A 144,179-nucleotide genomic window follows, 5' to 3' on the forward strand; every position below is an offset into this window, starting at 1 on the left:
TACCGACAGTACACTCGGTTTCATGCGCATTTTTGGTCAAACGAAGGCTTTTAGCACGCCCTCAATTCCGCACGCTTTTCGCACGTGCAACGATAACTTCCCGATTATATTGCCTGTGATGAATACTTGAATACGTTTCGCCATAGGATCTGTCTTGCAATCGCACCGTGAAATTGTGTTATGATCAAAGGTTTTCCTTTGTTTATTGTGCAATGTGTTGCGTTTCCTGTGCTTATTTCGGAAGAATTATTTGATTATGCTGCGCTTTTTTTTACTTTCCGTAGAACCTTTTTTTGTTTGTGTTCTTTCAATTCGTTTTGTTGCGTTGGCTCTTACGTAAACTTGCACTGTAACTCGGTTTCTTACGAGTTTGCTTGTGATTTTAATGTAAGACAGAAACACCCCTTCAACAACGCTTTTTATTCCTCTAAGCTATTTTCAATAAATAAATAAATAAATAAATAAATAAATAAATAAATAAATAAATAAATAAATAAATATTTCGCTGATAGAACTTTTAGATGAAAAAGAGAGACGTACTCATGAGTGGAGAGTACGCAGCCAAAGAATAGGGCTTAAGCTATAAATGCGGGAATACAGCTTAGCTCGCGTGGATGTAAAAGTAGCGTTTAAAGCAGCGTGAGGGGCATCCCCGTAACGACGTGCATTTTATAGTTCACGTACTGTGCGCGCCAATCGTCATGGCTTGCACAATAATGTGTAAAGTTCTCAAAGGCATTACCGACTAGAATAGCTATACAAGTATCCCGTAAAAAAAATTGCAGAAAAAATCGCAAAGCTTGATCTTACACGTTTTATGTACAAAGCTGTGCTAGCATAATGTTGCAATGTATCTTCTATACATGCCTCAATAACAGCCCACACTAAGATAGCAGTCTATGCGGGCGCAGACGACATAATATTGTAATACGTGCCTTGCTTTCAGGTACAAAAAAAAAGATATTAATCAGTGTTATTATAGCTCGGTAATCCTGTTGATGTGTGTGGGCCGCAGGGACCATTACCATCACCATCGCGTTTCGTTAAAGATTTTTTTTTTTCAATTAAAGGCCGAGCAACACTTGTGAACAGTGGAACGCGTAAGCGAGCCTCCCAGGCCGAGAGGCGACGCCCTTCACGTCAACTTGTTGTGCGTCCGCATATTTCAGCGCGATGTCTGCTAACCGTGTCACTAGATGCATTTTTTTTCAGCACAACCAGAACGAGTTCACGCTTCCGATTACGCATGCCAGATGCCGGAGAGAGCCCGCCAAGACCTTGAAGGACGCTGTTTATTTCTCTCTCTCCACTGACTGATTCTTCCTGCTTGTCTCTCTCTCTCTGTCGCTCTCGCTCTGTGTAGAACGGAGCAGACAAGGACAGTATATATATCACAGAACACTCAGGCAAAAAGGCTAAGCTTTCCGGGAAGAGCACACCGGAATAGAATTGAAATGAATCCCCGCCGACACGCGGGAGTTTGCCTAGAGCCAAAGTAAAAGGGCGGGAAAAAGGAAAATAAGCACACGTCCGAGAGGAATGAACGAAGCAATCCATAACGCGCGGCACCACTCAACACGTGACGTTTTTCTTGGCAAGATCGCCTCAACAACGGAGCGCCGGAGCCGCCTTCCCCCCCTCCGCTCTTTCCTTTCCCTCTCCTCGCCCAACCTGTACCCGTATTCCATAAAGCATAATAACGATATCTGGGGTTTTACGTGCTAAAAGCACGATGTATAATTATGAGGCAAGCCGTAGTGGAGGGCTCCGGAAATTTTTACCGTCAGATGTCCTTTAACGCGCATGGACGTCGCATAGTTCGCCTCCATATAATTGCGACTGCCATGGCCGGGATCGAACCCGCGACATTTGAGTGAGCGGCCGAGCACCGCAACCATTGTACCACCGAGGTGGACTTTAATAGCGCATCGTTGTCCCACATGTTTTAAAGCATCCACAAAATTCATAACATATGCTGCGTGCGTGCATATTTATATCAACCACCGCGTTTTAATGGAGCACCTTTTCTTGCTCAATCATTATGAATGATTGCGTAACTCCCTATGGTTTATTAAGGTCAGGGAATACTCTCAGTAAAACGCGTGTATCGAATTTACGCTGTCGGCTATAGCGTGCCAATGTAATTTCCTTGGTGAGGTACATACCTTATGCAATGAAAAGCGGTTGAAGCTGCAGCGGCCGGAATATTGCGTGCCACCGACCCGTTAAGACGTCCGCGAAACCAACAACGACCTTGCAAAAACTAAAGCCCGAGGCGCGCCATTCCGTTCGTGGCTGTTATGACTTACTATGACAGCCGCTTTCTTAGCCTTAGGACGTAGAGGAGAAGAAGGAAAAAAAAAGGACGGTAGGTGTTTTGTTCGTATAGAGGACGTCTCAGGCAACATTAGCCAAGGTGTTGACTTATATTTGAGTTTAGTAGTCGAAAACTTTGTATGTCTCATGCGAACGTGACTTTCGCCTGAGAACGTTAACGTGAAAAATACAGCAGCAGTTTTCAAAGCTCTAGCGGGACTCATGACAAAAAAAAAGGAGAGTACGAGATGCTTGCAACACATCACAAAATAACATTCGAGAAATTTGTATATTTTATAGTACGAAATATTATATTTGTATATGCCAGTGACTCAATTGCACGTAATAGTCTACCAACTGAGTTCATATGTCAGAGTAAAAAAACAAAACAAAACAAAACAAAACAAAAACTACACATACACAAAGGCTCGAAATTATATGCCAGTGTTATTGTCAGTATCGTGATTCCTATCATTATTATTGTGCTTGTATCCACTTCAGGATGAAGAGCTCTCCAGCGATCTGCAACTAAACTCCTGTCCTGCGTGATTTGATCTAATTTAATGCCTATGAATTTCTTAACAATAGTGCAATGGCTGCTTCGGTCCAATTTTCGGCGGCGCAGTTCTTCTTTTGGTACCCATTCCCTAACTCCGAAAAACTACCGGCTCCCTCGACGCATCACATGTCTGTCAGAGCACATATATGGTAAAGCTTTACAACAGCGTACAATATAGCAAGAACTACTGTTAATGTGTAAAAAATTATTCAGTTTGATATTCCTACCCTCCTGCATTCTATAAAATTATTTACTGCCCCACGGTGCCACACCCCCACTTACCATTTCTTCTTGTTGATTTTAGGTCTGGCAAAGAAAATAAAGAGTTTTCAGCGCAAATTATTGTTTTGCCTGGACCACGTTTACATTCGCTAAATATCATCTCTGTGCCGCTGCTATGGTCGCGGCACATCTAACTTTAGATTTCTCTGAGAGCCGATTGTTGTATTTGGCTGGCTCTTTCTTCCTCTGAATTTTCATCCCACTGACTATCAGATGCGGTAGAAAGCTTTCATTCGAGTATAGGATGGATGGATGGACGAAACGTTTAATAATTAGAAGAAAAAATAAATAAAAATAAAAGAAGGGGAAAATTTGAAGGGTGGGTTCCCCATTCCAGGACACCAGTGGCCGCCGCTGCTCGCGCAGCTTGATCCAGGAGACCCCTTTGGGTCTTCAGGTCAGTTCGGGCGAGGACGGCCTCCCAAGGCTCCCCCAGCATCGTGAGTATCAGAGGCGACTGTGAATCCATAGGTTTGCTCTGACATTCCCATGTGACGTGCTGCAGCCTCTGTCGCGACTCACCCCAAGGACATTGGTTCGGATATACATTTGGGTTTATATGATGAAGCCTTTCCAAATGTGCGCTAGTCCTGTCTGATTCGCAGGAGGCTTGTAGGATGTTTTTACGCGGAGGACTACCGAGTGTCGCCTCGAGAATACTCGGCGACAAGCTGACACAGGACCATGCCATAATCTGGTGCCCAGGCCACGAGGGTATCTCGGGTAATGAGCTGGCGCACACTTTAGCTCGTGACATCACCAACCGAGCGAATAAGGACGGCGATAACTAATACGACTCTCACACTGCTCGCGATATGCTGGAGCATCAACGTAAGACCAGACAGCGGTATGCCCCACCGCACAAATCACTTAAAGTAGACGGAGCTCGCAGCCTTAGACAAATTCAGGTTAACATTCGAGTACAAACGCTTATCCTATGAAACTTCGATGAAACGTGATAACTGAAGCAGTTAGCCTTAACACATGAAGGAAATCTCGATTCTGTCAGATCGAGCACATCTGTAAGTGCAGTCAACAATCAAGTTCGGCCAGGCTTGTACAACGTACAGTGCGTTGGAAATTCCTGTTTTATCTCAAATAGCTAGAGCGGAGCAAAGTACCGTTTACGCACCTGCAAGCAGGAGACAATAGCCCATCCGAGACATGGCTGCAGTGAACGGGTGTGGAGCTGGGTCCGTTCGGGGGTGCTAAGAAATCACCTGTGAAGCTGTGGAGTACTTAAAGATCCTCATCGGGCCTCGTCCTTTTTATAGGCCTTTACTGTCCAATGGCGAGGGCTACTTGTCACGGGTGTCTCTGAAGGGCGGAGAGAAGCGCAGAAGGTGTTTACGAGAGGAAGGAGGAAGTACGGCGAGAGAGAGAGAGAGAGCGTCGAAGGTGAAAGCCATTGCCACTGAAACCTGCCCCCTCGGGAACGGTAAATGCCCTTGCCTGGAAGCATCGCAACATCTTACGCGGCGTTGGCGCACATATTCGCTCTCAAGGTCTCCTCGGGTCGGCTACGAAGTACGCCAAACTGTAACCGCTACAATGACTGCCAGTTGGGCTTGTTGGTATACGTTAATGATGGTGAAGCGCTATAAAGAACAGAGACTATAGAAAGAACAACTTCATAGGGCGAGGAAAGATGCTATGGGGTCTAGTTGGTAGGACTTCATGACCTATTCGCGCTGCCAGCGACTAGACGAAAGAACAAAAGAAAACCACACACACACACAGGGTGTTAGTACGCGCATCACCCCGTGTGTGTTTTTTTCTCTTCGCCTTTCGTCTTGTACCTGGCTGTGCGAATAGGCCATGAACTCGTAGGGCGGGTCGGCTAGATGTCGTCGGATTGTGTCGTGCTTCGGAGTCGTTAGGTGATGTGAGCGTGCTTGCGGACGCGACTTCTTCCCACGCTCGGCTAATGTCACGTGGCTTTTTAGGTATTCTGTCATAGTCATTGTTGCGGCTTAGCGGCTACGGCGTCGCACGGGCGAACCCAAAGACGTGGGTCTGATTCGTGGACAGGACGGCAATGCTTCGACGGAGACGAAATGCGAAAACAGCTGTCTATTTATATTTAGCTCCGCGCTAAAGAATCGCAGAGGGTGGAAATTAATCTTGGGCCCCCCGTCTACATTGTGGCTCGTAATCGTATGTTGGTTTCGGCACATACAACGCCCGAAATTCTAGCAGTTTGATTTTCTTGGCCGTTCGGTACATGATGACAATTTGAAGAGTTCCAGCACGTTACGACGCACAAAAGGAGAAACGCACAAGACACAGGCGCACAAGACCAGCCTTTGTTCTTCATATAGTGGTATTTCTTTTTCCGTCTGCAATTTTTGAATATTTGTGGCGGGCGGTAAATCGGCCCAACCTTTAATTCCGTACAGGATGCGACGTTTGTCTTATGAATAAACATTTTCTATTGTTTTTTACTGGTAATGAGTTAGTACAGAGAGTTAGCACCAAAACTCACCAGCCGCATCCACGCCGTTCTTTTGTGCCTCATTTGGTTGTTCGGTCTTCATGCATCATGTATCAAGGCAGGCGGCATATAGTTAAGCCCAACTGAAGGATAAAGCCTTAGCAAATGTGTATTTGTTTGTTTGTTTGTTGTTTTTCTTTATTGGTACTTCAACCACCATTACTGGGGTTTTAGCAGTGCGTGATACAATTCACGGAAAGTGCAATATAGCGACAAACACAATATATGTATATAAACACGCAGAGATTAGCGAAAATCAGAAGGTCTGTATAGCGAACTATTGATATCATTTATCGCGTCAATGTGAGCGGACTTGTTTTTGTCGCTCCAGGAGGAAAAGGAATTTTCCCTGACGACAGAGAAAATGGAGAAGACTGTAACGATGAAAAATGATTGAGGTGAGAAAGAGTGGAGGTCACCGGTTGTTCGCATTGTTTCCTGTTGGATGTGAGCCAGGAGTTCAGTCAACGACCACAACATTTAAGCAGTAACCTACTGGATGCTCAAGGTACACAAAAAAAGGAAGAAACAAAGAAGTACACAAATAAAGAAGTTCGCCCGAGTAAATTAAGGGCGGAGGTGGATCAATAGATCGACTGAGAAGGAAAAGATGACTTTCGTCTTCAGTTTGTCTTAAGCGATTGCATAAGGGACCGTGTTAGTTTTTTTTTCTTCAGTCTTCCTTTTCTTTCGATGGAAGAGAGAGAAGAGGAAGCTTAGAAATAAAAGAGAAAGCGGAGTGATTTTGTGGGCCATAAATAAGTGGCTTCTGTACGAAACAAAGCTATTGACCTCACTGAACGCAAGACTGGCTATATATTTTCTTTCTTTATTTTTAATTTTAAGTAATTAAGTAAAGAGAAGGCAGCCATCGCCAAGAATTGCTGACAGAGACTGCTTCATTTATTTTTATTTCAATAAGAAAAAAGGAAGGCAGGGAGGTACAACCAGATAATCGCGTCCTGTTCCCTAGCCTGACCTGGGGTGGTGAAATAGGGTTTGTAAAGAGGGTGCAGGCAGACAGGGAGGAAGGGGTAGGACGCCACAGACACAGGACTAAAAAATATATAGAAGAAAAAAATTGGCCGCGTATCTGCGTGCTTCGCTGCAAATGTCGTCTAAAGACGATAGAAGAGGTGCTGCGTGAGATATGGACGCCATCTGGCAATACGTCGGGAAACACGAGTGCTGTGTTGCGGGCTGGTACTCCCGGCGCAGCGGCAGGCGAAGACCGGCGGTGACCAACGCGACCGGTGGGGACGCCGGCCAGCCCGAACACGCTGTTTGGCGCGATGCGCCGAAGGAGAAGAAACGTCCGCACTCAACGAGTACTCTCCACACACTCTTTTATTTACACGTCGCCTGGGTAAAACAGCAATGCCAGAGCGGCGCCCCCTGTCATTCGTACAATGCAATACTGAACCGAAACCGAAACACAACATGAGCTTGTGCAGAGGGCACGGAGGAAGACAAGTTTCAGCGCAGTCGCATTTTCAGCGCACCTTAAGAAACTAGGGTTGTAACATAGTAGGGCGAGTAGGGCCAGAAGGACCTTCACGACGAAAACCTGCCTCCTCAGTCGTATTCGCCTGGAACGTTGGTGTGGCTTCGCGTTCCCTCCTCCACTCCTGGCCTTTCCACAAAGCTACTGCCTAAGTACGAAGGCCCCTACCGCGTCCTACGTCAAGCATCCCCAGTTAACTATATGATTGAGCCTGTTCAATCATGTACGGGCCGCCGTCGTCGCGGCCGCGAGACTGTTCACGTCGATCGACTGAAGCCGCATTATGACCCACCAGCTGTACCTGTTCCTTAGGTGGCCAGGATGGCTCCTTTTCCGCGGGGGAGTGATTTGTAACATGGTACGGCGCAGACAAGAACGCCTGCGAAAGAAGAAGACGAAGACGGTGGCTGTTGGCGCTCGCGCTTGCTCGGCTTTGAGCGCTGATCGCTTCAGCTGTGGCAATCTTTTAATAAACGCGTTACTGTCTCAACGTTAAACGCATACCATCAAGGTCTTTAAAATTGCGTATCTATGTATTTTCTGTTAAAGGAACACACCGCCTAATGCTTACCTAGTGATGTTGCGCCTCAGATATGCGTAATGTTTGCTTTTTGATCAACAATGTACACAAGTATGAACCTAGTCAGCCGTTCATGATGGCTGGCCCTTGGGCAAGTGGTTCAACTTTGGCCGAGTGGTTGAATGGAGGGACGTGCCGACAAACAGAAAGACAGACAGAAAGACAGACCAAAATTTCTGCGTTTAAGTTCCCCAAGAAAGACTATCGTCTTTAAAAGGAACACATTAGTGGTATTCTCACTGCAGTCGTTCTTAAACTCGGGTGGATTGCAAGACGCTCAGTCGCGCTTGTACAGTCTCATCTGACGTTAAGTGCTATTGAATGAGTAGAATTCTTTTTTGCGACCGAGGTAGGTCGTCGAACCTGTCGAGCGCGTTGCCACTAGATTGTCTAAATTCTCTGTACTGCGCGCGGGGGGGGGGGTGGCGCAGAAACTATGTCCTTTCGTTTCTTCGTTGCCGCTGTGGTAATATTCTGCGTTGTCGGCCATCTCTGTGCGGACCACATGTGCATTCGTAAGGGCAACGGGCAACAACAGCGTATGCAGAAAGGCATTAGAACTGAAAACTGAGGGAGCTGGCAGGTACTCGCCTGTTAGTTCGTGCAGCGTTCAAGTGCATCTAAGCGTAGTATCCCCTCGGAGGAGTCTTGATGTGATTCCAATGTTCAAGATTGGGTCAAAGTAGTGCAATTGGATTACCTTAAAATGCAGCATATTTAACTGCGACGTGGTGATCAAGCTGCCCATTCATCTCATACAGAATACCAACAACTATCCATGCATATTTCCGGGACCGCCGCTGCACGGAAGCTCGGCGCTTGGTCTGCGTGAAGAAGTTGGTTCAAGGAGTAATTAGTATCTTCATCTTAACACAGCGCACACACACGAACACAGAAGAATAAGGAAACAACGACACGAGCGCTGACTATCAACTGAAATTTTTATTCACCACACACATATAAATATACACATTGAAGGGTCACATGGTGAAACATATGCGTATCAGTTTACACTTTTATGACATTAGGCGCGAGTTAGGCAGAAGATATCACACTTCTTAAGTGGCATCTAAAAAGCTGCCCAAATATCCACTTTACTCAAGTAATTAGTACAAGAGAGAAAAGACCTGGAGATTTCCAGATTATTCTGCAAAACCAGCCTATTCAAATGGTAAAAACTCATAGATTCTTGGGAGTGATTTTAGACCGGAGACTAACATGGTCGCCTCATGTCCAGTCCCTTGAACAAAAAGTGAATCAGGCCATTCGAATCCTCCGGCATCTCTGCGGGGCAAAATGGGGCGGTACTACAGAGTTGTTATTAGCCCTACATGTTGCGAGGATACGCCCCATCGTAAGTTACTCACTGCCGCTGCTACACGGACTTCCAGCCTCCACCGAAAGGAGACTCCACTTGTTATTGGCAAGGAGCTTGAGGGTATGTCTGGGGTTGCCACGGTCAACTTCCAGTGCTTTAGTGTATGCAGAGGCTCGACAACCACCTTTGGCAGTACTCCGAGCTAAAGAAACATGTCGAAATCTATTTAGAATTTTCACGCAACATGAAAGTCATCCTTTATCTGGTGCACTAACACAAAGGACGGCAACGAGATTACAGGATAGTGTATCATCATTTCAAGCAGTAGTACCAGGATTTAAACGATGGAAACCTTCAAAACCACCTTGGACGCTGCCGCTTCTCAACGTTATCTATGAAATAGATGGCATACGGAAGAAAGCAGACATGGCGCCTCTAGTAGCCGCACAGATGGTACTTCATCATTTTCATATAACGCATAATGACAAAACGAAGATAGATACAGATGGATCATGCACTGAAGAAGCGTCAGCCTGTGCGGTTCTTATACCCGAAATACAGGAAAAGAGAATGTACAAATTATCGCACAAATCTTCATCGACGACAGCAGAATTGGTGGCTATCTTTGCAGCAGTTAAGCTTATCTGCGAGAATTCTGAGCCACGAAAGTGGGTGATATGCACGGATAGCAAACCTGCCCTTCAGCTAATCAGAAATGCGAGATCACTTTACAAAAATGGTGAAATAGCACAATGTATTGCAGAAACGGTGGAATATGCCTCAGCACAGGGTCACAACATCGTATTCCAATGGATACCCAGTCACATTGGAATAAAGGGAAATGAAGAGGCTGACCGCCTCGCGAAGAAAGCATTGAACGAAGGACGGGATTGCGCAATTCCTGTGTCTGGGGCGGATATTCGACATTTTATAACGCAAGGAGCTAACCATTGTTCGATGGAGAAGTGGTTTGATAGCCCTAAATCAAAGGAATCAGTACTTTATGAAGTTGATCCACACAGAAAAGTTTTCATAGCGACAGATCTTCCACGACACTTAGAGACTTTAATCCACAGACTTCGATTGGAAGTAGCCTACACAAACAGCTTCCTGCACAAGATACATCGATCCAACTCCCCGGAATGCCATTGTGGTCAAGCAGAAGAAAATGTTCGCCATATTCTTTTGGAGTGCGTTAAATACGCGAATGAAAGAGAAAAATTAAAGAAAAAAATTAGCAAGTTTGGACAGACGGCCCCTCACATTAAAGAAATTACTTGGACTATGGCCTGAGTTGCATCTTCAGAAAAAGGCGAACATCTTCCTGACAGATTTTTTAGTGGAGACCGGACTGGATAAGCGCCTGTGATAGACAGCCAGGGATTGATTTATATGAAAGGTGCTAGTGCATATACTGATAGTAGAAAAGGAAGGTGTGCGGGTGAACAGTTTATGACAGTGTGAACTGCTGCAAGCAAACTGTGTATTGGTATGATATTTGAAGTGGTTTCAGTGTGCTATTATTTTTTTTTTCGGATTGTTCATGTTTAGGTACCGTTCAGTATTATTCTTTTTTTTTTTCGCTGCATAACTTCGTGATATGGAGTAGCCGAGGCAATATGGACCTCAACCTCTCCACAGCAAAACAGTTAAAACAGAACAGAACAGAACAGAACAGAGGTTAAATGCGAATTTAGAAATGCCCCTTAATATCGCGCAGCGACTGCGTCAACATGTCTCAGAACTTATCTCTCCATCACTGGCATTAGCATTTTAGTGCACCCAACTTCGAGTCTCACTTAGCTGCGGCTTAATTCAGATAACTTCCCTCTCGTCAGTTCCTTTTCCTATTGGCTCGCCCGCTTGTTTAATGATGTGTGCCACATCAGGATTGGTTTAAATGTTCTCTTACGAACGTTCCTTGAGTAAGCTACTTTTATTCATTCAGGCCGTTCTGCCTGATGCCACGAATGATAAGAACGCGGCGCAGCCAAATCACCAGAATCTACCACGGCCAAAGTACGGTCGCCCAAACACAAGGGATAATATAATGGAGGCCGTAGTATCACGCATCTGAATATCCTGAATAGCCAGTCGTCGTAAACAGGTGCCAAACTTATTACAACCCTCGGAGCTATTCGCTTTGCCTCGCATCTCGAGTCGCGCAAATTGTCAACACCGACTGACCCAAGAGCAGCAAATGCAGGTCAGTGATTCTTGCTCGAGAAGATGCCAGTATTACGTGTTACCCTTCTTCGTCGTTCAGGTGTATGATCATGAGCAAAGAAAATCTTTCTCAATTACACCGTAACTGCACGATTCTAACGCTCTCTTTTATGTATTCCTAGAATTTGTGTGCGCGTCACAATCGGGCTCAAAAGCGAAAACGGCGTCGAGACAGTTTTTTTAAAGTTCTAATAGAGCAAGATTACCCACGCGTTACAGTCGGGGGGCCCGCTGTAATCTTGCAAATACGGTCCTTTCCAATAGGCAACTGGATACCATGTATTGGCCTGCAACCAGCTTGTGAGACGGAAGCAGAGAGAACTGTTTCTAAAGCCCTATCGACGTTGCAATCTCTCTGTTGACTTCGCCTAAGCGACCTTGCACAGGAACTTGCTGAGCTCAGCCCGACGATCGGCGCGTGCAGTTGCGGTATATAGACTTCGGCATCATTCCTTGCCTCCCGACTAAGAGTCAACCGAAGCGATGCCAGCACGCTCCACCGGACTTCCCTGGTTGTTGGCTTCACTCGACGCGGCGCGCACCTAATCCACCATGCAGACTGGCCTAATTGTGAATGTTGCCAGATGTCTGAGACGCTGCGACATCTGTTTTGTGAATGCCCCCTTTACGTGTGACACACTGGCTTTTGTTTTAGCAGCTGACACTCAATGGCGACCAGTGAGTGAATGTTTTGTTTTCATCTCATTGAGTGAGCGCATATAGTAGCGAACGACAGCAGTTAGAAGTGCTGTTCGACTATTTGAAGAGTAGCGCGCACTATTAGAGACTTTAGGGAGACCATTGTGTTAGTTATTGTACAATACCTGTCGACAAAGGCTTATAGGACATACAGAAAGCTGCGCATAGCTTTTAATTATGGTTTTATCCCGCAGTATTCTTGTGGTCAGTTATCCATAAATTAGAAGCATCATTTATTAGCAGAGCTGCACCGTAGTTCTGTGAGTGTAGTGTGAAAGCGTCAATGTTAACGCAGTGCAGATGCATCATGCAATAACGAGAAAAAAAGCTTTGATTTGAAGCTCCTTTCCCTGCACCCCAATATTTCTACGGAGAAATAGAAGTTCGTTCGTTCGATTGATTGATTGACTGACTGATTGATTGATTGATTGATTGATTGATTGATTGATTGATTGATTGATTGATTGATTTGGCACCTGTTCTTGTTACCATTATTCATCCCTCCTTTCTGGCGCCTTTCCTTTTTTTTTACCCTGCTCAATGACGAATGTCAGAGTGTGCAAGCTCAGGCCGACCTCTCTACATTTACTCTAACAAGTACCCTCTGTCTGTCGGAATCGGATCAAAATGAGACATTAAAGGCTGTTTACAGCTTTATTTGAACCGCCTATTTTCACTGTTCGCATATAGTTCAAAGCATTCTACAACCTGAATAAAAGTGCTCTCCAGGGGCGAGTCATATATATGTCAAACATTGATTACATTATGTGTATTACAAGCAGTGATTAGATCGCTGTTGTAGTGACAAACAACGTCTCTTTCTAGTTTGATACTCTAATAACTACTGTAATGGACGATCACGAAGTTTTGGGTTTATATGCCGACAACTCTGATGGCATTGCGGCTAAATCATACTATAGGAACCTACGCCAGAAGCGAACCTGATAATAAATGCCGTTCATGAGTTCATTCAGACGCTATCACACTGTTTACGGTAAGTGCCGTGACTGATACTTTCAATTCACGCAAGACTCCGGCCATGAAAGAACGATGACGTCACTCATTTACCGGCGGTACGGCACGTGGGGCATTTTTAATGAACTCTTTTTTCTCTCGCGACACCGGAAGCGACACCTCGACAACATCCATTACGAAGCTTACGACAACCGACTCGCAGTGTTTACTACAGCATTTAATTACCGCGCGTGAATCACCATTTCGAGTACATCTCTCCTCGCCGGACGTCTACAACGGAATCGCGATATCTGAGGAGCCTTCTAGACGCACGTACGCGACACACTGTTTATGATACGCCGCGACGAGTTCGTTTCTTTTATACATAAACATATGATCGGGAGGTCACCTTGTGCCCGCGGTCTGCAGACGCGCGAATTGCGCACAAAATGACATTGCGCCCGGTGTGGCATGTATAAAGGTGTGTAGACCTTGGGCACCACTCGAGAACGCGCGTGCGACATGGGGACGGCTACGCCATTACGATCGCCATCCTTGGAAAGGGAGTCCTTGACGCGATCGAGCCGCAGGATGCCACATGTATGCATACCACGCCCGCCAGAAATTAGGCAAAAAGCGAGAATTAATTGGCGCCGTGTTCTTCTTGGGAGTTATATTCTTCACGTTGCGTGATAAACACCCTCATCACTTTAGAGAGGCCGCTCGTCCTCCACGTAGAGTTTCATAATATAGTACACTAGGGGGATATCTGGCGGTAGTTTCTACGGCAGCTGCAACGCATGGCGCTTCAGCCAGCATGAGAATGCTGGGTAGTACATCCATGTGCCTGAGCTTCGTTCTTTTGGCTCCGTGTGTCCTGCGGTCGCTTTGTCGCAAAACCAAGTTGAGCAGTCGCATTTCACCACCTTGACACATTTTGGCTGACCAGTTGAAATGAACTGATGAGGTTCATAAAGAGCTATTATTTTGCGCGATACAACAGCCAAAAAAACAGCAATAAACAGAGCCACACGTGCGTTCGAAGCCACAAGCACGAATACTAGGCAAATCCATGTACTACCCATCATTCCCATGGTGGCTGAACGAACGCAGCGCCACAGTTCCTTTAAATAACTATAATAGAAAACTATACGTTTTTTTTTGTTGTTCTCTTTGGGAAAACTTGTTATGGCGCGAAGACGACGGGGACGAGGACGAGGTAATGAACCTACCAGCTCAGAAACGAGCCCTGTTGAATTGTATGGTTTTACAAACGAAAACAAATGGTCTGAGAAGTAAGCGTGTGCCTTCTTGCACTCTTAGCTAGTTTGCAGGGTTAAGGCAAGCGCGGAATTAATGTCGAAATAAATATCAAATTCTGCAGTTTTTGAAAATTCTGCGAAAACAACAGAACGCGCTCGAAACAGTAAGCGTCGCACCGCATTGGACTCTGTCGAGCCGCTGGCTGGTCGCGCGAAGAGAATCAATGTGCTAAGTGGTTGAAGATTATTACTAGACACTCTATTCTAATCAGCTCTGGAAAAATTAAGCTGCAAGAATCGGTGCATTTGACCCAGAAAACGCACCCTCACATATGTAATATACATGCGCGCATACAGACGCACGCACGAACACACATAAAATATGGTTGAACTCCGGTCGACCTTGTAGGATGCTCAGGATTAGACAGCAAAGCGAAGACGTGGTTTGGCTGCTTGAGTTGGACAGCCAACTCCTCTATACCATCTATTTGCGGACTGCCTGTGTTTTGCGTCTTTAATCAATCGGCACTTCATCTTAGAGGACATGGGTATAATTCAAACTCCTGCAATTGGTTACAGTGCTGCTAGAACATTAAGTAAACGAACGTTCCCGGACACCGAATGACGACCGAACCCGGAAAACCAAAGCGACAGAGACACCGCAGTGCATTCAAGCTTACGTCACTGCTCGCATAAGAATTGCTCGCAAGCCCTTGCCTGTTTCAACAATTTATCTGATCGCTATTGCTTTTCATCGCAGGCACTAGCACACTCGTCGACTTTATTACGCAATAAATACCTTTACTGGTTCTTTCTCTATTGCACTGCCTAGAGGAAAAAGGTAGACCGGATATTATCCAACTGGAGCAATGCACACAATATAAGCTCAAGGCCATTATTCAGTGCATTCTAAATATAATGCTAGCTGCCGCTCTGTACTGCGCTACATCCAACAAAACGAACGAAAGTGGTCTGTGGCCTATAGACGCCGTTACGGCACTAATGCGCGGCTTCCGGTGGCCTACGACAAGCGATACATCGCTATCTGCCTGTGGCATCACTTCAGCCGATGGCTTTTCCTTTTTTGCTAATGTTCATATCTCGGCTGGCCCGCAAGGCCTAGGCGCCGGTTCATTCCTTGTGTGCTGCCCACGTGCGCCCGATACAGATCAATAACCGTAGCCAGTGACGTTCGCCACCGATGAACTTGAAACCACGTCCTTCCGTACATAATGGATTCCCTTCGCAAAGTGTATTGGGTGTTCTTTAAGGGCGTCGCGATGCCTACCGTCGATGCATGCGAACTACCTAATTTCCTGCTTGCAGTCGACTTTGCCTTAGATCGGGCACTGTGCGGGACCCATGTACCGTTTCATATATGATTTAGCGCTTTGGTCTTTTTGAAGCCTACCGGTGTTTATGCAAACCTGCGAAACCTTCAGAGATATTTCTGCTATCTGTTTAGTGTTACGTTAACCCGTAGTAATGACGCACGCGAATGTCAGATAAGCGCTCGCTCTTACTGAATAAACTAATGGAGCTATAATGAAACCGCGAGACCTGTTGCGTAATCCCGTACCGACGTTTTTGGGACCAGATAATCTCTAGCGGATCGGCGAGTATGCGTATCCGTTATACGAGCCAATTTATCTGCTTCCCAATGAGTTCGCCTACTATCATCGCTAGTTACGTTGCGTTGAATCGTTTTTCACTTGTTTCCCAAATTTTAACCTGTAACCTCGTGGCAAAGGAAGGCGGCAAGAACCGATCTTGTGCGAGTCGTAAATAGAAAAGATCTGCACGTGCTGAGTTACTTTGGCTTGCGCGTTTGCTGTAGGTCGTATAGTCTACGGCAGTCACGTTAGGCAAAGTCAAGTCGGCACGTGGCATAGAACAAACTGATAAATCGGAAATAACGCTAGCGGAAGCTCACAGTATAAGGTAAAACATGTCCTCGCTTATGAGAACGACAAGTTGAAATGAATAGACGTATGTTGGGTTAAAAGAAGACAAAAAAACAAAGACTTACAAATGATCCTACGCATTTTAAGGGCAGCTTAACTAATAAGACAATTTAATGGTAAAGCATTCTTGGCTTATTCCTTACGCTTAGGGCGCGCCGACTGCTCTTTGAGGCTGTCAAGCCACAGCTGCTCGAGTCATTTGGTATGCATCGATTGGTATCGAGCGTAAAACAACTTGCGCCATACTTTGTGTGCAAACGGACATGCGCTTGCTCATTTTTTCAAGGCATAAAAAAGCGCACTCCTTACACGGACCAAGCAGATAGACAGAGGACGGGTTTATTTATTTATTTATTTATTTTGTTACCCTCAATCGCCGAAGCTTTACAGAGGGGAGTGGGTTACAACATGAAAAATACAAAACAACGAGAAAAAAAAAGAACGTGCTATTTTATACATGAACAAGACTAAAGCAAAAAAACATCTCTACTCAATGAAACGCAACAAAAGTGAAACGTAAAAATAAGCAAATCACAAGGGTATTTGTCCTCAGCCCTTGCCTTTTTGTCAGTCTCCTTCTCCAGTGTAATGTTGCTTTTTTTTTGCATTATCAGGCCACGTATAACAGTGTTCTTGCTGTTGTGCCGTTGTTTGTTGTTGTTGTTGTGGTGGTGGTGGTGGTTGTGGTGGCCGTCGTCGTCGGCGTCGTCCTAATCATCATCATCATTACAATCTTGCTCTTCATTGTTGTCCTCAGAAAAGTGTGGCTCGTGGCATTAACACTATGCGGCACTGGCCGTTATTGATGAAGAAAAAGACTTATGAACGCACAATAATAATATCTGGGGTTTAACGTCCCAAAACCACGATATGATTATGAGAGACGCCGTAGTGGAGGGCTCCGGAAATTTTGACCACCTGGGGTTCTTTAACGTGCACCTAAATCTAAGTACACGGGCCTCAAACATTTTCGCCTCCATCGAAAATGCAGCCGCCGCGACTTATGAACGCAGAGAATAGATTTCATTTGGAAATCTGCGCAGTGTGAAAAGTGCAGCGTGACACAGACAAGAAAAATTAATCACTAATCACGTAACCCAACTTGAATAATACTAACATATTAGTAATAAGGAGGGCAGATTTAAATACAGAAGCGCTTGAAATGAATAAATTCTGGCGCAAGCATATTCCTCTAAGCAGAAGCTCGAAATGAGCGGATAGCGAAAACTGTCACATATAGGCCAAATCCCCGAAATAGAATTTTCAAGATTCTTTTTCCAACTTATTGCCAACAACATCTGAAAATAAAGTGGTTCCTTGTTCACTCTAAATACATGAAATTCAAGCGCTGGAATGCCTCAAACAAAACTTGTTTAATTACAAGCCATGCATGAAGGTATGGGTTGATGTAATTTCATGGGGGTTATTCAAACGTCTACGTAATCAATACTTCGGGCTCCCGGGAAATACCTGGGCAACTGAGGTTAACGCGGAGTTAGGCAACGCTTGCGTAACAGCATGCTGGTGAAATCAAAGCTCTGTGAAATACGTACACAACTGCACCGCAGTAACAATAGGGTCGTTAAATGCACCTTCGCTGGTGTGTCAACCAACACTTTTACTCGTGAACAAATCCTTGTGAACAGGCAACCCAAAAAGATTGAATTAACTGAAAAATAAGCGGGACCTACAGAATAGCATAGTCTTAACAAAATATAGGTAATCGATGTAGCGGTGGAGAACGCAGAAAGTGATAAACATACGTTTTTAGAATCTTTGAGAGAAGCAGTAGCTCTGTTTGCAGCGCCTTATTTACCTAGGCCTGGGATCGCTGTTGCGACGTCTTCAATAAGCACAGGTCTAAAATGTGGCAATTCAAGTAAAGAAGACCAGCCAAGCTTGAAATTAAAATTTCAAATGACTAATTTTTGTTCATGGAGTCATTCACGAAACTCGTTGGAATCATCATTAATTCAACTTCGAAGTTCATTTAGATTATATACAGAAAAAGTCACAGAAGCCTTCCTGCTGCAGTAGACACAAACTCTATGATAATGGGAGCAGCGTAACATTGTTTTGTGCAAATATCGTCGAATATTATTATCATAGAACCAGAATAAGAATTACTCCCGGTATTTTCTTTCGAAATTTTAGGCATGGGGAGCAGAGTGAAGTTTGCCCAAAATAATTTGGTGGACGTGAAATCGAGGTGGGTCAAGAAGAAAATTGAACCAATGCGCCGAGATGAGAACTTGCGACCGACTTCAAGATGACTCACGAAGCTAAGCACTGAGCGGTCATGAGGTGAAATCGGCACGACAAGGTCAGAATTCTCACTTTCTAGAGGGATACAGTGCTTGCCACAAGTTTAAGCGCATCTAAGCACTAGCGCAAAGCTCCTCGCACCGAGAGAACCAGCAGTCGAACCACGCACCCAAGAGACCAGTAAAAAGAGACTCCGGTGCATGAAGCAATTTTGGCCGACTACCCAAAAATTGTCGGTGCACTTATTCACAACGGTAACAAGCGACAAAACTCAATCGCCCACAAAGTATTGTTGAAGTCAGCTACACAGCAATCAAGCAGTCGGCTTGAACAGCAGCTTTTAGTTAAGAAAAAAATGAAGTTAATAGAATGTAATTGGAGCGAGGATTAAGTGAGGATGTCCGGTCTACCACTGGTCTGATGCTGCTTGTTGTGCCTATGTCCGGTCTACCACTGGTCTGATGCTGCTTGTTGTGCCTATCAGGAACCCGAAAACATTCGTCATTTTTTACCAAGATGCTCTTGCTTCCCAAACAGTACAAATGTTTCTAGCCTGACATTTGACATTTGGAAATCCCTCCAAAGTTTGCAAGCATTATTTCCTTCAAATATCCTGCATTAATCTTAAGCCCCAGAAACTGATACGTAACCATTTGCGAGTGCATGTGTCACGCGCGGCGGTTACCACGTTAGTCCTTGTGAATCAGTCTCGATAACTCATTAAGGTTGTCGTCACGTAATAAAATTATTTCATTACCTCCACTTAGAATCTTTAAAAATCTAATTACACTTTTACATTAGTATTTAAATCAAACAGACAATTCCATTTGTTCAAAAATTGGTCTCCTTGTATAAGTTCATTATTTAAATGTATCATGACTTTCTTCGTTATCCTACGTAACTTTCGGAATCAAGGTTTCTGTCCTATCCTCTTTAATCACATGCTTCTTGGTCAACACCCTGCATCGGGTAATCACCTTAAGATGCACAGCGAGTGAGCCAACAAGCTACTGTCACTCCACATAGTATGCATGAGTTGTAGACGTAGTATTAAACGACTGCTATTCTGCACAATGAAACAAAATCTATCAGGGTCCTTTATGCATACCCCTAAGACGATTCGAAGGCGAGAGCCAGCATCTTCTTTTTCTTCTGCAACACACTGTAGCTGAAAAAATCTGGCAGATCCTACGCACTGTGGAAATCGATGTAATGCGAAGCAGTCAGCAAGGGGCTATACATCGCATTGCTTGTCTTTGAGGCAAATCAATCATGTCATGACATGTAGTTCGCTATCGCATGGTTGTAATGCGTGCATCTGTATGTAAAGTCTGGTACATACTATGCTTATAAAACTTATATTCTGGAATATACAATGTATGACCCGTCATTTATGTTCGCCACGCACTCGTGTCATGCGATACGAATTTTGGTATATATCCAGTTAACAAACCAGCCGGAAGCTCAGAAAGACAGTATCATGTAAATCATGCCGTATACGACATGCAAATCATGATTTGCGTGTTATATAGGACCTGTCATTTATGTTCGTCATACAGTCATGTCGCGCTATAGCAATTTTCGTAAATATCCAGTGAATGAAACAACCGAGAGTGCTTCAAGGCCGTGTCATGTAAATCATGACGTACATAACATGCATTTCATGATTTTCATGTTACAACCTGCTGTTTATGTTCATCATACAGTCACGTCACGCCATACCAGTTTTGGTATATATCAATCTAGGGAAACGGCATTGAGCTCATCACGGGTATGGTATGTGCGCCATGCCGTACGTGACATGCGTTTCAGGATTTTTATGTTGCGACCTGTCATTCATTTTCGTTATGCAGTGTCGTCGTGCAGTACCAATTATGGTATATATAAAGCTAGTGAAACAGCCGCAACCCCACCATGAGCGTGGCATGAAACTCATGTGCGACACGAGTTTCGTGTTACCACCTGTCATTTCGGTTCGTCATACAGTCTCGTTACGCCACACCAAATTTGGCATATATCCATTTAATGAAACAGCCGCGAGTACCCTAAGACCATGTCGTGCAAGTCATACCGTACACGACATGCACATCATAATTTGCACTCTGCGACTTCTCAGTTCTGTTCCTCATACACTCTTGCCACGCCATACCAATTTTGGTATATAGCAAATTGACGAAACGGCCGCCAGACCACCAAGACCGTGGCACGTAAATCATACCGTTCATTACATGCATGCCATGCTTTTCATGTTATGACCAGTCATTTATGTTGGTCATACAGCCATGTCATACCATACCAAGTTTGGTATACATCTTACGAACGAAACAGCAACGAGAGCACAAAGTCGTATGTGGCTAGATAGATAAATACGCTCTAAGTGCTAGAAGTTCACTAAGAAATGCTTTACATTTAAAATAAGGCACTGTATTGCAGACGAGATGATTCCCTGGACCATGCTGGCAAATAGAGGAAGAAAGGTCATCTCACTGATGCAACAGTACAAATGGCCTTGCATGGCGACAACCTCATTACCATCCTAACCTCAAGGCCAGAGTGCAATTATTTTCCTCACCGGTGCGTTGTGGAAAATTGCAGCAGGCCACTTTTCACATCTAGTCACAATTACTGTCACCTGACTGAAGACAGTCGCCGCTCAACAAGAAACTTAGCGGAGACATCTTCAATTACATACGCTGGGGCCACCCGGGACATTTCGAATGCCACGTGCCAGCAACGTAACAATGCGACCCTCCCGAGCAGGTTACGACTATGTGCCGCAATCGTTAGAGGGCGATATTTGAGCCGCGTCCGACGCGCGGACTGTGATGCGTGCACACACAATTCAACGCACACTTGTTTCTAATCACCCGATTGACTTTTGTTGGTAGGTTTAGGACAGGCCCGTAGCCAGGAATTTTTTTCGGGGGAGGGGGGGGGAGGCACTTGCTGAAAACGTTGACTATTTGAGAAAAACACCTATTTTTATTATTTATTTTTGATAAAAACCAGGGGGGGTGCCCTAGCCCACCCCCTGGCTGCGGGCCTGGTTTAAGATGTTTGCCGTCTTCACTAGCACCACTTCACAGAGGCCATTCAGTGGAGCCAACCAATGAAACCAACAGACAAGCCAGGGAAAGCATAGGGGACACATAAAATACACAAAAAAGTGAACGAGGGAGCGCACTCCGTCGTAACTCAATTGGCAGACCATTGGACACGTAATGCAGACCCAAATCTCTGGATCAATCAGTGATTTACGAATATTTACGAAGCTGTCGATCAATCAGCATATTTTACGAGGCAGTCACAGTGAGCGCAGAGGCGAATTCGCTGTGGCGACGGTACATGCCACGTTGGATGCTGTGAACATCGGTTGTATTGAGTCGCTGCGTTGTCGCCAGTGGCGCTCGAGTGTTCGCGCAACTGGTGTCAGAAGCAACCGTCAAAGAGCCTTTACTATATCGCTTGGGCGTTTAACCAGAACTGTGTCACTTTCGCTAAAGCGTAAACAAAAAAAAAATTAGCTGAACGGTGTCGACTAGATGCTGCGGTTGACTATCCTTGATAAGCGGAGGGCAAACAATCTGGCACTGCCGCAGCAAACTGAGCTTGGCTTCACAGGACCCAATTATCATGTGGCATTGGTGGAACCGTACGTGTCGTGCCATTATTACATATAGACAACAAAATATTATGGGCGTGAGCTCAAGGGCCAAATGGGTGCTTATGGAGAGAAGAACCACCACTTCGCGATCGTAACAAGACGAACATATGCAAACAGTGAGGCCGATTTTCAAGTCATCATCATCATCATCATCACCATATCCGCCCGTCTACGCCCATTGCAGGGCAAAGGCCTCTCCCATGTTCCGCCAATCAACCCGGTCCTGTGCTTTCTGCTGCCACGTTATACCACGTTAAGGATGGGATGGGGCTCAGTCGGCAAGCATTATCAAATCATGAATGGTAGCCTACCACTATCCCTCAAGAGGAAGGTATATAACAGCTGCATCTTACCGGTACTTACCTACGGAGCATAAACCTGGAGACTTACAAAGAGGGTTCAACTTAAATTTCTCTGCCCTTCAAATAAATTATCTCTCTCTCTCTCTCTCTCAACTTAAATTGAGGACGACGCAGCGAGCGATGGAAAGGAAAATGATAGGTGTAACCTTAAGAGACAGGAAGAGAGCAGAGTGGGTCAGGGAACAAACGGGGGTTAAGTATATCATAGTTGAAATCAAGAAGAAATGGATATGGGCCGGGCACGTAGCCCGTCGGCAGGATAACCGGTGGTCATTGAGGGTAACTGACTGGATTCCAAGAGACGGCAAACGCGTGAGGGGGAGACAGAAAATTAGGTGGGTAGACGAGATTAAGAAGATTTTCAAGTATTACACAGCAAATGTTATTGTTTAAGTCGAGAACTGGCGATTTAGATCAGCGGCCTACGTAACCGTTTTTTTAACCTTGAATTTGCACCTTTAGGTATTCATTCCTCGTGATTTACATATTCGTACACCCTTTCTCTTTAAGAAAGCGAAATTCACAACCACCCATTTTTAGCACGAATCCACGAGGAAGTCCATACGGATTTCTCAGAAAGAATAAGAAAAAGTCGTCCTTGTCCGGGGATCGAACCCGGGACCAACGCCTTTCCGGGGCGGTCACTCTACCTAGGGAGCTACCCAGGAAGCTAGTAATTGGTACCGCGAGGATGAATTAATCGACAACTCGAAGCACATGGGCATAGAATGCTGTTCCTTTTTAGGCAAATGAAAAATTATAGAATAACAGAGGGCTGAGCAAGTTGGTAAGTATTCATTTTAAAAAGACAGGGCGTGCAAACACGGACACTAGAAATAAGTCAGGACACCACAAACGCTGACTAACAACTGAAGAGACGCACAACGGCGTAAAAAAAGAAGGCCCGGAAACTTCGCATGCCCATGCAATAGGCAAACCTATCAGTCCGGAACGCGTGGGGGTCTACGTGGAAGATAACGGTTAAGACATTTGATTTCATCTTTATGCAAGTTAATCGACGGTTGGCTCAAGCATGCGCTTCCACTGTTCTCGATATGCCATGCTTCAATCATCAGGCGCGTTTCTTCATTTCTATGACGGTACAACACTGCGCATTCATCGAATTTTGGCGTGCACTTACAATCTCGACAATGTAAGGATAGATTAGAAGGTGAGCCTCCTGTTAGCGATCCCTTATGTTCCAACAATCTCTGGTTGATGCATCGGCCCGTCTGTCCTACGTAGAAGCGGCCGCAGCTGAAAGGGACCTTATACGCCACACTTGTACGGAAATCAGTAAATTTGTTGGTGTGTTTTACGAAACAAATATCGGTCCGCTTCCTGTCTTTTACTCGCTCATTCTTCCTCTGCACAGCGGCACAAATCTTACCTAGCTTATTGGCAGCCGTGAAGACAGCATTAACGCCGTATCTACTTCCTACTTTCTTTAGGCTGTGAGATGCGCAATGAATGTACGGTATACCTACGACACGTTTCTTCCTATCGCTTTCTGCAACCGTGCTCGGACTTAACATAATGGACTTCTTTAAACGTTCGGCGACAGTGGCCACTGCATCACGAGGATAACCTACACCTAAAAGGCGCGTAATCTGTGCGTTAAATTTATCACTCATTTCGTGCTCACACGACTTGGCGAGGACTGACTTAAGGCAAAACATGGCAATACCGTTATTTACAACCTTCGAGTGCTTCCACGAAAAAATTTAACAGTGGTTTCGAAGATCTGAGATAAAAGTGCCAGCACACGTGGTTCACCGGAAACGTTAAAGAAATGTCTACAGTCGGACACAACTTTAGAAGTCAGCGGCATTTCCTCCTCAAAGGCGGATGAACACAAGCCTGCATCAATGGGCGCGCACTCGGGACTGACGTCATGAGCGGGACGGCCGGTGGTTCCGCCTTCGGAGAACGTCAGCTTGTGCATGAGCGGGATTATTTCTTTAGACGCGGAGGCGATCGGCTGCCGCGCTTCGGTCATCTGGGCGGGGCCTATACTGACTTCTTAAGTTGTATACGATTATAGAAATTGTATTCCATTATTCCGAGGCACCTCTTTAGTAAAGTTCAGCCCTCCTCCATTTAATTAAATTTTTTGCTCATTGAGGTTACCACGGTTTCAAAGTCCTTACCGCTAAAAAAGTCAAGTAATCGTGCACATAACGAAAAACCCTAATAACCGCATTACCTGAGGCGGCTTCCAAAAGTCTCTCAAACATGCTAAGGTACAAATCACTAAGAACCGGAGCAACCTTAGACCCAATACGCATCCTGATTTCTGTACATAAACGCCTTCCTTCCAACGTACCAGTGTCGACTTTAAATACATGGAAATAATTTCCAAGAAAGCCCCGGTAGAAACACCTCATTTATCGGTGAAAACCGTCTCGTGCCCTTGTACGTTAATACATTCATTAACATATTTTACCAAGTCCTCATGCCTATCCTCAAGTCCGTATCATCCTTGCTTTCTTCCGTGATCGACCCACATTTTATGAAGCGACGATGTCCTGTGAGGACGTCATCATGCGATGTCCCGTGATGTGATGCCATAATGACGGTGCAAAATTTGGCGACCTGTGACGTCATCACATTGTGATCTTTTAATCACTCTTGTTGACACCACCGGCCCCGGCGGTCACTGTTCGCGTTTGATGAGACATCCAAGGCTTTCGCCTTCAAAAAAACATAACAAAAGCATTTTTTTCTTTTGATGTATACTGATCACAGCCGAGTCAGAATGTCGTGTTTTGCCCATCGTCCCATTTTGTGCCACCCTAAAAGGCCCCTAAACAGCCTCTGAAAATACAAAAAACAAGCGCGTTGTTCTGTTCTGTCGTTTCTAGTCTTTTCGGGCCACTTAAGGACGCTAGAAGGGTGATTCATGTGACGTAATTAGGGTACAGCCTGTCAATTGGTGCATATCCGAGGACTATCATTTGCGAATGGTCTCCTACCCTGCCTTGCCATGCAGTCGCCCACCTGTTCTTCCTTGTCGCGCATGACTATCGTGCGCGACCAACGATTTCACTTCGTCTTGTCCGTTTCCGATAGCGCAGACGTAGATAACAGCGTGTAGCCGACAAGTGTGAAATCCTGATGGGCTCAACGCCTAATGCTGACATTGTAAACATGCTTTATGAAGAAACAAGTGGCGCGGCGGAGATATTGCCTCTAGGAAGGGTAGCGGAGGCGAGAAAGAAAGCACTGTTTCGTCTTTGAACTAGGAATGATTTAGGTACCCTTTATTATACATATAAAGCGGCGAAAACTTTAAGAAGTGGTGTGAGTAGGGAGCGCAGGCTGGCGTTGCCCGGCTTATCGTCGTACTGGATGGCGTCGCATTTGTACAATCTGCAGACGTCGCCCAGCAGATAGCCGTCGTAGAGCTGCAGCACGTTCTGCAAGAACTCGACCGCTTCCTTCGGGCAGCCGGACTCGGCCGCCTTGCGCCAGCACCCATGCAGCTTGTTGTAATGACTGCGAAAGCGAATTGAACCGTCTCGAGTCTGGGCGGAAGCTGTACTCTTGCACACTGATGTACTACTGCAGAAGGTGCCTATGCTTACAACTATGACCATTGCATACACGATAACAGATTCCACGAAACAGTGCTTCAATTCGTACACGACACAGGCCCTGCAGCACACATACAGGTTGATCGATAATAAGCTTTATGGTTTTCTTAAAATGAGGCACTCGGTGGTACGAAAAGGCCGCCTCTGCAAGTAAGCTGTGTCGCCAGGGAGACGCAAGAAAGAAGGTAATTATCACTGTCAGCTGCCCAATTAACCAACATATAATAATGAACCATTTTACTAGTTGCAGTAAGGGGGCATGTTTGCATTAAAAGCTTAGAGGCAGTCGTGTTTCTACACTGTCCCAATTGAATAAATCTTTTGGCCTGTCTGTGCCCCGAGATAATTTTTTTTGGTTGCGACAGTTAATTGTGGTTTGCATGATTACGGATGCAAGACAGTGAGGATTGAGAAGCTCCTGCACGGTGTGCCGCGGCAGTTGCGCGCGACGTGTAAACTAAAAACGTGTCGAAGGCATAGGCAAAGGTGATACCTGTCGCCCTTCTACTACCGGCTGGCGATATCAAAGAATGACTGCGCGTCACATCAGGTAGGAACTTCGCGCTGATCCTGACTACCTTACATGGGTAATCATGAAATTCGTGATTAAGCTTTGCAGCTAGATACCTCGGAACACACTAGAATAATTCTGCCAAGTGGAATTGTGTAAGGAAACACGACAGCTTCCCACTTTTCAATACACACAGGCCCCGCTTACTCCAACCGGTAAATAAAGTTAGTTCATTACTATATCTTAGTTCATTGAACGGCTGACAGCGATAGTTCCCCTTGGACACAAAAAGTAAATGGTAACTACCACTGTGACACCATAGAGTTTCATACAATTAACTAGAGGGGACTCTGGCGCTGCGATCGTTCAGCCACCATGGGAATGATGGGTAGTACACGGATTTGCCTAGTCTTCGTACTTGCGGGCTTCGAACGCACTTGTGGCTTTGTTTATTGATGTGTTTTGGTTTTCTTTCGGATAAAAGAATAGATCGTTGTAAACTTCCTGACGAGATTTGAATTGGTGAGCCTAAAAAAGTTAAAGTGGTGAAGTGGAACTGCTGACGTTTTGCTGAACTTCGTTTTGCGACAAAGCGGATGCGGGCGACGCGGAGCCAAACGGAGCCGAAAGAACGAAGTTTAGACAAATCCGTGTACTACCCATCATTTCCGTGCTGTCTGAAGCGCCATGCGTTGCAGCTTCCATAAACACTAGCGACAGAGTTCCCTCTAGTAAGTATTGTAGGAAACTCTATGTGTGACACAACTTATTTGCAGCGGTGTACTTCACGAACTGCGCTGAATCAGCATAGCCTTGTATAGTATAGTATAGCAAGGACGTGGGAAAGGGAAGCTAGGGTGAGGAGGAGAGATGTGCGGTTAGGAGGAGGGAAAAGAGGAGGGGAGAACAAGCACAGAGAGAGCGAAAGAAAGAAAGAGAAACAGAGAGACAGATAAAAGGCGATAGGGAAAAAAAGATACAAAAGGGTAGAAAAAACGGAGAAAAAGATAGAAAGACAGAGAAATCAATAGAGACATAGAGAAAGAAATAGAAGGGAACAAACACCAAAAGGGTAGAAAAAAAAGAGAGGAAGCAGTATGGTATAGCAATGGGTGGGAAAGAGAGAGGTGAAAGGGTAGAAGCCTAGCCAAGCCAGGAGCAGCTAGGTGCCCACCAACTCTGCTGGGACCCAGCGTCGCGCGACTTAGTTCCAGCTGCGCTAACTTTCGCATCAATCCGGACCTAGTCTTTCCCCAAATTTTGCCTCTGCCTCCTGTATCTTGGAACACAACCTTTTATTGTTCCTTCGTTCCACAAGTTCCACACAAGGCAAGATGCAAGACGACGAGGAGGAGCAAAGGAGTGAAAAGCAGCGAGGTCAGCCAAACACGCGTCCGGTTTGCAACCCTTCTCTCAGGGAAGGTGTTAAGTAATTAAAAGGAACAAGAGGCAACATTATTGTTTCCCTATAAGCCGTATCGCTTCATTGATCAATGGATCGATTAATTTGTGAATATCCGATAGCTTTCCTTCATGTCTAGGCGATTGCACCCAGCAGTGCGGCCACTGCCGGCACATCCATGTCCGCTCACGTTGAGCCGAGTTAATCTGCGCGCATGAAAATGTCGCCGGTAAAATGTATACTGACCAGCAAGCGCCCTCGACCCGTTGTTCCGATGGCAACCGCGAGGCAATGTCCAGGTTGGCGACAGTGTCCTTCATGCACGCGTGTAAAGAGGAACCCACGCTATTCAGGCAGGGCGCGTATTTGATGGACTCTGCGTACAAAAGAAAAAGTGCGCCATGGACGAGGTGCATGAAACGAGGCAGTACGTGTCATGCTTTTCTACAGTACGATCACTACATTATATTACAGCGTTACGTTATGAGCACGATCGGGGGCGTGTTTGAAACTCTTAAAGCAACCCCAGGTTACATATACTCATACAAGATGTACACCACTTAGCGCTGTGCTGCATTAAAACGCCTTCGCACTTATCAATGCGCCCTAGTGTCCAGTGCCCTCTTTTGTAGCTGTCTTACCACCTGGTCAATGTAAACCACCAAGACTACATCACCACCCTTACCAACGACGCGAGTTTTCGCATATCACCTGGTAAGATTTCATGTTTCAAATGTTTCCCTCGTCTCCTCCGCTTCGTATGGCGGGGCGCTACATCGAGGCACCTGAACTGTTGTAGCTTGCGAAAGTTTAAAGGGGCCTCGTAACACTTTTCGAAGTAATAATCGAATGGCTCCATTAAATGACTTTATGCCCTTAGAAATTGGCTGCCGCAACTTCTTTTAGGATCCGTGGAGTCCGATCGGAGTTACAGATGTTTGTCGCACGCTTTAAGCGCTTCATGTCTCCTTTCGTACCACACCGAATACTATGCAAGGGGGGGGGGGCAGGAAGCGACAAGGGGGTAAGAAACAACGTCCGTTCGTCAACGCGCCTGATGATCTTGAGCACTTTATTTTAACACGAAAGTGCTTTATTTCGTCATTTCCTTCGCAAAAAGGAAGTTACTAAAATGCACACGAACAGATGACAAACAAAAACTAGAAGAAAAATTACACCATCTCCCGCTAAAGGGGACCATGAGTAGATGCGAAGCCGGAGCACTTGCACGATCGCGTTCCGTTGGCGTTCGTTGGGCATGCTACCGAGCTCGCGTCGTGGAACGCGAAGAGCGACGCTACGCGCGTCGTATCTTCCACCTAGCCTGGCCGTTAATTCTCACAGGGCGAGCGGGGAGCGCGGTCAACAGGCGGGCGAGAGGGGGCAGCGTAGGAGAGGAGAGAGAAGGGGAGGGGACCCGCATGCGCTCGAGCTCATCGCGGCGTTGCGCAGGAGAGAATTTCGGCATGTCTAGCCCGCGTTTCAGAGGAAGAGTGGAAAGGGAGAGGGGAAGGGGAGGGGGTGAGTGGAGAGGGGAAATGGGAGAGGGTAGATGACAGGGGGAATGGTGAGGGGGAGTGGAGAGGAGGTGTGTGGAGAGGGTATGCGCATGCGCAGTAAGAGTGGCCACGCCGCACACCACCACCGGATTGAGCTCCGCCTTAAGATACTTCGAATCTAAAAGTTTCGTTGACACGAATAACCTGGGTTTCAAACCCACCACCTTAGCACCCGCTACCAACATTCATACATTCACACACGAGGCTTTACGAACGCGCCTTATGTCTGTCACACCTTCTCCGCGATAGAGACGCCAGTGGGAAGAGGAATGCCATCACCCGTCCCAAGGAGGTTAAACCTCCTTGGCCCGTCTACTGCTCCAGCTACGAACTCTGCCTCTCGCGTTCCTTAAGCGCTTTCCGTCAGTGTATTCATGAGCAGAAGCATAGGTTACCCTACAACTGAGGAACGTACACCTTGCCGTTTCTCTCTACAAATGACGACGCTTTGAAGAAGTGCATACCGACTACCAGTGTTTATTATGTGCTTGTTGGTGCCATCTTTCTGCGGGATTCACTATATGCTGTTCCATGTGTATGTTATCTACTTCAACTACCACAAATAGTCGGCCCAACGCGTGATCAAAACGTCAGAGCTCGCGGTAGGTTTCAGTACTACCCGTGGAGTTCTGTTTTTGAACCTCCTCCGTGAGTCGGCCGGTCGGCGCCGAACAAGCGCACTTCGATTAAAAGCTACCGGGCGCCGCACCCGAAGTCTCGGTGAATCTCATTTCTTGCGTGATCTTGAAACAAAAGATCACGTATTGGGCCGACACTGCTGGCTTCAAAACGAGTTGGCTTGCCAAGGCTGGCTGCGTGACGTAATGCTCCCTCCTTTCTTTTTCTTTCCTCCATGGCGGTAACTATGCAGCTGACGATGCTCAAATCAACCAATGGTGGTGGACATTGTGTTGATGGCGTGGTCATTTGGGTTCATATCATTTGTCGAGAGAAGAGCGAGTGATTTCTAGCTGGATTCGAGAATTAATTGTAAATTCCCGGCCGCGTGCTCCGTTATAATGTTTGGCTCTCGTGTTCTCAGGAGCCTCGACTACCCATCGGCAGCATTTTCTGACCATGCTTAGGAAGTGTTGCAGGGCCCCGTTAGTTCTTTTTATCTCAAACCATTGTCATTAGCCCCTGCGGAGAGTCGCGAGCCTGTACGAACAGCAGCACACAAATTGCAGGGGAGCTGTTCTCGAACTGGCCACCTGGTGGACGGTCCATTTCGGCCGCCGTTGATTGGCCGGAGCTTGACGAGCAGCGCGCCCCCTGTTTCCGGTTCTTCATACGCAAAGTCATTCCGACGTGACGAACGGAGCTTCTACAACTCTCGACACCACAGAGAGGAACGGAATGAGCTTCAAGGCGGCGAACGCAGCCTCCCGAGGTCCACTTGTGGCCGCGCGAATCTCGAAGGCCGTCCATTAACTATTGATTCTGCGATCGCGTTAACCATCGAATTGGGTTTAACGTGGCCCCTTGTTTAACGCACCCGTGCGATTACATCACGACATGCGGCTTTTGCAGCAGCTTAACGCACTCTGATGACGTCAGACCGAGGCATAGCGTCAGACCGATGACGTCAGACCGAGACTGAGGCACCAGACATACAGTTTCAGAATAGCCATATACCTTGGAATAGCTCACCAGGACACGGTAACGCGCGTGCAGACTGCCCGAGACCTCAAGTCCTGTAGCGGCAAAATAAAGCTACATGTGGCCAGAGTGCTGCTATTTGGCGCACAAACGCGCTGACGCGTAACACGCGCAGTTGCTTGCAGCTAGAGTAAACCGCGTTCAAGCCTCTATGCGTATGTGTATTGTCGCATATCGCACAGCTGCTTCTCATTGGAAGCAGTGACTGCTTTCAGGGGCATTAAAATGAAATCATTAAACAGCTCAGTCGTAACCCGCTGTTTTAAAATTCCATTTTACATTTTGAAACTCTATTGTTGTGAATATTTATGCCACTGTTACATTAATAAAAGCGAAGATGGAGCTTAGACTTTCCTTTATCAGTTTTGTGCTGAAATCTCTGTTCCGCGTGCAATGCTAGCTTGACGTCAATTATTACTATGCCCTATTTCCTATTTCGGCTACATTTGCTGAGGGAAATCTCCCGGAATTGACGATGCCGATGTCTCTAGCTTCTTCAGAACGCAATGTAGTTCGTTTTTACCGATGAACAATAACTTAGGCCCCAGCATACGACGTCACGGCGAGTTGGTGCGTGAAACTTAAGGCGGCTTCGCCACCTGCGTTTTATTTTTGAACCTCATCCTGCTTACGAAACGTATTCTTGTGGAAGAAGTGGTGGTTTCGGTGTTGCGAAATGGTAATTTACTAGAGAATAAAAACATCACTTTTTGTTGCAGTATTCCTTCAACGACCGCCTTCGCACGAGACGTCCAATTCCACTAAACCCCTGGCCCGCTCTCTCACTCACATCTGAAAGAATAGGGGGCTTCACTTTCGGAGGACAGCCCCAGCACCCCCTGAGCCCCTTTGACTCTGAGCGCTGATTATAGGTTAACGGTAACATTTCTTGTGTTTTTGTCAGCTCACCATTATGGTACCTGTATGATGTTGAGCAGCGCTTTTTGATCTCCTCCTTGATTAGGTCCAGGAAGATGTCGCTCCAACCTTGAACACGGGGCTCGCACTTCTCGACGCAGGCGCGGCTACAGGCCTCCGCATCCAGCTGAACTCTGCGTGTCACCCGATCATATGAGTCAGAGGACGATGATATACAGAGATGCGATTGTCGGCAATAGCGATATATACGACTTTCAGGCATATACATATATGAGCGCGAGCATTCGAGCGGTTATACCCGAAGCGTGCGGCATGTCGGGAATCCTATTAGATGAATGCTATGAACGTCCCCTCTATAACTGGGTGGTGACCTATGCGCCACCAAGCTCGAAAAAACAAACGATTTTTAAGTCTGCATAATGCCTTGTCTGCTTCAATTGAATCGTTCCTTCTATTAAAAAAAAGGAAAAAAGGAAAGAAATCATGAACTCACAGCCCAACTTTTTTCCCTTACTGCAGGAAGGCTCTACTTATCCAAATATTATCAAATCAAATCAAATCAAATGAAATCAAAATTTTATTTCCACCGTGTATCTTACAGACAGAGGACAACGGAAAAAAAGCTGCCTATAGGCGGCTTGACTAGTCCGCAGCCCGTAATGTATGGCGTGTGGCGAACAGCAAAGAAAAAGATCCGGCAGATCCCACGCACTGTGGGAATCGATGTAATGCGAAGCAGCCAGCAAAGAGCTATATACATCGCTTTGTTTGTCTTTGAACCAAATGAAATCATTCATGCATATGGCATCTAGTTCACCATATATCCCATGTTTGCCATGCACGCATGCATGCACAATCTGTTATATATCATGCTTATGAAACGTATATTCTGGTATATACAATGCATGACCTGTCATTTATGTTCATCCCGCACTCGTGTGATGCCATACATTTTTGGTATATATTCAGTTAACAAATTGGCCGGAAGCGCACCATGACAGTGTCATGAAAATCATACCGTACATGGCATGCATATAACATGATTCGCATGTTAGGACTTGCCATTTATGTTCGTCATACAGTCACATCGCGCAATACCAATTTTGGTATATATCAAATGAGCCAAATGGCCGCGAGTGCACCATGAGTATCTCATGTAAACCATGCCATACATGACATGCATATCATGGTTTTCATGTTTCCACCTGTCACTTATGTTCGCCATACAGTCACATCGCGCAATACGAATCTTGCTGTACATCAAGCGAGCGAAAACGCCCCGAGTGCGCCATGAGCGTGACATGTAAATCACGTCGTACATGTCATGCATGTCATGATTATCATGTTACCACCTCTCATGTTTGTCGTACAGTTGCGCCGCGCACTACCAATTTTGGTTTTTATCAAGCTAGCGAAACGACCGCGAATGCACTATGGGCGGGGCATGTAAATCATGACATGCATGTCATATGGTTTTCGCGTTGCCAACTGTTATTCACGCTCTTCATACAGTCACATCGCGCAATACCAATTTTGGTGTATATCAATCTAGGGAAACGGCCGCGAGCGCACCTTGAGCGTGGCATATAAATCATGTCGTACATGACTTGCCTGTCATGATTTTCACGTTAGCACCTCTCATTTACGTTCGTCATACAGTCGCGTCGCGCAATACCAATTTTGGTTTATATCAAGCTAGCGAAACGGCCGCGAATGCACCATGAGCGTGACATGTAAATCATGAAATACATGACATGCATGTCATGGTTTTCATGTTACCACCTGTTATTTATGTTCTTCATACAGTCACATCGCTCAATACCAATTTTGGTTTATATCGAGCTAGCGAAACGACCACGAATGCACCTTGAGCGTGGCATGTGAATCATGTCCTACATGACCTGCATATCATGATTTTCATGTTACCACCTCTCATTTAAGTTCGTCGTACAGTCGCGTCGCGCAATACCAATTTCGATGTAGATCAAGCTAGCGAAACGGCCGCGAATGCACCATGAGCGTGGCATGTAAATCATGACATGCATGTCATGGTTTTCATGTTACCAACTGTTATTCATGTTCTTCGTACAGTCACATCGTGCAATACTAATTTTGGTGTATATCAATCTAGCGAAACGGCCACGAGCGCACCATGAGCGTGGAATGTAAATCATCTCGTACATGACTTTCATGTCACGATTGTCATCTTACCACTCTCACTTACGTTCGTCATGCAGTCGCGTCGCACAATACCAATTTTGGTTTATATCACACTAGCGAAACGGCCGCGAATGCACCATAAGCATGGCATGTAAATCATGGTTTTCATGTTACCACCTGTTATTTATGTTCTTCATGCAGTCACATCACGCAATACCAGTTTTGGTGTAGATCAATCTAGCCAAACGGCCGCGAGGGAGCCCCGAGCGCGGCATGTATATCATGTCGTACATGACACGCATGTCATGATTTCCATGTTACCACGTGCCAGTTATGCTCGTCATACAGAAATATCTCGTCATACCAGTTTTCGTATATACCCACTCATTTATACGGCCGCTAGCGCCCCGAGACCATGTCATGTAAATTATGCTGCACATGACATGCGTGTCATGATTTGCATGTTAGGACCTGTCATTACGTTCGTCATGAACTCTTGTCACGCCATACCAATTCTGGTATATGTGAAATTAACGGAACGGCCACAAGAGCCCCAAGGCCGTGGAAAGTAAATCATGCTTTTCATGCCATGCGTGTCATGATTTTCATGTTATGACCTGTCATTCATGTTCGTAATACGGTCATGTTATGCCATACGAATTTTGGTATACATCCGGTTAACGAAACGGCCAGGAGAGCACAAAGTCGTATGCGGATAGATAGATAGATAGATAGATAGATAGATAGATAGATAGATAGATAGATAGATAGATAGATAGATAGATAGATAGATAGATAGACAGACAGACAGACAGACAGACAGACAGATAGATCGATAGATAGATAGATAGATAGATAGATAGATAGATAGATAGATAGATAGATAGATAGATAGACAAACAGACAGACAGACAGACATACAGATAGATAGATAGATAGATAGATAGATAGATAGATAGATAGATAGATAGATAGATAGATAGATAGATAGATAGATAGATAGATAGATAGATAGATAGATAGATATGCTCAAAGTCTCAGAAGTTCGCTAAGAAATGCCCCGCATTTAAAACAGTCAATTAACAAGTGAAAGCATATGATTATAGTGCAGAATAAAAGCAATAAGCAACAGCCTGAAAAAAAGGCATGGGAAATAATATAACGCCAGGATAAACGAAATTAATTTATTTGTACAAACATCGATGTAAGTTTTGTTGAGGAACAACCAAACAAATAAAAATTATTTAATGAAAATGGTTTAACAATGATGGTAAGGAATAACACAGAAGCTCTATGCCAGTATTCAAACGGGGTGTGCCAGCATTCCAATGCTCTCTGTGTCTTGTTTTATAGCAATGCTCATTTGTTCGCAAATGTGCTAGGGTACCTAAGTTATGTATATTATTTCTCACTTCATATTTAAATCTAGAACTCAACCGATAATAGTATAGTTTATGGGCTGTTACATAGTTCTTGTCCTTCCTATTTTTCCGCCACCAATCCTCTAACCGCCTCTTACTCATTTCTATCGCAGACCTGTTTACCTTTTCAATGTTGTCCGTAAAACCCAAGGCTTCACGTAGGCTAGTACCCTAACATACACTAGGGTGGATATCTCCACATTCAATCAAAAGATCCTCCGTCATTTCCTAAGCTTTCCCATAGCATGTACATTTTTATTATTTACCTAATCTCGCTTTATCACTATGCGTCCTACCCGACCTCGCTTCAAACAGTAGAGCGCTTCCCTTTGAGTTATTATAAGGTTCCTCGCTCCTTAATTATAAGTCCTTGCTCTTTCGGTATAATTACTAAGAGCCTATTTTTGCTTCTTCTTTTTTTTTCCTTTATTTGCTGCAACATCGCAACAACGTCGGTGCAGGTATACAAATCACTGTAACGCCTCGTTCGAGAATGCCAAGAACACACACTTGCAAAACTTTGCCGCATCGTCTTCGTTTGTTGGGATTGTGTTCCTGCTGGCGAACAAGAACAGGTCGGCTGAACACCGGTCCAAATAGCGGATGTCGCACTCACTCCCCGTGGCAGCTGCGTATCCCTGTGCCAGAAGTGCTGCGGCCGTCGGAATAGAATTTGCGCTCATTCCATGGCCCATGCGAAATAGTAAATTGCGATTGAGTTCTGCGGAATCGCGAAAGGTGGCGAAATGGTTAAAAAAGGGACAATTGACAACCATCCATTTGTAGCATGAAGCCCCCTAGGTAAACCCTACGTGTTTCTCAGAAAGGAAAGCGTCTTAGTTGAAGAAAAATTCGTCCTGTTCCGGGTATCGAACCCGGGACCAACGTCTTTCCGTATGGATTTCTTTGTGGCTTCGTGCTGCATACAGGTGGTTATCAACGATCCCTTTCGTAGAAGAGTAAATGCGAGCAACAGTGTGGATGAAACGTTTGATGGTAATAATTGTAGTGCATACAAATTGTTTATCAATGACGCTTCTTTTGCTATGGTCATATGAAATCTTTTTTTTGTCGCAGAAAATGCATTCTCAATTGCTTTCTCGCTCTGATTTTTCTCAACAACAAAACTAAATCAGATTCGTCGGTAAGTGTGCTTAACTGACAGATAGAAAATCATCCTCATTACAGACAGTGCCAAATACAAGGAGCAATGCGACGGAGGGCTAAAAATGCCGTACGTGTGAAAAACGCTTTCCATTAGCCTTCAGGGTGGCTATGCGTACGCGTTTTCCCTTGCACTCATGGTCAGTTTTTACTCCCGTATGGGAGTAAAAACTGACCATGAGTGCAAAGAAAGGTTGGTGCGAAATAACATCAACAGCACTATAGGCATAGGTTGCAACACTTACCAGGAAGAAAGAAGCCGATGATAGCACGACGTTCGACCATATTCCTTCGTCGGTGTTTGTTCAGCGCTTTCTCGACGTAGCGTTGACTGAACCCGCCCAACCCTAGGACATAGCAGACCACCTACTGAAGCGCGGAGAGCTACCCACCCTCGCGTCCCTTTTTTGTTTTTTGGCTGACTGAACCTTATGTTCCCTTTCCCTCTGCCCATCGTCAGGGCCCGAAGACCGGTCTGTTTGCGTATTGACGTACACGCGGTAGCGGGCGGTCGTGGTTGCACTTGCGCCGTAAACGTCCGGCCCGAGCGAACAAGCTCTTGCCATGAGCGTCAGAGTAAGCTGCAGCGTTAGAGCGTCTACGAGCGGCAGCTCTTTTCGAAGATTGGTCGTTCGTTCGTTCGTTCATTCGTTCGTTCGTTTGTTATCGCGCGCGTGGTTCTGAACAGATTGCTTGGAGAATGTGTTGCTCCCTGTGGTGGAATGCCGAGATTCCTTCATCCTTACCAGGAAAGTAAAGCTTTACGGCCTTCTTGACATCGTTGCAGTCCGGCCGAGATTATTGCAGAAGTCGCGCTCGTAAAGTAGTCGTATAATGCATGAACGTGACCTCTTGAGATATTTAAGTAGGCTTAGCTTTCGGAATCGCAATATTGTTGTTTCTTGACTGGCAGAGCTCCAAACTGCGTACATGAAATTTTGCTAATTTCTACAGAACATTGAACCTGCAAAAAAAATAAATGGTCACAGTATCACTCAAAAGGTGAGTCGCTTACAGCTAGATATAATAAATTAGACAAAGGGAAGTAAGTTTCTTTATCGGCCATGTAAATATTTGTTCACTATATAAATAGATAAGCGCGCATGCATTCCTTCATGCAAGCTCAGGCGGATACGAATTTATTTCACTCCATGACCTAGAATACTTTGTCAGAATATATAATCGGAGATAGAGAATTTGCTTTTTGCAAAGCATGCTTCCCGAGGAAAGCAATTTGTATGCCCATAAGTCTTTAAATAGCAGCTACCAAGATAAAGCTTCCTCCTAATAAGAGCTCCGTTCTGACACGCTGTTGCCAATTCACTGGTTGTTAGTCCACTAAATTTAGCGTTTTCTTAAACGACGGGCGGATGGCATTTTTACGGTTTTGTTAAATGTTGGTGTGCTCTTCCAGGTAACAATTTTTTTTGTTTAGAATAATGCGCGCTTAACGAGCCTCCGATACACCACGTGTCCATGCTGTTTTCGAAGTAAACTGAAAATATTGTCTTCATTATCTACTGTGGGCTTCACGATTCCGTATCCACATACATCCTCTGAACATATCTCCAGCCGATAAAACGAGGGAGACATCTTTTTTTCATCATTTGTCGGTATAGTTCAACCTGTGTTTCGAACAGTATGTTTGGTCAAAGGAGTTCGGTTTCATAATACAGTTTATTCGGTAGCTTTTGTAGAAAAAAACGAGTTTGTAATATTGATAATACGTGTGTTTTATTACATTCTGCAAACAGGTTAATGATTTTCGTTAATTTGAAGTTTTTAAGTGCGGTTTCCGCAGACATGATTCACTCATTCATTAATTAGGGCAAAGTATACATTTCTTCATGTTCCAGAAAATGGCATTCGCAGAGAACAATACATATTTCGCGAAAGGAAATTATAAAACCACGGAAAATTAGGCAACATGAGCCTTTATGAAGCCTCACAGGGCCTCGTGGCGAAACACTACACTTAGTACCGTAGACGGTTTGCCTTATAGTCTGATAAATACAGCGTATGCTGCATAGTATATATAGTGAACACAACCATGGCCGGACTAAAAAGACCCGCGCTCGCGTTCTGCAATCGCGAACGCAACGGCAGGGTCGCAGCGACGACACGGTGGTGCGGCGGAAGGTGGAAACAGCCGCATTGCGAAGGCCGTAAGACGGAACGCTCGCACGTCTTTCCAGTCCGGCCGTGACACAACATAGAGCAAGGAAAACATCAAAAAGTCCAAGCCGTCTGCACGAAATACTATACCCAAAACTGTAATGGTATGAGAAGGATACAAAATACACTGGCGTAGAAGAGTATCGTATAATATTTGAAGCTAGCCTGGATTTTAAAGGGGAATAACGACCTAAATATTATGCAATATCGATTATTTCTGTCTAGGACATTCCAAAGCTCAGATATCTGGCAATGAAGCGCGTGAAATCCGTAGGATTTCGCAACTATAATAAAAATACTCATATGCCTGGACAAAAACCAAAAGCACTGTTTATCATCCTTGTATGTCATCGTACGTAAGACTTGCAAGACATCGAAAAATTAAGAAGGAAAAAGTGAAAAGATAAAATATCGCAGGTTTATACGCGCGTGTGTTGTGTATGGATTCCATACAGGCAATAAAATGACGCTGCTGGCCTTTGCCCCTCCCTTGCACGTGCCTTGCGCAAGAAGTGAAGGGCCTTGGTGCGTTGCCAACTTTAGCGCTAGGTTCGGTAACAATCACCGTAAAGGCGAGTGTGGGGGCGTGAGGAGCGGCATACGAGCGGTGTAAACATGTCGCTTCATACGCTTGGTAGCAACCGCTGGCATAGCGCGTGTACTGCTTTAAAAACGACAACAAATGTTCCTGCTTCAGATTTAGTTTGGGTGCAATAAGACGTATACCCTCAAAACATGCGTGGCGCGTGGCTGTGATTGCATTTGCATGGCTTAGGGACACCGTCCACACACACACACACACACACACACACACACACACACACACACACACACACACACACACACACACACACACACACACACACACACACACACACACACACACACACTAGTGATGCAGAACTATCGGTAAATTGACTATCGATAGTATCGATAGTTTCTTTGAAACTATCGATAGTGTAAACAAACTATCGATAGTACTACTATCGATAAACTATCGATAGTCGAATCGGCAGTACCATCGGTAATATTACTAGTGATATTACTGCCACGCGTGTCAATTTTTGATGTATTCAGGTTTCACCCACAGACTGTTAGTAGTGTTTGACGCAGGCCGTGCCGCATTGTATTGAGAAGCTTCGCGATTGTTTGACATTTTAAGATTACGCGCCGGACGCGAATATGCAAGTTTATTCGAGAGCTTACGCGAGCACCAGCGATAACGCTGGAAGGTTTGATGACTGATGTATAAAAACACGAAGCGTTCCGCCGATCATCAGATTACTCGACGGCCGGCGACTGTTCTCGCCGCTATCGGTGCGCAGCGTGTATCGCTTGTATTCTGAGTTTTGATTTTCTGGGCACAAGTTCGACCAGAGCTTCGTATTTTCGTCTTGCTGCAGCATTCTTTGCCGTCACAACCACGTGAAAAACTATCCACAGTGGTGCTAATAACGATGATCAAATTGCCAAAATATTCGCGATAGCCTACCATCAGCTTCGCTTAATTTATGAGCAAATTTTTTGGCGAGAGAAATTATTTGCGCAGTGAAAAAGGTGGCATATGTCCATCAATAAATCAATATTTAAAAGCAACCAGTTACAACTTACAAATAACAAAGTTAGTTCTTGATAATTTTTTATTGGGAAATCATGAAACGCAATATAAACCTGGGGGGGGATCGGAGATCTCTGTTCGTTCCGCGTTCGTTCTGGCGGTGTTACGTCACAAAAGTGGGCGGTCCGCAGCTCTCTTCCGCCTAGAGGAAGACGACAGCCAATCGTCAAGCGGTGAGCGGCGAGCTTTCCGGAAGTAGACGCGCATCGTTTGTCCTCGGCAAAGGGACCGAATATTTCAAAACGAAGTGCTTCTCGGCCTTCTAATAAATACAGTTGTTATACGAAAAGATGTTGTTTTTCTTTTCAAGCTGAAGCAGTTTCTGAAACAGCAATAGCTTTGAGTGCTGACATTTATTGGTGTTAGTTTTTCTAACGTGCTTGCTATAAAAAAAAAAAGAAAAGTAGCGGTTGGCGCAGTTTTTCGAAATGTCGTCCCACCGCAATGTCTGGCTTGGCTCCCGGGTGTCGGATCATCAAAGGGAGCTGCTGCTGCCTTTTATAAAAGAGCACCGACAGATAGCTACGCCGTAGCGCCCGCTGGGGCCGTCGTTCACGAGTGAGGACCGGGACGACACGTGGCAAGAGCTGCGCTTTTGAACTAAGAAGTCCCTGCGCGTAAGACCACAGCCCAGTGGCAGGCCCGTTCATTTCGTTCGCACTGTTCGTTTGGAGAACCGAAAGCGACGCCGCACTCGCTCATGGCTTCAAACGCATCTTGCACTTCAACCGCAAGAGAAGCACACGTCGCAAGCGCCATTTTTTGTAAATCAGCTGTTGCGGCAGCCGCAACCGCCGCATCATGCCGTGCGAAGCCGTTTGTTCGCTCGAGAGAACGCGTGCGAACGGCCTCGCGATCCGTTCGTTTGTAGCAGACGACATGCTCGTTATGACGCGGTATGACGTCACCAAAAAATAAAAGATCAAGCAAAAAGAAAAATGGCTACGCCCCTCAGAGACGTGGTTTTTTCCGGCTTCGGCTAATCGCGTGCGCCGCCAGAATGGGTGCAGAACGAACGGCGCTGAACAGAGATCTCCGATCACCCTACTCGTTATGACGCGATATGACGTCACCAAAAAAGAAAATATCAAGCAAAAAAAGGAAATGGCGACACCCCCCGGTCTTGAGTGGCATCTCCCGCTTCAGCCAATCAGCGCGCTTGTTCTTCCCCAGGAGAACGAACAAGCGGAACGAACAGATCTCCGATCGCCCCCCCCTGAAGCCGCGCAGTTCCACCCCATATAACGGCTTCCTTTCCGATACAGCTGAAGAGTTTGACTTTATGACCATGTGTCAGCGAAGCACTCTGGTGAAGAACACAAGCATGTCAACTTTCTTGCTCTTAAGCCTGCTCCTCCGGCTCCACTATGTACCACGCATGCGGGGAACCAAATTTATTCTGCAATGAGTTCGCGCTGTTGATTTATCGATAGCACTATCGATAGTATCTTTTACCATCGATAGTTCGATAGTGACTCAGCTATCGATAGTATCGATAGTACCATCGATAGTCCTGCATCACTAACACACACACACACACACACACACACACACACACACACACACACACACACACACACACACACACACACACACACACACACACACACACACACACACACACACACACACACACACACACACACACACACACACACACACACACACACACACACACACACACACTTTTGACACGCGCAGCTCATCAGCTGTGTTATTTCCTTTGAGTGTGTGGCGGCCTGTTTCTCTGGCGAAGTCTGTAACGCGCGTTATCGCTAGGTGCAGGCCGCGCCTGCATGTACTTCAGCATTCTCGAGTGCTTTCAAGTGTTCAAATCGTATTGCGCCCACGATACGTGCAGTTAAGTACATTCCTGAACTGGCTCTATGGGCCCGTTAACAACGCTGGAATGCTGGCAGACGAATACATAAGTGCTGATGCGTTTCGACGGCACGTCAGTCTACCAGTCGTAGTAGGCCTCCTCTACCTATCAGCCCACCTCAGGGCTCGGTCCTGGAGGGTGGGATCGAAGCTGCGGAAGGCGGTCTCCCACAGCTCCTCACTACTAATTAATGGTTTGAGAGTGCGGGCCGCAGATTTCATAGGGCCCTGCCACACGATATGCGATAAATCTGCTATATGGGCGGGACAGAAGCGACCCTCGGGTGGCGGGTGTGTGGCAGGCAAAAATAAGTGCAGAATTCGCGGGGTATGAAAGGTGGGAGTTTGTAGTTGCCGCCACAATATTTCGCTCTAGGGAGTTTTAGGCAGACAAATAGGTGGATACGTTAGGCGTTGGTGCAAAGTTCGTGAAATGTGATCGGTGTGCCTTTATGGGTGTCTTGTGAGCATTCATTGGAACACACGGAGTGGGGACGGACGCCTGGTGGGACTAGATCGCAGACCTACCTCTCTCCCCTGCGGCTCCTCCCTTTTCTTAAATATTGTGACGAGGTTTATTGAATTGAATTCCATTTTTTGTTGAATTTTATTTCCCCATCTTACAACACAGATAGAGGGGCTGTTGAGAAAAGCTGTTTAAGGGTAGCTTGACGAGCCTACAACCTAAAGTTCAGCAGGGAGGCGAGGCATTAGCAGAGCTGATGCAATTGAAAACACATAATCACACAAGGATCACCAAAGTATACACGAACCAAATAATACTCTCATATAGGTAAACTTAAGCCACGTTATTTAAAAGCTTAGTACGAAGTTCTTCGCGATAACAGGAGAACAAATAGAAATCATTAACAGCATAGCTATTAAGGAGAGACGGAATAGTACAATGAAAGCGTTCTTTTCGAAGGTTAAGTCGAGGTGCCGGTACCATCCATTCCTCGCTAATTCACCCACACATGCGATTATCGTCTAGCGATGACCGTGCTCGCTGCTTTCACTCTACAGTGAGTGTCGTTTTGCTGGGCGAAGGTACTGTGAATAAAGAGTTCAACCATTACCACTTTCAGTAAACTTTACAGGTAAAAGTGGCAGGTCTAGAAAAACTGACGTGTCGAAAACTGCGACGTCTCTGTTTCATAATTTAAAACACACTCAGAAAAGCTATACTAATGTCTTCTCTCCTTGATTCATGCACAAATCTTTCTAAACGTACACATGTGGCGTTTTTTTTCGAAATGAGCTAAATCCAGAAACCGAAACTAGCTCAAATATTGCTCCATTGGCAAGTACATTCTCTCAACTTTCCTCTAAAATAGTTATCAGAACGAAATGGGTCAAATACCAACAGCTACGTGTGCTCACGGATCTTGTTTCAAAACGAAATTGAGCCAGATCCATGCGCTGTATGGATCGAAATGAGTCAAATCCAATATGCCACTAGCAGCGCGCTTCGGCGATCACGTGATTCGGCAAACATGGAATCCTCCGTGTGATGTCCCCCTAGCCTGACTGCTCTGCCTGTTTTCTGGGTGTTTCTGCAAGTTTCGTTTCCCCTTTCGGAGCTGGATTATCATAGATTCTGATGGAAGTGAAGCGATCGGTGACAGATCTGTCCCCAGACGTCGACGACATCGTGAACAGAAGTAATGTCGACGCCGGCGAAGCGAGAATGTGCCGCTGCCGGAATTTTCATAAAGTTTTTTCAAGAATACCGCATTGAATTCAATGTCTCAATTCAATATGAGCCAAATACAACGTTATCATGCTAATAATGGTGAAATCTGCTGCATATTTTTTAATTGATTGTGGCTAGAAACTTCCCCTAGCCGACATGTAAAACATATCATAGAATAGCTTTGACAGCGTTGTATTTAGTTTGCATAGCAAATTTTTGCCGTTTTCTCAAATTCCCTTTGAATGGATTTCACTCATTTCGAAAAAAAAAAAACGCCTCACATGGCATTGGGTAAATATCATGTACTTTCTCTCCGACCGCGCTGCACCGGTAAAGTATGCTTGCTAATTGAGTGGCGACGCTATCTTCGAAAAATTTATCGGTTTCGTTTCTACCTCGTCAATAGATAACTTGGACGCGGGAGTGTATACATCCGCTTTTACTTCGTCGCATACCTACTTGGTCTGTGTAAGCACGGATAACCGCATAATGTGTGCCGAAATTCAAGCAGCCAAGATCGGGGGTACCAAGCGCAGCAGGCAATATTTTAACATCCGCTGGGTTCGCATATCTCTATCTTGCCGAGGAGAAGTGCGCACACTGCAGCGAAGCGAACTCACGGCTACACGTGGTGCCCTTAAAACGAAGAGTTTTGATCAAGCTGTCAGGAATAAATGCTTTTTTATACCGTTTCAGAAAAACTGAAGCTTATATTTTCACTAGGACCGTATCGCTAAGCTGTAAATGTCTGAATGGGAGAAGAATTGACCATCTTTCGATGGTTACCGCTTCAAAAATACTCGCCCACCGACATCAAAACTAGTAGTCAGACTTACTGGCAACCAAATATAAACATGAAGTACAGCTGAATTCGCCTAACAAAGCTCGTAACTTCTTTAAAAATCAATACAAATCGTCTAGAATTGCCGCTGTGCTTCACCCAAAGCACATTACAAAAATAAGTAGCTGTTCTAAATGGGCTGTAATTGGAAAGCACAGTTCATTTCCTTACAACTAGGATTTCTTGAAGTGGGTCGTATATTTACCATATTTTCCCGAACGTTTTTCCATAACATAGGTTTCGGCCACTACCACGATAATGTAATCACCGCAAGAGACAGGAGCAACTTTTTCCTCCAATAAGATGGGTTACGAGGGCGTATAGTGTACTGAAAGCCTTTACCGTGATGCTTTTGAACACAATCAGAGACGCTCGAGTGCAGTGTTGCGGTTGTTTCGTGTGGAATGACTCAACAAAAAAAAGTCACAGTTTCGCCGCAACTGCGAAGCAATGATTGCCATAGCAATAAATTGTAATGTAACGCGAATAACGGAAAGCAGCTCGAAATTGCCAGCGCGTCGCTCGAGCCCAAAGGACGCACGAAAAGAACGCACACAGGACGAGCGCGAACTAATGCGTCACAGCTCGACACTTGAAGCGCACTGCTCAAACATTAAGCAGGACGCACGAAACAAACGAACAGGTACACACAAGACGAGCGCGAACTAATTGTCACAGTTGTTACTTACTTCTGTTTGAACAGCGCGCTCCTTTCGCAAACGCGGCCGCTGCAGCGAGCGAAGCGAAGCACCCCACCGGCCGCCCCTTCTTTCCTTGAGATAAGCGCACGAAAGCGACGACGCCCTGTAGAGCGAACAGCAACGGCGTTCGCAGGGGCGGGGCGACGATCTCTAAAGCGCGCAACACGCGCGCACGTCGCGCCATCTATGTGGCCACTAAGAAAGCATGCTGAATTACCTGGTGTATATAAATAGCTCGCCGTTAGCAGGCTGAGTGGGTGCTGTCGTGGCCTAACGTCTGACGCGGCGGGCTGCAAAGCGAGAGGTCGCCCGTTAGATTCCGCGCGTCGGAAAGAATTTCTTAATTATTTTTCTTTGTGGCCTTTCTATATATATACATACTTAAACATATACGGTGAATGACGGCGACGGGGACGGACATTTTCCAGCCGAGACTGTCAATATAATTGCTATCGCAATAAAATTGACAGGACTACAACAGACAGGAGTAGTACAAGTATGCATAAGCATGGACGTGTTCCCCGCGCCGCCACGTGTGCGATGACGCATATGGAGCGGTGTCACGTGTGGCGCGACTTCTCGTGCACGCACAGCGCCGCGAAGTGTTGCCAGATTTCGCTACTTTTTCAGGCTTTTGGTCTTGGGCTGTTTTCCGCTTTCCTTCATGTGTGTTCGTGCGAGTGTTTGTATGTGTACGCGTATATATAAGCATACATCATGTATGTATATTTTGGCGGAGGGGAATGCCCCCTTCAACCACCTACAATAGTCGGGTGCGACCTCAGAATAAATACAACCTCGCCCTATACTGTGACGCGCCCCCCATTCATGTGAGAAAAAGGGTCGCGATATGTGGTGTCCGTTCTATGAATGAATACTTCTTCGCGGCTAATGTAAAACTACGCATACTAACGAATCAAGGTTCGTCATCTCTTCTTAAATTACTACGTTGGCTAAGCAGTGATGTTGGAATCTTCACTGAACTTTGCCAAAAAGTTAGTTTTCGACCAAACACCACCGACACGAACATGTGTCCGTAAGGGGAAGTCTGTGCGAATATTCGAAAACTTCGAACAACGAATTCATTAGTGCATATTCGAAATGTAGAATATCTCTCGAATATTTTTCAAATAATCAGCAACGACGAAAAATGCTCAAAGGAACGAAACGTTGGAACAGCGAAGCGGTAACTTTTCTTGTTTTCGTCATCAAATTACCCAGAGAGCATTTCGCAAAGCACCACCTTGAATACTGTAGTCACTGCCAAATTCCAGCCTGCAGAAGTATTTCAAACGCTCTAGCTGCTGCTGAGCTTGCCTCAGTTCAAATAATTGTGGTATTTTCTGTTAAAAGTAATCGTAATGTTCCTTTGTTAAACCTTGTGAATGCTTGTTTCAAACAAAATGTTGTGGAATTCTTGGGCTGTATTGGGAATTCTTACATTAACAGATTAGGGCTGCTTTGAAAATGGCTGCCTTGCTATTAGAAAACTATTCGAACAGTTTTCGGTTTGTATTCGTATTCGATTCGGTGTCATCAATATTCGATTCGTATTCGATTGAATTCTAAAATCCATTATTCGCACACCCCTAGAAGTCACCTACCTCAAATTCGGGACAGGTATTACACGTCACGTCAATAAGCAAATGCGATTGGGTGAGGCGTCTATGCAAAATAGCCCTGCGTGGGACATCGAGGTCTACGGGCGGGGTTTGCATTTATTCATAGCTTATAGCCGACTATAGAACTACCCTCAGACCGGGCTTAGAATTATTCATAAGTTATTACCGACTACAGCACTACACACACAAGAACGCTCGCGCACAAGAAACGATACTTTGCCGACGCTAGCACTGAAGAATAATTATTAATTCTGACACTTGTGTTGGCATCATGGTCTAAGTTCGATTTATTGGCGTCTAATCCGGCGAAAAGTAACAGGCACAACGTGCTGTCAGCCTTGTAGAGCGGCGCCCACTTTGATGAGAGGCGTGAGCACAGAGCGCAGGCTGGCGTCTCCCGGTTTGTCGTCGTACTTGATCCCCTTGCACTTCTCTTTATTCTGGAATCCCACGCACACCGTGCCCAGCAGCTCGCCGGCGTAGCGCTTCAGAACGTTCTTGGCGAAGTCGAGCGTCTCCTGGGGACAGGCTCCGCCGACGGCGTCACTCACGCAATCCTCCAGTTTGCTGTACTGGCTGCGAAACAAAAGTCGGACAACGGGAGTCGTATGAAATGTGAACAGTGTTTAATCAAACAACCAACATTCAAAACTCGTATAGGTAAGGTCTTCTTTAACGGCTGAGCTGTTAAAACCTCATGTTGCGTTAGCAGAAAGCTCGAGCCATGGCATCTCGCATCGCCTAGCAACGCGTTGGGGAAAGGAAAGTACGCGGAGAGCAGAAGAGAAGTGGAAAGAAGGAGCAGAAGAAATTAAAAAAAAAACTTGGAGGCCGCTTGAGCTTCGCCTTCAAGAGTAGAACGCGACAGCGTAATCGGACCGTGTTCGTATCGCCTTTCCAATCACTAACCTGGCTTTGCTTCTCAGTGGAAACCTAAACCACGCCGCAAGGGAAGAAAAAGTTCGAATGCCTTCCGTTTCCATTATGCGCACATGCGCCGCGACGAAATACAGCCACACGGTGGGACGATGCCGTTTAAAAGCGAGGCCCGGGCCCTTTGCGCCATCTCACGGGTGTTGTGTCAAGCCGCTGAAGAACCTCCGACATGTGCGTACCACCAATGCTAAATAGTGTATATAAATATCTCGCCGTTAGTATGCTAGAGGATGTAGCAAGAGGTCGCAGGTTCGAATCCTCGGTCCCACTCAAACGGAACATTAGATAGATAGATAGATAGATAGATAGATAGATAGATAGATAGATAGATAGATAGATAAATAGATAGATAGATAGATAGATAGATAGATAGATAGATAGATAGATAGATAGATAGATAGATAGATAGATAGATAGATAGATAGATAGATAGATAGATAGATAGATAGATAGATAGATAGATAGATAGAAACGGCCAAGGTGCCTGAAGTTCGCTAAGAAATGCTTCGCGTTTAAAATAAATGAAGTTGTCGCCATTTCTTGGCGATGACTACCTCTTTGCACTTGGCTATTAGGATAAAATATAAAGCTTTAAAGAAATGCTGGCTTGTCTTACGTGCGTTCCAAAGTTATCTTTCTAACAGAGTCTACTAATGTTTGCAGGCACAACGACTATTCACATGCGCGATACATTCGGGTCAGTAGTCATCCCAAATAGCACTGTCTTCAGAGCAGCCTTCAATAACTTGTATCCCGTTACGGCAGGATTTCGATGGCTATGGGCCTACTATTTTGGCTATAGTGAAATAGCGCCCAATCAAGCTAACGCATCTCCTGTTCGAGTCGCTGTATGCTTAACTGTACAGATGATACACATTCTTCTCGTCATGGCTGGATAAATATGTTGCAGATGGCGCATGATGAATTGTTGTTGTTGTTATTATTGTCCGGTACTGTAGATTCACTGATGTGTGCATGTGTATTATGCGCAGTCAGACCTATTTAATACAAGTTCCTTAAGCTCCTTATGACTATTACATGCGGCCTCCTAAATACACCATAACAATTTGAATATTGAAATATAACTAAACGCTATTTTGCACCATGGTACCAAGAAAACAGACACGTTTGCTTGCAGTTTGAATTGAGAAGTACAAGTTATAATATAAAGAGGACATCTAAGTGCGTGAAAAAAAACAACTGTCGGTCAGTGGAAGCTGGGCTTGTAGTTTTTGCCCATTTGCTTGTAGGTTTTGGATAACAATTGACATTAGAAAAGAAAAAAAAATAACAGTTTCGCCGCAATGGCAAAGCAATGAATGCAATAGCATCAAATTGCTCTACCCCCCATGGTGGCCTAGTGATTATGGTGCTCGATGGCTGACCCGAAGGTCGCGGCATGGAATCCCGACCGCGGCAGCCGCATTTTCAATCGAGGCGAAAATGCTTGACGCCCGTGCACTTAGTTTTAGGTGCACGTTCCAGAACCACAGTTGGTCGAAATTTCCGGAGCCCTCCACTACGGCGTCTCTAATAATCATATTGTGGTTTTGTGACGTTAAACCACAACAGTTATTATTAACAAATTGCACTGTTAGACGAAAAAATCAGGTCGACTGGACCGGAGCGGTCGTGGAAGGATTTTTTGATTCAAAAGAACGACCTCGTGAGTGTCAGCCGGCCTTCCCTGAACCATCACCCCTGTGAGTTAGCTTTCCTTGCAGCTAATCTGGCACCTGCACTTTCTTCGTGACAAAGTCTCGAGTTTTGAGCATTTGTAACTGTGTCGCTATTTGCTTGTATGATGTTCCTTATAAGGGCAGTTGAAGATGTTGTGGCGTTTTGTTATTAATTATCGTTGTGGGAACCAGATGAGATGTTCTTTTTTGGGTGACGATGTGGTGTTCTCATGTTTGCTGGCTGACAAATAGGCGTGGAGTCTGACAATAAACTTTAGACTGAAGTTAGCGCTAGTCTCGCGTCGGTGTTCCTCGCTTGTGTCTTCGTGTTTTGCGCTACCTGCTCAAGTATGCAATCTTACAAACTCGCCCCGATTTCAGTTCTCGTTAGCATGCAAGCTACCGAACCTTATACACGTAACGTGCAGCTCAAGCACGTTACGGTGAGCTCACACACGTGCATGCGAAAATCGCTGGTAAGACGAACGTACCAGCAGGCGCCCGCGATCCTATGTCTGGGCTCCAACCTCGAGGCGACGTCCATGTCAGCAATGGTGTTCTTGATGCAGGTGTTGAACTTAGAGCCCACTTTGTTCAGGCAGGGGGCGTGCTTGATGTACTCTGCGAGCACAGAAAACGTACGTGATCTTTGAGGGTTCAAACAAATGACTGCAACGCATTTCCACACTGTGGCACATTTTCGTACACTAAAGATGTATACACCCCTGCAATTTTTACATCGAAGCTGCCTTAGTAGACCCTGTGCCGTTGACGTCATTCGTGTCATCGACGCTGGTCACGTGACCTGATGGGGGAGAGTGAGGCTCCGCGGGAAAGGGGGGAACCAATAAGGCTTGGATTCAGGCGCGGGAAATGCAAGGAGACCACAAAAACGAAGCAGATCAAGAAATGCAAAGGTACAACGAAGCACTACCACAGCACCATCCATAAGAAGACATGGTGCAAGACCAAAGAAATGTCATTAAATAAAGACAAATCTTTGTTTGAACATATTATAATAATTACTATTCACGTAGGTCGTGCGGGGGATTCGCAAATAAAGTACTGCCAGATCCTCGCCGTGAATACCGTCGGTTCGTGACCACATGCCTAACTAAGCACAAACAAAAGAACAACAAACAACCCACACAGAGCTCTTAGTAGCATGAAAGGAGCAACAGGTTGTTGCTGTTCGACGATTTTCAAGGGCTTGGAACGGTGGACGGGGGCCAGGGTGACGTAACCCCCGCCCCTCCTAATCATGTCAGTGCAGTCAGTCCAAAATCTTCACTCATTCGGGACTGTTTCATCATTGTTTAAACGGCAAGGTTATGGCTAAGCAGGTTCTTGACGATAATGGCCGCCGATGATGCTGACGCTGCAATTTCCTGTGCTGCCCTCTGCTGTTTTGGTAGAGCTTTGGTAAGGGATGGGACAACTGGTATGGCCAGAACGATAGCCTCCGAGATGAAGGGCGTTTTGTTACTTTTCCTTTAGGGGAAGGACGCATGCGCCGTGGCATCGTGAGAGAGGCGGATTTCTAGCCTGGCTTTGGCTGTCGGTGCATGCCTCAACCGTGCCGTAAGGAAACGAACGACTGTGCGCGTAATGGCCCGCTCACGCTAGCGGCAAGCTTGCCGCAACGGCGCGATGCCGCAGAGCGTCGGCCGTCGCCGCACATGCGAGAGCTGTCCAACTTGCACGGCAAGCTTCGCCGGCGAGCCTCCGAAAAACATGGCCGCACTGCCAAAAGCAGTTGTCCTCCAACTCAAATATATCAAGTGGCCGCCGTGTGCTCTGTAGCTTGTAAGCTGCGAACTGATGCTTCCATTTGTTTTATATTAATGACCTTAAGCTTCGACAGCAACGTATTCGTGCCAATTCGGCGCTGTTTTTGAGAGCCGCAGTCAAATAATTGATGCTGTAGGCTTAGCGAGTCGAGATAGGCGCTTCCGAATGCTCGAAGGACTTGGAATATGCGTTTGCTGGTTGTTTCTAGTCCTTCATAGCTGGCGCCACTTGACCTGGCGCCAGCTTGAAGACACTTTATTTAGTTGTAGGCGACGCTTTTTTTAATGCCGGACAGGCTAAAACGCTCTACTGACTGCTGGAACCATGCCTGGCAACGACACACACTACATCCGCATTTCTAGCGTGAAAAGCGTGGAGCAACAAAAGCAAGCCGCTCGAAGCGTGCCTCGGCCGACGCAGACGACGCGGAAAGACGAAAGCAGACGACGCGGCGCGCCGTAGTCATGACAACCCTTCCTCCGTCGCTGATTGGCCACGGCGCTCTCCGGCAGCCGGAGAACGGCGCGAAAATGGGTCTCGGACCTATTTTACGAACGGCAAAGAACGGCTGACGTGCGCGAACGAAATCGCTTGCGCACGGTAGCCTGAGAACGTCAAACGGCGAGTTTCAAGGTATCCTAGAATGCCTACCGCAAGTACAGTTGTTAAGTGCCCACTACGCCAAAATTATAGCTCTTATGAATCAGCGAAGGGCCCACTACGCGTCCGTAATGCAACACGTGAATCTACGCAGCTGTTCGCTTGGTGATGCTTTTGATGTCTGAGCGCTTTGTAATGGGTGGGCCTTTAAAACACCCACTCGTTGCGCAATTCACATGTTTTGACGCCTGCCGCCATTCTACGCTTCTGCCATGCAGTATTAGATGCATTAAGGAGACTCGTTCCACTACATGACATTCATATAGTGTTTTTTGGCCGAAACAGTTTGAAGAATTAGCGTGGCTCTGTGGTAGAGCACCTGCTTGCCACATAGAAGGCCTGGGTTCGATTCTCACTCGGACCACGAAGTTTTAAAGGAGTCCTGACACAAAACTGTTCGCCCCGCGTTTTTTTTTGCTGCAATGTGTTGCTGGGGGCCTGTTAGTCATAACACGGCACATGGTTTGCTGCAGCGCGTGACAGATAATTAATTACAAGCTCCGCATTACCGACACAGCCTCAGTTTCGGTTTGACAGAGCTCCAAAAACGACAAGCCGCCGCGTGCAACTATCACCACCTACTACCTAGCGAGTGAAACGCTTGGTGACGTGAGCAGACAGAACAGTAGACAGTTATAGTATAGCGGGCTTAGGGAATAGCGGGCTTACCGGAATAGCGGGACCGAAATGCGCATGCGCAGTACCGTACGTGACCCGTAGCGTTTACCGTACGCACGCTATTTTTCAGATTTAGCGTTAGCGTGTTTGCGTGGTTAACGTAGTGTACAGGTACATTCACACCGAAGGCGGGGCGGCAAAGCGGCCGAGCGGGCTTTTCAAGGCGGCGAGGCGGCGAGCGCGCGTACCTGTTCAGACCGCATGGCTTTCTTGGCTGCCCGCGTGGCCGAGGAGGCGGGGCCTCTCGCGCTTTAGCGCACGTGTCGCTATCACGTGGCACGGCTTCTCCCAAAGAGGCACCTGCACCACCGCCGCGCCGCCGCCGCAGCGCGTTCTGATTGGCTGCGGCAAAGCGGCGAGTAGCGGCGAGCGGCAAAAAATTGGTCCGAGAGCGATCGGACCTCCCGCCTCGTTTTCCGCCCCGCTTTCGCCGCCTGGAGAGGAGGTTTTGCCGCTTTCCGCCTCACCGCTTTGCCGCTTTGGCCGCCCCGCCTTCGGTGTGAATGAGCCTTTACGTAAAACATGGCGGCGGTTTTCGACGCCCGCTTCGAACTGAATTTAGCGTTGATGTGGACGGATCCACTTCTTTCGTAGCAGACGACTGCGCGAAATTGCTTCGCTTGCCTTCAGGTAGCTTCGACGACACGGTATTACGGATAACTTAGCGTAGTTTTTGAGATCGCTTCCCTTTTCGAACGTCCCTAGGCCTATCTAGAAGATCGGTGTAAACAAGTCTGTAACATGAAAATTTTCGCTTTTGGTGCTTATTTCATATTTATTTACTTTTATTTTCACTAAAAAAGGAGTAATATTGCTGCGTGCGGGGATACAGGCAAGCATTCTCGGTTTTGTTCTTTTCACTTTTTTTAACGCATTCACCCTTCGCTAGGTGGCGCCACCGTCCCGGCTTGGGCACGTAAACGCTATCCCGCTAAACTAAAACACGCTTTCCGCAACCAACGTTTGCGGCACGGTAACGCTATTCCCTTAACCCCCGCTATCACGCTAACGCTAAACTATAACTGTCTAGTGACGCATTTCCGCGCGGTCTGTCGTCGTCGGGCTCATTGTCGTCTGATGGCGACGATTTTCTTGCGGCGGGGATGGAAGGAATTTTCGACGTGGCGAATCACTTCAGGTTTGACCTGCTGGCGAGGAGCGATTAGTCGGGAAGCGCGTCAACAGAAATGGCGGCCACGACGTCATCATAACTTGTACAGGCTGAAACGTTTAGGTAGGGGAAGTAGGGGGGTCACCTCGGGGCACCTCCGAGGGTGTCATTGCACTAGGTGCGGCCTATAATGCTGGATCGCGCTCGCGAACTTCAAAATTCATATAAAATACCTTCCAAGCTTTATTCGCTGTCGATATTTTGCAGATGGTACACACACGTACACGGGAATCGATCCAGCAGGCTTTCTCGGCCGCGAAATTTTGTGTCAGTACCCCTTTAAATGCGAAGCAGCTTTTGCTCGGGGCTGTGTCCGTCCTTCCATCGGCGACCGTCAGCTCGCGAACCATGTATGCTGGCACGCGCTAGCTCGTTCGGGCCTGTGTAAGGGGCTGGCTAAGACGCTGTGGCCTCTCCCCCTTACACTCTCTCAGCAATCATGTGATGGCGTCTGGGAACGAGATTCTGCAGACGCGCGATGAACCAACGCGTTGTATCCTAGTCAGAACGCGCTGGCACGCGCTAGCGCGTTCGGGTCTGTGTAGGGGGCTGGGTAAGACGTTGTGGCCCCTCCCACTTACACTCTCTCAGCAATCACGTGAGGGCGTCGGTGAACGAGATTCTGCAGACGCGCAAGGAACCCACGTGCTGCCGCGTGGCGTGCTCCAACAAGAGTTCGGGACGAGTAACAGCAACTACAGTTAATTCATGGTGTGCTCCACTTTCAAGGACGCGTTAACATCGGGCAAGGTGCCCGTTATGAGCGGAACTTTAACCCCCGTATTCAGAAATGCTCCTCGACTTGAGCTTGACTTGCCACCGCCATCAACGCGCTTGGAACGCGCTGCCTTTAGGCGGTGCCAAGGCAGCAGGAACGCGTTTCAAAGGCGCTCCCTTGAGGCGGTGGCAAGTCAAGTTCAAGTCAAGGAGCGTTTCTGAATACGGGGGTAAATCGACTCATGCGCTGCTTCGCATCCTCACATGGTTCCTTTTAGTGGGAAATGGTGTATTTTTTTAGTATTTACTTTATTTGCATCTTTCTCCATTTTTCAGTCATGGACAAGTTCATTTTTCATTCACAACCAGCGACACCGGCGCCGACACCGGAATTTCCGCGAAACGAGCTCTTTAACGTCATCGCGTTAAAACACCAATGTAGCCAGATGGGACTCGTTTAAAGGATTGTTTTTAAATGCGACGTATTTCTTAGCGAACCTCAGGCACTTTGGCCGTTTCTATTTACGTATCTATCTATCTAGCCTCCTACGTCTGCGCGCTCTTCTCCATAACTTGTAATATACCAAAACTGGCATAGCAGGGGATCAGTGTATGACGAACACGACTCACTGGTGATGACATGAATAAAGTAAAACGCCTGTCGCGTACATCATGCAGCCCTTTCCCCCATTCATGTGTGACAAATACCCGCATACCACAGTTCATGCGATGCGGACATATGCCACAGGCGATGGCCTCGTCATGCGGTGTCCCAGACTAGGGACGCCGACCATGTAGCGGGTCATGCTTGGGCCCCCAAACTCTCTTTCTTTTTTTCTTTTTATCATAAATGTTTTTTCGTCATCAGTATCACAATCTCAATCAACACAGTAATCGCGGGCATACACATTGAAACGCAAGGGAAGTAAGGGAGCTGAAGACAGAACACCCCTGGAACACGCTCGACTGCCACGTGGTCCACCAGTATTACGCAGTGTTCTCTGCACTTCATATGAGGCTGGGCGATGGCCTCATGCTGATAGAGTGATGACGCCAGATTGATTGAGAGCCGCTTTGTGACACGCGAAGAAGCCGCCGCTAAGTGCCCATTCGGCATGCGGCTATACTACAGCAATGCGGACGTCGACCGCTATAATGCACGTTGCCTCGACGCTGCGGACAACGTGTTATGTCATCCCACAATAATAATAATAATAATATCTGGGGTTTAACGTCCCAAAACCACGATATGATTATGAGAGACGCCGTAGTGGAGGGCTCCGGAAATTTCGACCACCTGGGGTTCTTTAACGTGCACCCAAATCTAAGTACACGAGCCTCACACATTTTCGCCTCCATCGAAAATGCAGCCGCCGTGTTATGTCATCCCGCATGCGATGACATAACTGGTCATAAGAACGAGCAGGTACACAGGGATTCCCGGACCAAGGTGGTCAATACGAACGCAGGCGATATAGTTAGCCTGTCGGACTCAATTTACCTGAGCATCGGCAAGGCGTACATGATCACGGCCGACATCTACGTACGCGACGGCCTCGTTAATGAAAACATGGGCACCTTGTGGTACATCGAGAGTGATGAGCACGGCAACCTCTTGTGATTGTGGCTTGAATTTCCAACGTCCACGGTAGGCATTGCCGTTCCAGCCAGGACGAAGTCACAGCACTACCTCACACCCTCAATAGAACTGAAATGAGTGCCCGTGGAACTGCGAGCCACCACAACCCCGACATACGCCAGAAATATATCTAGTGCAAGAGGGCACAGTTTCCCCTTGCACAAGCAAACTCCATAACTATATGTAAGTCACAAAGGGCCGTATACGCCCAGGTAGTCTTCGGACACGATAGGCGCCATCCACTCAACTTGGTCTACGTAGCACTTTCCAGGGCTACCAGCCTTCACGGCCTATACCTCACCAACGCAAAAGGTGACTTCAGGTTCCGACATGTCGCCGGCTCTATCGACACAGTCTGTCTACGACACGACCCGGCTAGCAAACAGGCCTGCGGCATTGTCTTGGGCCGGGATACCACCTTCACGTGGTGCCACAACCATAACAATCACCTCACGCTCGCCGCTCTCACGTAAAGGCTGTGCACGCGCACGTGCACGACCTCGAAAAAGACGCTCTGCTTACAGAAATTGGCGCGTTAGCACTTTCTGAAACCTGGAGCGATGAGCCCACTGCAATCACGAGATTCCAGTGTGTCGTCCACAGCAAGCGGCTTCATTGCAGGTGCGGCGGCGTGGGCACATATAAGGACACGGTGACGCGCATCTTCAACGTAGGCCGCATCCCACTTTGCCGGGCGTCAGACACCAAACACACACAGACAAACAGCGGAATCGGCGAGGTCTGCGTTGCGCACATCAATCACAATAACAAAGGCATTGCGCTCGCCGCCATCTACGTGAGAACTGTCGAGAACGCCTTGCACACATGGACATGGCTCCGTGAAACGTGAGCGCGTTCTCCGTCATAACAAACAAGTATAGGCACTACATATGGGCGTACTGCGTCTGGTGTTGGCAATTCCTGTGTTTCCGTTGGCATCGTTACGGAACTATAAACAACTGGGGCCGAATTCACAAAACTCACTTACGAGCAAATTGTCGCGCAAGAGAAATTTTGTCGCGTAAGTCGATTCACGAAGCGAAAAAAACGTCGTAAGAGGCCATCGTTATCACATCGGCCGCTGCGGTAAAGCGCGCTGTGACTGTCCAGGAACATGTCAGCGATGGTGATGCAGTTGCTATATTTGGTGACGTCACTGAAAAAGGCTCGTAAGTGGATTCACGAAGCAAAAAAATTGCGCGGAAACAGCGTGGCTACGAGAAAATCCCAAGAGTGGTCCGGACCACTCTTACGAACAATATGGCTGTTTAGAACATGCAACTGCGGCGGGTATCTGGGTGCCGTGGCTAATTTTGAGCTAATTCACGGCCATTTAAGGCTTCTTGATGATTGCTGGTACGTTTTATTTATTTCGGCGCTTTGAGTTTCGTGTGTTGTTTCGCTTGTACGCTATGGACTCTATTGGCACTCGTAGTCGTCCAATAAACTGGGAGTCGCAGTAATTAAAGAAGCCTATTGGGTGTCAATGGCGAAACATTATGCATGCAAAGACTTGTGGTTGGATTAAAACCAAAGGTCTACATGAATGGTCGATGAAGTCCAAAGCGGCGCGGTATTTGGTCAACATATTTTTGTTATGTTGTTGTGTTGCGTCCGACTTCCTCCAATGAGACGTCCAACTTATCATGATGTACGCAGCATTGGTCGAAACCACCACCAAAGAGGTTCAGAGGAGCACATCAGCTGCACGCTATTGGAAATAAAATTGAGCGGAGCATTTCAATTAGCCGTTATTAAAGCCTATTATGTGATTCCACAACTTGTCTAGTTGGATAGGCTTTAACTGCCCAATAGGCACGATCGCTGAAACGCAGCTGTCGCTACGCGCTTTGGGTCAATCCAGAGCGGGCGCGTACATTGCAAACCGCAGCATATTATAGATGTGCGAGATTATGCATGAAATCTCAAACAAATCAAGCTTTTCGATCTTCACTGTTCGGAAACCGAAACGGAACGCGTTTATACGGCGAGCAGTCAGAAGTAAATGGATCCAGTAATTTGAAACGACATCAAAAATATGTGCGAATGCTCACGATTCTCGAGTATAAACAAGCCTTTGCCGGATTCACGTCCCTTTGATTACTAACTGCCATTTAACATGGCGTGAGAATATCAATTGAAGGTGGCTTCACCCACTCATAAATGTATTTTGTGCTCATAAGCGTCAGCTTGACCTAGAAATCATCGCGTAGATAAGGCGAAACCCCCGCAGGAGGCTACTATCGTAGCAGACGACAAACGATAGCAGACGACGGCTTGGGCGAGAGGTTGAACTCGTGATTGGTTGGGAAGCAGTACTCTCTACAACAGCCCATCTTATGACGTTGACAAAACACTTCTTTCATCGCGCGCTCCTGTCGTGTTCGTCATATCTTCCCCCTCGCACATAAGAGAACTTTTTATCTTCTCGCGATGAACGTGAAAGAGCTTTTTCTAAGTTGTCTTAGCGCCTACCCCCTGCTGCGCAGTTTGTAAGAACAACATGGCGCCGTAAACTGTAGGTGTCGGCGCCGATTTTCGCAAACGCATGAGTTCCTTCAGCGTTCGACTGGATGTGCTGTGAATACCGCTGATTTTCCGGTGCGCGCAAGCAGTGTGAAGACCGACGGCAGTGTCTCTTGGTGCGCCGTGAAGCGTAGCGAAGCCTGTGCCACGGAGTGTTTATGAAGCGGGGATCGGCGCCTGTGTACCGACGGTAACTGGCACTGGAGGAGCCTGCAATGTGTGTTTGAGTGTCAGTAACAGTTCGTTCGCTTCGCGTTCCTGTGTCTCATTAAGGTGCAGTGCGGCATTTCGAATTGACAGCATTTTGGCACGTTACTTGAGTGATTCCGTGCTTCCGTGATTCCGTACGGTAACGCATGAACTACGCTCTGTATTTGGTTCTTGCTTCGCCAGTGGTTAGCCCGTGCGCTTCTATTTTCTTGTGAGCAGTCCAGGCAAATGCAGTGTTCGGGAGTGAAAAGATGTGCGTTGTGAACAGTGGTGCTGTGTTGACATTTCCAAGACTTGTGAAGAGGCTGTGCCCGTGTGACAGAAGATTAAAGCGTTGATAACCGTGTTTCGTCCTACGAAGTTGCGATGGTGCTTTTTGATGGCTTTAAGGATTTGGCACTGGGCTTGGCGCTTTCTTTTTTAACTCGTTGCTTCTCCTTTTTGTGATAACCGTAATTCGAACGTCATAACGTGTCGAACCGAAGTCGTTCGCCGAGACTTTGTGCTGTAAATGTGGCTGCTTTGGCAGTATGTCTTGACTGTTCTCCGGTGAAAACTTGGACTTGTACCTGGCAGCGAAAGCACGTGGACGTCACGCTTCGCTCCGGACAAAACACAATTCTCACTGGTGCTTTGCCTTGGATGAAGTCGTAGACCAGCACCTGCTCACTATAGGTTTTCGAGCCCATCTGTCGTGTCGTTTTGCACGGCACTGGACCCTTGACTACAGCGGCCCACGGCGATTTCTCACGCTTCACCAGTGGACGTACACGTCTTGCTAGCGTTGCATTTCTACGTCAACGGCAGCTTCCAGTCCACGGGCGTCTTTTGCCTGTGGGTGCAAGCACATTCCATTCCCGATGACGCTGACGGCTGCTAATATCGTTGTGCCATCGGTGAGTTGAACTTGCGCAACTAATTTCGTTGCTATTCGTGTAGTGCTATAACGTACGTTTGTAAGTTTTTCATCCCAGCAGATGTACTGTCACCCCATGTTAAGTTCCAGTACGAAAAGTACTACTACCGCTTTGTATATACGTATATATGGCCAATATACATATATTGCAATATGAGCAAGTACACCAGCAGTTTTTATGATTTTGGTTAAGCAGGCTTTTATCTGATTATTAAGAGGAGCCTGTCTGTTTACCACGCTTGACAGTTGAGAGAAAAATATTTGATGCGAATTTATCTTCCACGGAGCCATTTAGCACTTTTTCAGGAATTCCCTTTATATTGCAAAATTACTTGTATAGAAGATTACCGCTGTGGCAGCACTATACTTTACCAGGACATATACATTACAGTATGTAAAGGTTACATGGGGCTTCAGTTTGTTTCAAATTGAATAAAGCATATTTGATAGCTATGACTAAGCGATAATTTTTGTGTTTCTGCCAAATATGTATTAAGAGCGCTTTCAATGATGGTTTTTTAATATATCCTTTTTGGCCTCTTCACAGATTGTAGATTTTCGTAAGGTCGTGGGATACATCGATTGCAAGCACTGGCAAATCAAGCCACCTTATGACTTGGAGCACCTGTACAGAAATAGGAAGGACTTGTGCTCCCTAAATCTACAAGTCTTCTGCAACGGTGGGGGTGTCATCATCCAGCCGACCTCAAATGGGCCTGGAAGCACGCGTGGCAGCCTCATCTGGATGGACTGTGCTCTGCCTGGGAGCTTCAAGGGTAGAAAACTGCATAATGGCTGGTTGCTAGGTTAGTTTTTTTAGGTGTTTTAGGTGTTTAACCACAGCAAACACCGGTTAATGTACACACCTTCACAACCAAAACATTGTTACTAACAGTGGATGCTTGTATTATTTTCACACAGCGATGCTAATTGGACGCGTAAAGAGAAGCAAATTATAATAGAATTGACAATGTCGAAAGTGTAAAGTCTACAGCTTATGAATTTTACTCCATAGATGTGAGACTGGAAAGTTGTGCTTTTGAAATAGCACAAGTACTTTTATTGCTTATTGAGCTCTTGTGCTTGTCACTCACACAGTGTATCAAGTGCTCTGCATGGAAATAGCAAGCGGGAGAAAATCGCCTGGCTGTTCGCAACATGCAGGGAGAAAGAACTCTAGTTCAAGCCTCAGGCCACACAGGAGCAGTAAATGCGCATTTTACCTGCCGTAGCTTATCTTTTTTCCATGTTGTGGCACGTTGTATTTCCGCTGTACATGTTCTCAGCACAATTGCATAGTGGCACGGTTATTTCTACAAATCGTATGTGTCCTGAGTACACGCTTGTTGATCTCTGAAGGTGACTCTCGCTATGCCTGAGAGCCATGGGTGCTCACCCTCCTGTCCGTGGCTGGCCCAGCTGAGCAGCAGTGCAGTGCAGCCCCCACCCATGCAAGACAGGTCATACAGTGCACCTTTGGTGTTCTGAGCAGGACACAGCGTATCCGTCCGGCATGGCAGTGACATCAATAATAATGATGGTGAGTGTTTGTGGAAGCCGTAAGACACCATTAACATGCATTTATGGATTATGAGTGTGTTTGTTGCTCGCAATCATTTCTCCTAATCAAGTGCATTTTTTTGCAAAGTGTAATTTTGTTAGTAAAAACCGTTCGAGCAACAAAAACACACATAATCCAATAATGCTTTGTGTTTTCAAGTCTTCAAAATTGCTCCTTCACACTGTATGATGAGGTGGCTATGTTAGATAACTTTAAAGTGGTGAACAATAACTGTTGTCTTGTAACATAGAAATGCATGAGTACACTCTAGGAACAAATCGTCTATTTGGGAGTATTTCTGCTACACAGCAATAATCAAAATCTTGCTTGTTCGCATTTCCTTTTATCAAAACCCCGCTCTTGGCACTTTTCTGTCAAGAATGCTATGTCACTTTGATAACACGCGCGGCATTCGTGACCCGGAAGTCCTGGGACCATGGTGATAACGCGTGGAAAGTACGTGAGGTGGATGACGTTATAGTTGTGGGGTAGCAATACTCCACAAATACTTGATTTTTTCTTAGAGTGTAGCATAGTAAACTCATTTTTGGTCGGCTTCTTGCACCTAGTGTAAAGTCGAAATAGAAGATACTTTATTGGCTGATGTCTCACTATTAGGCAGAAGTTTGTTGCCTTCAAAATGAACATCGTAGGTATACATTTACATCATAAAATAATTTTTCAAGGTCTTCATTGTTGGTAGCTCTATGTTCAGACCTTTTTTCCTTGTTTTTTTTTATTATATTTCATACATGTCATTGGATTCCGAAAATACGACAGCTAGACTTTTTCGCACATATCAGCTGTCGATTCTTACACATAGCATGGTTGTAACAATCATCTGTATTTTTCTATGTTCCAGCAGTGCCATGGGATCAGGTGCCCCACTGTCATGTAATTGTACAGTATATCTCGGACAAAACACACAAGGCCAACAAGTACAGAGCGACTACCAGTGACTGTGTCCTTCTGTTCAAAGTGCACGTCAACAGAAAGAATGCATTGTTATAGTTGGAACAGCTTGAATTGTATGGTGAGAATCTGCACAGCTGCAGTTTAATCGTTGAGCAGTGCATCATTCAGCAATTCCTTGCACCTGAGGATCCAAAATTAATTAAATTCTGCATTTAATATACCAAACCTTGACGTTGATGTAAATCACACTGTAGTGGTAATGTGCAAATTAATTTCGGCTACCTTGAATTTTTAACATGCACGTAACTCAAAGTGCATGTGTGTCTCTGCATTTCACTGCCATTAGAAACAGCAGCCATGGTCGGCAACCAAAACCGTGTTTTCATGTTTGGTAGTGCACGAATGAAACCATTGAAGCGCGTAGTTTTGCTTTTGGTCTATATAGGCGTTCAGGATACATGCATTATTATAGCACAAATGATTTGATGTATATATAAGCTCTGGAAAGTCATTTTCCGCGGAATATTTCGTTGCAAAAGGGGCGTCACTATTCCTAGTATGTCCGACAGGCTTTAGCACCTGTGTAATGTTATCATATCGCATGCTTGTCCTCTTCAACGGTCAACCTTTCTGCATGTACTGTGTAAGTTTTATTTTTTTTTCATATAGTGTTTGCTGTCATATGTTTCTCTATAATGTACTTGTATACTCTGCAAATAGTTTATCATCTATGCAGCTTTGCTCATATTACTGCTGAAAGTATTTATTGCTTTTTGTATGGTGACTATGCATGCATTTACTTATGCCTTTTCATGCGCCTGTGCAATGGTTTAGCCTGAAGAGGGCTGCTGGTGTGCTCTAAACTTGAAACTGGCGACTTCGAACAAATATGAAGGCTGATAACCATTACTGCTATATTCAGACAAGCTGTGATAGCTCCATGAAAATATATTTAAGATTCTGTAAACTGTGCCAGGTAAATGTTCTTAAATTCCTTCATTGTTGTCCATGTTTCATGCACCTGAAACATAATTACTTTGTCGGAGCACATTATAAAATGTTATTCTGCCCATTTGTGCTGATCAACATTGCAGCTGAGGCCAGCAGCAAGATATACATGCAAGGTACTGAATCTTTGCGTCACATTCCTTGTCCAGCAGTGCACTGAAATTTTTTTCAAGCGAAATGAGAGACTGATATACAGCAGTCTCTCATTTGAAGGAAGTCGGCACATGTGCACATTTTGAAACCTTTTTGAGGAGTGTTTTCAGAAGAAGCAATAGGGTATTTACATGTTAACAACAGCATTATTTGTACCGAGGAGCTTAGTAACAGTGAATTGTTTTATTTATGTATTGTCCAGAATTTGTCCGAGCTGTGCCAATCTTCCAGCCCACATCACCTGACATGGCTTGTTATAGTGTTGTCAATATGCCGGACTATGTAAATAAACTATGTGTCATCTTGCAGACATGTACCAGAATGTGATGCATTGCGTTTTTCCTTGACATCACATTGTCGGGGGCTCTTTTCTTATATATCGTCGTAGGCTGCCGCCCACGAAAATGTATAAAAGCTGCTTGTGAGTGGGCAGAAGCAGAAACTATACATGAAATTGTTCCAAGAGGGTTCGAGAAATGCCGAGTTGGCACATAAGAGTGGTGAGAGATTTCTCTCGTAAGTTACTGCCTTGAAACCTCATGTTCTCAAGACTGCGTGTATCAGCATTGTTGTTTTATAGCAGTTCATCCTATTAACTACTACTCAATGTATGTATGTATGTATGTATGTATGTATGTATGTATGTATGTATGTATGTATGTATGTATGTATGTATGTATGTATGTATGTATGTATGTATGTATGTATGTATGTATGTATGTATGTATGTATGTATGTATGTATGTATGTATGTATCTTTTAAACAAAAACTTACGTTTTTTTGTTTAGTGTAACTTTCATAAACATTTAGCTATTTGATTTCTAGTTCTTTTTCTATCTCATTTTCATTTCTCAAATATGTTTTCTACTGCGCAAAAATTAATGTAAACTTACAAAAAATATGTGCATTCAAACAAGATGTTTCACTTAACAACGTGCAGTTCTCAGCAAGAAGTTGGGAACTATGCAACTAACCAGCAAAAATAAGTTTATAGGACAGCTCCTCTGTGTAACATTGCTTCTACACATTGCGTTTGTCGAATATGTACAACAGACTAGGCGACTTCAACCAGCAGAACCAAGCTTTCGCCCGGACTGTACATACTTTTACATATGTGCGTGGTATTTCTACGTATTGTCATACGTGTTGCCAATTACTATTAAGCGAACAAAACTAGTCAAGCTGAATATGCGCATTTTTGTCTGTTCACCTGTCATCTATAGTGTAACTGCTGTTGATAAAGAATAAACTCGCGTTTAAAATTTTCATGTACTTACCAAGGGAAGAGTAGCCCTTTATGACGCAAATGAATTTGCCGTAATGTTTTCCCAGGCGTACTGTTTTGCCCTCTCCTCAGAACTCGATAGCCTGCTGGAGTCCTTTATAGCCATTGACAGAGGCATTACACGGAGCTGCGCAGCACGACAGAGACCGAGAGAGAAGACACAAACACATCACTGTGTTTGTGTGTTTTCTCTCTGTCCCTGTCGTTTTGCGCAGCTGCTTGTAATGAATCCCACCCAACTAGCACGGAAACGTGTCCCGACAATGGCAGTCAACTTGGGCGCAAGCATTTTGGCCGCCGCGTGTCTCCTGATGTTATTGAAAACACCGCGATATCTGACCGGCGGTCGAATAGCCAGAGTCGTGAAAAGTAATGCCCAGGTATGATAATTGGGTTTCGGGACTGGGCACCCTTGCGATAGTAGTGGTTAGAGCAAAAAAAAGATACTCTTATTTCTATGATCCGTGAGGGAGCACGGCGAAGCGCATTTGGGTATAAATGGGCGTGAAAGAAGAGAGCGGAAAGGTCACCTTCTCAAGAAAAGAGTGCTCGCAACACACAACCTCAGGCCGTGCTATCCATTTTTCCATTAAAAAAAAACGTGGGTGCTTGGCGACACTGCGAATCGAACCCAGTACCTCCGCATTGTAGTCTGACGCTGTAACGACTCGACCACCGCTGCAGCGTTTCAGAAGAGAGCTGGCCACTGTAACACTTACTTCATTGTATATATATTATCTTTCCCTCGAAAGACACGTAATTCAAGACGTCCGGTGAAAGTTGATCAAAAAAAGAAGAAAAAACTCGGGATCCTAATGCATTCGCCTAAGGTGACTCGAAGGTTAAAGCCATCAAATGGGGCTATATTACCGTGCACTTTGTATCGAGTGCGACATCTCTAATCAACTATCGCTAATTGACTGTCACTAATGTCACTTTCACTAATTGAATATTCAATGTGTTTCGATTATTGTCGTTTAAATAAACTTTCACTAAACAAATCGCTACTCACCTAATTTGCTTCGATTCTCATATATAAGCACAATCACACGTTCGCTCGCTTTTGTATGGCTTTCGCTCCCATAGACGTTAGTAAATAACGCGAACGCCGTCTCTTTTTTTGTTCTTATTATTAATCGTGCGAACGCGCAGCACGCGCGCCCTGTGAATCCAGGCGCATGTGTAGTCATGTCACTTCAGGCCGAGACAACACCGCTTCTTTTATGTTTGCTCACGCAAACTCCGCAAGGACGAAGTGACTGCGCCGTGTTTTCTGAAAAGCATTAGCACGTAGAAACCTCCCGACGAATATTCCTTGTTTTACGCATGCACATATCTAAGCGTATACGATTGCTCTCTCATTCCAGCCCTGTCAAAATGCTGCGGTGAATCGGACCTGCGGCATTACGCTATGATACCTTTCTTACTGCTCCTTTGTATTTCTGTACAGTTCTCCGTAGGCTCAAAAGCCGCTCCTATGTCTTGTACTGAGATCTTCGTAAGAAATGCAGAAGTTTACGTCTAGCTACAAAACGCCCTAATGGCAACCACCATACCGTGCTCGAACATGCCTAGTTAGTTTAGTGGCAGCGCAGCTTCATGAAAATGTAACTAAACTGGTTGTGGTAAACAGGGGGAGACGTTTCGGTCACATCTTCAAACCTTCAATGTTTCAATTTACGCGTGGTTTAAAGATGCAGTGCGTCTGGAGCGTTGTTCGACTGCACTTGACGGGATAGCGCACGGATTATTAACGCCATCGAGCAACTAGATTTTTGTTAGCTATGGTCATCGATGAAACACGAGCACTGGGCTTCGCGCAAGACCCCAGGGCGTCTGCGGCAACGCGTAAGAGCTGTAGCAGACGCCCGGAACTGGAAGCTGAGATGCAGCGAAAATACATTGGGTATCATCGTATACCCTCGATGCTAGACGCTTCGCGTGCAGCCTTGCTATCACCTGCGCGCACTTCTTTCTTTCCTTGTCGTTTGATCGGCTTTCGCGTTGCCTCCTTGCCCTCAAAAGTGGCTGGTAAGTTAAATTCGTACCATTGCTATCGTAATCCCTCGAGATACGAGAATTCTTGGCTAAGAAATTGCGTGGGCAAGAGAAAGCTTTGTGAATTCGGGCCCTGGTTATATAACACATGTGCGACTCTTTAACATGTATGTGTGCGTATACACCCTATCTTTAGCGTCATTTCGCAACATCTCACTCAATGTATAAAATTACGCCACAGTCACCCTCCTGTCGCATGCTTCGCATTGCATCGATTTCCACAGTACGTGGGATGTGCCGAATTTTTACTAGGTTATGAAAAGCTCAGCGGAAATTGACTCGATGTAATCGATTATATTTCACTAATTCCTGGATTACTTTCTTTGGGAGGTAATAAGTCAGTGCACCGAATTACACTTGTGAGTAAAAAAATGCATTTGTAGTTGAGTACTTTTATCTGTAAAGTGTACAAGTATCAATTCACGTCAGCCGTCGAATAACATTTTGTCATGTGACCTTCAACTGCTGTGTATACATATGCCCAGCCCTCATGTAATTCCTTGACTTTGATGAAAACTAAATAAATGACATCCCGCAGCATGCGGTGGTTGCAAGCTTGCAGGATGGAGAAAATCGAACGTGCGCACTCTCACGTACCTTTGAACAATGAGCCGCACTGTACGTGCCTCGACGACAGCATTCGCCATAGACAGCACGTAGCCCCCACTCATTGCGGACGTCCGTCCCATAAATGGCGAGCTTATAATTCCACGTAACGTTACACTTTATTGTTTTCTTTTTTTTTCTCTCATCAGTCACTGGTGCATATCCAAAAGCGCGCCGTGTCGATGTGTAGCGACTGCAATCTGGGCGAATTCCGTTGCATACAAATATACGTCGAATTCTTTGCCCTCAAACGAGCGTGGCTGCTCCAAATGTTCCTATTTCAAAAGAATAATGCAAGCTCATTCTTTCCCGCCACGTGAAATCACGTTTTTTTAAAGGGTGAATAGAGTTGAAAGCTGTACAAGCTGATAAAGACTGCGCTCGTGCGCCTTCATTCCTTCATTGTGTCCTGTCCTGCCCGGCAGTTTGGTAGAAAATGATTCTCTTAGGGTGTTGGAATGGTTAAAAAAAACAGCGCAAAACCACAGGACACACAGGAAGGGAACGCACACAGCGCTGTCTTCTCAACAACTTTATTGTGAAAAACCAAATGCATCACCTATAAATACACATGAACCACTCGCATAATAGTGCGTCACTGGATATAGCGCAGATAGGCCGCGGATAGCACAACCAAGACAGATTACGGCAAACGCCTCCGCAGATACTCCATTTCCTTGGGCAATAATGCGATTGACGGGGTGCTGACACAGTTTTCACCCAACTGCGCAATCTTATACGCTTCAGCTACTTCACGTGTTAGGCGATTCCTGTGCTCAGTAAGCACAGGGATAAAAGCGGCTTGAGTCAGACTCTCTGGCTTTGACTTTATGCCTCTGCGCAACCACGGGAGTAGGAGAGGACTCCGTAGGTGTGTGATTTAAAATATTAAGGCGAAGGACTTGGGTGCCCCAGCAAATGTGAAAATTGAGCGTCGGGGCCATCGGCGGAGTCCCCACGAGTGATGCCGAAAATCATAACCTCACGCCTTCGACATATGACGTCATCGTGACCTCACTATGACGTGATCACGTGAAATAGTCGCTTGGTCAAAGTTGCGCCGATCACCGAGGCAGTGCAAGACCAGGTGAGGTGCAGAAGCCTCGCAATGCCTCCGTTTATGGAGGCGCTGAAAAACCACGTTAGGTGCAGAAAGCTTTGGAAAGGGCTAGGGTGGCCAACACATCGATTGAGAAGAAAAAGAAGATGGCTTTCGCCTTCGATTCACCTGAGGCGAATAGAGAAGAGGCCTTGTGAGTTATTTATTTATTTATTTATTTACCTATACCTTAACCTCAGGGCGCAGAGAGGCGTTATGAGCTCACCTTTGTGGTAATCGGTCGTCTTGTCGCAGCGTTGCTCGATCTCCGTCTTGACGTCGTCCAGAAAGATGTTGCCCACCCCCTGAGCCACGCTGCTCGAGCACCTCTTGACGTAAGCACGGCTGCAGACCTCCGCATCGAGCTGAGACCTGCGTTGTGTGACCCCGTCGCCCGATTGAGAGCTTAATCGCTCGACCGTGCCGTAAGAAAACGAATGCCTGTGTACGTAACATTGGCAATTTCAAACTATTCTAAAATGCCTACTGCAAGTGCAGTTGTTAAGTGCCCCCTCTCCCATACCGAAATCACCATTTTTACCTGGGGCGGAGACAGTACCCTCCACCACACAGATAATTAAGCAGACCACATGCTCTGACACTCAGGCTACTTCAGGTCGTGGCGTACCCTAACCCCGCGCTATTGCACAAGATCTATCCTGAAATACAGCCAACTAAAGCATGTTCATTAGGCGCAGATATCGCTAATCTCGAACATATGCTATGGCGGTGCCCCGCGTTACACGGCGGCGAAGTCATCATGCCGTCAAAATAGAAAGATGCTATCACAAGCTCCGGACTCGAAGCACAACTATGGGCAGTCCAACGGGGCCCGCGACGCAGCAGAGGGACTTGGTCTTTCTGTTCCGACGTGGGAGCAGCCCGCAACGTGCTAGGGCGCGTTCCGAGGGACCGAAATAAAGTTTATCCATCCATCCATCCATCCATCCATCCATTTCGATTCAGCGAAGGGCCCACTGCACGTCCGTAAGGCAACACGCGCACCTGCGCAGCTGCTCACTTTGTCGATGCTTTTGCAGCTGATGATGATGAAATATGTCTGAGCGCCTTGTAATGGGTGGGCCTGTAAGGCACCCACTCTCTGCGCAATTCATATGTTTTGACGCCAGGCGCGATTCTACACTTCTGCCACGCAATATTACATACGTTAAGGACTCTTCCCACTAGGAGACATTCATATAATGTTTTTTTTCTTTTCTCAGAAGCAGTTTCAAGCAATAGCGAGGCTCTTTGGTAGAGCACCTGCTTGCTAGGCAGATGGCCTTTGTTCGATTATCACTCGAACCTAAGGTTTTTATTATTTATTTTATTTGCATCTTTCTCGATTTTTCGGTCACGGACAAGATGATTGTTTTTCACTCACAACCAACGACGCCGACACCGACGCCGGAAGTTCTGCGAAACGAGCTCTTTAACGCTGTCGCGTTAAAACGTATGTGCCACATAAATTGGACAAACCCCACACTTAGACTCTTACAGATGGGTTCGTACGTAAGTTTGGCTTTATTTGACATTTATCCTGATACTTACGCTAGCATCTCGTGCCTCTGTTGCGGGGAGGTAGCTAATTTAGAGCAAGTGTTCTGGCGATGCTCTTCGATACTGTGTAGCGATCATGCCAACCCGGCCAAGTGGTGCTCCGCCATCAGAAGCCGCAACAGCGGGGATCACCTTTGGTCCGTACAGAGAGTCCACGATGAGGCGGTAACACTTAGCCTGCCCGTCCCAACACGGGAAGAACCCAAATCGCTAGTCATGTCTCTCAGGACTGCTAATTAGGTTTGACCAACCAAACAGCAAAAACGTATGTGCCACGTAGATTGGGCAAACCCCACCACTCACCACCGGTACAATAAAATCGAAGAGGGAACACACGGGCGGCGAATACCAATTAAGATCGGGCGCGAAACGCCAACCCCACACGACCACGCAGACAAAATGACGCCAGCCACCTAGTGGAGGACGCGAAAAAAGACGTGACTACCTTGCTGCTCGAATGGAAAACCTTGAAGGATTATACGCTAAGTTCAAAGTAGAGCTTCTGAGCAGACATATTGAATTTAATTGCAGGGTGTGTGATCGGCTGTGGATAGAGATTCTGCGTTACCTCTGAGCCGTGTTCTAAACAGCTTCGCTGGTCATCCGAATTCGCATAGTGAAATTGCTCACAAAGTTTCTAACAGCGATAGCTTTTGTGCGACCATGAAAACAGCTGATTTTGGAGGAGTAGCTGTCCGCCGCCGTCGGTGTCCGTAACCGCTATCGCACACAATGGAAAAAATTACAGCATATCCACGGGTGAATGATGAAGAGCTTGGGCCAAGCTCCTGAAGGAATCATGTGTACACCGTGAAATGTTCAGTGGTTTCGCCCAGCAATAATCAAAGCGATACGCCGCTTTGATTATTTTTCCTTTTTCCATTTTTCCTTCCTTTTTATTTTTCTATTTCTTATTTCTTTCATTTTTTTGTTTTTTATTTTATTTATTTTATTTTTATTTTTTATTTTTTATTTCTTCTTTTTTATTTTTTTCTGGATGGATGGATGGATGCTATGAGCGTTCCCTTTATGACGGGGCGGTGACATATCTGCCACCAGGCTCGAAGAAAAAAGAAAAAAAAAAACTTCCTTGCTTCATGTTGGCCTAATACCTTATCTACATTGATTAAATCTATGTTATTATACCAAAAATTAAATTCACGGTCCATATCTCTGCATCTTAAGGCAGAATGACCATATTTTTCCCCATTATTTATTTTTGTACTTTATCTCTACTTTTCTGCCACCAATACTCTAACCATCTCTTACTTATTTCTATCGCGGACGCGTGCACCTTTCCATTGTTGTCCCTAAAACCCAAAACTTCATGTAGACTCGTGCCCACACGTATACCTGGGTGAATATCGCCACATTCAATCAGTACATGTTCCATCGTTTCCTTAGTTCCCCCGCAGCATGTACATTGTTCTTCTTCGTTACTGAATCTCGCTTTATAACAACGCGTTCTACGCCAGCCCGACCTTGCTCTGAGCTTCCCTCAATTCAAAGCCTGTCCATCCCATATCACCCTTTACAGCCTCATTTGTCGTCTTCCCGTGAGCGCCTAACGCGAGGCGGCCCACCGTCATTTGATTTACATCCATTCCTGATTGCACCTTTGAATTCATGCACACCACTGAGTTCCCAAATGTAAGCCACAGGACCATCACACCCTTCCACAGCCCTCGAAGCACCTCGTACCTATTGTATCCCCATAAAGCTCTATGCTTAATAACTGCAGCATTCCTCTTTCCCTTTGCTACCGATGCTTTCTCTTGTACCTCCATATATCTATCCCCCTCATTTACCCATACTCCGAGGTACTTGTACTCGCTTACCCTCGGTATTTTTTGGCCCTGTATAAAGATCGCATGGTCTTCGTGATCATTGAATACCATTAATCCACATTTTGTTGCACTAAATCCTAGTCCTAGAGCCTCACATTCCCTTCCGCATATATCTGCCAGTCGCTGTATATCATCTTGACTGTCCGCAAATAGGACAATATCATCAGCATAAAATAGACCTGGAAGCTTCTGCTCAACCATCGTGCCGACCTGTTTGTGTGACAAATTAAATCCAATTTTGCTACCTTCTAGCGCTTTTTCCATCCTCACCATGTACAGCATGAATAACAGCGGGGACAAAAGACATCCCTGTCTCAGCCCCTTGCCAATTTCAACGCTGTCCTTGCTACTTATTCCTTCCCATTCTGTACATACTTTATTAAAGACGATAGTCTTTCTTGGGGAACTTAAACGCAGGAATTTTGGTCTGTCTTTCTGTCTGTCTGTGTGTGTGTCTTTCTGTTTGTCGGCACGTCCCTCGATTCAGCCACTCGGCCAAAGTTGAACCACTTGCCCAAGGGCCAGCCGTCTTGAACTAATACGGCTGTTCATACTTGTGAACGTTGTCGATCAAAAAGTAAATATCATGCATATCTGAGGTGCAACATCACTAGGTAAGTATTAGGTGGCGTGTTCCTTTAATAGAAAATGCATACATACGTAATTTTAAGGACCCTAGTTTCTTAAGCTGCGCTGAAAATGCATAAGAATGGAAGCTTGAGCGAGTTGGTATGCGTTCATCTTTGTTGAAACAGCGCTCACTAGACGACGACGATGTAAAAGAAGGCACAGGACAGGCGCTGCATGTCGTGTGCCTTCTTTTACTTCGTCGTCGTCTAGTGAGCGCTGTTTCAACAAAGCTGAAAATGCGAGTGCGCTGAAATTTGCCTTCCTCCGTGCCCTTCGCACGAGCTCATTGTTGTGTTTCGGTTTCGGTTCTGTATTGCACTGTACGAATGCCATGGGTTGGTGTTGAAAAACTTTAGTTTTGAGAAGGCCAAGAAGGTGAAAAAAATATTTAAAAAATGAAAAAGCAGCGTTGTGGGCGGCCTTCAGGCTGCCGGTTGTGGGCGCCGCTCTGGCGTTCCTGTTTTACCCAGGCGACGTGTAATTAAAAGAGTGTGTGGAGAGTACTCGTTGAGTGCGGACGTTTCTCTGCTTGAGCGCTTCGCGCCAAACCGTGTTTTCGGGCTGGCTGGCGTCCCCGCCGTTCGTGTTGGTCACCGCCGGTCTTCGCCTGCTGCTGCGCCGGGACTACCAGCACGCAACACAGCACTCATGTTTCCCGACGTATTGCCAGATGGCGTCCATATCTCACACAGCGCCTCTTCTATCGTCTTTACACGACATTTGCAGCGAAGCACGCAGATACGCGGCCAATTTTTTTTCTTGGTATATTTCCCTCAAAAGCTGTATACAGTTGTCCCCTATGCCCACTTCTTTCAATATATCCCAGAAAATTTCTTGATTAACGTTGTCATACGCCCCGGTGATATCTAGATAAGCTACGTATAAGGCCTGTGTTCTATTTTCGATATTTCTATACACTGGGTAAGAACAAACAAATTATCGTCTAACCGCCTGTCGATTCGAAATCCATTCTGAAGTTCTCCCAAAATATCATTTTGTTCTACCCAAGCTTCTATTTTTAATTTTACTGCCTGCATCGCCAACCTGTATAGCACCGATGGATTGGTTAGCGGTCTATACGAGCGAATGTTATCGTTTTCTCCCCTGCCTTTATAGATTAAGTTCATTCTACTTTTTCGCCAACTGTCTGGTTTTGCCCTCTCCTGTGAGCACTTTTCTGCTTCTTTAGTGTTATGTCCGAGTTCGTTAATGAGGCTGACGGGAACCCCGTCTAAGCCCGGAGTAGTGCGCTTAGGAATTTTTCCTTCGGCCTTCTTCCAATTGAAATTCTCTAGTACTACATCTTCGTCAGCTGCACTCCTTTGCGTACTTTTACTCACCGGGGGAATCCCCTGGGCGACCTTTTTAAACGAATCGGGTGTTATCTTTCGGATGTAACCTAGCGCTTCATAACCTTCCTATTGATTTCCTCCTTCATCTACCATACGTTGTTGCATTGTGACAGACTTCCTACCCAGCGCTTTTAGGTGGCTCCAAAATATCCTAGGCGTGGCCTTCTTTTTTTGGGAATCTCTGTCATCTAGCGTTCACTTTCACCTTTAATTTTTGACTCGACTAATTTCTGCACAATGGATTTTTGCTCTAAATATATTTCCCATATTTGGTTGACTTCGTCCTGTGGCCGCTTCTCCTTTTTTTCCCTGTCTGTGCTCCCGTGATGCTTCACATCGCTTCTCGATCGCCTCCCGGATTTCTTTGTTCCACCAACTTTTTGGCTTTCTCTTTCTTTTCCAACAAATAATTTTCTTCTCTTTTTCCATTTCTTTCGTGGTTACAGGTAGCAGCTCACTATACTTTCAGTCTTTGCCTGGTAGTTCGTCTACTTTTTACTCGACTCTAGGGGCTATATTTGTTATTTGTTTGTCATTTAGATACAAGCTGCCAAACTTTGATTCTATGTTCTTATTTTCAGTTTTATATCCCATTTGTAATATTGTCACGGTAATAAAAACGAAAGTAATTCACAGCCCGGATTTCAGCACGTCAGTTACAATCGAGCTGAACGTCGTTGTCCTCTTCGATTAGCCGCCAAAAACTCTGCCACGCACAAATAGCAAAACTGCCTCGCACAACAGACAAAGACCCACTGTATGCACGTGTCATTACTCCCCCTCTCAAAAAGCATCGCCTCGATGCTTTCGATGTTGTAAAGGCAAGGGGAAGTCCTCAGCGTGAGTGATATGGCTTCATCCTAGATACGTGGACTACGTCCGGTTGTGGTGCACGACGAGAAGATCGTGTGCTGGTCTCGGGAATAACTCGGTAGTTGATGTCGCTGAGGCGTTCGAGAGCTCTGTAGGGCCCGAAGTAATGACGTACGAGTTTCTCGGACTTACCGCGTTGGCGGACGGGAGTCCATATCCATACTTTTTCTCCGGGTTCGTACGTCACCTCTCTATGACGAACATTGTATCGGTGAGCGTCGTATTGGTGCTGATAGAGGATGCGAAACCGGGCTAGCGGACGAGCTTCTTCGGCGCGCTGAGCATACTCGGCTGCATTTGCTGTGGTGGTCACAAATGGGTCAGGTAATAGCATGACGTCCAACATCGTGGTAACTTCGCGGCCGTGAAGCAAGCGGAAAGGTGTGAATCCTGTGGTCTCCTGGATGGCGGTGTTATATGCGAAGGTTACGAATGGCACAACGCGGTCCCAATTCTTGTGATCCACGTCCACATACATGGAGAGCATGTCAGCAATGGTTTTGTTGAGCCGTTCGTGAGGCCGTTGGCTTGCGGATGGTATGCTGTCATCCGGCGGTGAACGGTGCCGCTAAGTGTCAGCACTTCCAAAGATGGGCGGTGAAGGCGGTGCCTCTGTCGGTAATGACTACTGCTGGTGCGCCATGACGAAGGACGACAGCATGAATGAAGAAGTCTGCGACATCACTAGCGGTGGCTCTTGGAAGAGGTCGCGTTTCGCAGTAACGTGTTAAATAATCCGTTGCAACTACTATCCAGCGGTTACCAGTTGAGGATTTGGGAAATGGACCAAGTAAGTCCATGCCAACATGCTAAAAAGGCGCTCGTGGGGGTTCAACGGGTTGTAAAAGACCAGCAGGTTTCATGGGTGGAGTCTTGCGCCGCTGGAAGTCTCGGCAAGTTTTAACGTAGTGCTTGACAGTGCGGGAGAGTTTAGGCCAGTAGTATGTGTGGCGGATACGCGCGAGAGTACGCGTGAACCCAATATGTCCTGAAGCTGGTTCGTCGTGACACGCACCGAGGATCTCTTCTCGCATCGTGGATGGCACCACCAGGAGATCGGTTTGAGCGCTAGGGTCAAAGCAGCGCTTGTATAAGACGTTGTTGCGGAGAAAGAACATCGAAATCGTGCGTCAGAACGTCTGCGGTGGATGCATAAGCTGTCCCTCAAGAAAGTCGATGAGTGGACGAAGATCCAGGTCGTCACGCTGTCGCTGAGCCAAGTCCGACGCTGTGACGGCACAGATGAAACTATCGTCGTCCGTTAGGTCAGGTGTATTCTTTTCGACTGGGGCGCGTGACAGACAGTCAGCATCGGTGTGCTTGCGCCCTGACTTGTAGACTACCGTAACGTCAAACTCTTGAAGGCGCAGGCTCCATCGGGCGAGGCGGCCTGAGTGATTTTTAGGCCTGCAAGCCAACACAAAGAGTGGTGGTCGGTGACTACTTTGAAAGGTCGTCCGTATAGGTAGGGTCAGAAATTGGGTATAGCCCACACGACAGCTACGCACTCTTTCTCTGTAATGGAGTAGTTGGATTCAGCCGATGACAAGGTACGACTAGCGTAGGCAATCATCCGTTCGGTTCCTTCTTGCCACTGCACAAGGACGGCCCCGAGGCCAACATTGCTGGCATCCGTGTGGATTTCAGCGTCGCCATCTTCGTCAAAGTGACCCAGGATCAGTGCAGTTTCAAGGCGTCGCTGTAGCTCGCAAAAAGCATGATGTTGCTCTCGGCCCCAAGCAAAAGGGACGGTGTCCCTTGTAAGATAGTGCAAGGGTTCGGCTATTTTAGAAAAGTTTGGTACAAAGCGACGGTAGTAGGCGCAAAGTCCCAAAAAGCGACGGACCTCGCCTTTGTTCGTAGGAGCTGGGAAGGCACTAACGGCTTTCGTTTTTTCGGGATGTGGCAGAATTCCATCGCGGCTTACGACATGTCCGAGAAATTTGAGCTCTACGTATCCGAAGTGGCATTTTTAGGGCTTCAGTGATAGACCAGCCGTTCGAAGCGCATCAAGTACTGTACGAAGACGCTGAAGGTGCTGCTGGAAGGTCTCAGAAAAAACGACGACGTCGCCTTAATAAACAAGACATGATTGCCACTTAAGACCAGATAAGACTGTGTCCATCATTCTTTGAAAAGTTGCAGGAGCAGAGGATAGTCCGAAAGGAAGCACCTTAAACTCAAAAAGCCCATCAGGGGTAATAAACGCAGTTTTTTCCCCGTCACGGTCATCGACTTCGATTTGCCAATAACCACTGCGCAGGCCCTGGATGAAAAGTATCTGGCGTTTCGAAGGCGGTCGAGCGAGTCGTCGATGCGAGGAAGCGGATAGACATCTTTCTTTGTGACGATGTTCAATTTGCGGTAATGTACGCAGAAAAGCAGTCTGTCTTTCTTTTTAACTAGCACAACTGGTGACGCCCATGGGCTTGTAGACGGCTGGATGATGTCGTCTGCAAGCATTTGTTCAACTTGTTCACGAATGGCGTCCTGTTCTCGTGGGGAGACACGGTAGGCATGCTGTCGGATGGGTCTTTCGGTGTGTTCGGTTAAGATTCTGTGCTTGGTAACGGATATCTGCTTGATTTTCGACGTAGTGGCGAAGCAGTCGCTGAATGAAAGCAAAAGAGAGCGAAGAATATCTTGCTGCGGAGCCGACAGCTTGGAGCTCCCATCTAACTGGACTGTATACTGCTTGTCGTAGTGAGGACTGGAGGATAGTTCTGCAAATAATGGGCTGGTTCTGAAGTCGCTGATTTCCTCAAAGTAGGCGACAACGCTCTGCTTTATGAAGTGCTGGTACTCCTGACTGAAATTCGTCAGTAGAACCTTAGTGGGCTCTTGCGTCAGTTCCATGAGGCCGCGGGCGACGCATACTTGACGAGACAGGAGGACAGATACATGGCCTTCTACAATTGCCAGGGCCATTCGGTCGCTGTCGCTCACCACAGTAACCAGCACACTGGAACGGGGCGGCACCGTCACGGAATCATCGGATACACGCAGCGCGACAGTGCGGGATTCGCTTTCGTCTGAGTTCGTGTCGCATGAAAATGTCACCAGCAGCTCTCGATGGTTTATGACAGCCCCATATTCATTCTCTCAGAAAGTCTATTCCTAATACGCCCTGTATCCAGCATTCCTGTAGTACGACAAAAGTGCCAATGAATGTAGAGTCACCAATATGCACTCCGGCAGTGCATCTACCAACCGGTGTCACCAGGTGAATGGTGCCCAGCTGCGTACCCGCCGTACGCAGCTGGGGACCATTCCATGGTGTCGTCACCTTTCGAAGAGCAGCCACGAGTTCACCACTCATAACCGAGTAGTCGGCGCCGGTATCCACGAGAGCTGTTAAGGCTCTGATATACTCCAGCGTAACGTCGACGAGCGCGCGCGCGCGTCACGGCGACGCTACGTCAGCAAAAAACAGCCCTCTACAGTCCGGCGTCGGCTGACCGCCGACGCGTCCGACGGCTGCTGGCGCGCTCGGGCGTCGCTCAGCGCCGAATAGATCCTGCTGCATTTCGCGCCGGCCGCGCCGGACTCGCATGTACAGGAACCTGCTTCGCGCGCTGTTTCGTCAGTTTCCGACAGGTGCCGCGGGCGTTCTTCGCTTTACTGCGCATGCGCTCCTCTAGATGCGATCGCACCGGCACGTTGGAGCCGGCTCGACTGTAGCGGAGACCGATTTGCGCCTGGCGTAGCGTCGCCGGCTCGGCGTGACGAAACGCAACGTACTCGCGGGAGCTCGCGTCGGGCGTCGGAGTATAACAGAGCCTTTACTTGGCGATTGTCGATAGTTACAGCAATATCAGCGGAAAGTCGTGCATCGTTATCAGAAAATGGCGTAGCGGATAAATCGGCGTCGTCGTCGTTACTGGGTCGCGTCGGAGGATGTTTGTCAGGCCGGTCAACAGCGGCCCTACTCCCAGAGGTCGCCATCCTCAGTTTTCCTGACGTGGGCGACGACTTGGGGACCTTTGGCGAACATCAGATAACGTGGAGTAATGACTGGGCGAGGTGAAACGCCGAGAAGACGGTGAACGTGACTGGTGCCTTGGCGCAGGAGGGTATGACTAGGTATGACTGCTGAGCAGCCAGGTACTGCTCAATCTCGCGTGGGCGCTCACCATGGTTTGGTCGACGTGCGTTGGGGTGGAATCCCTGAAGGCCCATTCTGTGATAATGACACTGGCGGTAGAGGTGGTCCGCTTCACCGCAGAGGTAACAAAGCGGTCTAATATCGGAGGTGCGCCACACATTGGACATCCGGGTGACTTCAGGCGTGACTTCGAAGTCATAGGCAGTTGCAGTCGCAGCAGGGAATTGTCGTGGCAGTACAGGAAGGGCGGAGGATGAGTGACGTCCCATAGACGGTTGAGGAGTCTGTAGCGCTTTGGCATAAATCAGAGCTGGGGCTCCCGCGCGCGTTGTCACTAATGGCTGGGTCACGTTCCTGATCTCGTGATGAATCCTGTCTCCAAGAACAGTCGCGGTCGTCTGAGGAGTAGGGTGGCGACCTTTCTCAAGCTCCTTGCGGACAATGCTCCGCACAGGCTCCCGGAGTGCTGCCACGTCGTGTCCACCCTTGAACGATGACGCGGCGCTGACCTACTTTGGCGCTCGTACTGAAGAAAGCGTTGCTGAAGCGCCCGTTTCACTGACATCGCTTCGATGATGAACTGAGCGACGGTAGATGGGGGCTAGCGCATGAGTTCAGCAAAAAGTTGCTCCTTCACCCCGCGCATTAGAAGACGGACTTTGATTGCCTCAGCCATTTCTGGGTCAGCACGTTTGAACAAGCGCGACATGTCCTCAACGAACATAGCTACGCTTTAGTTGGGCTTCGGTATTCGGCTCTCCAGGGCCTCTTTGGCTTTCTCTTTTCTTTCTGGATTCCTCAATGCCTCACGCAGCTGTCGTTCGAATTCTTGCTAGGTGTTCAAAGAACTCTCATGATTCTCCTACCAAGTACGAGCGTAGTCTTCGAGGGCGAAGTAGACATAGCGCAGTTTTCTTCTTTCGTCCCACTCGGTTGGCTGCTGCGACTCGGTGGAAGTGGTCTAGCCAATCGTCCACGACCTCGAACAGAACACCAAAGGACTTTGGGATACGTGCTCGATAGACCACACTCGGGATGGCAGTCAGGTGGTCTACGTCGCTCTCTTGCGTCTAACTTGCCGTTGTGGTGGACATTCTTGCTGAGCTCAATGGACCGAACACGGGAGGTAGTCCTAGCAAGCGACGGCTGTGCCGAAGTGGCCTGTTCTCCCCGGGATCGTGGAAATGGTGGTAGGAACTCATCTTGAGGTTGAAATAGCGCAAAAGGGTCGTACCCAAGGAGGTTTTTTTTTAACCTCCTTGGTCGTACCCCGCAGTTCCACCAGTTTGTCACGGTAATAAAAACGAAAGTAAAAAAATTGCACCATCTCCAGCTAAAGGGGACCATGAGGCGATGCGAAGCCGGAGCACTTGCACGATCGCGTTCCGTTGGCGTTCGTTGGGCATGCTACCGACCTCGCGTCGTGGAACGCGAAGAGGGACGCTACGCGCGTCGTATCTTCCATCTAGCCTGGCCGTTAATTCTCACAGGGTGAGCGGGGAACGCGGTCGACAGGCGGGCGAGAGGGGGGCAGCGTAGGAGAGGAGAGAGAAGGGGAGGGGACGCGCATACGCTCGAGCTGATCGCGGCGTTGCGCAGGAGAGAATTTCGGCATGTCTAGCCCGCGTTTCAGAGGAAGAGTGGAAAGGGGGAGGGGAGAGGGGTATGGGAGAGGGGGAGGGGAGAGGGAAGGTGGGGAGGGGAAGTGGCGAGGGAATGTGGAGAGGGGAGAGGAAAGTGGAGAGGGGAAGAAGAGAGGGAAAGTGGAGAGGGTTAGTGGAGAGGAGGTGTGTGGAGAGGGTATGCGCATGCGCAGCAAGGGTGGTCACGCCGCACACCACCGGATTGAGCTCGGCCTTAAAGGGCCCCTCACCAGGCCACATAGCAAATTTTAGTTAGACGCTGGAAGTTGTTGTGTGCCGAATGAAGAGCAGTATTGCGCAAGAATTTCTCAAATCGGTTCATTACGAGCTGAGAAAAACAATAATTTGTAGCGGCGCGAAACCATGATGCGAGGAGGCGAGTTTCGAACGCTTGCCACTCGCCCCGTGTAGCCTTAGCAAGCCAAATCCCTTCCCTGCCCTCTTCACTTGACACATACGCATCAACACGTCATGCGCATGCATGATTACGTGCGCATGACGTGCCCGAGACAGCCCTAGCACGCGAGCGGCGTTGCACGGCCTCTACGTTTTTTTTTATGCAGCGGCCGTGGGCTTTTTGTCGGCGTTCTCTGTGGTTTACTTTGACGCGGTAGAATAAATGAGCATAATGAGTGCTCGAACGCGCCAGAACATTACTTTCGTTTTCAGGGCTGGCGTCTGCTTTCGTTTTCAGGGCTGGCGTCAGGGCTGGCGTTCGTGTCCCCGACCGCGGGGACACGAACGCATGCGAAAGGGAGGCACATTAACCCCGCATCTCGCTGCTATTCACGAAAAAAAAAAATGAAAAAGACGCACACATTCCCTTTGTGTGTCTCATTATTTCTCTCAAGCTTTATGAATCTATTGAAGCAACAAATTACACAAACAACACATGTCGTGTCAAATAATTATCGCAGTGTCACGTGCTACTGTTGGCAACGTCAGAGCACAGTCGTCTACGTAGAGGAGCGACGTCACAGCACTACCATCTACGTAGGGCCATTTTCTCATGTACGTCATCCCCTCATTCTCTAAAGCGCGCGCCCGCGAGAGGAAGGGCGAGCAGCGTTCACCTTGAAATTTGATCCATTTCCGCGGAGCGTAGCGTTGCAAATTTTGGCAGACGCGATCGTGAACGCCCACTGTATGCATTGCGCTCGTTAGCTCAAAATTGTCAAACCTGGTGAGGGGCCCTTTAAAGGTCCCCTCACTAGGCCACATAGCAAATTTTAGTTAGACGCTGGAAGTTGTGTGCCGAATGAAGAGCAGCATGCCACAAGAATTTTTCAAATCGATCCATTAAAAGCTGTGAAAAACAATAATTTGTAGCGACGCGAAACCATGATGCGAGGAGGTTAGTTTCAAACACTTGCCACTCGCCCCGTGTAGCCTTAGCAAGCCAAATCCCTTCCCTGCCCTCTTCACTTGACACATACGCATCAACACGTCATGCGCATGCATGATTACGTGCGCATGACGTGCCCGAGACAGCCCTAGCACGCGAGCGGCGTTGCACGGCCTCTACGTTTTTTTTTATGCAGCGGCCGTGGGCTTTTTGTCGGCGTTCTCTGTGGTTTACTGCCTATTTCTGCGGGACGGGCATGAAAGTTGAGACATTTGTATGGGCACGAGAATGGCGGTATCATGAGCCTGTGCCGCATTAATGTTTACTTGGACGCGGTAGAATAAATGAGCATAATGAGTGCTCGAACGCGCCGGAACATTACTTTCGTTTCCAGGGCTGGCGTCTGCTCGATGCGCTAACCGCGGGGACACGAACGCATAGGAAAGGGAGACACATTAGCCCCGCATCTCGCTGCAATTCACGAAAAAAAAATGAAAAAGACGCACACATTCCTTTTGTGTGTCTCATTATTTCTCTCAAGTTTTATTAATCTATCCAAGCAACAAATTACAAAAACTACACATGTCGTGTCAAATAATTGTCGCAGTGTCACGTGCTACTGTTAGCGACGTCAGAGCACAGTCGTCTACGTAGAGGAGCGACGTCAGAGCACTACCATCTGCGTAGGGCCATTTTCTCATGTACGTCATCCCCTCATTCTCTAAAGTGCGCGCCCGCGAGAGGAAGGGCAAGCAGCGTTCACCTTAAAATTTGCCCCATTTCCGTGGCGCGTAGCGTTGCAAATTTTGGCAGACGTGATCGTGAACACCCAGTGTATGCATTGCGCTCGTTAGCTCAAAATGGTCAAACCTGGTGAGGGGCCCTTTAAGATACTTCGCATCTAATAACAGTCCGGCTTTCAGCACGTCAGTTACAATCGAGCTGAACGTCGTTGTCCTCTTCTATTAGCCGCCAAAAACTCCGCCACGCACAAATAGCAAAACTGCCTCGCACAACAGACAAAGACCCACTGGATGCATGTGTCAATATTATGCGTTTATGATCACTACACAAGCTGTTAATGCCTTCCTCGTCTATTCTCATCTCTCTAAGTTTGTCATGTATTCCTTCTGTCATGAGACAATAATCAATGCTCGATTGCCTGTTTCCGACTTCCCACGTGATCTGCCCCTCACACTTAAGTCCCACGTTGACTATCTCAAGACTATGTTGCTCGCAGAAATCTAGCAATGACTTGTCATTAGTGTTTGAATATCCGTCAAGGTCATGAATGTGAGCGGTCATGCCCCCTAGAAGGATTATTTCGGCATCTTGATCAAATTCTTTAATATCGGTGCTTATGCATTTCGCTATCTCCAGATTCTTTTCTCTGCAGTTATTCCCCATCCACTAGTAAGCTACACCTCGCCACGTTTTCTTTCCACCTACTGTGCCCGAAACCCAGATGGGCTCTGAACACATCTGTTTCACTCTATCCCATTTTGTTCTGCTATGAATGAGCATTCCAACACCCCCACCTCTCCTTTCTGATGTGATCCTGTTACATCCTTCCCAAATATAATTGTCAATATGTGGTGGCTCTTCTAAGTCTCTAAGATGAGTTTCTGTAACCACATAAACACCTATCTGTTCCTTGTTTAACTGTGCCTCAATCTCTAACCATTTTGCCTTTTTTCTGCCACCCTGCATGTTAATGTAACTAACTGCAACACGCGCCTTCTCCCTTCTTTTACCTTTTCTCTGGTTTTTCGCTGTACTGCCTGTCAAAGAGTCCCCCTGGTTATTTTCATCATTACAAGCTACCCTGGGCACCGAAGGGCCCGCGTGCCCCCCAAAAAAGCTACTGCGCGTCCTGCAAGTCGCCAACCCACCTCATGACCAAGCCTCCTATCGAAGTGTATTCCGTCTCTTCGAAAACCACCCCACCTGTGCACCCCTCTGTTTATTTCCACTATCTCGATGCCTTTCTCTCGACTCATCTGCCATATCTATTTGTTTGCGTCGACAACCGCTCTTTGCAGGTTTCCATCACGCACCGGTACCTCTGGTACTGTGCATACCACTATCTGCCCCTGAGGGGAAATGGCGCGCATGTCATCGACCCGTTTCGCCAATGTGGTCGCTAGTTCGGCTGATTCTTCATTCAAGACGTCGGTTAGACCTCCCGCGATTATCACGAGGTTACGTCCATTAGCCTTAGTTGGGAGTTTTGCGCTAGCTTGTCTCATCACTGATCCCAGCCTATGTCCAGGGAACTTCCCTATTAAAACTCGTTTGTCGCCTCTCACCCTTTCCTTGACTGCTTCTGCGCATCTAACTAAATTCGAGTCCCCGGCGATTATCACGTGCTCCGACTTTTCTGCTGGACTGTCCCGCACCTGGCCACTGCCTCGGTTACTAGCGCGTGCCACTGCTTTTGTTTTGTCCCCTCCCCTTCGCAAAACTACTTCGCGGAAGCTGGGTCCTGTGACCCTTGGACCTGTCTTTTCCAAACCTGTTTCACCCTTCGCGTCTACCACTGTGGGGGTCGATGCCCCGCTGTCGCTTGCTTCCTTGTTCGCCATGACTACCTTTGCTAGCCCCTCCTCGGCTGACTTAAGCCTTTCCCCCATAGCCATCGCTTTTTCCGCTCTGTCGCCAACGCATTCTCCAGCTCGGCTATTCTTACCATGAGCTCATTCTGGGCAGCCATCATTAGTTCCATTTTCGGCTCGAACTCGCATTGCTTACACTTGGCGTCAGCTCCCTCTGTCTTCTCTTCCGTACAAACCTCTATTTTCTGTCCCATTCCGCACCCTGAACACTTTACGGTCTTTTTGACCATGGCTAGATTGTTCACACGGCAGATTGGATACACTTAAAGCCAAATGGTATCACAAAACTCCGCAAGTATGCTACACTTCAAGGCACATGTGTACCTTCCAGCCACGTGGCGGCCGAACAAACAAATAATAAAAAAATACCGAGGAGACTGTCACATAGGAAACAGTACAAAGTTGTAAGCCCTAATAAGCTTCAATCTAGTGGCTTATGTACTCATATAATTAAAAAAAAAACAAGCTCGAATCATGCAAAAAAAAACTTATCTTACGCTGTCATTCCGGAACCCACGAAAAACATGTCTGTCCTCTAGCAAACACGTCCGTAGTCTCCACACGGACGTGTTTCTATCTCTATGGGACAGCGCCATCTAGTATATCGTCACCCAACTGCAGTTTGCATGCATCTCTATGGGAAAGCGCCATCTATTATACTGTTCGGGAGATACTGCCGCGGTTACGCCTGACATGGGGCAAGGTTAGACTAAGAGGAGCTACGCCCCTAAAAAAGCCTAGGATCGAGCAGGGTTGGAACCCGGGCACTCTGCGTGGCAGTCCTGTATTATACCACAGAGCCACACCGGCGCTTCAAACTTGTTCGCAAAAAGACCCTATACAGGCGTCACTTCTGTGAAGGAATCGCTGTAATAGATGTAATATAACGAAGTAGAAGAGTGAAATAACAACAAGGCGTAACACAATGCGATTGGTGGTACTAGTGGGCTATTTAAAGCTTCCAACCTAATACCCTGGTCCTAGCCCTAATTCTGGATCGTCATCAGCCGCCGCAACAACAAAGTGAACATAATTTCTTACATATGTGTAGCGGGTACTTCGATAGACGTCAGACTCTGGAGTTTCCAAGACGCGTGGCGCCACCTGTCGGAGAAGTTTTGGGTAGTACAAAGACCGACTCCCTCGCACAGTTCGCTGTGGGTCTAGGTGCAACTAGCGAGTGCGAAACAACGATTTGAGCTTAATATCGCGTGTGTTTGCGCATTGAACACTCAGAATGAGAGCTGTAAATATCTCTCCGCTAGTCGGAGGCGCCACCGAACCGCCACGAAATTCTTGCTGGATCACTCGCCAGAACGACGGCGGAAACACCAGCAGATGAGACCACTTTGCACGCTACGAAGAAACGCCGCAGTTGACGTTACTCTTGCGTTGTGAATTGCCACGGACGTAAAGGAATGAATAACAACGTTCAGTTTTACCGATTTCCATAGTTGTCGTACGAAGCAGAAAGGCGAGAGCGCTGGATACGGGACGTTGCGAGCGTGTTGGGTAAACGAAGAGCCCGCGTTCCCCACAGCCGGTCGCATGAGAAATTGTGGTAATGTGGCTCTGCTGTTGTTTTGCGCAACCCTGATGGAGAACAGGAGTAACCTTGACTATGAAGCTCAGCAGAAGCTCTGACCGCGGTGCGTGCCGTGTAACACGAAGTGAGCAGCTAGAGGTAGACTGAACACGCGTGATACGCACGCCACGAGCTCTTATAATCAGTGTTGGTCGTCACCACTCAGCATCGCGCACGTGCGTTATGAAGGCCCTGAGTTCCGGTTCTAACTAGCTAACACGTGCGTCATACAAGTAAATCGCATAATGTTGGTCGTGACCACCTTCAGGTTTGTTTTGCCCGTGGCCTCTCGGAGCTATCTCGGAGGCCACGGTTTTCTCCTTTGGTTGTATTCCGCGAAAGTGGACACGCACGTGTCCCAATTTGCAGTATAAACGGAAGACGAGAGACCATTTGAGGACGCGTAATAAAACTTTCCAATGCACAGGAAGCGAGAGATGAATTAAGGGAGAATGCAACTTAAAAGGCGAAAATCGATGGGGCCATTCGTCCCTGATAAAGCGAGCTTTGTACTACTGATCGTAATATACATAGCTAAGTAAATTGATCGTGTATGTACTTCACCGCTTTGACAATACGTATATGCCCGATTTGAACGCATTTAGGCGCTATAGAACGGATGTCGGAGGGCTTGCCTCGAACTCGATGTCGTGTGATGCTCGCTTGTACTCGCGAGTTGGAGCGCGCCGGAATAACTAAAGCTTCTTCTGCATTGTACTCGCAGTTCGCTCTCATCAGCTCGCTTTGTTTTTGAAGCGTAGATTGGCGGAAGAAGCTTTTCAGGTCCTTGATTTTCAGGAAACCGCGCCTCGACACTAAAGAAAGAGGCGGGGTTGTATTCTGGCCTATGCGCATTCGCTTGCGGACGTCTCTCTTTGTACTACCCAGTTAGCGGCAGGGCTGCGATGAGGGCGCTGGTGGCGGAGTTTTTCGCAGCGCCGCCTGGGCAGAGTCTGACGTCTATTCTCCGCACAATTATGAATTATGGCATAGTGGGTGCTCTCCCTACCTATGAAAATTATGGAAAATTATGGTAGTTTATGGTGCAGTGGGTTCCTTGCAACTGCACTTCAAGTAGGCGCCCCGAAAGAATTTACAACGGTCTCAAGGAAGCCTACTTCTACAGCTTTCGCTGTGACTGCACTATGTGTTCCGCGCAGGCCTGGCATTTTTTCTCAAATGTATAGGATATATATAGCGGGTGACCCAGCTACCTTTAGCCAAGGGTTAAAAAAAAAACAATATTACAGGCAGGCGAGTGAATTCAGTTGCAAATTACTGACAGTCACCTTCCACACTGCAGACAAATTGTATTTGGTAATTAACTAATTAGTCCATCGTAATTAACTAATTGTTAATTACGATTCTTTCACTAAATTGCTAAATATTGACTTTAGCCAAGAAATGCGACTTGCAAAGTTCGAGAGCGTCTTCAGAAACCCCAATTGCAATTTTTGCGATAAAGAAAGTCTCACGTATGCCATTTTTTCCAAGCTGCAAAGAAAGCCCGCGAAATACAAAAAGAACCACGTGACTAGCGCATTCGCGCGCCGCGAAAATGCTGCCCTCAGCCGTGGTATGAGCGAACGAAATCAGCTGCGGCCGCGGCTCGTTGGCTCCGTTGCAGCGGTAGGCCGATAAGTGGGCGGTGGTTTCTGGGCCCGTTGGCTGCGTGACGGTGCAAGTTGTGGCGAGCGCGGGGCAAGAAACCACCGTTAACTTACCGGCCTACCGCTGCAACGGTGTGTATATATATATATATATATATATATATATATGCCTCGCGCTCCTCGTTACGAATTGATTGAAGCGTACACGCGCACTCCACACGGTCGGCTCGCTTGAGTGGTCGAAAGAACGCGAGGAAAACGCCGATCACGTACTTGCAGAAGGATTCCAGGTCAGCTTCCGATTCCGGAACTGTGTTTCTCGTGGCGAACACGAACAGGTCGGCCGCGCATTTGTCCAAGGCTTGGATGTCGCATGGGTCCGAAGGGGCAGCCGTGCACGGTGGGGTGAGCGCTGCATCCATCGAATTGAGAGTTACAATGTGTCTGTGACCTACTGAAGAATCTCTTCTTTTCGGGCGACACGTTTGTGTAACCCTATTGCTTTGAAATTCATCGTGTGATGTCAAGAGGTAATTTACCATACAATATGTCGTTGGGTTTAAACGTTTGTTGTGTGTACTGCCTATTCGTTAGAAAGTTCCTTTGTTATTTGAAATTATTCATGAAATTGTTGCTTTGAGATACATAGAAGACAGAAGATGAAGAGGCGATAGAGTCCTGAAGAGATTAAATTTGGCGCAATGTAAATTGCAGCTTCTGGGTTTTCAAGCCATATCCACCTTCAATGAAATCGGTCGGACCAATAACTTGGTGGAAGGTTGCACTATTATTCTACATATTTTTTACGAAAGGGTCGTTTTGTGCAAATTCATGGGTTACATATCATAACTTGCACTATGTGCCGTAAAATAACTGATAAAAAGATAGATGGTGAACTATTATTACTGTGTCCACTATATACCGTATTTATTCGATTGTAACGCGAGCGGTCACTTTTCATAGCGTCCAGGAAGAAAATTATTTCGGTATTCGATTGTAACGCGAGGGTCGACTTTAGGTGGCAAATATCTGGAAAAATACTCGCTTTACATTCGGGTAAATACGGTAGTCCAAATTCCTGCGAAAAGTTTAAAATAAATTTTTAAATATGCTATCTCTCAAAGGAAATTTTAGAACATTCTGTGTTGTCTAAAATACACCTGGCATACAGTACTGTCTTGTTTCCGACCTGGCATACAGGTCGGAAACAAGACAGGATCAAGATATATTTTCAGAAAATTTTAAAATAGAGGGCAGAAATATTCTTGCAAGACACAATTCACCGAGAACATCTTGCACCACGCAAAGTCACTCTAAAAAAAAGACAGAAGTTCGGGCGAAGATAAGCTTGAAGAAATGAGAAATTCTGGAAAACGGGGTGTCACTGAAGCCGACGTTTCGACAAGCGGACTTGTCTTCAATATAGTCAGTTGCAGCCTTGAAGAAGACGAGTCTGCTTGTCTAAACGTCGACTCCAGCAGCGACGCCTTGTGTTCAGGAATTTTTCATTTCATTAATTCATGTATTCATCCGTCAGTACTGGCACTCGAAAATTATTTTAAGGGTTTCGTATCAAATTTATGCCTTTTATGCGAAACATACAGACCAAGTGAAATTTGCGTGCCTTCTAACAAGGTGATGTTGATCATTCTAGCGAGGTCGTGCTTGATTGCGATCTCTTCTTGCATCGTGGCAGATCTGTGATCGTATTTTTTTCTCTTAATACAACTCCTGCGAAAAACGCTCCACTTGTATTCCAGCCACAATTTAACTTTTTTTTTACGGCGCTGTGGTAGTACAGTGGTTACGGCGCTCGGCTGCTGACCCGGATGTCGCGGGTTCGATCCCAGTCTCGGCGGTTGCATTATCGATGGAGGAGAAAATGCTAGGTACGCGTGTACTTGGATTTAGGCGCCCGTTAACAAATCCCAGGTGGTCGAAATTTTCGGAGCCCTCCACCACGGCATGTCTCATAACCATATTGTGGTTTTCGCACGCAAAACCCCATAAACTTGTCATTAACTTTCTTTGAAACTACTGAGCGGACGCAGAAGACATTCCCGAATCACGACAGCAAAATTTACCGCTGTACTTAAAGCAAAAAGTGTGCAATCATAGCGCGTTGCCGTTGCTAACGCATCGGGCTGTCATGTAACATGGAGGATAAGAAACTCGAGAATAAGTTTGCGACCGCGCCGCGTGAGATGCAAAGGAAAATGATAATATTAAACCAGGATGTGATTATGAGAGACGCCGTAGTGGAGGGCTCCGGAAGTTTCGGCCATGTGGTGTCCTTGTATATGTGCCCTGACATCGTACGGTAGACGGGCCTTTAGCATTTCGCCTCCAACGAAATGCAACCACCGTAGGCCGGGGTCGAACCCACAACCTTCGCGTCAGCAGACGAGCTCCGTAACCACTACACCACTGCGGCGGACAACGGAAAATGATAGGCGCGTCACCAGGAGATCGTAAGAGAGAAGAATGCATCGGAGAAAAACAGGGTTAGCCGATATTCTAGTTCATATTGAGTGAAAGTTATTGAACGGGACGGGATGAAAAATATTTGGGGCATGGGGTGTCGCTAGAGCTAACGTTTCGACAAGCGGTATTGTCTTCTCCAAGGCAGGAAGAAAAGAATACCGCTTGCCCAACCGTTGGCTCCAGCAACACCCGTGTTCCATTGATATTTCAGCGCTCCAAGCTTCAATCATCCCATGAACGTCTATCTCATTAGAATTTTTACCGGGATGCGTCACGTAATGCATAGCTAAATCAATCGGAGTACAATTGGAGCAATGCAGTAGATACCAAGGGATGGGAAAGGCAGTGGAGGTTGGACACGAGTTAGGTGAAATGATGCAACTGAGTAGTTCGTTAGAATAAAATGGAACACACTTGCATAAGCTAAAGTAATTTGGAGATCACTGGGAGAGCCTTTCGGCTGGCAGCGGACATAGAATAGGTTGGTGATGATGACTAAAATAAAGCTGACATGGTTATTCCCAGAATCAGCAAGGAAATCATGAATCCAAACATCAACGGAGGCTCTCTTCAGATGCTTCGAAAATAACTCAATGATACAAGCTAGAGAAGAACTATAGACGTTTTAAAAGGCGCGTGGTCATCATGTGTATATGGTTTGAGCTTAAAGACGACAGAGCATTGTGCGTCGAGAGCTCGGTGCTTTAAGAGCTCATATGCTGTGAACGTTATACAAATATGTACATATTTTGTATGCGCATATTGGATATATCCAGTCGAAAAGAGTTGTTTCGTCTTTATTATAGTACTGCTTAAACCTAGCGTGTATGAACGATATGCTCTAAAACGCAAAACGACGTATGACATGTATGTGGGGGCGGGAATCTTTGTCAGGCTCATAAGGCTTTAGTGCTCTTGACTAGTCAAGAAAATCAAGAGCTTGAATTGAATTGATATGAAATAGACACTGCTGAATGTGCTACATTGCATATAGTGAGCACGCTGCGCATGTTAAGTGCTTCTTCAAGACATGCTGTTCTAGACACATTCCAAACATCTCGCAAGATGACTACTAACAATAAAAATAGCAAAAACATATCTCTGTACTTTTTTAAATTATGCGATTTTACTTTCCAGAACCACCGTATGAGTGAGAAGTACATCGTGGTTGAGGGCGGAGGATACCGAGTAAGTTTATACAACGTGAGCGTGCATCTAAATCTAAGCGCGCGAAAATCTCTTGTTCTTTTTTTTTTTTTTCATTTCACCAAAACCGAAATGTGGCCGTAATGGTCGGGAATCGAACCCTGGCCCTCTGGCATAGCAGGACAACGCCGTGGCCGACAGCGGTTGGGGTGTCGTCGCCCAAGAGACAGCTACCGATTGCATCTACCCTATTTACGATTCCTATAAAGAATCGCTATCTAAGTCACAGTGATGGTAAGCGAGAGAGATGCTGTTCAGTGAAACTTGAGATGCGTGCCTGCTGGAAGAACTGGCGGGCTACTGCAGCCATCGGATGAAACATAGGATGTAGTACAGTACTCATGGATTCAAATGTGACATCAAATTTTTAGTATAACGACTGCCATACGCAACTGCTCAAGATAAGCACGTCATGTCGCTAAGAATCTGGTCTCTAAACATAATGTTGGCTCTGATCGCGCATTCGAGTCGAAATTACGCCGATATGACTCGAACTGAAGACGGTGGAGAGGGAAGTATGTGCTTTACTAAACACTAAATTGTCCGGATTCAATGCGTGAGTACTGCACGTGTAAGCAATTACACAAATAGAAAAATTGCACCTAAGCATTTATACAGGGACGCATTCAATCTTATCTTCATGGTTAGGTTACGGCGTGCCCGTTCTCAGAAATGTGATGATCGCATTTTTTGTTGAATGCAATGCACGAGCACTGTTTCATGACCGGCAAAGAATTCCTCGCAGCTTTATGCTAGACATTTGAAACGGAGCTTTTACAATCGGCCGCGGTGGCTTAGCTGCTACGGCTTAGCGTCGCTAAGCGCGAAGGCGTGTGCTCAATTCCCTGTTATGACGGCTGCATGTCACTGGGGTGGCGTAGTTGGACGTTAAAGAACACCACGTTCTTAAAGTTTACTCCGGGGTCCCAACTACGGCGTACCTAATTATCATGTCGTGGTGTGAGCACGATAAGATCCCCAAAGTTATAATAATTTAGCCTTTCCAGATTGCCCGTACGAGGAATATAAAAGTACAAAAAATCAAGGCAATGCTTCGTGCTTACCAATAAGGAGTAAGCTGCAGATCACAGCCCGACGCTCGGCCATTTTAGGTTCACGCGAAACTGCAAATGTAAATCCCCGCTGCGAACCGTTCTCGTAACGACAAACTGTCGTCGGTGAAATCGTCAGGGGCGAAGACCGGCGCGTTTTTATATATGATCACGAAAGGCGGACGATTACGGTGTCAGCCGAGCGTGTCTCGAACGTGCAAGCTCTTGCATTTCCAACGTACATATAATAAGCCTCGCATCACGCCGCTCAGTGCTATTCACGGAAAGCGATACTCTTTCTTTCTCCCTTTCTTGTTCCTTCTTTTTGTTTTTATTTGTCGCGCGCACGCGTTTGCGACGGTATAGTTTTGAACGTGCTCGCTTGCTCAAGGCGAACAGCAGAGACTCCTTTTGCCTTCTGAGCGGGAAACTTATAATCCCTCGCCTCAAGTTCCGTACAATGTCATCACGGGGCTGTGTAGCAGAGGAGATTCACACGTTATCACATCTAGAGCCTGCAAAAGGCAAAAAAAAAAAACAAGAAAAAAAGTAATACCTCCAGGGAAGGCGAAAACAGTGCCTTAAACCCGTTGTATACCGGAAGAACAGTTAACAATGCGAAGCTGATTAGGATGAGAAGTAATCTCGCTTACATAAAACACGAGCGAACTTGTTCCGAGGCTGTTCGGGGTATTTAGAGCGGTCCTTGAGACACACCAAGGCCTCCAAGTGCTTTGGTAACACTATCGCTTCTGACCTCGCTTTCAATGCCGTGAAATTGCGTAAACTAAACAGTGGCCGACTGAAAATGTTTGTTCCTTTATTGCTTACGCAAGAGAGGAGGCAACTGACAAAACGACGAAAGGTTTATAACGTTGTGGTGACAAACGTTTTAAATTGCTCGCTTATTCTAAGTGTTAACATTGCCGTTACTGCATGAATTCTATGCTGCGATTGTTTGTGATATAAAATATCAGCTTCCTAGCGCGGGGCATACGATGTGCGAAGGCAGTCATGGAATGGCAAATAATAATTATGGGCAGAAGACATTGTGAATTTGGCCTCAGAACTTTGAAACGGAAATCTTCCTTTATTGAAGGAATTGATTCTTGTCACACCTTGCCATTTTACCAATGATTTTTACGTCACACATCCATAGGATTCAACCACCTTCCCGAGGACATCATAGCTATTGAAAATTACCAAATTTTTAATCAGACTAACATTGTATAAGTGCAGCTGGCAAGGTATGTTACATGCGGTTATCGTCTAGATTTTGCATGCATTTGTTTTTATGAACTAAGAAGACCTAACGTAGAAACATTGCGAACCTTTTCTGTTGTATTTAGCTGCATTGCTGCAATCGCTACCTTTCAGCACTGCCAACGAAGAGCACATTTACATGCTAGTAAAAAAAAACAAAAGCAATTAATGGTTGAAAATGTCACGCGTGTGCGCGATCGTTGTTGCTGACAGCTGAGACTCGCTAATGTATTTTCAATGTCACCGAAGAGGTCGCTTAAGAGGTATACAGCTGTGTAGTTGCGATCTCGAGGGTTAACTCTTGTCACATGAAAAAGAAAAAAAAAACGCGTCGCGCATTTGTGTGCGCGGGTGTGTTAATGTATGTGTTGTGCATGTATTTCCTAGAGGAAATGAACAACACCACTAACCCACGCACTCTTCTCTTGCATATGCTGTGTGCAAGAACACAGGTTCTTCCTGTTGCGTTTCCCGCTTTTGCGCCAGGCTCGGAAACGATCATCCTCAAGCCGAGCATCAGGCCTGACAAATGGCGTACGAGGGGCGTAAACACGTAGCCTTCATATGCTTGGCGGCGCCCATAACGAGGCCGTGCCGTTAACAGCACGTGTCTTACTTGAAAAACGTATAAGACCTTGCCTGCCAAGCATGGTTTCAAGGCACGCATACCCATCCCTAAACTATAAGCGTCACTATGATGAAGCTTACATAGTTGATGTACACCTTCTTCAAACTCGCGAGTAGTAATTTTGGCATACACTTCATTCCAACTTTTGAAAGGCATCTCCGTGCCATCAGGTCGTCTCTACACCGTAAAAAAGCAGGCTGGGGCGTGAGCATCGAGGCACACCAACGCAACGCACGGAGTGCCTGCAAATACGGAGTGGCGAAGTGGCGTGCATGTTGACAAACGCGTGGCTAGCAAGCTGCTAACGTCGCCTGCATCTGTGCCGATGCTACGCGCAAATTACGACGTCTGATGCGCAGCGGCCGTACTCGTGTGAACTTGAGACAAAAACAGAGATCCACTACAAAGTAAAGTTGGGCTGTTCATCTTCAACCAGGTTTCACTATGTAAAGCCGGACTGGTATTATGTAAACTCTACTAAACTAATTTGGTGTGCGGCTTCAAGGAAAAAGCTGCTTTAACATTGAATGCTCCTGACTGATTGGCTGGAATGTACCAAAATTACTCAAGATATCTCTTTATCTAATCCTCATAAGCTATATGCAGGCGCCCTGAATTTACTGCAAAATATTGATTTATTCAAAGCTTATCTGATGCTTGAAGACCAAGCAAGAGAAAAATGGTTGCTCTCTCGTTTCTGTAGTCTTGTTTATTCAAAATGGCATTACATAATGTTTAGTAAGACAAACTGTACTCATGATACTGCTTTTGTTCTATTTAGTTACAAATGTGGCGATAAAATTGAATGGCATGGCTACTTTAGCTACTTTTGGCTTGATTCCTGGCTCCTTCGCAAGTTTACCCACCGATTACCCTGGTCGTCACGCAATTTTCTTTTGTCACACTGCCATAAAGAGCTCTGCTGCATGTGTCTTTCGTCTCATGGCATTCCGTTTATTGCGCTCTTTTCAATTCCAAGTCAGAAGGACATCTATCTGCGGTCGACATCTCATGTACGACAAGACATTCAATGCGAAACAGCCAAGAGCGATGGCAAAGGCTCTGCCCGTTGGAGAGACGCCAAACAGTAGTCGATCGCCACGGGTCATGTTTACCTGTTGCCTCGCGTACATTCACGCAGGTTATTGACAGCTTGCACGTGACGTCATGGACGCGTGCACAACACGGCATTAAGATGGCGGCTTAGATGACATCAAGGCAGTATACACACGTGGCGATTAACCTGCCTCAGTGTGATAACGACGTTGCTGGAACGTTAGTGGCCCTCTGTGCATCAATAACTAAGGAACCAGCATGCGATGCACCGATAACACTAACGTGACATGACACTTCGCGTCCGACCATGTTGGTGTTCCAATGCGGCTGTTCCAGTATTATCAGTGCAATCCATGTATAGACAGAGCTGCTCGCTGAGTGCGTGAATAAATAGCCTTGTAGTAAGCTTCGCACTGCTGCTGCTGCTAATTAGTAATTGTGTATGTCATTACCACTCGAATGAAAAATAAGACAGCCTTAGAAGGTCTCTATGCACTGTTACAAGGCAAGTATTCCTCCAGATTTCTGAAAAATCTTGAAGTCCAAGAAAAACGTGAGGCAGAAACATCCTAATTTTGTGGCGACCGCCTCTAACTTGACCCTGACGCGTAAAAGAATGCGCAGCTGCAGTCACGTGCGACTTCAATGTCGCAGTGGCCAAGAGTTTCCCTCCCTAACAGCTCAGCCGAACTTTCAAGGTCCCAATTGGCGTAGTTGTTTACTGGAGACAACCTTGAGAATTCCGCTTACGATTCGCACGTGTGGGCACTAATGCGGTAATGCAGCAGGGCTTCTGTTACACCCAAGGTGTAATCAAAGATAGCGTGTCTGGCATTGATGAATGAAGCGCCGAAAGACGATTCAATCGCCTCTCTAATTACCACTCAATTCCTTGCACGATAACGTTACCTGAGGCGGGTGAGTATCACCTCCTTTCGGAGGCTTTATTTTTTCATTCACCGCAACGTGCATGCTGCCTCTAGGCAATCCCACAAAAGAAATAAAAACGCTGAAAGAGCTCACGCGGTTGCTCTAAAGCGCGCCTAAAGCAACGGTCACGTACGTCCGTTACCCGGCCTTTGATGTACGGTCGACTGAGCTCGACCATTAGCGCGAAAAGGCGAGGCGTCGCCCTATTGCGTAACCATAATGTGCTGTGAATTTTCAGATGACATCGATTGTAGGTGCCAGGCACCTCACAAAGACGTAGGCTTCATCCGCGGCCAGTTCCGTGAGGATCAGTGTAGATTCCGATAGCCTTCGAGACGGTATGTGTTGCTCAGTGCATTCGCAAGGCAACGCTTATTACTGTCCACGTTGTCGAAGTAGAGTCTTATATTGCAATTGGCACCCGCGCGCCGCAAGTGACATACCGAGAAAGAATGATTACATGATACAAACGCAGGGTGTACGTAATCTTACAATGCGTGAAACACAACTCGCCTGCCTCGCTTTAACCTTAAAAACCTTGTCTTTTGTTTTTTTCGTGAAAGGTCGCTACGAGGCCAAGGACATGCGGCGCGTACATACGCACTGGTCGTAAAAGTCCGTCGTGCCCTCCCCTTGACTGCACACGGCCGCTTCTGATATTTATTTATTTTATTTACATATACTGGAATTTCTTTGCGAGACATTGCAGGGGTGGGTACATACGTTGCTTGGAAATCAGACATAACATAGGACACATAGCATGCAGAGTTATGCAAAACCGCGTGAATGTCATACAAAACTGCGAAAATGTTATACAAGTGCGCGTGTGACGAATGAGTATTGCATCAAAAAACACCAGTTGAATGGTAGAAAAAAATCACATAAATATGCAAAAAGCGCACAGCACCTTTAGAGCTCATGAGACGTATGACGATGAATTTCTTCCCCAAATTGTGCGCAAGATAACTGCCGAAGTGCGCCGTCGAGACCATTGCAAAGTTCGACTGTGGATGGGAAAGATGAGAAACTAAACCGTTTAAACGTGGACGGAGCGGGACAAGATGAAGGGGGCGAAAGCTTCGAGTAGCACGAGCAGGCGCTTCACAAATGAAATTTAACCGAATAACCATCTTGTGAAGAGTGATAAGGCGTTCACACGTTCGTCTATGCGTGTCAAGCGATAAGTTATGTGCGTGCGATGAAGGAGAAAAGTGGCGGTGGTATCTGCTGCATATGAACCTTATGGCTTCCTTTTGCAAGGATTCCAGCTTGACCACGTCACAAGTGGAGTAGGGGGACCAGACCATGGACGCGTACCGCAAGATTGCCCTGATTAAGGTTTTATATGCAGTTAGTTTGCAATCCTTGGTAGCGTCCTTGAACGTATGGTTTAAGTAGAATAGTTTGCGAAGGGCCTTCGAGTGGACGCCGTCTATGTGTTTCTGCTATTTCAAGTTATGTGTAAAAGTCACCCCAAGGTATTTTAACTCATCTACAATGTATAATGTTACTTCCTCTGTAACCATAAGGAAAATGTAAAAGCTTAACCCTATTGGCGAAGCTCTTTGAGGCTGTCTTCGATTGATTAGTACATAGTTGCCAGGAATCGCTGCAAGTACAGAACATAGAAAAGCTATTTAATAGAAACTGGTGAGTACAATTAGAAATGACAAAATATAGTACGCAGTCGTCCGAATAGGAACCAAGTTTAACTGGCGTACGTGTTATGAGTGACCTTCACGACATCATTAATGTAAATAACAAATAAAAGCGGACCAAATACAGATCCTTAGGGAACACTGGATTTAACTTTGATGGTATTGTACTTTGCTTTTTAATAGGAACATACTGATGTCTTCGATGCAGTTAATCAGCAATCCAAGCAGTCAGTCTGCCATTTTTTTTATTACCTCACGAAGCTTGAGAAGGAGTTTTCTGTGACAGAATGAGTCGAGTGATTTTGCATAGTCTATAAGTATAGCGTCCAGCTGACCTTGACTATTAAGAACCGCACCACTGTCATGCGAAAACTCGATTAGTTGCGTAATCGTCGAGTAAACGGGTCGAAAGTCGTGCTGGCAGGACGAGATGACATTATTCTCAGTTAAGTACTTAGCAGTACATTTGTGCATGATGTGCTCCTGCAACTTAGAAGTGGGAGACAACAATGAAATTGGCCTGCAGTTAGACTATTTGCTTTTTACCGGACTTCCTGAAGATGATTGTTAGGTAGCGCGCGTTCCATTCAGAGTATCGTATCAGCGAAATATTGGGAATGTCGGCAGGACAACTGCTTTTGGTCGTGTTAACGTTCATCAAATGTTATGAACACCTCGTATGTAATAACAATGTCGGGAAGCGCTGGAAGGGCAAGAGGGCTAAAAGATGTAGCGGAGCCATCGCCATCGATGAAAACAGATTGAAAAAGAATATTGAAGGACTCGGAGATGCAAGAAGGCTCAGAAGAGGGTATACCATCGATAAGAATATGTCGAAGTGCTAGAGTCTTTAGAAGTGATTGTGTTCCACAACCACGAGGGATTATCTTTGATAACAGTTGTTAGGGTCACGTTATAATAAAAGCGTTTGACCTCATGCATTCTGGCTTTCAGTGTGTCTTCAGTGAGCTTACAAGACTGGCTGAAGAATGAACTTTGTGACAGCGCTAGCGAACTCGTTTAACACAGCGCAAAAGGTGGATGGTTTCACGACTGTATAGCATGGACGACGTGCGTTGCGCTTTACACACTTCATAGGGACATGACTAGAGATACAGTTGCGAATAATACTATGAAACATGTTCATCAAAGAGTCGACGTCACACTGTGCACTATACAATACAAAAAAATCGTCGTACGCAGAAGCAAGCATATTCACAATAGACGCGTCGTCTGCTTTTGTGAAGTTTGGTACGTACTTATACACTGGTTTGTTTACCTCACATGTAACATGTTGGAAACTGATAGACGGTCGCTTGGTATACACAGGTCCCTCATCCAGCGGTACCGTCGAGGGGCACCGGGCTCCGTCGTCTACATAAAAAATTCTGATAAATGATTAACAATTATTTATTTGCAATGTTAGCGCATGCGTGTATATGTACATTCGGTCACAGTATGCACATACGCATGCGCAAACGAGCACTCTAGCTTTTCACGATATACTACTTGGCCATATCTTTACGTACGCATCGATGCGATATGTTACTGAAATAACGACGCACAAACCCCCACAAAATATCTCACAGATAAAATGATCTATTACAACCGGTGTTTATATTCTGTTTATAGCCTGATACAAAAAGTAAGTTTATGGATACGTGATCTATGGTAAATACGTTACGTATGCTTTTTTAGCCTTAGTTTGTGACTAATGCATCTAAAAAAAACTAGCGCGAAATCTCATAAACTCCTAGGGAGATGTTTAGTGCTGTACGGGATTGCTTTTGCACGGCGGAACTTGACGAAGTGCTTCATGGGCAGAAACCAGAAACGCCCTCGCTTTCTTTTCACTGTTGAAATATTCTAATGGGGACCGTCTACAGCTCTTTTAAAGAAACAGTGCTCGAAGACCCGTATCCAGAAGAAGACTTGATACGTAACTTTCCTCTCCCTTAGCTTTTCGACAAAACGTTTCATACACAAGCTTTGTATTTAAATCCAACATTTATTAAAATTATCGCCATGAAAAGGCGCCGTGTCTTAATATGGCTGACCGCGAAAATAGTTTTATTGAGCTTGTCACTTTCATCCCATGGAAGAGTTTAACCAGGGCGAGTTCCTGAGCAGATTCGGTATCGACCTTTAACGAATTTGTTGCGTCCCAAAATGCTTTTTTAATAATGACTGTATATCTGTCTTGTGTCAAAATAAACCTTCACACTTGAAGCTTCAAACAGGGATGACGCCTAAAAATATTCTTCCAGGATCCCTTATGGATTCGCGTAGGACGACTCGAAGGGGAAAGCCATCTTCTTTTATTGCGATAGCCATGATATGGACGCTCTCGACCGAGTTTTGCCGTCGCCGTCGTGTCCTTGATATATATATATATATATATATATAAGGCAAAAGAATATAAAACAGAGGAAAAAATTGCGAAGCACCCGACCGGAGATTTGAACCACTGATCCCTCGCTCCCCAACCCGCAGCATCAGACAACTCAGCCAGGCCCGAAGCATGCGCCGGCGAAATAACGGCGAGCTATTGATATACACCATTTACCACTGGTGTTAAGCAAATCTCGGAGGAGCTTGAGCGTGTTTGCTATCACGCAACACTCCTGATTTTCTTTCCAGTTGAAAACTGTCCTTGAGGCGTGCACGACAAAGTGGCCCTTTTCTGTATCCACTCGTTATGTGGAGGGGAAAAAAAAAAAACAAAGGACACCGGGCACACCTACAGTCACTGGAAAATCAGAGTACCGCAAAGGTAGGCTGCACGCGGGCAACATTGGGTGGCGGCGGCCATGTCCCTTCCAGACCGTCCGGCGCGTTGCTAGCGTGTGTTGAGAAGTGACCGATCTTTTAGCCTCAGTGCCGTGTTGCGCTCGGCAGAACGGCATTATGTGTGTGTGTTTCTTCAAGAGGATATTAGAAGGGATTTCGAGTCATCGACAGGTATGGATCGACTGCGCGGTTAGCGGTGTAACTAATGAAACGTACGGCGAATGTTGCCATGTGCTCGCGAACTCTCTGCATGGCATCATCGGTATCTTTTCGTGTTATGCCCGGGCGTGTTCGCTAGGTCCGGAGCTGTAAACATAGTTGCATTAGCGCAGTGACATCGTGCGAGATGCCATTTACTTTGACTTTGGTGAATATTGACTCTGTGCGCTAGCTTTGCAGTCGGTGTTCAGGTCCACTGCACTCGAGAACGTTATCGAACAACATCGAGAACATTCAACATTGCGTACTTCGACTGATCGCTGACGCATAGCTTGTTTGCGCACCGTGCTTGATGTTTAACTGGTTGACATACGTAATAGAAGTTGTGTGTGTCGTCTTGATTCGGAACGCCAGCAGCCGAACGCACGGGCGAATCGGCGTGCAGTAGGTAAGGTGCCTCTTATCTTGCGATACGTAGAAAATAGGCCATCAAAAATGATTGGCATCATTACTTAACTGTTTCATTTCCTATTTCTTGTCTCCTTATTATTCCCAACGTTGCAATGAATTTGCAAATATTTTGCTGTGTTCCGACAAACAGTTCTTTTTTTGGCGTTGCCAGCGCGTAAACAGGTGGGGTTCGGTTTCTGCACAGCTGCACTTTTTTTTTTCATAATGCACTCTTATCAAAACTTCCTCGGCACGGTGCTTTATGTTCTTTTGATCAGAAATAGCACATCCCGGAATTTTTAAAGCGCATGCTACTGCAACACAGTATGTATATAGACCTAGGACTTGCATAAAATCGACTCCATCAATGCGTGGGATCTGCTTTTTTTTATTTTTGCTGTGACCAATTCTCACCAACTATACAGTATGTTAAGGGTACGCTCGGCGCAATGCAGCATTAGCAGCATTTTTTTGCAACAAATTTAAAAATACGCTTGATAACATTGCCTTATACCAAGTTTATCAACAGAGTTCCACGCTTCTGTTTTGTGCAATGCCAAATGATCATGCCAAAATTGCCTTCAAGGTATACCAGTAAACAGTTATAATTTTAATAAACATTTGATTTCGCTCTCGTGCGTGACACGCTTATAACTCGGATAGCCTGCGTAATCTGTTCAACAGATCGAGATATAAACAGCCGAGAAAATAGAAAGGTATGTAGTTTTCAATATCGCTGACCATAGCGAACCGAAAATGTGAAGTATCCTGTCGCATAAGATCTTTTCCAGCAAAGTTAGTGTAGTTCACTGCAGGAAGGAGTGTTATTCGAGGGGGGCGTATTCGTTCAGGCCAACTATGCAGCCACGTAGAACGGCGCTCTTTGACATTAATTTTTCGCACACGGCAAACGAGATTCCCAGTGTAGCTCACCAGTAACGATCGATTGATGGTGAGCTGCTCTCTTCTGGCATCTGCACGCAGTGGCGTAGCCAGGGGTGGCACACCGGGCCCGTGCCCCTCCCCCCCCCCCCCCGAACTTTTTTTCCCGTGGCATACATAGCACGAAATGGCACTCGATCACATCTGCCTGCCAGGCCGCCGCTTCCGACCAAGGAGGTGCCCCCCCCCCGAAAAAAAATATCTGCTTACGCCCCTGTCTGCATGACGCGTTTAAAAAAGGGACGAAGTACTTCTGGGGACCGTGGTACTGCTAAATGTCCGTCCACACTCTGCATTGAACGCGCCTGCACCCAAAGCGCTTGGAAGGGATATGGCGGCGAAAGGTCACGTGATGCGAGTAAGCCAATCGCGGCGACGGCGGCGCGCGGAAAACAGATGCGATACTCTGAAATTTTTCCAGTGACTCTAGGCACACCTTGCATCAGGCGCCCCCGTGTGGCAGGAGACGCAGGGAGTCACTCCTCGCGCCGCATTTTAAACGAAAAAGAAATATCTAAGAGCGTCTGATTCTCGCAAGCTTCCTTAGATTCTCCATTGTCGACACTTGCAGCGCGTTGCTCAAGCACAAAGACGTAACAAATGTGAGAGTTGTTAGTTCACGCTTTCCCTGTGCATGCCTGTGCGTTCTTTTCGGGCATCCTTCTATGCGCTTCACCGGCGCGCTGCAAGTATTGAGCTGCTTTTCGTTCTTCGTGTGACATTCCAATTTCTTGCTATCGCATTCATTGCTTCGCCCTTGCGGCGAAACTGTGACTTTTTCGTCTGAGTCGATGTATTTATCCTTCCCCGCCCACCTCCGAGAGCTTTCTGCACCTAACTTGGTTTTGCAGTGCCTCCAGCATCGGATGCATTACAATCTTTCTGCACGTCACCTGGTTTTGCACTGCCTCCGTGATTGGCCCACCTTTCAATAAGCGACGGCGTCATTTGATGACGTCATCATGTGACGTCACGTTATATGCTGTCAAAATGACGTCCTGTTGACGCCATAAATTTTGGCGATATGCAACCTCGTGATGACGTAATATGGTGACGTAATCACGTGATGATTGCTTTTTGCACGAGTCGTGTTGATGCCGACGCTGCGGGACGCCGACGGTCAATTTTCGCGTTTTGATAAGGCATCTGTGACTTTCGCCTCAATAAAAGCACAGTCGAGCGAGATGTCCTCTGAGAGCGAGGTCGACGAGTCCTTCCTGGAGTTTCAAGGGACGCGTGCAATACCGCGGCTTTGCTTCCTAGTGCGAGACCTCCTCGACAACGTCCATTTTTCCTCTGTTTTGTTAGAGAACGTAGACCGAGAAACGTAGCGCCATCTATGGCACAATTAAAAAAAAAGAACAAGAAAAGAAAACAAAAGAAAACAATATTACATGACACGGAGAAAGGTGTGCCGATTTACTTGTGGAGGAAAGTGTCTCCAGGTTCGTGATTTTCTCTCCGAAATTGCACATCGCGAAGCATTCAGTGGCCGTGACAGGGGGAACGTTGGCGATTCTTCGGGCGTACTTCGCAACCTATAATAATCACAGCGATCACGCGAGGAGCGATTGTTTACGGCGCCGGTGAAATAATAGCCACTGTTCCCTGCCATAACCGTGCAACCCTTACTGAAGCCAGCACGGATGTCTTGTAATTGTATCCTGCTAGAGGCCGATGTCCCTCTTACGTGTTGATTGTTGCATCTTGCAAGACATTAATAGAACCAGATTCGTTACGGCGGTAATGGACATTTCAAGAAAAACATATACATCTGATTGCGTTAACAAGGAAGGGTGGTAAACAGTTAGGGTGATAGTTTAAGCTCTTGACCCGGGGGAGGGGGGTCAAGTTTCATCATAGCCCACTCCCAACACCCCATTGGTCGAACCCGAAAGAAGAAAAATCTCTTCATAATGGCGTAATAGTAGCGCGAAGAAAAAGACGAAGACAAGAAAATGAACACCACAAGCGCTTTTTTATTTACAACTGAAAGCTTTATTGCTTGAACAGAAAATATATATCCAAACTTGCCGCTCGACTAATTCTCGCGCATGCGCATCGTGGGCAAGGGAAAAGGCAAAAACCAGAACAAAAACACACCTCCTTCAACCTCCCCTCCCCCTTCCGCGCATGCGCGGGAATTAGTCGAGCGTCAAGTTTAGATATATTTTCTGTTCAAGCAATGGAAGCTTTCAGTTCTGAGTAAGCGCTTGTGGTGTTCACTTTCTTGTCTTCTTCTTTTTTTGCGATGTTATTACACCATTATGAATCAGTACCAACTAGCTCGCCTTTCCGTTTTGCTTCACTTTAAGAAAAATCTCCTCATTTGGTGATGCGCTGTCAGGTATGACACGGACCGAAAAAACGAGACAAAGAAGCACCGCCATTGATGCAACTACGAAAATGAAGCGATGACGTGCTTCTCCCAACGGCCTGCCACCGGTCTTCCGCTTTCCGCGGGTTAAGGTGGGAAGTTAACAGTTCTTTAAATGCGACATCAGCGGTCTGCGGCCGCCATTATCGTCAAAAAGCATGCTTAGTCACAAACCTGCGCATTGGAAATAGCGCGAAAGGTCCGACTCAGTAAAGAAATGGGGCGCACAGTTGACACCCCACTTTGCAGGCAGTGTACATATTACAAAAGACATTGCCTCGCTGGCAGCGCGCCGGCGCCATCGCCCGCCGAGAACCGTGTAAACTTGGATGCGGCCAGCGCCTGTGGCGGCACCTTGAGTCGCTGTTCCTTTTCGAACAGCGACTCCGTTGAAGGTGATTCGATGGCGTTAACTTTGGCTCAGCTTGAACGTCAAACGCATGCACAAAGGCGTTTTCTGCGTCTGTACCAGATTTGCGCGATAGTCGACGCACACATTGGAGTGCATGGTACAGGTGCGTAGCTAAGAGCAAGTTTCATGGCACTGACAACTAAAAAGGACAAAAAAAAAGTTGAGAAATCAAAAGGTCGGCTGGGCGTAGGCGTTCGTGCGCTTGTTCTTGCCGTGGAGGCATTAGGGCCTACACGTGCCTCTACTCCACCAATAGGAACACGCTGACTTCGTCACCTGACCTCGCAGGATGACGCCGGCGGAAGGATAAAAGAATGCCACTACATATTAGTCTCATTCAGGTGGCTTAGAGGCAGCAGTAGCAGCTTGAGAAACGGAGCTCAGTCAACGTTTATTGTTTTGTACGGTGGTGTTGCGAATGCATTATCTTTTATCTTACGATACACGATACATTATTTAATGCGTCAGAAATACACACCGTGATACATGTTTTGCGAGACGTATCGCGATACAGATTCGAGAAACACACGGAGTATATAAGATGGTGTCGAAGATACACGTTTCTTCGATACCGCCCAGCATGGTATAATACAACGCACTACTGTAAACGGCGTCTATTATAAGATTTGTGCGAACAAATAGGATTTTACAAGTGTGAGCTTTACAACGTTTGCGAAAATTTACGTAAAAAAAATGGCAAAGCTTGCGCTAAGCACCAAGCTGCACAAGCATTAAAGGGACTTGTTGAAAAAGAAAAGGAACAAACGCGTGCAGGCGAGCACTGCAGTAGAAGAAGAAGAAGTTGGAACGATGAACGGCTGTCTGTGGGGTTCCTTGGCTGATCGATAGTTTCTTTAGATTTTGGTGCCGAAAACCCTCGTGCGGACACGTCTCTAGAAGAGCACCTAGCTGACGAGGAGCTCGAAGCGGAGTACGTAGCGGCGGCGGAGTACAACGACCAAGCCATTAGCATGCTCGCCGAGATTCGATGCAGAGTAGCCGATTTGGAACGCGGAAACAGTACAACGGCGACTGCTCCTCAGAACGCAGCCCCATCAGCTCCTGATGCTCCGACCAGAATTGGCCCAAGACTGCCGAACCTTGGCATGCCAACATTTAGAGGAGACATTCACGAGTGGTCAGCTTTCTGGGAGCAGTTCGAGCAGGCTGTTCATCTCAACAACGCTCTATCAACTATGGCGAAGTTTTTCTATCTATGGCATTACCTTGCGGGTGAAGCGGCAGCGGCGATATCTGGTTTTCCGACTTCCGAATCCTGTTACGCAGACGCCATAGAGTTGCTAAAAGAACGCTTCGGAGATCGGAAACGGATAGAGCAACACCACCTGTCAGCGCTTCGCAGTCTCCCTCACGTGAAGTCAGGAAGCGACGTTCGAGGCCTCAGGCGACTTTACGATGCCGTGCAGCTCAACATCAGGTGTCTGACTGCGCTAAACGTTCCCACGCTCAGTTTCTCAGCGATGCTGATCGACATTTTACAGCAAGCATTGCCGTATGACATCGTTTTGGCCTATACACGTGGAAAGCGCAGTCAAGCGTTAAGGGAAAGCGGGTCTTCTGCAAGCGTCTTCGAGCCAGCTGCTGCAGCTGCGTCATCGGATGCAGAGTTAAAGGAGCTGCGTACCTTTACACGCGTCGAACTAGAAAGCCGGGAGCAGTGTAAGCCATTTGCGGAGCGACCGGTTGATGGCCGTGCACAGCGAACTCGAGGCAGCAGCACCAGCACCGCTTCTGTACTACTACACAGCGCATCGTGCAACTGGAACGAGTGTTTTTTCTGCAAATCGAAGAAGCACGGCACACGCGCCTGCGACGCCGACCTCTCTGTCACTTCTAAGAAAGAGATGCTGACTAAGGACAACCGCTGCTATCGATGCACGTCACGAGGTCATCAGGCACGGTCCTGCCAAGTCAAACTCACATGCTCGAGCTGTCATGGGAGGCACGCATCAAGCATGTGCGACCCTAACTACAGGAAGAACATGACAGTGACACCTCGACCAGTGGACGCCTCCGGGAGCACAGTAGGAATGGTGTCATCACAGTCGGTTATGCTGTGCGACAAGGATTCACTGAGCGGGAGCGAGATAAATGACAGAGAAGTATACTTGCAGACCTTTCGCGCCTTTGTCGTGAAAGATAACAGCTCAAGATATGTCCGAGGGATTCTCGACGGAGGCAGCCAGCGATCCTTCGTCACGGAAGAACTCGTCAGAAAGTTACACCTGCAGGTACTAGGAGAAACACGGATTGCACCGAACACGTTTGGCTGCGCATCACCAAGTACTGCGGAAAGACGGAAGGTTGTAGAAGTTCCCCTGCGCAGCCAGCACTCTTCCGACACCCGCATAGTGTGTGCAACTGTTGTCCCAGTTATTTGTCACGACATTGCTTCCCCGAAAGCTGACAGCCACTTCCTTCAACACCTGCGGCTCGAAGGGAAATTCATCGCGGACGAAAAGAAGTTCGGCGCAGAGACGGAAAATGGCCTCAGCTTGTTGATAGGAGCTCACCATCTTTGGCAAGTAATGTCTGGAGAAATTGTAAAGAGCGCAGAAGTTCCAGGACTGGTAGCGATCGACACAGCGTTTGGATGGACGCTACAAGGGCCCAGTCAGCAAAAAGCCTTTCTGGACTGCGACTCCAGCCTCATGGTCTGCATTCTAAAAGTACAAGCAATTGGTGATGACGAAACAACGTCACAGATCTTGCAATCGTTTTGGCAACTAGGAGCCATGGACATTACAGATTCGGGGGAATCTCCGTCCCACGAGCCTGTTGCAGGATTCCGTGGATCGATTAGCAAGAAAGACAACAGATACACCGTGGCGTTGCCTTGGAAAGAAGATAAGAAACCGCTCTTAGGAAACAACCGGGAAGTCGCGCTGTCACGTCTACAAAGACTAACACGGAGGCTATCGACGAAGGAAGGACTGTTGCAGCTATACGACATAGTCATCCGGCAATATCTGGAGTTGGGTCACGCTGAAGTGGTGCCTAAGGATAGTCCTCTGGATCGGGATCGGGCCATGTATTATATGCCACATCGCGAAGTCATAAGGGAGGAATCGTTAACTACCAAACTGCGGGTAGTGTTTGACGCATCGTCACACACTCAAGGCGTACCATCCCTTAACGATTGCTTGGACAAAGGAGTGAACCTCAATCCAGAATTGTTGCTAGTCCTCCTTCGCTTTCGGTGGTTCCCGGTCACCATAAACTCGGACATCGAAAAAGCATTCCTACAAATTGAGATCCAGGAGACTGACCGAGATGCCTTCCAGTTTCTGTGGTTTGATACTACTCACATAAGCCAACACAGCAAGCTTGTCGAATGGCGCATGACACGGGTGCCGTTTGGATCAACATCAAGTCCCTTCTTGCTCATGGAAACCATACACTACCACTTGGATAACGCGTGCGAAGATAAAGCACTCGCTTCTACATTGAAGAAGGCATTTTATGTCGACGATTTATTGGTGGGTGCGGAGACATTCCATGAAGGTCTGCGCATCTATGAACAGTCAAAGGCAATCATGAGAGATGCAGGCATGAACCTCAGAAAGTGGAAGACCAATAACTATCAGCTGCAGAACATTTTCGACAACCAGGAGGAGCAAGTAGAAGGAGCATCCAGAGAAGCAGCTGCGGTCTTGGGAATGCAATGGGATATAGAAAAGGACTACTTCAAGTTTTCTTCCAAATTTGTGGCACAATATTTAGTCGCTGGCCAGCCCGACACGAAACGTACTCTACTAAAGGCTGCTTCTCGAATTTATGACCCGCTTGGCATTCTATCGCCTTTCACCGTAACAGCGAAGCTTTTGTTTCAACGCCTTTGGGTTTTAGGCCGTTCCTGGGATGATCAATTACCCGAGGAGATCAAGACGCCGTGGACAGCCTGGTGTGCGGACGTGATTCAGCTTGACCACATAAAGATTCCGCGCTGCGTGAGAGACTGGCTTCATGGAGCAGTGGAAGAGGCTGAACTGCACATATTCGTCGACGCCAGCCTGAAGGCTTATGGAACATGTGCCTATTTGAGAGCATTCGACGAAGAATGGAACTCGGCTACTTCACTGTAGTAGCGAAGTCAAAAGTGGCACCTATTAAGACATTAACACTACCAAAGCTCGAGCTTATGGCCGCGGTAGTGGGAGTCAGATTACTAAAGTACATTTGTTCCTCATGAGGAGGAGGAATAAACTTTATTAAGGGAAAGATTCAAAAGATTTCCACTGCGTCATGTAGACTGACTCTATGGTCACATTGAGCTGGATCCGCGGTGACCATAGCAAGTTGAGTCAGTTTGTAAAACACAGAGTGACTGAAATAGCAAAAGCTACTGAACCAGTGCTATGGCGCTACTGCCCGGGTGAAGACAACCCGTCAGATATACTGACTAGGGGCATACCTTTGAAGACTCCACGTGCATGTCGCTGTTGGTGGTATGGATCTGAATGGTTGTCCCAGCCGAAATCAAACTGGCCTACCGAACCGAACCAGTGCACACCGATCAACGAAGAGGCAGAGATTGACACGCAACATGTATTTCTTCAAGCATCACCCAGGAAATTACACCCTGTGATTGATTTAAGCAAGCACAACAATCTGCAGAAGCTCCTGCGCGTCACCGCCTGGGTCTTCCGCTTTGTGGATCGATGCCGTGGTATTCAAACATCGCTCAGCGAAACAATTTCGACACTGGAGCTATGCAAGGCTGAAAGGTTTTGGGTACAACGAGTTCAACTCGAAGTATTCGCGAAGGACGTCGAACAGCTTCAACTTGGAGACACTCTCTCAAAACACTCGAAGCTGCTCGATCTTCACCCTTTCTTGGACCAAAGCGAACAGCTTCGGCTTGGCGGACGACTTGAAAGAATCGACGCTGCGTATGACGAAAAGCATCCGGTCATACTACCCCAGAGGCATCCCTTCACGGCTTTGGTAGTGACAGAGGCTCACTGCAGAACTTTGCATGGTGGTGTGGCAAGCACTATGATGCAAATACGACAGCGTTATTGGATTATCCGCGCTCGACAAGAAGTTAAACGAATCAATAATGCTTGCTTCCTCTGCCGAAGGTACAACATGAAACCTGGAAACGTACAATATGCACCGATGCCTGAGGACCGGCTCCTCTCGTCACGACCGTTTGATGTAGTGGGATTGGACTTTGCAGGTCCACTATATATAAAGCAACAGGAGCTACATGGTGATGCGTCGAAAGCTTACATCCTGCTGTTTACCTGTGCGACGACGAGAGCAGTACACCTTGAACTGACGAGTGTGATCTCGACAAGCGCTTTCTTACTAGCGTTCCGCCGGTTTCTGGCTCGCATAGGGGTACCAGCAACACTGTACTCCGACAACGCTCTTGCCTTTAAGAGAGCATCACGGGACACCTGTGTGTCGTTTTCTTTTCCTTCTGATGTTGCGCTGTACCCACGATATTCAGCATGAACCAACTCGCCCAAATCAAGCTCTTGTTGTTGCATCACGGCACCTCAGGAACATCTCGAATGTCATGAAGAGCTCTCCGTTCGCGTCTTTCCTACTGACCCATCGCATCGAATGGAAGTTTATCGTTCCGGGTGCACCTTGGTGGGGTGGTTGGTGGGAGAGGCTTGTCCGCAGTGAAGGTATCGTTGCGCAATGTGATGGGAAAGAGCAAACCCACCAGCGAACAAACCGAGACGATGCTACTGGAGGTTAAAGCAGTTGTTAACTCAAAACCATTGACCTGCACGTATACGGACGCCAAAGAGCCTTCTCCGATATGTCCGGCGCATTTTCTTGTTGGACGTTCCTTGCTAGCTTCTCCAGAGCGGCCCAACAATGACTACGATGCTATAAGTGATCAGACTACACGAAGTGACATCAGCAAGAAGTTGAGACACAGACAGAAGCTGATAGATCACCTGTGGATGCGATGGACAAGAGAGTATTTGCTAGAACTGCGGGCACTTCACCTATACCCTGCACATCCCAGCAGCTGTCTCCGAGTAGATGATGTGGTAATAATCGAAGAGCCTGGCATTTCTCGATGTGTTTGGCCACTTGGGCGAGTCACAGACGTTTACCCGGGTCAAGATGGTATAATCCGAGCTTGCCGGGTGAAAGCCCAAGACGGAAAGTTTTTAAGAAAGCCAGTACAGAAATTTTACAAGCTTGAATTGAGCGACACTACTGGGGGGGCGGGAGTATGTTGAAAAAAAAATTGGCCGCGTATCTGCGTGCTTCGCTGGAAATGTCGTGTAAAGACGATAGAAGAGGCGCTGTGTGAGATAAGGACGCCATCTGGCAATACGTCGGGAAACATGAGTGCTGTGTTGCGTGCTGGTAGTCCCGGCGCAGCAGCAGGCGAAGACCGGCGGTGACCAACGCGACCGGCGGGGACGCCAGCCAGCCCGAAAACGCGGTTTGGCGCGAAGCGCTGAAGCAGAGAAACGTCCGCACTCAACGAGTACTCTCCACACACTCTTTTATTTACACGTCGCCTGGGTAAAACAGGAACGCCAGAGCGGCGCCCACAACCGGCAGCCTGAAGGCCGCCCACAACGCTGCTTTTTCATTTTTAAAATATTTTTTTTCACCTTCTTGGCCTTCTCAAAACTAAAGTTTTTCAACACCAACCCATGGCATTCGTACAGTGCAATACAGAACAGAACCGAAACCGAAACACAACCATGAGCTCGTGCGAAGGGCGCGGAGGAAGGCAAATTTCAGCGCAGTCGCATTTTCAGCTTTGTTGACATAGCGCTCACTAGACGACGACGAAGTAAAAGAAGGCACAGGACAGGCAGCGCCTGTCCTGTGCCTTCTTTTACTTCGTCGTCGTCTAGTGAGCGCTGTTTCAACAAAGATGAACGCATACCAACTCGCTCAAGCTTCCATTCTTATGCATTTTCAGCGCAGCTTAAGAAACTAAGGTCCTTAAAATTACGTATGTATGCATTTTCTATTAAAGGAGCACGCCACCTAATACTTACCTAGTGATGTTGCACCTCAGATATGCATGATATTTACTTTTTGATCGACAACGTTCACACGTATGAACAGCCGTACCAGTTCAAGACGGCTGGTCCTTGGGCAAGTGGTTCAACTTTGGCTGAGTGGCTGAATCGAGGGACGTGCCGACAAACAGAACGACAGACAGACAGAAAGACAGACCAAAATTTCTGCGTTTAAGTTCCCCAAGAAAGACTATCGTCTTTAAAAATCGCAGCATATCCACGGAGTGAATGATGATGAGTGGGCGAAGCTGCGGAGGTTCATCGGTATACCGTGAATCTTCCGTGAATTCTGCCCAGTACATCATCACCGACGTGAGATCGGGCGCGTTTATACTAAAGGTTCGATGAGTTATGACGACTTGCAGCTCACTTTAATTTTACATGTACGCTGTGAATTTTCATTGTTTGGAAAACCATTGCTTTAGAAAACATCTGGCGTCTTTCGTTAAGCAGCTGGCGTCTTTTCGTTTTGCTTTAGAAACATCTGGCGTTCTTTCGTTTTGCTTTTACAAAACATCTGGCGTCTTTCGTTGGTTTATTTCATCAATCAACGGCGTTTTGAACAAAATTTTATTGTTTAATCACGCACAGGAGAAATCTCACCAGGCACTACCTTGGAGGTAAAGAATGGCTGCTTATGGGAATGAGAGACAGAAGAAGTCGGCTTTTAGGTAACGCTGCGAATTTTTTATTGTTCAACAACGCACAGGAAAAATCTCCCACCGGCACCACCTTGGAGGTCAAAGCCTAAGACTGGTTACGCACTACGACTACTACGACTACGACTACGACTACGAGGGACGAACGGGTGCCGCCTTAAGGAGCTTCGCCCCTAAAAGAAAAGGAACAAACGCGTGCAGGCGAGCACTGCAGTAGAGGAAGAAGAAGTTGGAACGATGAACGGCTGTCTGTGTGGTTCCTTGGCTGATCGATAGTTTCTTTACAGGTCTGTCTACCGTCCTTCATCGCTTTTCTGTTTTGTACCGCAATAGAAAGCGCACTGTCTGAAGTGTCCAACCTTGCAGCGCTTTCTCTAGAAAGTGAGTAGAAATTGTTAAAACAGAATTTTTCAATCTATGCCCGGTCTTCTTCCATTGGGGTGCAACATGCCCACAACACGGTGGTGGATGCGATGATGATTGTAGCGCCGGTAAAAATTAAAACCGAAAGCACATGTCATTTGCATAGGATTACTTTATTTTCGCTGAACACTAATGTAATGAATGTAACAGTCGTTTTCAGCTCACTAGCGGTTAAATGAAGCCTTATTATACTATTACAGAACACTTCTTTTGCTGTAATCGCAGCCTATGCGTTTATTTTAGCACTGCTGCCGCAATCCAAGCCAAGTTGATTCCTCAGAAAGAGACGCATTCACAGCGCAGCACATGTCAGACATCCTACAATACAGCGGCACGGTACGACCAGCGCGGATGGCCGCATGGCATAGCACATGAGTTGAAGCAGACGAAATCGAAGACGGCGCCGCAAGCAGCGCCACCTTGCGCCTTTCTGGATGCGTGAGAAAAAAAGCAAGAAATTACTCTCTGACGCAACTGAAAGCATCCTGAAGTGCGTAAAATACAATTTGAAGCTATCTATGTTTGTTTTTAAGTAAAAATGAGTCTACCTGCGAGGATTTCTTGTCCTACCAGTAGATTGACCACATCGCTGTTGAGTGACGCTAGACGTCATTCGTTCACGATTTTCAGCATCAAATGTAAAATATAATTCCTTTCTTATCTGACAAAAACATGCTCGTTGCCGCCGATGTGGCGAACGGTCTCCTCATTTTCACCACAATCAGACATTTTTTTGAGCGGTAGACAGTCCCTCTAAAACAGCGATACCGGACGATTCCGAAAACTAATCTGATTGCTTTTACTTTGTTTATAGGCCTTAGCTAGGTGATGAGGGTTGTTTCTAGGTAGCTTCAAGGTCGTTTTCAGGCCCTAGCTAGGTGATGGTAGGTTGTTTCTATGCTGATTCTCAGCGCAGAGAAGTTCGAGTTAAACCGCACGCAGTCAGACAGGACACGGATGTCTAACATGTTAGACCAGAGACAAACTCGCGCTGAAACCAACAAGCGCTCGTACCTCTCATAGACCTACGTTCACGTCGTCGTTGGCGTAGGCCTTCCGTCGCTGCGGGGCCTTCTCGCAGCCGCCGTTGCCTTTCCCGATTCCTAGTGTGGGGCTAACTGTTCCCGCCTTCCTTTTTAATGGACTAGTGGTCAGTAGTGGGACTTAACGAATTTCTGTCGCACATAACCGTTTATGAATCGTGATACGGCAGCTTAAACAGCTTCGCTGGTAAAATGGTACGTATTTCCAACCAAGTCGTGCATTTCACACACGGAGTTTTGCTTCAATTTCGTCAGCTTTCTCAATTGCGTGTGATCTTCTTTTCTATTGTTAGGTTACATACATGTATAGTATGTAATTAAATATGTGAGGCGTTCTATAGCTCAAGACTCGAAATTATCAAAATTATGGAGTGAAAGACCTATTCACTTCCGCAGATGAGGTTGTCTGTCACGTTATTTCTCTTAATGCGAGAGTTATGTTCGCAAAAGCATGCGTATTTGGGCTCGCTTTAGCGCTATATCTAGGGAAGATAACAACCAGTAGCCCTGATAGTTGGGCGAGTTGGTAAGGGTTCATGATTCTGAAACGGACTAGGGAAGATAACGCTGGAGCGTACGCTTGCTTACTAAGTCATCTATTCGTCAGCATAACCTCAGCGGTGGTCATGTGATTAGCGCATCCGTCTCCAATGCGCGATTCACTGCATTTGATTTTCAGTGCCGCCAGATACCCATGATATAATTAATATTATTCTTTTTTTCGCTTTGAGTGAGTACCACTTTAGGGGCCCAACTTATCGTACATCCACTGTCTCGTGTTGCATGGTCACGCAGTGGAAAATAACGGCCTTCAAGAAGGCTAACAATGCTCAAAACCAGTACTAAATAAACTAACAAGGTTTAAAATAATAAAGCTACAGAGCTAACCAACAATTAATCGCCATAATTTAACTAAAATCGCTAGAAATCCTTGTGAAACATTCGGCTGATACCCGCGCCGCGCTAGAGAGGGCGCCACTAGCTCGGCAAGCGTGCGATTGCCGAGGCGGTGGCAAGCGCTGAGTTCGTTAGGATACCCGTGCTATGCACGTCCTCAGGTTTTACGGTTGTGGGTCTGCATTAAACGCAGGATTTAGAGCTACGCCAAGACCTACACAAGAACGACATTATCACTAAATTAACCGCAGAATTTCTTTGTTTTCCTTTTTGTAATACGGAGAGAGGTACCCTGCCCGGCGCTTGTTGCTGTGCGTTTCTCGAGAAGGTGGCCTCTCTTTTCCATTTTTTTTCTTTCACTCCCTTTTCTTCTCTGCCCAACGAGGCTGAGCCGGGCTAAGCGTGCAGCCTTATAGGTTGCGCGAATAAGCGTCTTTGCTATGCTGTCCTCAAGACCACCGTTCATAAGCTTGAAGCACCAAGCCATCGTGACGTTAAGGAATCATGCTTGTCTCGCGCTCGGAAGGCCTGGGTTGGATTGCCGTACAGACCCAACCAAATTGCTGTATTAAGGTAGGTCACCACCTTCAAAAACGCATATTTTTGAAAAAAAAATGATTTTTTTTGGATTTCACATTTTCAAGCTTCTTGCCTATTCAGGAATATTTAGCAAACAGAATTATGTAGTTATCTGGAGCTGTTCGAAAGTTATGACCATTTTTCCAGCCCCTCTTAGACGCATTCGAAACTGAAACTGAGGGTTTCCGATTTCAGAACACATGCCATGTCATCATAAATGTCTTTTCTTATACGTATTGCATAATGCTAAGTTGTCAAGTACATTTTTAAGCTTGTGGGGCATGATGTGTCCGATTTATTTGAAAATTTCCACTACACGGCTGCGGCACTCTGTTTAAGTTGCGCGCGTGTTCGCTCGGCTGTGTGTGCTTTTTCGTACACCACATCAAGCTCTTGGAGATAGTTCTGGCCTTTCAAGGAGAAAGTTATAGTACTCCATGAAATGTGGCAAAGTATAGGACGCAAAAGAAGCACCAACGCTAGTTATGGAATCAATATACCAAGCGTGGACCCGCTGTGGCGCATGTAGATGCGAGTCAGCTGGAGACGCAAAACGAGCTAGAAAAAATATATATATGTTCTTCAGCTCTCTCAAAAGGAGAATGCGCCGCTTCAGAGGAGGTCCCAAGCTATGATCCTGAATTTCAAACATATTGAATGTTTCTTTATTATATGGACATCCAATTCTAATCTTTAAAGCCATTTTTCGCAAAATATGATTTTTATGCATCCTACATATACGCGAACAGTGATAACTGTTGTAATCGCGTCAAACGTGGCTGTGATGATTATCTGCCCTCTGCTGATCAGTGCGTAGAGCCTGCGCGCGCATCCTTTCTTGGCGCTGTTATCGTGTTAAAAGGGCGGCGACCAAACTGTGTCGTGTCATATGTGTTTCTGCCATGAGCTGCAATAAACGGCTTTCGCATATCGGCGTCTTCATCGTAACAATAACTCTTCTGATAAACACTTTCACATACAAATGTGCGTACAATTTCTTTGTAGGTTAAGCTGTGCATTCAAGCAGAATTATTGGAAACGAGCGGTAACGTTTTCTACTAGCGTCAGTTGCGTGCAAAACAAACCTGTAATAAATTATTTCAGCCTTTTTAAGATAACGCGCCTTAGCTTAGAGATGGGGTGATCGTGGAGGTTAGATGCACAGGATAGTGTCCTCACTACGCACCTTCCAGGTTGCGTTTCAATCGCACCAGCCATATTATAGTTATGTTGGCGCAACATGCATATTTTGGCACATTTTGATTTTTATAAATATTGCTTTTTACATTTTTAGCAGTTTGATCATTCTAAATCCTAAATTTACCTAAGCCCTACAAGCCAAGACCATAATTATAACTTTTGGACTTAAACTGTAAACTTTTTTCTCGAACGTGGTGACCTACCTTAACAGGAAGTTGTTTTATGCCGCGGTCCATCAACCTTCAATAACGTCATTTCTGTCACGGAAGTGACTTCGGTAAAACGCACAGGAAGAAAAGACAAAGAAAAATCAGAAAAGAAAATTTCGTTCTATTGGATGACCTGGGAGTCGAACCCATGTCCTCTTCGTCTGCGACAATAAGTGCCAGGCGCTCAACCCACTGCGTTACCGACGCTCGAGCACGAGGTTTTACAAACGCGTCATACCTCTCTCAGGGAATTATTTCCACCCCCCCCCCCCCCCCCCCCGTCTTCAAGATTTGCATTGTTCGAACTCATTCAGATTTTTCGCTGACGGATAACGCCTGTTAGATATGAACCAACTAGCCTGCTAAAAGGCCTCGTTGCAATGCCCACGGTTTTCTTTTATTTTTTGGGGACCCGGGATGGTTTAAGGAGCAGTAACATCAACTTTACGCATGTCGCGTTTTTTGCGTCCACGTGTAGTTATCGAGCTCCTAGTAACGATTCACCACTGATAATGCCACGGGGTATGAATAAATATCTGTAATATTGATCAGTATGACCAGTAAGCAGGGTGGTTCAAAACGGCTGCAAAGCCCGCGACTTTGCAGTGCTGGCAGCGCCGCCGCGCAGCCACCCCCCGCAGTCTCGCCCCGAAAGGGCCCCATCTGATCGCGTGGTCACACAAAACGGTGACGCGAGTTTCAGAGCAAGGGATATTTTGCAGATACCATGTTTGGCTACAGGCCACACTTGTCTGCACAAGATAACCTCCTGGAACTCAAGCGAGACATTATCCAACCCATTCACTTTACGCACAACGACAGGGCAATTCTCGCTCTCGACCTTAAAGGAGCATTCGACGACGTTAAACACGACAGCGTCCTGGCCAGCTTGAGTAGTACCCACTGCGGCAGAAAAATCTTTGCATACGTCAGAGATTTTCTCGCAAAAAGATTAGCGATTCTCCGCATAGACGACTTGGAACACGGACCATTCAAGATGGCGACACGCCGGGAATCTCGCAAGGAGCTGTCCTCTGCCCGCTGCTATTCAACAGAGCCATGATGAAGCTCCCGCGGAAATTGGCAGAGGTGGAAGGGGTGTACGTTTTTTCAGAAGCCACGGATGGGGCTATTTCGCGCAAAGAAAACACAAGGGAAGGGTTAACATTTACCGACTAGCCCAACAACGTGTGCTTCTGGAAGGGGTATATCATGCAATATACGCCGATAATATAACGTTAAGGACAAATCGGGGCAGTTTAGCAGAAATAGAATGGCGACTCCAGCAGGCCGCCTCCATGGTGGACGCCTATGCAACCCAGTGCGGATTGCAGTGCGCTCCAGCCAAATCTGAACGTCTACTCATCAGAGCAAACATAAAAGACAGGGCGACCCTTAACTTGATGGTATCAGGGGCATCCATTCAAGAGGTTTCCGAAATACGAATCCTTGGTCTCCTCATACACAACAGAACGAAAAACGGAACGACGCAGCGGGGAACGTAGGGGAGTTGGTCATATAAGTGTTGTCTCTGCAATCAAAAGTTTAGTTGTGAGTGTCAGCGCTGTGTTTCCGTTTCGTTTCTTTTCTCTGTCCGTGTGTGGTTGCGCTGTCGGTCATTATGAAGTACAACTAAGTGGCTCAAGTTTCCGTTTTGTTACCGTTTTGTTGAAGCTACGCAAAATGGGGGAACAGGTAGGGCACGTGATCCGCAGAGTGTCAAACAAACGCGGGGGGCTACGAGGCAGTGACGCGCTTCGTCTCACCCACGCCTTTGTAACAAGTAGGATTCTCTATTCAACGCCGTATTTAAGAATGACTAAACATGAAAAGAGCAGAGCCGATGCGATTCTCAAAAAAGTAATTAAACGCGCCCTTGATCTACCCATCAGCACTTCAAATCAGAAACTCTCTACACTGGGAGTCGTCAACTCCACACAGGAGCTAAACGAAGCGCAATGACAAATGAGACGGCGCCTACTGGACCGGCTATCGATCAGACACGAATGCCAAACTGAACACACAGAGAGTATCACCGAACTTTGGAGAACAAAAATCTTATTGTCCCCGCTTCCCCGCAATATGACTAGGGAGGCGAATGTGGGTAGAAGGCAAGCGCACGCCGAGGCGCTCGAAAAACGGCTTGGCTCCCGTAATGAGGCCTATTACGTCGGCTGGACCGTCACTCCGGGGGTACTACACGGCGGCGGTCGTACATCAAGGAACGCAGATGGACGGCCTCACTTTCAAAGCCACAAACTCAAATCTGGCGGAGGGGGTAGCCATCGCATTGGCGGCATCCCATCCAAAATCACAACAAATAGTTACAGACTCTAGAAGAGCCCGTGAGAGCCGTATAGCAGGGGAAATCTTTCGCTGCGAATCGAATATTGAAATTCAGCATCAGGAACCGCGATCCCGCCCCAAAACGAGTAATATAGAGTCCAGGCCATGAGGGTCTCCGGGGTAACGAGGCTGCAGATGCATCGGCCCGTGCGCTTACTTCCCGGGAGACTCCCCGTTGCCCTGATAGACCTGAACGTCCCACACCTTTAACACGGTTCCTCGAAATTAGAGGTTAATGTATCTAAAAACGCCGTTTGTATCCTGCTACAGCGAGGGAACTCTTGAAAACGAAGGAGTGCGTCCTGCGGCGCCTACAGACAAACACGCTGCTATGTCCAGCGGTACTAAAACATTACGACCCAAAAATAAGTGGGCAGCGCCAGTACTGTGGTACAGTGGCCGACATTTACCATACAGTCTTGGCCTGCCAACTCAACCAAAACTTAATCCCAATGCCCAACCCCACCAAACAGGACTGGGAGGCGACCCTGCTGAATTGCTCAGGACTAGAGGAACAGCGAACTCTGGTCCAGCGGGCTCGGGTGGCGGCTTTGACTAATGACGTCCCGCACTAGACATGTCGACCAGCCCGGTGGAGATAAGCGGCATCACCTGCTTCAATAAAGGTTACTCCTCCTCCTGCTAGGCGCGCACCTGTAGTCATGTCTTCGTCACCACCATCGTCGTCACCACCGTCATCAGTGTCTACAAGTGATGAAGAAAATACTGAGGTGTTGGCAATCGCTGCGACTCGCGACGTTGCGAATCATTTTCGCTTCGATCCTTTGCAAACCAGTGATTCTGAAATCGACGGTGGTTCGAGCAGCAACGAGGAGGAGCCTAGACGCACGCTTGGGCCATGGTGGTTTGCAAGAACATATAACAGGAAGAAACGTTGTGGATAGGACAGGCGCTCCTATCCTGTCCACAACAATAAGCAGCCCGGTGGCTAATAATAAGAAACGACTTATTCGGGTGAAATACGCTCGCACTGCTAAGAACTCTATTCGCGTCTGTCGATTCTACCGTTACGCCGGCCTTTGCTTCTTGCACCACCCGCCCACACACACATACAAACACGCTGTCGACGCCCTGCGCGTCTAGTCTCCAGCCAGGCGTCAGTTCTGGCGCGTATCGCCAACGCCGCTGTCAAACTCTCAAGAACAGCACATTCTGAGGGCTGGGTATAAGGCCAATGTTCAATGCATTGCGGAGACACGCGGAGGAACGTAAATTGTTTGCGCAGTCCGACCTGGAAGCTTTTATAAACTCTCAGCGACTCAGTGGTACCTGAAGCGCCACTGCTGTAATTTACGCGCAACTCTTCCAACGACATGTTCGCACGTAATGTTATTATGACCGTCGCTCCGAATTATCACACGCTGACGAGCACGCGGCAAACTGTTTGAAGAGGCGCGGTGAAGACGCAGGATTTGAGGGAACCACACACAGACAATCGAAGTGGAGCCGCTGCCAGGCGTCGCCGCCAGTCAGCCTCACGATAACAACACTGAGATCGTCGACGTTGTCGTTACTAGGACGCCGTCACTCAGCGCCTAGGACGTGGCCTGGGCATAGTACTATGTGGGTGATGAATGCTCCGTTGAGCCTTAGAGCGCTGTTTGCCCTCGAAATAAAATAACTTCTACGTAACGAACACAAATTCATCCTTCGCTTAAAAAACAGGCATACCAAGCTATCGAGTGAAGGCCACATCTCGAGCTCTCTTTCCGAAAACTTATAATGATAACATTCAGAAATGTGTGTTGCGAAAACATTTGCGGCAGCTTATGGTACCGAGTACTCTACTTTGTAAGAGATGTAGGCTGCCCCTATCAGAGCATCTGAGAAAAAAAGCTGGGAGACCATTCTCGTTGGATACACTTTCCCAAATTTACCTGCACAGAAGCAATCGCTGACAACACTCAATGTCTCCCTAGCTATTTGTCTGTTTTTGCGTACGTTTTCTAAAAGAATTAGTCGCCACTATAAGGTTCAGAAAGTCAAAGATGTGTTATTTGGCACGACCCACATGTCCTTAAAGTTACTAAATCAAATAGCCTATAAACACCAGTTGTAACAGGATTATTTTTTCGCGGTGCATGTCTGCAAGTTCGTGTGACTTTATTTCAGTAACATATCATTCACAGAGTATGCATTATATGACCAATACTCCTGTTACGCTGGACGCCTAACTACCATTAGATTCGAATGAATGAAAAACTTTATTCTGGCAAAGGATTTCTCGCGGCGAAGGTGGCGCCCTCAGTCAGGGGCCACTGTGGCCTATGCCATCGTAAGAGCTCAGTCGATCAGCTTCAGCTGTTCTTCAGGATTCGAGCAGGACAACACAGCCTCGCACTGCTCCTGTGTTGGTTTGTCGTCATTGGCAGCACTTTTGAATGTTGGCAGTGCCATGCAGTGACATTCGGTGCAGCGAATGCCATTCAATCCGTGGTGGTTCTAAACAGGAAGTATTATTGTGATTCCTTCATGATGGCAACAGAAATTGTTCTCGAACCATGGTAACAGAAGGATGATAAACAAGTGGCGACAGAAGTTGCGAAGGTTCCTATAGATTGAACGAAATGTCAGTATATTTATATAAAAATAAATATGGGTTGGCGCTCCACCGAATACCATTCACAGAGTGGTTCTATTTCGGAAACACTGGCCGCCATAACCGAAGAGAACGGCTAGTCAGTAGCCATGGACGATAAACTGAACACAAAAAATATGGCTCACATGTCAGTGCTCAACGAAGGCACTCATTACACCAGGTGAACCATTTACTCATTGTATACTTTAAATCGTGAGCGCAGCGATTATTCATAGGAAAATGCTTCATCATCAACTATATCGCTGAAATGAGACGAAATAGGTCAGAAAATTTACCCAACACTTTCGCTGTTTGGAGTCTAAAATAATTTAGACCACCTGGGCTTTGCTAAAGTGCACTTAAATCAAAGCACATTGGCGCTTGAGCATTTCGCCCTCACTAAAACGTTGCCGCCGTGGCCCGGAATCGCACCCGGGTCCTTTACCGTAGCAGCACAGCGCATTCGCGTAAGCACCAACTTCAACAGGAAGCGTCACTTGAAGCACGCTGCCCGGCATCATGAGTCGTACGATCCGAGGGGTATCTGCCAAACGTGGCGGCCTCCGAGGGACCAAGTTCCTTCGGTTGGCCCAAGCGTTTGTGACCAGTCGGGTCCTCTGTGTCTCTCCTTGCCTTCGCCTGTGTCGTCACCACGAACACCAACTAGATATTCTTCTCCGCTTCGTGTCTACGCGCACGCTGGACCTTCCCATCGCCACTTCCAATCGCTGCTCTGCTGCCCTGGGTGTGCACAACTCCTTCGCGGAGCTGCGGGAAGCCCATCGCGTGAACCAACTCAATCGTCTGTCGCAGACGCCTTCCGGGCGCCGCCTACTACACAGACTTGGTCTCAAAACAATCTCTTACCCGGTCCCTCCGTCCCCGGTACCGGAAGTATGGTACTAGAAGTTATGGGTGGAGGCACTCCCCCGCAACATTGACCCCGAACAACACTCTAGTCGTAGGCACGCGCGTGCTGCTGCGCTTCAGGTGCGTCACTCCAATCGCCACGGCGTATTCTACGTAGACGTCTCGGGCCCTCCCCCCACGGAACACTACATGGTCGCTGCGATTACAGATGGTCACTACGTCGATGACCTCTCCTTTCGAGCCCACAGTGTAACTCATTCAAAGGAGGTTGCCATCGCTTTAGCCGCCTCCCACCCCACCACTCACACTCTCTTGACAGGCTCACGCTAAGCCTGTTCTCGATGCATCCAGGGTTCCATAATCCCATTGGAGTCTCGTCTCCTTCAAGCGGCCTCCTGGAGCTCTAGCCCTCACAACAGTCTGGGCCCCAGGCCACACAGGGCTTCGGGCAACGAGGAGGCGAATGCTGCTGCCCGCGCTTCTCTCCTCCGGGGCGCTGCCCCTCCATGTCCTGAGTCGGATCCTGGCAACTCGAGTGTCACACGGTAGCGTAATATTCTGGATTATGATCGCACTTCGCGCCGACTTTACTCTGGCCGAGCACGTGGTCTGGCGAAAGCGTGGCCACCTTCAGACTAACACTTTCCTTAGCCCGGTTGTCGCCCGGCACTTCATGCCGGAAATCTCTGGCATATGCCCGACTTCTCAGGTCCTCGGCGACACCTTTCACGTCGTGGCTTCGTGTCCTACCACTGCAATTCCTTTCTGACCCCCTTTCCCCATCCGAACTAGCGAGGCTTATGAGGAGTACCTGCTCGGCTGCTCTACCTTGGACGCGCAATGCACCTTGGTGGCGCGCGTCCGGGCAGCGGTCATCTCCAATGGCGTCCCTGACTAGGGACTGCCACTCAGGTGTGCGGCAACTCTCTTGCGAATTTCTTCAATAAAATGTTTACTATCGCCACCACCATTACACTCACGAGAAAACGAACATACATCTGTACTGAGCCGTTCAGTTGCGGAACATGCTTTTCAGATGCAACTAAAGTATGGCATCTTGATTCAGTCGGCGTCCAAACTCACTGTTTTCAGGGCACCCGTAATATACCCTGTTGGCCTTTTAACATCTTTATGGCTCGATAGATGAATGCGCTTCCGAAACATGCTTTCAATCTCCGGGGAGCCCGGATATCTCGCCGTGCATTCGTTCGCCATTTTGCGGCGATGGACAACAAGGAACGACGCTCAATCTAGAAACAGGCGCCTAATAGCTGCGCAATAAAATGCCGTATTTAGCTGAAACACGTTGGCGGGCTTGTTGCCGTATTTAGAAGAGAAATCTTCGCTGTGCCAGCTGTAGAAATGACAACTTCATTTCGGAATGCAATGATCCGGCAAAATCTCACTGAAATTTGTTAACATTTAAAACCAATATTTTAAAACCAAGCTCGTTGGTACGGATCCACTAGAATGCACAGTGCTTAATGAACACAAACACATGTGGCAAGAAGGACGACGGTATTTTGAGTATTTTGATCACGAAATTATCGATTTCGTGACATTCAAGGAAGAATATACCACGAAATACGGCAAACGGCGTATGTCGAAACGCCTGTGCCGTCAGACAGAATTTTACAAATTGTGTGATTTTGGCAACGTTTGCTAAAATTTTCGTGAAAATCGCATGTATCCGCGACTAAGTCTTCCATGTTACAGTGTTGCGTTATGCACCAGCGTTGCGTTATCCATCAATTTTTTCAACGGTCTTGATTGTGGCCCTACACAGAATTATGCTGTCGCTGCGTTACACATTATATATGTAGTTGTGAAAGCAAAAATTAACGCAGTGAAATAAATCTTTACTTCCACAGATCAGATTGTAACCTTATTCCTTTTAATGAAACGCTGAAATCCTCAGAAGCTGGTGGTTTATCTGCAACACGAGACTGTTAGTGATATCTCATAAAAACGCAGCCGCGTTTCAAGACTCATGCTGATAGCATTACAAAATTTCGCTTGTAAATACAGCTGGGTGTCGTTGGAACACTTTGTTGCGTTTCGACGCACAAAGGGCATCCTATACAATACTCGGTTTCTCCCTGGGAGTTCATAACATTTCGCGCAAGTTTTCTAGAAGCATGAGTCACAAAACCAAGCTTCAAAAAAAAGGAAGCCTGGAATATTCAGCACGGGCCAGGTCGCTTTAACCTTACTCTTCGTATTAGGCCCAAGTGATGATAAGTACCCCTTGCAACAGATTAATTTCTTCGTCGGACATTCTGTGGTGGTTTTTGCGCCTTTATTTCCGTAGCAAGTCGTTTCGATGTGTACGCCTTATAACTCATGGAATTTTTTTTAAATCCAGGCAGAATCTGCTGCGGGATTCAGCTAGGTGTTGCATAAGCATGGAAATTTATTCTACATTGCAAACCTATCCACTGCTTTCGGGTGGCATCGGGAAGGCGTCTTCTTTCTAGCGTTTGTCACCGTCTTGATCGGTTCCTTGGTATAGGCGCATGCTACAATCAAATGTACGCGTGTTTGGCATCAAATTTCCTCGAAGTAAAGCTTTTTTTTTCAGGCAATGTTTGTCGTCTCTATACGAGAGCTTTAGTTTCATTCCCTGCTATGAACAGGCTGGCAGACTCAACAATATTCAACAAAAAAAACAGTGAAAAAACATGCGTAGCTGCGCTGAAACGTCTAGAAAAGAACGGTGACGTGCGTATGTTATTCGGCCTCTCATGTACGGTGTACTGCGCTTGAACATTAGCGCGAAGTCCTGTTACCCAGTTACGTACCCATCATGCGCTGTGCGCGTTCTCAGATATTATCGATTGGAGATGCCAAGTGCCTCAAAATAGGTGAGTTTGATATGCACCCAGTTTTCTGATTGTCAATGTGGATTGCGAGAGCCTTGAATGCGAGATTGATTGCTCAGGGCCAATGCAAGGCAGTGTTTACTGGCGTCCACTTTGTAGGTATTCATTGCCTTGCATGGCAATGTGTACACGACTGGGAGAAGGGATGTACCCAGAGTTGGAGAGCGCATGGTAAAGAAAAAGAAAGTGGGATTTACATGCATGTAATATTGGAATGCTTGAAACGCAACTAGCCTGATACGCCATACTCATTTAAAGTTTGCCTTCATTTCGTTTTTCTCGTCCAAGGACGCTGCCAGGGCAATGACTTGAGCCCAGTGGAATGGGGAGTATACTCAAAGCTGAAACTAAGCGCTCTGTTGGCATGGTTTCCATTCGCTCCTACAGTGCTCTGTTTAGCTAATGAAAGAAGCCGTTACAATATTTTTTGCGCGACCCACGAATGATAGCACGGCGTATTTTTTTATGGCACTTATTCAAGGTCGTTGCAACTCGACGTTTTCTGCGTGCCAACTTGCAAAAGTGCACTTCTATAACGTAGCTGGTTTGTCGCATATGCTAAGACAAATTTCAGCCCGTGGTTGAGTATTGACATAGCTGATTAGAATTCTAGGTCTCCAGAGTTATCTGATTTTAAACTTTTTCTTTTAGTCGAAATCCCGTCCACGCTTAATACAAGCAGAGTCTTACAAACGGTAGTTCACATGATAGAGCTCTACACCACTTTCCGCACGCAATCTCCGGTGCAGATAGTGCGCAGTGCCAATTCCTGCGCATGAATGAGAATATGATCTCTCTCTGTGACCGAATAGGCTTGTGTATGTGCACGTGCAAATGGGTGGGCGATCCTAAGAGAGTGAGCACTCGTGACCAGTCTAACAGAGCGATAGTGACATCTTTGAGGATGTGACTCATTGGTCTAGGTGCCCGGATAAGCAAGCAAAACAAGAGGCAAGACGCAAAGAAGTAAGCGACTGCCAGTGCAGCAGGTCATCATGTTGTCACTGAATGCATCGGCGTTCGTCCGCCGAAGGCCACATCTGTGGTGCCTACAGCACTAGCTTCGGGACAAGACTATGACGTGTTTAAAGGGCGACCAGCCTATGAAAATACAAAAAACGAGCTCGTTATTCTCTCCTGGTGTCTCTCGTGTTTTCGGCGCACCTCGTGCCGCAAGAACGGTCATTCACGCGATGTCATTATGGCACGTACTTTCGATTGGTCCATACACGCGAAATATTAGTTGTGAATTGTCTCTTACACTGCTTTGACATGAAGCCGCCCACCCGTTCTTCCTTGTCGCGCATAACTATCGCGCGATCAACTAATTTCACTTCATTTTGCGTATTTCTGACTATGCAAGCGGAGATAACAGCGTGTAGCCGTCAAGCGCCAAATTTTGATAGGCTCAACGCTTAAGGCCCGAACACACGTACGCGTTGCAGCGCGTCAACGCGTGATTTGTTGACGCGGCGCCGCGCCCTCACCCTATGGGGAGAGAGGGCGCGCGGATACGCGAAGCTGCGCGCCCTCCGTCTCCATAGGGCGAGAGCGCGGGGCAGCGTCAAAGTTACGCGTTGACGCGCTGCAACGAGTACGTGTGTTCGGGCCTTTAGTGCTGAGATTGTGCACGTGGTTTTAAGGAATAGGTGGCGAGGAGGGGACATCGCCCGTAGGAAGGGTAGCGAAGGCGAGAAAGAAACCACTCCATCGTTTTTGAACGCGGGGTGGATTGGGGTCCTTTAAAGTGGTTGACCCCATCAAGAGGCGCGTTCAGAAAACAACTGGAGGCGATGCGGAGAGCTGCGCCGATGAGGTTGTCCGGGCCTCGGCCTGCAGTACGCATTAGAGGAGGATTTCCATTCTGTGTTTCAAGTGTCAACCATTTCTTAACGAACCAGTGTCTTTTTGGTCCTTACTGTCAGGGGCGTAGATAGAAATGGTTTTAGAGCGAAAGCTGTGATGAGATCATTTCACCGGCCGTTTTTGGCGCCGTAGTTGTCCGCCGCCGCCGCCGGTGTCCGTAACCACTATCGCTCGAAATAAGAAAAAAATTCCAGGATGGAACGAGGTTCGAACCTGGGCCCTCTGCGTTGGAGTCCAGTATTCAACCTCTGAGCCAAGCCGGTGCTTCAAACTGCTTTGCAAAAAGGTCCTATACAGGCTTCATGTCGGAAAGGAACCCCATTAGCATATGCAATATAGTGTGGTAGAAGAGTAAAATAAGCACCAAGCGTCGCACAACGCGAATTCTGTAACCAGGCGTCACACAATGCGAATTGCACAACGAGTAGGTTGTTGAATGCTTCCGACCCATTGGAAAGGGATCTGCCATAATTCTTCGTCGTCATCAGGCACAGCATCAACAAAGTGCGCAGAATGGCTTACATGCGTTAAGAAGGTACCACGGCTCTCTGTAGAATGGCGAAAAATGGCACAGTGCCTGCTGCCCTACTTCTCAAAAATAACAATGATTTATAGCGTAGTGGGTTCCTCGCAAGTGCACTTGTATTGGTTGCCAAGGAAGCCCATAAGCGCATGATCCATTTACTCGGGGTCTCAGTAAAGTTCTTCGCCCACCCCCCGTCTCTCTCCCACGTCAACGTATGTTATACAGCATGACGGGAGAAGGAAATAGCGACCGGGCGTCACCCAATGCAGAGTACATAACTGGTGGGCCGTTTAAACTTCCCACCCATTACAAAGGGCTAAGCCATAATTCTTCATCGTCATCAGTCGTCGCGTCAACAAAGTGCACATAATGCCTTACAGACGTGTAGCTGGTGCATCGCTTCTCCGCAGAATGACGAATAATGGCTTAGTAGGTGCTTCCCAACTTCACAAAAATTGTGTTTTATGGCGTAGTGGGTACCTTTCTAGTGTACTTGTATTGTAGCCCCAAGAGAGCTTACAACGCTCTCTAGAAACGCCGCTCTTCCAGCTTTCGCTGTGACTGTGCTGCGGTTTCAGCGCAGGCCTGGCGTTTTTTTTGTTGTTCTGTTTTTGGGAGGGGGGGGGACTCCTTGATCTGAATGGAGACCGGGCAGGGAAGTGTGGTCTATCTAATGTCACTTTGTGCTCTGTATCCCATGGGAGAAAAAAATATCGGGGGAGCGGGGGTACGGGCCCGGTGTGCCCCCCCCCCCCTGGCTACGCCAATGCCTCTTCCTGTCTATCTGTCTGACTACCTACGTCTGGGAGCTCTCAATGTCGCCTCCTTAATTTGGTGTATACACTCTAAGGCAAAATTACCCGAAATTACTCCGGTCTCTTCTTGACTGCCCGGGGGCAAAGGCTATTGCAGGCATACTGACAACGGACAATAGTTACGCGGACGCCATTTCCACCTTGAAGGAGCGTTTCGGAGACGTGCGAATTATTGAGCAGAGACACCTGGAAAACCTTCACACTCTACGTCCCGTCACTATGTCGGGGAACGCTAGTGCCCTCAGAAGCCTCTACGACTTTGTCGAAGTGAACATGAAGGGACTCAAAGGCCTCGGCGTCTCGGAGTCGAACTACGCTGCCATGCTGTGCGAGGGGCTGATGAAATCAATTCCACAAGACATAATGGTGGAATATTACCGACGGCGGCGACTTGAAGCGTCAAGTGCGAACAACCCACCGAGCTCAGTAGAAGAACTTCAGCAATTGCTCAAGTACCTTCGCATCGAGGTCGAGTGCAGAGAGCAGACCACCTACCAGCGACGGGTGTCGTGTAGCAGTGAACAGCAGACTTCCGGCAACCGTAAGAATGAGCCAACGGCATCAGCTGCAGTCCAGAATAACAGTGCCCTAACGAAGGAGGAGGCATGCCTTTTCTGCCAAAAGTCACATTCGACGCTGGATTGCGACGCACCGAATCCTGACTCGGAGAAAAAGCGTCTTCTGTCGACCACTGGCTGCTGCTTCAGGTGTACAACCAAGGGTCATCGGGCAAGAGACTGTCGGCGTAAGGTGAGCTGCTCGTATTGCCAAGGAAGACACGCTTCTTCGATGTGTTCCAGAAAGAATGCTAAAGCTGCTCACATAACGACGACACCGCAGCAAGCAACGAGCAGTACCTCCATGTACGCTGCGTCAGATGGAAATAGGTAGAGTAACCTTGATACCATACTTTTGCAAACATTCAGAGGATGGATAAAGGGCGCAAAAGGTTCCTGCTATATAAGAGGCATTCTGGATAATGGTAGCCAGCGCACTTTCATTAAAGAAGACGTTTCAAGAAAAATGAACCTCAAGGTGCTAGGAGAAATTGACATTACCGTCAACGTGTTTGGAAACAAACGTGGAGGTCCAAGTACGCGTCGACGACTAGTTGAAGTAACCTTACAAAGCCAGTACGATGGTGTTCAGCATATCATTGAAGCAATAGAGATACAGCACATCTGTCAAGTCATTGTTGAAGTACCACAAGACCATGAATTCATCAAAGGGTTACAGAATCGCGGTCGACGATTGGCTGATGCTCTTTGCTTTCCGCATATTTCACAAGAAGAAGAGATTAGCTTATTAATTGGCTCAGACCAATTGTGGAAGATCCATGGAAGAGATATCGCTTGGCATGATAATTACAAAGGTCTTCTTTCAATTGAAACTGCACTGGATTGGACATTCCAAGGACCCCTTGACAACAATGATACCATTGATCCACACACAAACTCAAACGTTTGTGTACTTCGGACGAATTGCTGCATGAACGATGAATTGATGCTGCAGCACAGCGTAGGCTCAGAGCTGCGGAAGTTTTGGCAACTTCAAACATTAGGGATCACAAATGCGGATGAATCATCCTCCCATGATGAGAAGGTTTTGAAAGCTTTCAACGAAACCATTGAGTTGCGCGATCAACAGTACGAGGTCTGTATGCCTTGGAAGGAACTGCCATCAGACCTGCGTGATAATCGTGCGGTAGATGTCAAACGACTTCGCTGCCTACTTCATCGGCTATCTCAGAGCAAAGAAGTTCTGCTCAGCTATGATGCGGCAGTCAGACAGTATATTAAGGATGGTCATGCGGAACCAGTTCCCCTCGTCGAGGATGCGACCACCACAAAATACTACACGCCCCACCGAGAAGTAGTAAGAGAATCGTCCACCACGACGAAACTCCGGGTGGTCTTCGATGCGTCGTCCCATGCCACGGGAATGACTTCGCTAAATGACCACTTAGAAAAGGGTCCCAACCTCAGCAACGACATGTTGAAGATGTTGCTGCGCTTTCGCCAGCATCAGTTCGGAATCGCGGCTGACGTCCAGAAAGCTTTCTTGCAGATTGGAATCAAGCCGTGTGATAGGGACGCCCTGAGATTCCTTTGGTTTGAGAGAACACCAACATGAGTACATGACATGAATCACGTTCGCGATTACCGCATGGCTCGCGTGCCCTTTGGAATTACGGCAAGCCCTTTTTTACTGAGTGCGACATTGCAGTACCACTTCCAGTGCGTATCCGGAGAGTATCGCCGAATAGCAGAGAAGTTGGCGAGTTGCTTCTGTGTGGACGACATGATCACCAGTGTAGCTACCGCATCGGACGCCTGCGAATTATACGACCATGCCACAGAAATATTCGCCAAGGCGGGAATGAAGTTGCAGAAGTGGGCAACAAACTGCACTGACATGGAAAACCGCATAGAACAGCCGGACCACACGAAGATACTCGGCCTGCTGTGGAACACCAGATCAGACAAGCTAAGCTTGAACGTCGACCCTGTTCTTGAACGTCTCCAAGGAGCTAAGCCTACGAAACGGGTCATCTTGCAGATCTCCGCTCGCCTGTTCGACACTCTCGGTCTTGCAGCTCCATTTCTTATCCGCGCTAAGATCCCCTTTCAGCGTATTTGGCAGCTACAACTCGATTGGGATTGTGAAATTCCAAATCAGCTTGCTCAAGAGTGGGATATGTGGTGCAGAGAAGTCTGTGATGTCAAGACTCTTTCAGTACCCAGGTTTTGTTTGTCAATTAGCGACTTGGATTATGAGCTCCACGTATTTACGGACGCAAGCAAGGCCGCCTGCGGTGCTGTTGCTTAATTGCGGCACAACCACGATGAAGCACCTGTTGAGATGGTCATGGCGAAAGCACGAGTAGCTCCCATAAAACAGCTTTCACTTCCACGGTTTGAGCCTATTGAAGCTTTAATGGGTGCCCGACTAGCGAAGTTCATAACTGACGCACTGGCAATCCCTTCTTCCAAATGCTATTTTTGGACTGAATGAATGCTGGCGCATGGTTGTATCCGAGGCGTCCCTTCAAAGTGGCAAGAGTTTGTCAAAAAGAGGGTCACAGAAATCCGAGGTATTACCGACTCTTCCCAATGGAATCATTGTTCTGGAAAAGAAAACCCCGCGTACCTAGTTTCTCGAGGCACGTCGATAAAGTCACTGAGTGGCAGACAAATTTGGTGGCGAGGACCGCCTTGGTTGGCAAGACGCAAAGAATGGCCCAAGCATCCGACTCCTGTAAAAGATGATGTAAAAGAGGATTTGGCAGTAGACACCGTAACGCTCTATGCATGCTCGACATCGGTGGACACTGTTTTCGACCTATCAAGACATAGTTCTTGGTTGCGGGTGCTTAGAGTTACGGCTTGGATATTGAGGTTCGTCGCAGACTGCCGTGCGCGGCCAACCCCTCAAGGACACCTAACGACTGAGGAGCTTGCCGCTTCTGAAAGGTACTTGCTGCCCGTTACCCAAAAGCAACGATTCGGCATTGAATTAGCAGCCCTCCAGGCAGGACGAGATCTCCCCAAGGCGTCGACCATTTGGGATTTGCACCCCTTTCTTGCTGAGGAGGATGGCTTGCTGCGAATTGAAACGAGACTTCGGAAAGTCGTGTACCACGGAGGCATCAAATACCCGATCCTGCTTCCCGGTAACCACATCGCCACTGAACTCATCGCAACCGGTTTGCACCGGAGGCTTCTTCACGCAGGAGTCGCAACAACCATCGCAGGACTGCGAGAGCGCTTCTGGGTGACGAAGGGGAAGCAGTGCATGAAAAGAGTGATCGGGCGGTGTACTTGGTGCACGCGATTAAGGGTGAAACCTGCGACGGCTCCGATGGCGGCGCTACCAGCTGACCGTACTGTTCACTTGCGCGGTAGTACGTGCTATTCATCTGGAGCTTGTCTTGCGCTCAACAGCCGACAGTTTCTTGGAATCGTTTCGGCGTTTCATCGCACGTCGTGGACTTCCGTCAGTGATCTACTCTGACAATGCTCTGTGCTTTAAACGTGCTTCTCGCGAACTTCGTGTTGTATATGACACTATTCGGGGAAGTGAGGTTGGGAACTATCTGTCTGTTCATAGCATTACGTGGAAATTCTCTGCTGACCGCGCTCCTTGGTGGGGAGGATTTTGGGAGCGTATGATGAGGTCAGTGAAAGAAAACTTGAGGAGAGCTCTAGGGAGGTCCCTTCTAGATTATGGTCAAATGAGCACGGTCCTAGCAGAAATTGAAGCCATCATTAACAGTAGACCTCTGACGTATTGATATCCTGCCGCAGAGGAACCAGAAGTCTTGACACCTGCCCATTTCTTGCATGGCAAGCGACTGACGGCACTTCCTGACTTACAAACTGTAGCCGTGGTACCTAGCTCCCATACTGAGCTACTTAAAACATGGATACAGGTCAAAAGATGGAAAGATGGAAGATGGAGGAGACAAAACATGGAAAAAGATTTCTGGAATCGCTGGTACAAGGAATATTTATTACTCCTTAGAAGCGCCCATAATAGGCCAGTGGTGGACATCACTAGTATTGCTGAAGGCAATATAGTCATATTGCGTGATGATGCCTTGCCCAAGTTGTGTTGGAAACTCGCACGTGTCCTGAAGAACATTACCGGAAACGACGGCATTGTGCGTGCATGTCGCCTAAAGCTAGCCGACGGCAAAGTAATCACGCGGCCTATACAACATTTGTGTTGCCTAGAAATGCACCCGTAGCAATTCGTGGGCCGGGAGTGTTAATAACAGAAAACATAGCGCACACTAGAAGAAGAGGGAGACGAGAAAGGCCCGTGGCACGCGGAGCTTTGGTCTTTTGACTGGAATAAACGGCAGCGTTGGGACGCGCTGCTCTATACCTTCAGGCGTATTGTCCTTAAACCCGGTTTATATTAGAACGAAGTGTTCGGATTTTACAGGCCCAAAGCAATGCTTCATGGCTATGGGCGCGTCGAGTCAGCCGGTTTTGCACGATGAAACGTGCATGACCGGTCTGAAAATTCAGACGCACTTGCCAGCCCATCGCTCTCGGTGAAGGTGAGACGCCAATCTCACTTTTGTACGATTCTAATGCGGAAGACCAATCAAGGGAGATCGCAATGGGTAATAGTTCTGGCATTCGTTTACAGCGTCGCTGTCCAACCAGCTTCACAGCGTGAAGTGGAGCCATAATTTTTTTTAATGTAGGGGTGATTTGGAGTACCTAGAAATCTAGTTTGGAAAATCTGTTGCCAGAAGAGGGGACTATGTCGGTGGAGCCACTTCATCCAGATTTGCGGCTTAAAAGCAGTTCTGCACGACAATCAATGCCTTCCTAGTAGTTTATGGGCTTTCGGGCTGGTTCTCTAGGAACATTAGTCGCAACATCAAGGTTGAAAAGAAGCAAAGGAGTTGTAATTATGCGAGGTCACATGCCCTTAAGCTTACTCCTTTATTAGGCTGAACAGAATATAGTGACTTGTTGTAACGGACTCTTCTATTCGTCGGACAGTTTGGGGAGGTTGGCGCACCTTTATTTCAGTAACATGTGATTTCAATGCTCTGTTTACTAACACGGGCCCTGGACCGCTTCCGGTTTCGTGCGCTGGCGTTGGCTAGCAGAATGGGCGGGGAACAAAAGCCTTGGCGAGTAGCCCGTAGAGTTTCAACACTTTTCTCCCTGTGCCTAGCAAAATATTTGAATTAAATATTCTTCTAAGCTACACACAACACTAAAAGAGTTAGTCCTTAACTATAAGCGCCTTTCATTTATGGGAAATTGGAAAAGAGTATTTATTCCCTTACTCTGGCAAAACTTAAAACATTGCTTTACGCTTCGGTGTTGCAGAATAACAAATGAGGTGGCCGGAAGTTTCTTGGGATACACCACGTGCTCCTGCTATCGTAATCTTGAAACCGTCTATATGGCTACCCGTAGTATTCAAGAACAGAACTTAAAGGGGCCCTGCACTCAAATTTTACCTATGTAGTTTCGCGTTGTAAAGCATTCCTTGTATCGTCCTGAGATGAATGGAAGATGAATTTTGGAGATACATATAACATTCAAACAGAGGGTATTGAATGTCCAAATTTAAAATAAAATCAGGGGTCACAAGTTAGCATGCCCTTTCGTATTTCACTCACCCTGTGGCGTCCCAGTCTGGTTTCTCCGGTTCCAATCAAAACGCTGCTTACATTTTGCTGTAGTGGAACGCTGCAGCGCATGATGTCCTTCTTTCAGAAAGCTGGCGCCGCAATTTCGGACGGATTCGGTGCTGGAAAAATTAGCAGACGACTCTATACTGACAAATCGGAAGTCAAAACGTGCGAGCAATGATGAGGTGCTCCGACAGCATGGATAGACTCTAGCATGGACTTTGAACGCGAGCTCTCACAAGGAAGCAACGCGCTATGCGTTGTTACATACGAAGACAAGCAGCTAAAGTTCCAGGGACGCCACCGAGGCCGATGCTACACCTTGTGCCACAGGAAGACGACAGTGAGGAAGGCCATATGCATGAACGCGGTGGAATGAGGAACGCGCGCGCACTCAAGCTTACTGACGAGAATAACGTTGGCAGGTGAAACCTAAAACACCGGCAGTTTACAGTGCAGGGAAATGTCAAGGTGCGTGTTTGGGCTAGTGCGTACTCCATTTGAACAGTTAAATAGCGCAAACTTCAGGGACAAAAGACAGGAGAACGCGACAAACACAAGCACTATGTGTGTGTCGCATTCTCCTGTCTTTCGTCCCTGACGTTTGCGCTATTTAACTGTTCGAACAGAAATTGTGTGTTTTACCATAGAGGAATGAATGGTTTTACCCTGATGCAGAAATGCAAAGTAGGCGCGCATAGATGAAGGCTTCGCATTGCGTAGACCGTTGGACAGAGCTACCCGTGCGACAGTTGTACAAAACCCAGAACTGATGCACACATTGGTGCGTTTTTCGCATATCTAACAAGTATTAATGCCTTAAACACATCACAATTTCTAAATTCCTCACAGTGATTACATCGCAAGCGTGCGCTATATATTCTTTATTTCCAAACAAACATAATGTACAGATATACGCGACAAAGTGAACGGGAAGACGACCGCCGCCGTAGCGTAATTGATAGACCATCGGATGCGTTATTCAAAGGTCGCAGGATGGTTCCCTGCCGGTGGCAAGTTGTCTTTTCGTCCCCTTTAGTTTCTTCACATCTACATCTTAGTTACTAGAAATAGCATCCCCTATACTTTCCTTGGCTTGATTGCATGTTGGTTCTCACTAATGTTCTGTCTAACAAACAAAAACGAGCCCATAAAAATGCCCCTTCTTTCGTTCAGAAAAAGCTTATCCATACATCTATTCCGGCAGCAGAAATTGTTGATGCGCGCCACTGCAGTCGGTGCGGAAACGCACTTTGGAGACAAATTGAAATATGAAACCCTTTGCTCTCGCAGCTTTCACACGTGTCACAGCAGTCATGTACGCGCACAGAAAGGAAACGGCCGATGAAAACGACATGCCTAATCTGCGGCGCAGGGCCCCTTCAACTTTCGCGAAAGGTTGACTTATGATAGTAGGACAGTTTGAGTTTGAGATATACTTGGGGAAAGTTTGAAAAATCGCACTGAAGCACCACTTATGAAAGTACTACTTTTCTCAGTCGGTAATCCTCTTGAGTAGGCTAGGAATGTTTTCATACCTTTTTTCATTAAATTAGGCGCAAGTAAATGAATAACTTTCACGCAACGCTGCACGTATATGGTGCAAATTTTAGAAAGGAACACTGCTTAAGAGGCAAAATAAATATTGCCCGCCGTTGTCGGTTTATCACCTTTCGCCTTCCCATAGCACTACCTGCGTCGCTTAACGGTCTTTGCTATACTGCGGCCGTTGTGAACGATGGACACACACACACACACACACACACACACACACACACACACACACACACACACACACACACACACACACACACACACACACACACACACACACACACACACACACACACACACACACAAATTTCGTTAGAATTGAAAACTTATATTGTTACAGGCAGAACAAAGAAGGAAAAATAAAGATCGCAGCGTAAGGACGCTCTTCTGCTGTCTACAGGACCTTATAAGCGTCTCATTAAAGGTACACTAAAGGCGGACTACAATTTATGTCAGAGCGATAGGTCGACGTTGGAGAACGTTGAAAACGTCGATAATATCAACAGCAGTGCTCTACTATTCGAGAAATTAGGGTAAATGTAGGACACGACATGCGCCACCAGTGGGACATCTTGAAATGAGCCCGATGACGTGAAGAGTCGCAAAGTACAATCAATAACTAATACTTAAAGGTATAAATTACTTATAATAAAAAAATAACATTAAATGCATCACAAGAGGTAATAAAATGCTGCTTTTGCGTCTCTGTTTGATTAACGAAAAAAAGAACTTCTTCGCGCTTACCATGGATAACAGTGCGTGTGGTCCAAGAGTTCCGTTTTCGTCGGGCTGCGCTTCGCTCATGCGGTCGCATCTGAGTGGTAGTTTCCACTTGCGTAGTAGTATCTCAAGGGTAGTTTGATTATCGCATATTGGTCCGCAGTGTTTGCTGGCTCGCGAAACTCGCTCTAACGGCAATTTAGAAAAACATGTCTGATCCCTCCGTCATAGGAATCGGTATATAACAGGAAAGTGAAACGTGTCTTTAGAGAAGTGTATATAGTTTAATGTTAATTGTGTATTGATCTATGAGAGCTTGCACTATATAGTATATGTCTATTGGTGTTTGGCGGCTATAGCACCGTTTTAAGTGGATGCACCTACGTTGACGCCAAGTGACACATCTCCATCACGACGAATAACGCCCATGTTCGTGATTAAACTGGTGTGTTGGTGAAGTTGTTATACCGCGAATACCGCGCAAATATCGCAACAACAGGCACATGATAAACACTCGATATGCACTTCATCAAAGCGTCGTTAATTATGGAGGGACACGACACGATGTGCGCTCCTGAGTACTAGGTAACCTAGCCCTGCGCTCATGCATACACTACCACACTGCGCTTCAGCAAAGCGGGGGGCAGAGATTCGTAGCTTGAGCCGCGAGCGCGCGAAGTCGTTCCACGTTCTGCTGGCCGGTGTGTCACTACACCAAGGCCCGAGATGCGCCCGTCGACATCGTTGCCTTTATGCGGCGCTTATTGCCACAGTTTTATTAGTCGGAGCCATCACACTTGAAGCAGTGGGCGGCGGAGAAACACCGTTGGTGCATGTGGAAGCAGCACTACTGCGACAACGAGCCGTCACACGCTAACACGAAGCGAAAGGCAAAGAGCGTAACTGCGTCTAGGGTGACTCCTCGATGCTAGCGCGGCCAGCTCCTCCCTTTCGCCAAGACGCTCAACCAATCGCTCTCTGTCGGCGCTCGTTAGCGTCATGACGCAGTACTTCACTTGACCGCTCACAGACGGCGGCACCGCGCCGCCCCGCCTAGCCCCACCAACGGAGAGCACCATGCAAGAGAGAATATGTGAGAGGTATAAGGCGCGTTTGTGGAACCTCGTGCATGTGCGTCAGTGGGGTGGTTGGTAGAGTGCCTGGAGCCTATCGTCGCAACCGTGAGGCCATGGGTTGGATTCTCAGCGGCGGCACTTTTTCTTCTAAAGTTTATTTCTCATCCGTTAGTTTGCTGTTTACTAACGTCATATCCGTGACGGAAATACGTCAGCGAAGTCGTAGTGGACCCCGACATAAAACACTTTCGTGTTAAAAATGCCGCCTCCAAGTAATGTCTTCGGATGTCTGAATTGTGTAGGCCACTTCAGCAAAAGCAGCTGCAGCAATAAAATCAGCGACTTTCCAACGAGCGCCACGCAGGAAACTCCTACGCTCGAAGCGCCTAAGTGCCCCATTTCTGCAACAGTGGGATGAACAACAACAAAAATATGGCTGATCTCCCCGTCATAGGAAACTGTATAACGCGAAAGTGAAAGGTGTTTTCACAGAAGTAGTGCTTATTGTGCAGTATATGAGAACTTGTACAATGCCTATTGGTGTTTCGCAGCTACCATTTGACGTGGATGTACCCGAGCTCACGCCCAGTGGCACATCTCCATCGCAACGTCTAAAACCCATGATCATGATTTAACTGTTGCGGTAGCTGAACTTGTTAACATATACCTGGACGCCGCGTGTCGTGAATCCTACGCAAAGATGACATCAACTAGCACGTAATAAACACTGGTACTCGATATGCTCTTCTTCAAAGCGTACCAGTTAAGGTGAGAAACGCCACGGTGTGCGCTCCCGAGTAATTTGGTAACCTACGCCTGTGCTTATGAATACACTGCCACTCTGCGCTTCAGCAGCATGGGTGCAGAGGTTCGTAGCTTGAGCCATGAACGCTCACGCGTTCCAGGTCCGGCTGGCCTCTGTCTCGCTCCACCAAGGCACGACATTCGCCCTTTGAAATCCTTGCTTTTCTGCAGCGCTTATTGCAGTAGTTTTATTAGTAGGTGCCATCGAACTTGAAGGAGTCGGCGGCGGAGAAACATCTTTGGCGCATGTGGAAGCTGCACTACTCCGACAAGGAGCCGTCACACAAGCTAACACGAGGCGAAAGGAAACGAACGTAACTGCGTGTAAGGCGACTCCCCGATGCTAGCGCGGCCAGTGTTTTTCGCTGGTAGCGAGACTCTTTGATCATGTCATCCAGATTGCGCAGAGCTTCCTCTGTTTAAAACATTTACTTGTGTGCTCGCTGCCTTTTGTGCAGGGGATTGCGAAACCAACCCTAAGGTGAGCAAGTCGTTTAATCTGCCCATCAAATTACTGCTTCTCCACTGTGCTGTTCCGCCGGTATTATCAGGATGCTGCAGGCCTGTGTAAGGAAAATGAAAGCATAAAGAAATCGTTTGAAGGTTTACAAAAAGTAAAATTGCTTTAAAAAATTGCGGACTGTTTGTACTAAGTTGCGGAAAGCTTGGCGCATCGAAGCACGGGCCCGTCACTGCTCGTACTCCCCGTCGACCGACGCGCCTAGATTAGAGATGCGCGGCTTCCTCCTCGGGAGTACGCAGCTAGGCTATGCCCTATAGACCGGAGCTTGCGCGCGATGTCTACGTCGGTGGGCGTGCCTTAGATGCTGCGCATGCGTGAATAATTGGCCAGGGCGTGCAGTATCTGGTCGCCAGACGACGCGATGCTTGCTTTCTTGTTTCTTTATCTTTTTTCGTTGACATTTTCTTTCTTTCTCTCTCTTTCGCTGATGTCTTCATTGTCACTTTTTCCATGAGCATTTGTTTCTCTTTATTTCTGTCTTTTTCATTCTTTCTGTGCTGCGCTTTATTCTCTCGCCTTTACCTTTGCCTCCTCATCACCAACACATCTCTCCTTCTCACGCTCACTTCCCTTTGCCAATTACTTGCTAAGCTATACTATACGAGGCTACGCTAAGCTCTGCTAGGGAGTTTGGCCCCTTCGCACATGAGTCAATCGCACTCCCGCACTGAAACCTGTATCGCATGCACCTTCCCGACACAACATAGCGGTATCCGAGTATCAAGCGCTTTGTTGTAATTATTACATCTGCGCAAAACATCCCATTACAATGCAAGCGGCAGCCGACAGCAAACTAAACGAAAACAACCAACCGGGGGTGAGGGGGGGGGCTATTTTGTAAGCGTTCTGTCGAAGAACCGAGGTGGTCCGTTCTATCGAGCCGCACGCGATTGGTGGAGGCTCGTTTGACGGTCAAGGCGTCAGAATAGCCATAGAATGGGCACAGAACGGCTTCCGCCCTGATCTATCGGTAGAACGGATCTAAAACAGTCTCGGAACACTTGGATTGGATCAAAAAGTCAGCGTTGGGACAGGAGAATTGAATATGATCCAATGAATGAATACGGAGAATGAATCCAGGAGAATGAATACGATCCAGGAGAACTGAATACGATCAGTGCTCAATTACGTGACGACTCCTTGGGAGGCGGGCGGTTTGAATTACGCTTCAGTATGCGGGCCACAAAAGCGTGATTTTCTAAGCATTTGGGAGGGACGAAACAAGCACTAAGAGGTTCCTGGAATGACATTTCAAATGTCCACGCGGAGTTGTAAATTGCCTTTACTGTCCCTTTAAACACGCAGGAACGCAGTCCGTTCCCTCCTGTAGACGTAGCAGTACACCGCCTTCACAAGCACAGCACAAACGGAGCGACTGAGTGCTGTTCTTCCGTCACGCCGAGGTCGAAGATTGCCCTGCAGAGGCGAGGTGCGATCTCGTGGTCTGAATACTCTCAATGCCGGCAGACGAGTAGTTGGTTTCGATTTCCTAGAAAGGCGTCTCGATTGCCACGTAAAGTTCGACAAATGCAGTATAAGTACAAATCAAAACAAAAAAATCCGGTAGATCCCACGCTCTGCAGGAATCGATGTAATGCGAAGCCGGCAGCAAAGAGCTGCATCAAGTGCCTTGTTTTTCATTGAGGCAACTGGAGCCATTGATGCCACGTTATCTACTTGACTATATAACATATATCATGTGTTGGCCATGCGTACACTCACGTACAAACTGGTACATACCGTGCTAATGGAACTTATATTCTGGTAAATACAATGCATGAAAGGTCATTTATGTTTGTCATGCTCTCATGTCATGGCATACTAATTTGGGTATATATCCAGTTAACAAAACTGCCGGAAGCACACCTAGACAGTGTCATGTAAATCATGCCGTACATGACATCTATGGCATGATTTGCATGCTATGAGCTGTCATTTATGTTCGTAATACAGCCACGTCGCGCAGTGCCAATGTTGGTTTCTATCAAGCTAGCGAAAATGCGACGAGCGCACCATGTGCGTGGCATGTAAGTCATGCCGTGCATGACATGCATGTCATGTTTTTCATGATAACACCAGTCATTTATATTGCCACGCCCGTTTCTTGTTTTACATTGATGTATTCGGGTTTGACCAGTAGGACGGTTATCAACGCTCGACGCTGACCACGCCGCAGTGTTCGAGAAGCTTCGCGATTGTAGTAGACCACTTTGCTAAGACTGCACGCAGGACGCGAATAGTCTAGATTATTCCAGAGCTTGCGCGACCACCAGTGATAAGACTGGAAAGTTCGATGCGTGAGGTATAAGAGACGGCGCGTCCAGGCCATGAGCAGTTGTGTCGACGGCCGCCGCTCTGTTCGCCGCTATCAGTGTACTGTGTGTATTGCTGTTGTTTGACTTTCCTTTTCCCGGCCACAAGTTCGGCCAAATAAAGAGATTCATCTTGGACACACCGCCTGCTGCCTTCGTCGACGTCACGACCCCGTGAAAATATTCGTCATGCAGTCACATGACGCAATACTAATGTTGTTGTATATCAAGCTAGCGAAACGGCCGCGAGCGAACTCGAGCGTGGCATGTAAGTCATGCCGTACGTGGTATGCCATACCACTTTGGGTATACAGGGTGTCCCAGCTATCACGCAGCACGATTTAAGAAAACAGGAACGGCGTTACGCGAATCAAACCTACAGCATATTGTTCATAGTACACTAGAGTAGCCACTGCTATTTTTTCGGTAATGAGGTTTAATTATTTAGTCATAATTATATTTCTAACTCGACAAGTACTCGCCTAATTGTCAAAATGTCAATGAGGCGTATGTAGGCATGTTCAAATGGCATCTAACTGCGCTACTTTCAACAACGTGCTAATTGCGCGCTCAGTTTTCCGGCTGATAAAGAAAGCCCGCTAAATATGAAAAATAACACGTGACTACGCTTCCACCCGCAAAGGAAACCAGCGCCATCAAATAAGCTTACTGCAAACAACCGCTTTGCCTGTTGCCTGTTGCGAAAGACAGCGTTCCGCATTTTGGCAAGGGTACAGGTCGGGCGCCAGCGATATGAGTGCAATTTCGCTGGGATTCAATCCATTCGATAGTACGCCGCAATCATCCATATCTCACGGCCGACTGTTCTCATTGATAATGCGGCAGGTGTTCTTATTACGGCCTGACTCTGTAAAACCAAGCGGTGCGTTTCTTAGGCCGGGGAGTGGCAGATAGGGCGATGCGTTTTTTTTTTCGTTCTGCATTTTTTCCTTGATACTGTCTGCCTCATAGGGAGCCTGTTTGAGGGCGCTGGTTCCCGACTCGCGCAACGCTCTAGTCACGTGTCACTTCTCATATTTCGCGGGCTTTCTTGATCAAGCGGAAAAAATGAGCGCGCAATTAGCACGTTGTTGAAAGTAGCGCAGTTAGATGCCATTTGAACATGCCTACATACGCCTCATTGACATTTTGACAATTAGGCGAGTACTTGTCGAGTTAGAAATATAATTATGACTAATTAATTAAACCTCATTGACGAAAAAAATAGCAGTGGCTACTCTAGTGTACTAGGAACAATATGCTGTAGGTTTGATTCGCGTAACGCCGTTCCTCTTTTTTTAAATCGTGCTGCGTGATAGCTGGGACACCCTGTATATCGAATAACAAAACGGCCAGAAGCTTACCTAGAGAGTTTCTTGTAAACCATGCCGTACATGACATGCATGGCATGATTTGCATGCTGTGACTTGTCATTTATGTTCGTCATACAGCCACGTCGCGCAATACCAATGTTGGTGCATAACAAGCTAGCAAAATGGCCGTGATCCCACCATGCGCGTAGCATAAAAATCATGCCGTACCCGACATGCATTTCAAGTTC

At 46.9% G+C, this 144,179-nt stretch overlaps 4 protein-coding genes across 4 annotated transcripts in view; 1 reads left to right on the forward strand and 3 right to left on the reverse strand.

Annotated features, from left to right (window-relative positions):
* The window catches only part of LOC119373210 (uncharacterized), a 10,662-nt gene extending 6,198 nt beyond the window's left edge, over positions 1 to 4,464 (reverse strand). The window contains exon 1 of the mRNA XM_037643216.2: positions 4,290 to 4,464. Within this exon, the coding sequence (XP_037499144.1) occupies positions 4,290 to 4,323 (34 nt within the window). The 5' untranslated portion in view covers positions 4,324 to 4,464. The remainder of the gene's footprint in view (positions 1 to 4,289) is intronic.
* A 21,232-nt stretch (positions 4,465 to 25,696) lies between these two features.
* LOC119374060 (uncharacterized) lies at positions 25,697 to 37,193 on the reverse strand. The gene is made up of 5 exons (XM_037644116.2): positions 37,046 to 37,193; positions 36,147 to 36,288; positions 32,086 to 32,228; positions 28,205 to 28,334; positions 25,697 to 25,947 (listed from the first exon to the last, which is right to left on the reverse strand). Exons 1-5 carry the CDS (start codon positions 37,083 to 37,085, stop codon positions 25,716 to 25,718), a joined length of 687 nt encoding a protein of 228 aa, XP_037500044.1. The 5' UTR covers positions 37,086 to 37,193; the 3' UTR covers positions 25,697 to 25,715.
* A 10,402-nt stretch (positions 37,194 to 47,595) lies between these two features.
* Positions 47,596 to 92,978, reverse strand: LOC119373883 (uncharacterized). The gene is made up of 5 exons (XM_037643941.2): positions 92,860 to 92,978; positions 88,379 to 88,517; positions 69,167 to 69,312; positions 50,438 to 50,567; positions 47,596 to 47,907 (listed from the first exon to the last, which is right to left on the reverse strand). Exons 1-5 carry the CDS (start codon positions 92,900 to 92,902, stop codon positions 47,664 to 47,666), a joined length of 702 nt encoding a protein of 233 aa, XP_037499869.1. The 5' UTR covers positions 92,903 to 92,978; the 3' UTR covers positions 47,596 to 47,663.
* A 14,510-nt stretch (positions 92,979 to 107,488) lies between these two features.
* LOC119375300 (uncharacterized) lies at positions 107,489 to 109,618 on the forward strand. The gene is made up of 2 exons (XM_037645480.1): positions 107,489 to 109,280; positions 109,383 to 109,618. The coding sequence occupies exons 1-2, from the start codon at positions 107,489 to 107,491 to the stop codon at positions 109,616 to 109,618; spliced, it is 2,028 nt and encodes a 675-aa protein (XP_037501408.1).
* Positions 109,619 to 144,179: the final 34,561 nt, after the last annotated feature.

Source organism: Rhipicephalus sanguineus, chromosome 11, assembly GCF_013339695.2.
Source record: "Rhipicephalus sanguineus isolate Rsan-2018 chromosome 11, BIME_Rsan_1.4, whole genome shotgun sequence".
In the NCBI taxonomy this organism is placed as follows: domain Eukaryota; kingdom Metazoa; phylum Arthropoda; class Arachnida; order Ixodida; family Ixodidae; genus Rhipicephalus; species Rhipicephalus sanguineus.

Excerpts from the sequence above, each read along its gene's own strand:
- LOC119374060 (XM_037644116.2), bottom strand. The coding sequence starts at position 37,085 with ATGGTCGAACGTCGTGCTATCATCGGCTTCTTTCTTCCTG. Across the intron at positions 36,289-37,045 it reads CATCGGCTTCTTTCTTCCTG|CACTTCTGGCACAGGGATAC; the intron begins GTAAGTGTTGCA and ends CGACGGCCGCAG. Across the intron at positions 32,229-36,146 it reads GATGCGGCAAAGTTTTGCAA|AGTTCAGCTGGATGCGGAGG; the intron begins GTGTGTGTTCTT and ends GGTGACACGCAG.
- LOC119373883 (XM_037643941.2), bottom strand. The coding sequence starts at position 92,902 with ATGGCCGAGCGTCGGGCTGTGATCTGCAGCTTACTCCTTATTG. Across the intron at positions 88,518-92,859 it reads CTGCAGCTTACTCCTTATTG|CGCTCACCCCACCGTGCACG; the intron begins GTAAGCACGAAG and ends CGATGGATGCAG. Across the intron at positions 47,908-50,437 it reads AGGATCGCGGGCGCCTGCTG|CCAGTACAGCAAACTGGAGG; the intron begins GTACGTTCGTCT and ends TTTGTTTCGCAG.
- LOC119375300 (XM_037645480.1), top strand. The coding sequence starts at position 107,489 with ATGTGCGACCCTAACTACAGGAAGAACATGACAGTGACACCTCGACCA. Across the intron at positions 109,281-109,382 it reads TGGCCAGCCCGACACGAAAC|GCCGTTCCTGGGATGATCAA; the intron begins GTACTCTACTAA and ends TTTGGGTTTTAG.